General features: G+C 46.2%; 2 protein-coding genes, 1 long non-coding RNA gene and 1 other non-coding gene across 6 annotated transcripts; all 4 read right to left on the bottom strand.

The window, feature by feature from the left end:
* Positions 1-35,165: 35,165 nt before the first annotated feature.
* On the bottom strand, positions 35,166-64,348 carry mul2 (mitochondrial E3 ubiquitin protein ligase 2). 3 transcript variants are annotated; one of them, XM_070883920.1, is made up of 6 exons: positions 64,186-64,273; positions 63,026-63,115; positions 47,997-48,152; positions 43,688-43,775; positions 40,429-40,549; positions 35,166-37,696 (listed from the first exon to the last, which is right to left on the bottom strand). In XM_070883920.1, the coding sequence occupies exons 3-6, from the start codon at positions 48,111-48,113 to the stop codon at positions 36,967-36,969; spliced, it is 1,056 nt and encodes a 351-aa protein (XP_070740021.1). In that variant the 5' UTR covers positions 48,114-48,152; positions 63,026-63,115; positions 64,186-64,273; the 3' UTR covers positions 35,166-36,966. The 3 variants fall into 3 exon arrangements, with proteins under 3 accessions (XP_070740021.1, XP_070740022.1, XP_070740023.1); XM_070883921.1 differs by lacking the exon at positions 64,186-64,273 and adding an exon at positions 63,590-64,133; XM_070883922.1 differs by lacking the exon at positions 63,026-63,115 and having other exon boundaries at positions 64,186-64,348.
* trnal-cag (transfer RNA leucine (anticodon CAG)) lies at positions 58,747-58,829 on the bottom strand. Its single transcript has one exon. It is a non-coding gene; the product is annotated as a tRNA-Leu (tRNA).
* A 22,567-nt stretch (positions 64,349-86,915) lies between the features above and the next one.
* On the bottom strand, positions 86,916-92,158 carry LOC139266071 (uncharacterized). The gene is made up of 2 exons (XR_011593681.1): positions 88,451-92,158; positions 86,916-87,545 (listed from the first exon to the last, which is right to left on the bottom strand). It is a non-coding gene; the product is annotated as an uncharacterized lncRNA (long non-coding RNA).
* Positions 92,159-92,322: 164 nt separating this feature from the next.
* On the bottom strand, positions 92,323-139,251 carry LOC139266070 (receptor-transporting protein 3-like). Its single transcript, XM_070883918.1, has 4 exons — positions 139,207-139,251; positions 107,836-108,075; positions 97,364-97,540; positions 92,323-92,880 (listed from the first exon to the last, which is right to left on the bottom strand). Exons 3-4 carry the CDS (start codon positions 97,534-97,536, stop codon positions 92,541-92,543), a joined length of 513 nt encoding a protein of 170 aa, XP_070740019.1. The 5' UTR covers positions 97,537-97,540; positions 107,836-108,075; positions 139,207-139,251; the 3' UTR covers positions 92,323-92,540.
* Positions 139,252-144,179: the final 4,928 nt, after the last annotated feature.

Raw genomic sequence — 144,179 nt, 5'->3', positions numbered from 1 at the left:
ACGAACAGGGTGGATAAAGGGGAACCAGTGGATGTGGTGTATTTGGACTTCCAGAAGGCATTTGACAAGGTGCCACATAAAAGGTTACTGCACAAGATAAAAGTTCACGGGATTGGGGGTAATATATTAGCATGGATAGAGGATTGGCTAACTAACAGAAAACAGAGAGTCGGGATAAATGGTTCATTCTTTGGTTGGCAACCAGTAATTAGTGGAATGCACAGGGATCAGTGCTGGGACCCCAACTATTTACAATCTATTTAAACGACTTGGAGGGAGCGACTGAGTTTGCTGACGATACAAAGATGGGAGGAAAAGCAAATTGTGAGGAGGACACAAAAAATCTGCAAAAGGACATAGACAGACTAAGTCGTGCCCCAGGACTGTCGAGGGGGAGAGAGTCGGAGCCTACAAATAGTTATATCATTTAGAATACAGCATGACCTAGAGAATGAACGGCAGGAAGAGCAGGACAAGCTGCTGGCAGAGGTACGAGGAGGAGGAGGAGTCCTCTCTGTAGGAGGCCATATCTGTCCAGGGTGTTCAGGGAGCAATTCACCTACCTGAACCTCAGCGAGGAACAGTGTCCAAGGACCACGTTGCCAGTGGCTGTGAAGGTGACCGCGGCTAGGAACTTTTATGCATTTGGCTCCTTCTAAGCTGGAGCAGGAGATATTTTGCAACATCTCCCATAAGGGAGGTCACTGAGGCTTTGTATTCCAAGAGAGCTGAAAACATTTCATTCAGAGAGCAACAGGCGGAGCAAGCACGCGACTTCATGAGGATTGCAGGCTTCCCCATGGCGCAGGGCGCCATTGACTGCATGCATATTGTTTTGCGGAAGTCGCATGTCAACTCTGAGGTGTACCGCAACCGAAAGGGATTCCATTCCCTCAACGTCCAGCTGGTGTGTGACCATACCCAGTGAATGCCCGGTATTCTTGTGGCAGTCAAGATGCTTTCATTCTGCAGCAGTTTACTGTGCCTTTTGCATTTGAGCCACCACGACAAACCAAAGGGTAGCTACTGGGTGGTGACGACATGGCTCATGACGCCAGTGTGCAACCCACGCACACATGTGTAGCATGCGTACAACGAAAGCCATGCTGCCACTCAAAATGTCATGGAGCACACAATTGGTGTGCTGAAACAACGCTTCCGCTGCCAGAACGGCTCTGGACTAGCCCTGCAGTACTCAGCGGAGCAAGTATCAAGATTCGTGGTACTCTGCTGTATGCTGCACAATCTCATTATCACGAGGACATAGCCCTTGCCACCAGCTGTATGGCGAGCAGTTGAGGTGCAGGAAGAGTAGGAGCAGGAGGACAAGGAGCAACAGGAAGAGGAAGAGAGGAGGCAGCCCCTTTCTGGACAGGCTCTCCGTGAACAACTCATCTGACAACAATACCAGTAAATGCAACTCCAATTCCCCATTCACCAACAGTTCTACGCCTTCCCTTCCCTCTGTTACTGGCGTCTGCTTGGCCACAATGCAAAAAGAAAAACCAACACAAAATGAACCAAATTTATAAATGATAATATGCCACATTGCATACAAAGGTAAACGCATCACCCTTGTGCATTTCCTTAGTGCCTGTCTTTCATTTGCCTTTGCCTGTCCTAGTCCTCCTACGTGTTGCTACCCCAGTGGCTGCAGCATAGCTGTTGGAAGGCCACTGACTTTCAGTGGGGCAGACTGCAGATGGCCTTGGAGGATGACCTCGAGCAGCTCTGGGCCGAGAAGGCTGAATTCGGACTGTACCATCTTGGCATGGGTGGCAGCAGTCTGGGCTGGCTGGCTGGCAGGCAACAGCAAGGGCACTGGCAGAGTGGCAGCCATGATGGCAGCAGTCTGACCTTGCATGACTTCAGTCTGAGCTTCCACTGCAGCATCCAGATGTTGAGTGGCTTCTGCTTTTGCTGCAATGGAAGCTGAGACATTGGCCATCAGACGTTGGCTCCACAAGTGTGTTGATGGAGTTGTCCACCACTTCCATGCTGGAAAGGATGGGCTCCAAGCTCTGCAAAAATCCCTGTGGCAAGTTGCTGCTGGACTCCTTCATGCTCCTTGATATTGCACGCAGGCGGTCTTCCAGGCCCTATCAATGTGCCAAACATTTCATTGTGCATACCCTTCTTCTGTAGCCTGCCCCATCGAAGTGCCAGTTGAGTCTTCTGCAGCAGAACTCGTGTGCGACCTTGCCCTCCAGTGAGCTGGGCACCTGTGTTACTCTCATCCCCTAGCCTGACTGCAGTGTCGCATCATGTGCAGATCCCATCTCTAAGCTATGCTCAAAATTATGTGTAATGTCGGTATCGGAGCTGGTGGCTGCGAGTGTGAAATCGAGTGATGGTTTTTCTTCATCACTGTCTTCCTTCTCTCCCAACTCTTCCTCTTCCACCAGTGCCTGGCCAGGTGGCAGATCTTGGGTATCTGAGAGGTAGTGGGATGTGAGAAGGAGGATTAGCTATGGGGATACTGCCATCTTCTATAGTTTCAGCCCCACTGCTGGCCATGGGCTCAGCAATCGCCAATGATAGCGAGTACCGTTTCCTCCATGGGAGTAAGCACATGCAGCCACGCCGGTCTCCCGCCAGTTAGCTCCTGTTGCCTCTGGTTATGCTCCACCTTGTTCTGCAATAGAAGGCCCAAGTTTTGGGCTGTGCCTAAAACGGCGCAGCCCGGACCTGGACGCCCGTTTTTCGCGCCACAAAGTGCGCCTAAAAAAACCTCACCTATTCTCCGGCTCCCTGCAGGCCCTCTGGAGCTGGGCGCGGTGCAGCACGAGCTGTGGGGGGCGGAGCCAGGTCCCTGCGCTGAAAACAGTGTCGGGACCTCTGCACATGCGCGCTACAATGGGCGTGCAAGTGCAGTAGCTCCAGGCGCCCGAAACTGTGTGGGAGGGGCCCGAAGCACGCAGCCCCTAGCCCTGGCCCAATGGCCTCACTGAGGCTGTGTGAATAAGGCTCCTCGCATCTGACCGGACCCGACTCGACCTCTGCTTCCGCCCCCCCCCCCCCGGCGACCCGACCTCCACTCCCCCCCCCCCCCAGCGACCCGACCTCCGCGCCCCCCCAGCGACTCTCTCTCCCCCCACCCCCCCGCGACTCCACCCCTGGACCTCTGTGACTCTTCCCCCCCACCCCCCCGGACCTACGCGACTCTCCACCCCTCCCCCCGGGCCTCCGCGACTCTTCCCCCCCCCCGGACCTCTACGACCCCCCCCCCCCGAGAATCAACGTCACCTACCTGTAAATCCAGCCCGAATTCCTGGGCCCGGCCGTTCAACCTCCTTCTCTTCCTTCACTGTCTCCCTCCCTCCCTCCATCCTCTCTCCCCCCCTCCTCTCCCCCCTTCTCCCCCTCTCCCCCCTCCTTTCCTCCTCTCCCCCCTCCCCTCCTCTCCCCTACCCCCTTTCACCTCCCCCTCCTCCTCCTCGCCACACCCCCACTCCTCCTCCCCCCCTCCTCCCCCCCCACCCCTCCTCCTCCCCCCTCCTCCCCTCCACCTGCCACCCCTCCTCCTCGCCCCCCACCCCCCTCCTCCGCCCCACCCTCCCCACCTCCTCCTCCCCACCCCCTCCTACTCCCCACCCCTCCCCACCTCCTCCCCCTTCTCCTCCTTCCATCCCCTCCTCCCCCTCCCCTCGCTGTCAGAAACACAGACACTGATAGACAGAGAGTGAGAGACACACTGGGGGCGGGGGGGGGGGGGTCCCAGCATGCTGTTGGAGGACTCCCGGTGCTGCAGTCGGTAAGTAGAAAATGTTTTATTTATTGATTTTTAAAAACATTTTACTTTTTTATTAATTTTTTTTGATTGATTTATTGGTTGATTTATTGATGTATTTATCATTTATTATTGATGATGGCTCTTTATTTGTAAAACTGTTTAATGTTTGTAAACTTCCCTTTCACCCCCCCCCCCCATTCCCTAAGCCTGATTTGTAACCTACGCCTGATTTTCTAAAGTGTGGACAATGTTTTTTCGAACGTACAAAAATCTTCACTTACTCCATTCTAAGTTAGTTTGGAGTAAGGTTTCACTGCCTAAACTTTGAAAACAGGCGTAAGTGGCCAGCCACGGCCCCTTTTGAAAATAAAATTCTGCTCCAAAGTGAAACTGTTCTAACTGACTGGAACTGGAGCAAACTAAATGCCGAGAATTAAAATTTCTAAGATACTCCATTCTAAACCAGTTGCTCCAAAAAATCAGGAGCAACTCAGGCCGAAACTTGGCCCCAGAGTGTGGTACAATGTGTTTGAATGATGTGGCTGTCATGGTTAATTAGCTGGCAGTGCGTGCAAGCTGTGAGATTTGGGTGTGAATCTTGCAGTCATGTTAAGTGAGTAAGGATAAGGTGAAGCTATGAATATTAGATATGAGTCATGATTGATAGATACTGTTGGTAGGTGAGTGATGGAGGTGTGGTGCATTGAGCAGTCTGTAAGGCTAGTGGTGCAGATGGTGGGATATGGCATTTGAAGATGAATTCACTGACCATAATCATTCGTGTGAGATCATGTAAGGGAAATCGTGTAAGGGAAATAAGGGAATTAAGGGTTGTGGGGAGCGGGCGGGGAAGTGGAGCTGAGTCCACGGCCAGATCAGCCATGATCTTGTTGAATGGCGGAGCAGGCTCGAGGGGCTAGATGGCCTACTCCTGTTCCTAATTCTTATGTTCTTATCATTGAACTTTGTGTGGCACTGCATCCAGGTTTTTGGGGCAAAATAGTTGGCATTGACCTCCATTGCTATCTGCTCCCATTGTCTTTGTAAAGTTTGTCTGGAGGGCCTCCTGGCCCCTTGTGGATGGACCACATCTCTCCACGTCCTCCACCAAGGCCTTCAGTTGAGCGTTGGTAAATCTTGCAGCCCACTGTCCTCTCCTGTTGTGCTATTAGTATGTCTTCTTCCAAGTCCGAATGTTTTCCACACCGACTTCCAGCACCTGCTCCAGCCACAATGCACCTCCCCTTTAAGAGGTGCAGGCTGGCTTTAAGTAGTGCAGGCTAGCTTTAAGTGATGCTAGCCTCAAACAATTTTGGGCCCCCTTCTGATTCGCAGTCAGTACGAAGTTGGCTTACTGCCTGTATTGGAATCAATGGGCACAGGTTAATTGCGCATGCGATCTCCCCGCCCGTTTTCGGGGGCTATTGAATTTAGCCCCCATAGTGTATTTTAAGCACAGCAGAGAGAAACACGTTAAATAAATTGTAAACGTATTTGGTGTTTCTCTCTAATTTCAGGCCACCAAAACAGAATATCTCCCCTGTTTGAGGGGATCCCAAGCAGGTGACAAACTTACATAAACTCTGCCCATTTGTGCCATTCTATTAATTGAAAACCTATTTAATAGTCTTTTGTGCAACTATGTTCAGGAATTTTGGTGCCAAGTATTGCTTTAATGTTGGCACAGATATTGTTATGTGTTAACTTGAAAGCTGCAAAGTATATTCAGTGTTTTGTCACCAAGAGAGAGACCTGCCATTCAGCCACTGCTGCCACTTTCTTCCCTTCCCTTTGCCAACTAAACCAAATTGCCCCCAGGCCCTGCTACCCGAGCACTGATTCTACGGTTAGTTATTTCCATGGGATTATCCTGATCATCCACCAGTGGGTAATCCACAAAAACCCTGCAGAAAAGGCGTAAATGTGGAAATTCAACCCTCCCCCGTTTCTCATATACCCCATGCCCTTTATGATATCACCTTGTCACGAGACCCACTTCCTGCTCCCTCGACACCATTCCCACTAAACTGCTGACCACCCAACTTCCCTTGCTGGCCCCCCCATGCTACATAACATTGTAAACATTTCCCTCTCATTAGTCACTGCCCCTCCCCCTTTCAACACTATATCACCCAGCACTCATCAAACCTATCCTTGGCCCCTCTGTAGTGCACCCATCTCCAGAATGTCTTGCCTTTCCAAGGCACTTCAATATGCTGTCACCTTTTGGGTCTGTGCCCACCTCCTCTGCAACTCTCTGCTTGAATTCCTCAGATCATGTTTCCAACCCTCCCACAGCACTGACCAAAGTCACATACGGCATTTTTTGTAACTTTGACTGTGGTGCGTTATCCCTCTTCATCCTCCTCAACCTCTCTGCAACCTTTGACATATTAGACCATGCCATCTTTTCCTCTCCTCCATTGTCCAGTTGGGTGGGAATGCCTTTGCTTGGTTTCATTTTTATCCATCAGATCACGGGCAGAGCATCTCCTGCCATGGCTTCTTTTCCTAGCCCCTCACCGTCACCTTTGGATTTCCCTCAGGATCATTGTTGACCCGTTCTCTTCCTCATCTATTGTTCATCTGCAGACACGGGGGCCAGCCTCCGCTTATACATTGGTGGCAGCCAACTCTACCTCTCTATTACCCCTCGACTCTTCCATTGTCTCTGTGCCGTCAAACTGTTTGACCAACAACCAGTCACAGATGAGGCACAGTTTCCTCCAGCTAAAACCTGGAGAGACTGAAACTATTGACTTTAGCCGCCTTCCTCCCCGCCCACTGTCTCAGGCGGAACCAGATTGTTTGCAACTTCATCCTCCTATTCAACCACAAACTGAGCTTCCAATATCTTTTCCTAATATTTTCATCTCTGTAACATTGTCCAACTCCGTTCCTACCTCAGCCTATCTTCTGCTGAATCCATCATCCATGCCTTTGTCACTTCCAAACTTAACTGTTCCAATGTTCTCCTGTTGACCTCCCATTCTGCACGCTCTATAAACTGTTGCCTGTATCCTATCCTACACCAAGTCCCACTTGCCCATCATTCCTGTTTTCACTGACGTACATTGACTGCCACTCTTCCAATGCCTCAAAGTCAAAATTCTCATCCTTCTCTTTAAATCCCTCCATTGCCTTGCCCTTTGCTATTGCTAAAATCTCCTCCAGCACCATAACCCCACGAGAACTCTCCATTTATCTGCCTGTGGTCTCTTGTTATCCCTCTTTCCTTCACCCCACTATTGACAGGAGTGCCTTCAGGAGCCTCGGCCCCCCCACTCTTGAATCGCCTCCATAATCACATCTTCCTCTCCGCCTCCCACTCCTCCTTTAAGACCCTCCTTAAAACCCACCTCTTTTACCAAGCTTTTGCTCATTCCTCCTTGTATCTCCTTCTTAAGTGCAATGTCCATTTTTTTCCGTATCTCTCTGTGAAGTGCCTTGGGATATTTTTTCACCTTAAAGATGCTATATAAATTCAAGTTGTTGTAGTTGTTGTGGTTGTTGAAAAGATTGAAATATGGAAGCATCTATACACATGGCGGACAGAAATAATGAAGAAGGAAAAAGCAAATGTCAACTTTGACCTTGATTTCCAAACTGCTGCTTACACATTCCATTCTTACTATTTCAGCACAATCTGTCAAGAGGACAAGGCCATCCTGCCCATGGCATCTCCCGGGATAGGTCATTGATGATGATTACTGTCTGATTCATCGGGAGATTCATGACTAGTGCAGAAAGGAATTCCCAATTTGTGTGCTCGCATAGTCACGACAATCCAACTAAGATTGGTAGGTCTGTATTCAAGGGAAGACTGAGTAAAAATGTTAGTCAGGACTGGGATTTGAACTCTAGCAGTATATGTACAATATTAACTTTTTAACATTTTTACTGTTTACCAAAATGTTTCGCTCATCCAGTTCTACTTGTCAAAAGTACATGTGGCTAAATCCCAAATGAGATGAGATGAGTCCTAAAACACTTAAACACTAGTCAATTGAGAAAACCCTTCAAATCTCTCAGACTTGACTGTATAAATAAGTGTGACTGAACAATCCTTTCATCTACAGACCCCGAGGACACTTGATGAAGATGCATGCATGACTTTGTGATGTGCTTCTCGGTTGTAAATTAAATTATATTTCCACTATGTATTTGATCCATACTTCTCCCAACTTTGAGAACTAAAGAAATAGCATTGTAGCATTGTTTTCCAATTAATCCAGTTATTGCAGTCTTTCCTTGAAATATGTCATCAACAAAAATGGAAAGAAGAAGGGGGAGGAAAAAGTATTCCCACTAATTTTGGTTCAGCTGCCTGCTTCAAACTAGTGTGATGAATATCTTATACAAGGTGTCGCATATGTGATCCAGTGCAGTGAGAACAAACACAAACTAATTCTTCCAAGGATGTAATCTTGTTGTTTTTTTTGTGATTTGCCACCGGTGATACAGTCAGTGTCACATTTGTAAAGTAAACAAAGTGATATCCTTGGTGCTAGACATATGCACCACCAAAATGTGTGGCTTTCAATTGCTGCTGCATCAGGTACCAATGTAAATGCTGCTGGTGAAGGCACATGGCAGTCAGCATGTTGACTGGTTGGACTACTCCTGTCCACCACATCAACAAAGCAGTTTCATTGGCTTGTATGGCCTTCTCGAACAAAATAGTCACTGTTTATAACTTTAAAACAAGTTAAAGTGCAATTTAAAATGGGATGGCTTCTACAGTAATGGAAATGGCAGTTGGTATATTCATATAATTACACCATTAGTTTTCTTTGTTGTGTTAACTCTGTGATGATAATTATATGTACATCTTATTTGTGGGTTTTCCTTCCCTTGAATTGAAGTTAAAAAAAATCTGAGTGAAATCAGCTGCAGACTCGTTCTAAAAAACACCAATCTAATAAATAATTGGTTCTAACAATCACAAAGCACGTATCCCAGTTTTGCTAACTGTACTACAGTTACTGCATTTGACATATATTTGCACTGCTGGAATTGTGATGTTGTGGTCGTAGCTGGGACTTGCTCTGTGTTGGGCCATCGTATCACACGTGTGGTCAGCAGCTACAATAAACTTGTGCAAATCACCCTTCTATTGCCAGGCAGTCTGGCAGGTAACATGAATCTGAGCTTTGGACTCAATTAGTGTTCAGCCACAGCAGCGTAAGTATAGTTGGTTCAAAATGTTTTCATAGAATGATGGAAATTTACAGCACAGAAGGAGGCCATTCGGCCCATTGTGTCGGTGCTGGCCGACAAAGAACTATCCAGCCTAAACCCACTTTCCAGCTCTTGGTCCATAGCCCTGTAGGTTACGGCACTTCAAGTGCGTATCCAAATACTTTTTAAATGCTATGAGGGTTTCTGCCTCTACCACCCTTTCAGGCAGTGAGTTCCAGACCCCCACCACCCTCTGGGTAAAAAATATTCTAGTCAAATCCCCTCTAAACCTCCTACCAATTACTTTAAATCAATTTCCCCTGGTTATTGACCCCTATGTTAAGAGGAACAGGTCCTTCCTATTCACTCTGTCTAGGCCCCTCATAATTTTATACACCACAATTTAGGTCTGCCCTCGGCCTCCTCTGTTCCAAAGAAAACAACCCCAGCCTGCCCAATCTTTCCTCATCGCTAAAATTCTCCAGTCCAGGCAACATCCTCGTAAATCTCCTCTGTACCCTCTCTAGAGCAATCACAAATTTACTGTAATGTGGTGACCAGAACTGCACGCAGTACTCTAGCTGAAGCCTAACTAGTGTTTTATAAAGTCAAACATAAACTCCCTGTTCTTATATTCTATGCCTCAGCTAATAAGGGCAAGAAGTCCGTATGCCTTCTTAATCACCTTATCTATCTGTCTTGCTATCTTCAGGGATCTGTGGACATGCATTCCAAGATCCCCTTGTTCTTCTACACTTCTCAGTGTCCTACCATTTAATGTGTATTCCCTTGCCTTGTTAGCCCTCCACAAATGCATTACCTCACACTTCTCCAGATTTAATTCCATTTGCCACTGTTCTGCCCACCTGACCAGTCCATCGATATCTTCCTGCAGTCTACAGCTTTCTTCTTCATTATCAACCACACGGCCAATTTTTGTATCATCTTTAAACTTCTTAATCATACCCCCGACATTCAAGTCCAAATCATTGATTATATACCACAAAAAGCAAGGGACCAAGTACTAACAGTACACATCTAGAGTACTGCGTCCAGTTTTGGTCTCCGTATTTAAGGAAGGATATATTTGCATTGGAGGCTGCTCAGAGAAGGTTCACTAGGTTGATTCCGGAGATGAGGGGGTTGAGTAGGTTGGGCCTATACTCATTGGAGTTCAGAAGAATGAGAGGTGATGTTATCGAAACATATAAGATAACGAGGGGGCTCGACAAGATGGATGCAGAGAGGATATTTCCACTCATAGGAGAAACTAAAACTAGGGGACATAGTCTCAGAATAAGGGGCCGCCCATTTAAAACTGAGATGAGGAGGAATTTCTTCTCTCAGAGGGTTGTGTTATATATGTATACTTGTACAGCCACCAGAGGGCTCATCCCCTGGAGTCCCAAGGGATCCCATAATCCCTTGGGAGCACAGGTATTTAAGGAGGCTTCACAGGTTGGAGAGGCACTCTGGAGACCTGCAATAAAAGACTACGGTCACACTTTACTTTGAGCTCACAGTGTTCAGTCTGACTCTTTCTCCATACACAACAACTGGTGACGAGATACAGATAGCAAACCCAAAGATGCAGAGAACAGTGGGCATGCTGGAGAAATTCTCGGAGGGAGAAGATTGGGAAACTTTTGTGGAGCGACTCGACCAATACTTCGTGGCCAACGAGCTAGATGGAGAAGAGAGCGCTGCCAAACGTAGAGCGATCCTCCTCACCGTCTGTGGGGCACCAACGTATGGCCTCATGAAGCATCTGCTCACTCCAGCGAAACCCATGGAGAAATCATACGACGATTTGTGCACACTGGTCCGAGAGCATTTGAACCCGAAGGAAAGCGTTCTGATAGCGAGGTACCGGTTCTACACCGACAAAAGGTTTGAAGGCCAGGAAGTGGCAAGTTATGTCGCCGAGCTAAGATGCCTTGCAGGACATTGCGAATTTGAAGGACATTTGGAGCACATGCTCAGAGACTTTTTCGTACTTGGCATTGGCCACAAAACCATACTTCACAAACTTTTGACTGTAGAGACCCCAACCTTGAGTCAGGCCATAGCGATAGCCCAGGCGTTCATTGCCACCAGTGACAATACGAAGCGAATCTCTCAGCACACAAGTGCTGCTACAAGTACTGTGAACAAAGTGATGTTGTTTTCGAATCGTAATGTACAGAACAGGTCACACATACCTGCAGCTACACGTCCGCAGATGTCTCAGAGTCCATCATCAAGGGTGATGAATGAAAGGCCATTAACACCTTGTTGGCGCTACGGGGGGTGATCATCGTTTCCATTCATGTCGATTCAAAGAGTACGTTTGCAAGGGCTGTGGAACAATGGGACACCTCCAACAAGTGTGCAGGTGAGCTGCAAAGCCTGTTAAACCTGCAAACCACCATGTTGCAGAGGAGGACAGATCCACGGAGGATCATGATGAACCAGAGCCTCAGATCAAGGAGGCAGAGGTACATGGGGTGCACACATGCACCACGAATTGTCTCCCGATAATGCTGAATGTTGAACTAAATCGACCCCCGCTGTCAATGGAGCTGGACATGGGCGCGAGCCAGTCCATCATGGGTAAAAAGTCTTTCAAAAGGTTGTGGTGCAACAAGGCATCAAGGCCAGTCTTAACTCCAGTTCGCCTGAAACTAAGAACTTACACGAAAGAACTGATTCCTGTAATCGGCAGTGCTACCGTAAAGGTCTCCTATGATGGAGCGGTGCACAAGCTACCACTCTGGGTGGTACCGGGCGATGGTCCCATGCTGCTCGGCAGGAGCTGGCTGGGAAAGATACGCTGGAACTGGGACGACGTCCGAGCGCTATCGCCCGCTGACGACACTTCGTGTGCCCAGGTCTTAAACAAATTTCCTTCGCTGTTCGAACCAGGCATCTGGAAATTCCAAGGAGCAAAAGTGCAGATCCACCTAATTCCGGGGGCACGACCCATCCATCATAAGGCGAGATCGGTACTGTACATGATGAGAGAAAGGGTAGAGATCGAGCTAGACCGGCTGCAAAGAGAGGGCATCATTTCACGGATCGAGTTCAGCGAGTGGGCCAGTCCTATTGCCCAGTCCTCAAGGGAGACGGCACCGTCAGAATCTGTGGCGATTACAAAGTAACTATCAATTGTTTCTCCCTGCAGGACCAATACCCACTACCAAAGGCCGAAGACCTCTTTGCAACGCTGGCGGGAGGAAAGACGTTCACGAAGCTGGATCTGACTTCAGCCTACATGACGCAGGAACTGGAGGAATCATCGCAGGCCCTCACCTGCATCAACACGCACAAAGGTATTTTTGTTTATAACAGATGCCCGTTTGGAATCTGATCGGCAGCGGCGATATTCCAGAGAAACATGGAAAGCTTACTGAAGTCGGTCCCACACACCAGGATGATATCTTGGTCAGAGGTCGGAACACAGTAGAGCACCTGCAGAACCTGGAGGAGGTCCTTAGTCGACTCAACCGTGTGGGGCTCAGGTTAAAACGCTCGAAGTGTGTTTTCCTGGCGCCTGAAGTGGAGTTCTTGGGAAGGAGGATTGCGGCGAATGGCATCAGGCCCAACAACGCGAAGACGGAAACAATCGAGAACGCACCGAGGCCACAGAACGTGACGGAGCTGCGGTCGTTTCTGGGACTCTTGAACTACTTTGGTAACTTCTTACCGGGTCTAGCACCCTGTTAGACCCACTGCATGTCTGACTACGAAAAGGGGACAAATGGGTTTGGGACAAAAGCCAAGAAAATGCCTTTGTAAAAGCGAGAAAATTGTTATGCTCAAACAAATTGCTTGTGTTGTATGATCCATGTAAGTGTTTGGTACTAGCATGTGATGCATCGTCATATGGCGTCGGGTGTGTATTGCAACAAGCTAATCATTTCGGGAAATTGCAGCCGGTTGCTTATGCATCCAGGAGTCTGTCTAAGACTGAGAGAGTCTACAGCATGATTGAGAAAGAAGCGCTAGCATGTGTCTATGGGGTAAAGAAAATGCATCAATACCTGTTTGGGCTAAAATTCGAATTGGAAACTGACCATAAGCCACTTATATCCTTGTTCTCCGCGAGTAAAGGGATAAATACCAACACATCGGCCTGCATCCAGAGATGGGCGCTCACATTGTCCGCATACAACTACGCCATCCGCCACAGGCCAGGCACAGAAAACTGCGCCGATGCTCTCAGTAGGCTGCCATTGCCCACCACGGGGGTGGAAATGGTGCAGCCCACAGATCTAGCCATGGTTATGGAAGCATTTAAGAGTGAGCAATCACCCGTCACTGCCCGGCAGATCAAAACCTGGACAAGTCAGGACCCCTTATTATCTCTAGTCAAAAGCTGTGTGTTTCAGGGGAGCTGGTCCAGTGTCCCAGTGGAAATGCAGGAAGAGATAAAGCCGTTCCAGTGGCGCAAAGATGAAATGTCTGTACAGGCAGACTGCTTTCTGTGGGGCAATCGAGTAGTGATCCCCAAGAAGGGCAGAGACACCTTCATCAATGACCTTCACAGTACCCACCCAGGCATCGTAATGATGAAAGCGATAGCCAGATCCCACGTGTGGTGACCCAGTATCGATGCGGACTTAGAGTCCTGTGTACACAGATGGAATACATGCTCGGAGTTAAGCAATGTACCCAGGGAGGCGCCGCTAAGTTTATGGTCTTGGCCCTCCAAACCGTGGTCTAGGGTACACGTCGACTATGCAGGCCCATACTTGGGTAAAATGTTCCTTGTAGTTGTAGATGCATACTCCAAGTGGATTGAATGTGAGATAATGTCGGCTAGCACGTCCGCTGCCACTACTGAAAGCCTGCGGGCCATGTTTGCCACACACGGCCTACCCGATGTCCTGGTGAGCGACAACGGGCCATGTTTTACCAGTGCTGAGTTCAAAGAATTCATGACCCGTAACGGGATCAAACATGTCACATCTGCCCTGTTTAAACCAGCGTCCAATGGTCAGGCAGAGAGAGCAGTGCAAACCATCAAGCAAGGCTTGAAGAGGGTAACTGAGGGCTCACTGGAGACTCACCTATCCCGAGTCCTGCTTAGCTACTGCACGAGACCCCACTCACTCACTGGGATTCCACCTGCTGAACTGCTCATGAAAAGAGCACTTAAGACAAGGCTCTTGTTAGTTCACCCTGATCTACATGAACAGGTAGAGAGCAGGCGGCTTCAACAAAGTGCATACCATGATAGCGCAAATGTGTCACGCGAGATTGAAATCAATGATCCTGTATTTATATTAAATTATGAACTAGGTCCCAAGTGGCTTCCCGGCATTGTCGTGGCCAAAGAGAGGAGCAGGGTGTTTCGGGTCAAACTTTCAAATGGACTCATTCACCGGAAACACTTGGACCAAATCAAACTCAGATTCACGGACTACCCTGAGCAACCCACCTTGGACCCTACCTTTTTTGATCCTCCAACATACACACCAGTGGCAACCGGCACCACGGTTGACCACGAAGCAGAACCCATCATCCACAGCAGCCCAGCAGGGCCCAACACACCAGGCAGCCCAGCAAGGCCAGCTGCACAGCAGCCCAGCGAAGGCCCAACAAATGATTCAACATCACCAGCTTTCACACCGAGACGATCAACCAGGGCAAGAAGGCCCCAGATCGACTCACATTGTAAATAGTTACACTGTTGACTTTGGGGTGGGGGGAGTATTATATATGTACTCTGTACAGCCACCAGAGGGCTCATCCCCCTTGGGAGCACAGGTATTTAAGGAGGCTTCACAGGTTGGAGAGGCACTCTGGAGACCTGCAATAAAAGACTGTCATACTTTACTTTGAGCTCACAGTGTTCAGTCTGACTCTTTCTCCATACACAACAGGTTGTAAATCTGTGAAATGCTCTGCCCCAGAGAGCCATGGAGGCTGGGTCATTGAATATATTTAAGTCGGAGATAGACAGATTTTTGAGCGATAAGGCAAGTGGACAGGGAAATGGAGCTGAGTGCATGATCAGATCCGCCATGATCTTAATGAATGGCGGAGCAGGTTCGAGGAGCCAGGTGGCCTACTCCTGCTCCTATTTCTTATGTTCTTATGTTCCAAGCCCTGCAGAACCCCACTGGAAACAGCCTTCCAGCCACAAAAACACCGTTCGACCATTACCCTTTGCTTCCTGCCACTGAGCCAATTTTGGATCCAACTTGGCACTTTGCCTTGGATACCAAGAGCTTTTACTTTTGTGACCAGTCTCCCGTGGGACCTCCTGTCAGACATACTGCTCCCTATACCCGTGCTGCTGTTGCTCTCGGGCTTCCGCTGCTCAGATTCTGTTGCTCAACCAGTTACCAGTTATCCTGTGATGTCATTCCTGGAAATGTTTTTTTCTTATTTTTTTTCTCTCCTCTCTGTTCCCAACCAGGTTTGTTGCTCTGCCTGTTTCGTGCAAGTGTACTGGCTTTACTGAGATGAAAATAAGAGGGGCAAAGAGAGTGTATGAGAATAGAATGGCAGCTAACATAAAAGGTAATCAAAAGTCTTCTACAGGCATATAAATAGTAAATGGGTCGTAAGAGGAGGGGTGGGGCTGATTGGGGACCAAAAAGGAGAGGGTATGGCTGAGTACTTTGCATCTGTCTTCAATAAGGAAGAAGATGCTACCATAAACATAGTACAGGAGGAGGTAGAGGAGGTACTGGATGGGATAAGAATTAATAAAGACGAGGTACTAGAAATGCTGGCTGTACTTAAAAGTAGATAAGTCACCAGGACCGGATGGGATGCATCCTAGAACGCTGAAGGAAGTGAAGGAAGAAATCTCGGCGGTATTGGCCATAATCTTCCAATCCGCCTTAAAAACGGGGGTAGTACCAGAAGACTAGAGAATTGCAAATGTTACACCCTTGTTCAAAAAAGGGCGTAAAGATACTATAGGCCAGTCAGTTTGGTAGGTGGGGAAACTTTTAAAAGCAAATATCGGGGACAAAATTAACAGTCACTTGGACAAGTATGGATTAATTATGGAAAGCCAACATGGATTTGTTAAAGATAAATCAGGTTTAACCAACTTCATCGAGTTTTTTGATGAGGTAACAGAGAGGGCTGATGTGGTGTAAATGGATTTCCAAAAGGTGTTTGACAAAGTGCCACATAACAGGCTTGCCAGCAAAGTTGAAGCTCATGGAATAAAAGGGACAGTGGGAGAATGGATATGAAATTGGCTCAGTGACAGGAAAGAGAGAGTAGGGGTGAGCGGTTGTTTTTCAGACTGGAGGAAGGTATACAGTGGTGTTCCCCAGGGGTCGGTACTGGGACCACTGCTTTTCTTGATATATATTAATGACTTGGATGTGTGTGTACAGTGCACAACTTCAGAATTTACAGATGACACAAAACTTGTAAGTATAGTGAACAGTGAGGAGTATAATGATAGACTTCAGGAGGACATAGACAGGCTGGTGGAATGCGGACATGTGGCAGATGAAATTTAATGGAGAAAAGTGCAAAGTGATACTTTTTGGTAGGAAGAACAAGGAGAGGTAATATAAACCAAAGGGTACAGTACTAAAGGGGGTGCAGGAACAGAGGGACACAGGGGGTATATGTGCACAAATTGTTGAAGGTAGCATGGCAGGTTGAGAAAGCGGTTAAAAAAGCTTATGGGATCCTGGGCTTCATAAACAGAGGTATAGAGTAAAAACGTGGCAATTATGATGAACCTGTATAAAATCGTTAGTGGGAGTTGTGTACAGACCTCCAAACAGTAGTAGTGATGTTGGGGAGGGCATCAAACAGGAAATTAGGAGTGCATGCAATAAAGGTGCAGCAGTTATAATGGGTGACTTTAATATGCACATAGATTGGGCTAGCCAAACTGGAAGCAATACGGTGGAGGAGGATTTCCTGGAATGCATAAGGGATGGTTTTCTAGACCAATATGTCGAGGAACCAACTAGGGGGGAGGCCATCTTAGACTGGGTGTTGTGTAATGAGAGAGGATTAATTAGCAATCTCATTGTGCGAGGCCCCTTGGGGAAGAGTGACCATAATATGGTGGAATTCTGCATTAGGATGGAGAATGAAACAGTTAATTCAGAGACCATGGTCCAGAACTTAAAGAAGGGTAACTTTGAAGGTATGAGGCATGAATTGGCTAAGATAGATTGGCTAATGATACTTAAGGGGTTGACTGTGGATGGGCAATGGCAGACATTTAGAGAACGCATGGATGAATTACAACAATTGTACATTCCTGTCTGGCGTAAAAATAAAAAAGGGAAGGTGGCTCAACCGTGGCTATCTAGGGAAATCAGGGATAGTATTAAAGCCAAGGAAGTAGCATACAAATTGGCCAGAAATAGCAGCGAACCTGAGGACTGGGAGAAATTTAGAACTCAGCAGAGGAGGACAAAGGGTTTGATTAGGGCAGGGAAAATGGAGTACGAGAAGAAGCTTGCAGGGAACATTAAGGCGGATTGCAAAAGTTTCTATAGGTATGTAAAGAGAAAGAGGTTAGTAAAAACAAACGTAGGTCCCCTGCAGTCAGAATCAGGGGAAGTCATAACGGGGAACAAAGAAATGGCAGACCAATTGAACAAGTACTTTGGTTCAGTATTCACTAAGGAGGACACAAACAACCTTCCGGATATAAAAGTGGTCAGAGGGTCTATTAAAGAGGAGGAACTGAGGGAAATCTTTATTAGTCGGGAAATTGTGTTGGGGAAATTGATGGGATTGAAGGCCGATAAATCCCCAGGGCCTGATGGACTGCATCCCAGAGTACTTAAGGAGGTGGCCTTGGAAATAGCGGATGCATTGACAGTCATTTTCCAACATTCCATTGACTCTGGATCAGTTCCTATCGAGTGGAGGGTAGCCAATGTAACCCCACTTTTTAAAAAAGGAGGGAGAGAGAAAGCAGGGAATTATAGACCGGTCAGCCTGACCTCAGTAGTGGGTAAAATGATGGAATCAATTATTAAGGATGTCATAGCAGCGCATTTGGAAAATGGTGACATGATAGGTCCAAGTCAGCATGGATTTGTAAAAGGGAGATCATGCTTGACAAATCTTCTGGAATTTTTTGAGGATGTTTCCAATAAAGTGGACAAAGGAGTACCAGTTGATGTGGTATATTTGGACTTTCAGAAGGCTTTCGACAAGGTCCCACACAGGAGATTAATGTGCAAAGTTAAAGCACATGGGATTGGGGGTAGTGTGCTGACGTGGATTGAGAACTGGTTGTCAGACAGGAAGCAAAGAGTAGGAGTAAATGGGTACTTTTCGGAATGGCAGGCAGTGACTAGTGGGGTACCGCAGGGTTCTGTGCTGGGGCCCCAGCTGTTTACATTATACATTAATGATTTAGACGAAGGGATTAAATGTAGTATCTCCAAATTTGCGGATGACACTAAGTTGGGTGGCAGTGTGAGCTGCGAGGAGGATGCTATGAGGCTACAGAGTGACTTGGATAGGTTAGGTGAGTGGGCAAATGCGTGGCAGATGAAGTATAATGTGGATAAATGTGAGGTTATCCACTTTGGTGGTAAAAACAGAGAGACAGACTATTATCTGAATGGTGACAGATTAGGAAAAGGGAAGGTGCAACGAGACCTGGGTGTCATGGTACATCAGTCATTGAAGGTTGGCATGCAGGTACAGCAGGCGGTTAAGAAAGCAAATGGCATGTTGGCCTTCATAGCGAGGGGATTTGAGTACAGGGGCAGGGAGGTGTTGCTACAGTTGTACAGGGCCTTGGTGAGGCCACACCTGGAGTATTGTGTACAGTTTTGGTCTCCTAACTTGAGGAAGGACATACTTGCTGTTGAGGGAGTGCAGCGAAGATTCACCAGACTGATTCCCGGGATGGTGGGACTGACCTATCAAGAAAGACTGAATCAACTGGGCTTGTATTCACTGGAGTTCAGAAGAGTGAGAGGGGACCTCATAGAAACGTTTAAAATTCTGACGGGTTTGGACAGGTTGGATGCAGGAAGAATGTTCCCAATGTTGGGGAAGTCCAGAACCAGGGGTCACAGTCTAAGGATAAGGGGTAAGCCATTTAGGACCGAGATAAGGAGAAACTTCTTCACCCAGAGAGTGGTGAACCTGTGGAATTCTCTACCACAGGAAGTAGTTGAGGCCAATTCACTAAATATATTCAAAAGGGAGTTAGATGAAGTCCTTAGTACTCGGGGGATCAAGGGGTATGGCGTGAAAGCAGGAAGTGGGTACTGAAGTTTCATGTTCAGCCATGAACTCGTTGAATGGCGGTGCAGGCTAGAAGGGCTGAATGGCCTGCTCCTGCACCTATTTTCTATGTTTCTTTTCTATTAAAACACTGATTCGGCCTCAACAGGAGTACTGCGTCCAATTCTGCGCACCGCACTTTAGGAAGGAAGTGAAGGTCTTCGAGAAGGTGCAGGAAAGATTTATGAGAATGATTCCAAGGATGGGGGAGTTCAGTTACGTGGAAAGACTGGAGAAGCTGGGGTTCAAAATCATGATAGGTCTGGACAGAGTAGATCGAGAGAAATTGTTCCCATTGGCAGAAGGGTCAAGAACCAGAGGATGCAGATTTAAGGTATTTGGCAAAAGAACCACAGGCAACATAAGAAAATACTTTTTTACACAGCGAGTGGTTAGGATCTGGAATGCACTGCCTGAAAGGGTGGTGGAGATATACTCAATCACTGCTTTCAAAAGGGAGATGGATAAGTACCTGAAAGAAAAAAAATTGCAGGACTACGGGGAAAGGGCGGGGATGTGGGAGAGGCGGAGGCGCTCTTGCAGAGACCTGGCATGGGCTCGATGGTCCAAATGTCTGCCTTCTGTGCTGTAACCAATCTATGATTCTATCTGAGTACCCAAAATGGAAAATGTTCCATCTTCCAACTCTAAAGGGTAAAGGTACTGATTCCACACTCCCAGCAGGGAGCCATGTATAAAGGAGCACGGGTCATAAATAGGTTCACAACATGTCACACCAATCTTTGGCCCTTGCTTCCTTTGAGTTCAGCTCTCTGCTGGAAGTGTGGGATCTGTGACACATCCTTAATTAGCACAAAGGAAAAAATAACGTTTATTTTGTTAATTTAGCACTCACAGAAACCATAAAGATAGCCAGTGTGAAATACCACGCTATTACAATAGAATGGGGTCTACTAAAGTTACAGTACAGGCACATTACTGAGCAGAGCATGGGATCCTTAGTCACTATCTAACTTTACACACCATTAATTTCCCTGGGAGTTCTCCTGATCGTCTACTGTTAACTTCGGCGGAGGAGTTACAGAAATCCTGGAGAAACGGTGTTAACAATGTTACATTGTTCCTCGGATCGTCCACTATCGTTATTCCACGAGGACAACCCTTGCGACAGTTCAACTCCACAATACCTGACCTTAAGTCCTTGATGCTGACTTTGAGTAAAAGAAGTGGAAAAGTTCCAGTTTGAGAAATGATTTGGACAGTTTTCATCTTGAACTGTGCAAACACTCACCACAATATACAGATTCAGAAATATAATTTTTTTAAATGGTTATATTTTGGTGAATTTCTGTCCTCATCAGCCTAGCCTCCAGCTCTACCACATCTGATTTCTTTAAATGCACACATTACGTGTGCATTTTCATATTTGTCAGCTGTGTTTGAGATGTGCTGTGCTGCTTTCCGAGTGAGACTATTATTCACATTGTGCTCGTACTTTCAATTCTTATCAGGTGCACAGTATCAAGGCACACATATAAATGTGTATGCCCATTTCCCCACAACAAGCTAATGTCACCATATGATCTTATGTGCAAAGGTATCCAGTCCTTCAAATGAGGCTGATTTCTTCACACAAAATGATTTTAATACACTGGAGGTCTTGCAACAAACTATTATATATGCATGAATTTTAAATATTAAATGATATTATTTGAAGAAGAGTATGGACTTCCTGTGGTGTCATTCTTCTCTCAACCAAAAACAGATTCATGAATCATTCATGTCAATGTTGTTTATAGGACCTTGTGTGCAAGATGTCTGCTGCATTCACTTATAACAGTGTCTACACTTCAAAGTAATTCATTATATGCGAATTACATTAGCACATTTCTGATCGAGACGATAAGGAATTATATAAATTAATGTTTGTTGTTTTCTTCTTCCTCGTAGGAGGTATGTACAATCAAGCTTATTAATCGAGCTTCCAAAGCTCTAATTTGACTTGAACTTGGGTTGCCTGTTGTCTAACTTGTTGAGCTGAATAATCCCTGAAGATCGGAAATAACTGAAGAAAGGAATTCGAAAGGATATGTGGCTTTGTAGTGTCACTGGCAGACTGCACTGATAAGTTTAAATTATAAAATGAAGAGAGAGGTTACTCTGACAATCAAGCAATTTTATCTCTGGTGTATCATATAGTAATGGTTTCTTTGTTTCTCTTATGGGATTAAAAGTCACATTTAGGAGAGCTGAGTGGTCCAATCGGTTTTCATACTAGCCTTTTCGCACCTAGCTTCAAATCCAGCCCAGACTGATGAAAATGTCCTTTGTTTGAGTCTATGTGAAATGAGTTTGGATAGTATCTGTTATGTATGCAACACCTTGTAACCAGCATTCTACCACCACCAGAGGGTGCATCTGTTGGAGTCCCAAGGGATCCCAGCATCCCTTGGGAGCACTGTATATAAGCAGGCCTCCCAGGCTATGCTTGCACTCTGGAGTCAGAGTAAAGAGACTAAGGTCACACTTACTTAAGTCTACAGTACTCAGTCACATTGCTTTATTTGAGATATAACAACTGATGATGCGTAATAGATAACGAATCATCACGCGAAAATGCAGAGAACTGTGAATATCCTGGAGAAATTCTCAGAAGGTGACGATTGGGAAGCCTTCATAGAGTGAATCGACCAATACTTCATGGCCAACGAGCTGGAAGGGAATGTGAACGCTGCCAAATAAAGGGCGATCCTCCTCACTGTCTGCAAGGCAACAACCTATGGCCTCATGAAGAATCATCTTGCTCTGGTGAAACCAACAACCAAATCGTATGAAGAACTATGTACGCTGGTCCGGGAGCAACTAATTCCGAAGGAGAGCATTTTGATGGCAAGGTATCGATTTTATACATGTCAGCGGTCTGAAAGTCAGGAAGTGGCGAGCTATGTCACCGAACTAAGGCGCCTTGCAGGACATTGCGAATTCGATGGATTCCTTGAGCAAATGCTAAGAGACTTTTTTGTGCTTGGCATTGGCCGTGAGGTTATCCTTCGCAAACTGTTGACTGTTGAAACACCGAACCTGAGCAAAGCCATAGCGATAGTCCAGGCATTTATGTCCACCAGCGACAACACCAAACCTGGAGTCAGAATAAGGAGACTAAGATCACACTTACTCAAGTCTACAGTACTCAACACATAGCTTTATTTGAGACACAACAGTATCAATCCAGTTCCAAATGGGCATGGGCTTTCAGTACAAAACCGGGACAAATGGGAAAACTCACACAGAAATACACAGAATGGTGAGTGAGAAAAATGGGGAAATATCACACTGTTGTGGAAGGGTGTGCTCCTCTGGAGCTGAGGCTTGTTATTGGGTAGAGTAGCAGGAGCTTTACTATTCTTTGGGGTGCGTTATACATAACCAAGGAGTGCTTAAAGCAGACAGTGAGTGCCTGAATTCAAAAGCAAAATCTTGGGGCCGAAATTGCCCCTTTTTATAGCCCCGATTGCACCTCTGTGATGGTGCTAACAGGCCACAATGGTGTTATCGGCCAGGGGAGGGATGTGCTGGCACCGCCAGGGAAATTGCCCCTGAGGTTTGGGGGCACTGTGCCGGTAGAATTGCACCCCGTGATTAGCGCCCAGGCTGGCGTACACCCACCAAGGACATCATCGCCGTGCTGCTGACCCCTTTGCGTACCGCGGGGGAAATTGCCTAGTGGGCTGCGAGGCTGACGTGGGCCGATGTCAATATCAGCGGACATCCGCCACCGCAGTGCCCCTTAAAGGGGAGGCCTTCAGCACCCCAGGCAGCCATTTTATTTTGTCAGCCGAATCTTACAACGGCCCGACAATGACAGCCCTCATGTCAACCGGGCCGCCATTATGCAGCCCATCACTCTGTTTTGGCTGGCTTGGTCGATCGCGTCCTTCATGGCCGGCCAATAAAAGGCCTGGAGAATGCGCTGTGGCCCTCCCCTTTAAATGAAGGGGAGGGAACATTGCAGCACGTAAGTGCTACATGGAGCATCCACATAGCACTAGTGTCCTCAGCTTCCTTTGAGGGGCACACAGCCCAATTCCACGTCAGGCAGGGGACTTCTGGGCTTGGCGATAAAAGTCCCTGTCCCAGAAGGTTATTTCCCCCAATCAGGGTGAGGAGCAATTTCACACCCCCTCCCTCCCCAGGAGTTTAATTTGTACATATGTTTTTTTTGGCAGCTCTTTTTCAATCCATATATTTGAATTTTGTTCATCTCAGCCATTTATTGAAAGCCCCTCTTGTTCAAATTGAATAGTCGGTGTAAAGCCAGTGAAGAGAGATAGATTGGGAGGTGAGATTGGTGAAAGGCCAGCAACAAATCACCATGTAATGGTTAATATTCAGAGAGCTTGGCGGGGGAAGGGGGAGAAAGAGAACTTTAACCTTTTGATGGGGGGTAGACCCGAGTAGTTTCCCCGCATGCTGTGGAGATTTAACTCCGTAGCTTGCATCTTTCAGCACTGCTCGGAAGTAAGGGAATGCTTGAGAAGAGGCCACAGGACCAGGTCGGTCCTATCCCTGACCTCGGGGGCAGGGGTGTCCGATCCCTGACCCTGGGGGAGGGGGGTGTCTGATAGTGGGGATGCTGGGGGGCCAGAAGGAAGCACTCCCGCTCCTCATGGCCCACAAGATGAGCTTCCCGAGGCTGTCCTTGCCTCGCTGCAGCTGCCTGGTTTTCTGAGGCCCGGGAAAATCATCCGGCCAGTTAAACCCGCAAAGCAGGTTAAATCCGAGGCTTCCAGCCTCATTAACATATTTAAATGCAAAACCCCCTCCTTGAAGCGGGTTGGCTGCCTACCACTTGGTCCGCCTCAGTAAAAGCCAGAGGTCAACAGGTTGGAGCCAGATTCCAGACACACTTCTATTTAAACCCTTGACCCGCACCCAATCCCACCCAATGCCCCATGTTAAAATTTCCCCCCCTTATGTTTAGTCCTATTTAGGTTGCAATTTAACAGATGTGATCCACCTTCTCTTTGGGGTTGATTTCAATCGAAAAGAAAAATCGGGCAGTTTCTACAACAAGCTAGTTTTACACCTGGATAGCAACTTGAAAATTCACCCCTTTGTTCCTCTGACTTTGGCATTTTGTGCATCCCGTCTCTCTTCACCATCCTAAAGTTGGTTATGCTTTTGGCTCAGAGACGTGGACCATATACAGTAGACACCTCAAAACGCTGGAGAAATACCAGCGCTGTCTCCACAAGATCCTACAAATCCCAAACACCAACGTCAGTGTTTTCGATCAGACCAACACCCCCAGCATCGAAGCACTGGCCACACTCGACCAGCTCCGTTGGGCGGGCCACATTGTCCGCATGCCCGACACAAGACTCCCAAAGCAAGCGCTCTACTTGGAACTCCTACATGACAAGCAATCCCCAGGTGGGCACAGGAAACATTTCAAGAACATCCTCAAAGCCTCCTTGATAAAGTGCAACATCCCCACCGACACCTGGGAATCCCTGGCACAAGACCGCCCTAAGTGGAGGAAAAGCATCCAGGAGGACGCTGAGCACCTCGAGTCTCATCGCCGAGAGCATGCAGAAAACAAGCGCAGGCAGCGGAAGGAGCATGCGGCAAACCAGACTCCCCTTTCCTTCAATGACTGTCTGTCCCACCTATGACAGAGACATTAATTCCTGCACTGGACTGTACAGTCACCCGACAACTCACTTTTAGAGTGGAAGCAAGTCTTCCTCGATTTCGAGGGGCTGCCTATGATGATGATGATGCTTTTGGTCACATTGGCTCCAGATTCTGGAATACCCTCCCTGAACCCCTTTCCTTTTCACTTCTTGCTCCTCCTTTAAGGCTTTCCTTAAAACCCACAACTTTGACTAAGGTTTTGGTCAACCTTCCTAATATTTCTTCCTTTGGTACAGCAGCCATTTTTTTCCCCTTACGCCTGTGAAGCTGTGGGACATTTTTCTACATTAAAGCTGTTGACAAGCCTATAGGCTGTAGTCTCTCCTTCCTGTCAAAGGGCAATAGAATAGGTACATGAAGTTATCTTGCCAGTGATGAGGAGCGAAAGAAAATGGAAAGAAAAATACATATAGTTAAATATGCCATATTTTTAATTATTTTGTTAAAAACAAACTGCATGATTTGATACAGATAAGATGCCACAGGACATTACATTTTCATCTTTGGGACCTAGGTGGAAACCATCTCTGTTTGATCTTGTGTCTCTTTGCTCCCAGCTTCTTAATTTCCTTCCCTGTATGTACTTTTCTGCTTCCCACCTATCTCCATCTGCTTCCAATTTATTCGTTTGATCTGTGCCTATACTCTTCTGCTCCCGGCTCCCAGAAATAATGCATTACTGTTTAGAACTGCTACATCCATCTGCTTAAAAGCAGAAGGGGGTCATATTTACAAATTAAGGACAATAATATAAAAAAGGAAATGCTAAAAGGGTAACAATATGTGGAACAGTTTACAGAACGTGTGAAGGCTTTGTGTCTTAATGCAATTATAATGGGTGACTTTAATATGCACATAGATTGGACTAACCAAACTGGAAGCAATACGGTGGAGGAGGATTTCCTGGAGTGCATAAGGGATGGTTTTTTAGACCAATATGTCGAGGAACCAACTAGGGGGGAGGCCATATTAGACTGGGTGTTATGTAATGAGAGAGGATTAATTAGCAATCTTGTTGTGTGAGGCCCCTTGGGGAAGAGTGACCATAATATGGTGGAATTCTGCATTGGGATGGAGAATGAAACAGTTAATTCAGAGACCATGGTCCAGAACTTAAAGAAGGGTAACTTTGAAGGTATGAGGCGTGAATTAGATGGAATGGATTGGCGAATGATACTTAAGGGGTTGACTGTGGATGGGCAATGGCAGACATTTAGAGACCGCATGGATGAACTACAACAATTGTACATTCCTATCTGGCATAAAAATAAAAAAGGGAAGGTGGCTCAACCGTGGCTATCAAGGGAAATCAGGGATAGTATTAAAGCCAAGGAAGTGGCATACAAATTGGCCAGAAATAGCAGTGAACCTGGGGAGTGGGAGAAATTTAGAACTCAGCAGAGGAGGACAAAGGGTTTGATTAGGGCAGGGAAAATGGAGTACGAGAAGAAGCTTGCAGGGAACATTAAGACGGATTGCAAAAGTTTCTATAGATATGTAAAGAGAAAAAGGTTAGTAAAGACAAACGTAGGTCCCCTGCAGTCAGAATCAGGGGAAGTCATAACGGGGAACAAAGAAATGGCGGACCAATTGAACATGTACTTTGGTTCGGTATTCACGAAGGAGGACACGAACAACCTTCCGGTTATAAAAGGGGTCGGGGGGTCTAGTAAGGAGGAGGAACTGAGGGAAATCCTTATTAGCCGGGAAATTGTGTTGGGGAAATTGATGGGATTGAAGGCCGATAAATCCCCAGGGCCTGATGGACTGCATCCCAGAGTACTTAAGGAGGTGGCCTTGGAAATAGTGGATGCATTGACAGTCATTTTCCAACATTCCATTGACTCTGGATCAGTTCCTATGGAGTAGAGGGTAGCCAATGTAACCCCACTTTTTAAAAAAGGAGGGAGAGAGCAAACAGGGAATTATAGACCGGTCAGCCTGACATCGGTAGTGGGTAAAATGATGGAATCAATTATTAAGGATGTCATAGCAGTGCATTTGGAAAGAGGTGACATGATAGATCCAAGTCAGCATGGATTTGTGAAAGGGAAATCATGCTTGACAAATCTTCTGGAATTTTTTGAGGATGTTTCCAATAGAGTGGACAAGGGAGAACCAGTTGATGTGGTATATTTGGACTTTCAGAAGGCTTTCGACAAGGTCCCACACAAGAGATTGATGTGCAAAGTTAGAGCACATGGGATTGGGGGTAGTGTACTGACATGGATTGAGAACTGGTTGTCAGACAGGAAGCAAAGAGTAGGAGTAAATGGGTACTTTTCAGAATGGCAGGCAGTGACTAGTGGGGTACCGCAAGGTTCTGTGCTGGGGCCCCAGCTGTTTACACTGTACATTAATGATTTAGACGAGGGGATTAAATGTAGTATCTCCAAATTTGCAGATGACACTAAGTTGGGTGGCAGTGTGAGCTGCGAGGAGGATGCTGTGAGGCTGCAGAGCGACTTGGATAGGTTAGGTGAGTGGGCAAATGCATGGCAGATGAAGTATAATGTGGATAAATGTGAGGTTATCCACTTTGGTGGTAAAAACAGAGAGACAGACTATTATCTGAATGGTGACAGATTAGGAAAAGGGGAGGTGCAAAGAGACCTGGGTGTCATGGTACATCAGTCATTGAAGGTTGGCATGCAGGTGCAGCAGGCAGTGAAGAAAGCAAATGGCATGTTGGCCTTCATAGCAAGGGGATTTGAGTACAGGGGCAGGGAGGTGTTGCTACAGTTGTACAGGGCATTGGTGAGGCCACACCTGGAGTATTGTGTCCAGTTTTGGTCTCCTAACCTGAGGAAGGACATTCTTGCTATTGAGGGACTGCAGCGAAAGTTCAGCAGACTGATTCCCAGGATGGCGGGACTGACCTATCAAGAAAGACTGGATCAACTGGGCTTGTATTCACTGGAGTTCAGAAGAATGAGAGGGGACCTCATAGAAACATTTAAAATTCTGACGGGGTTAGACAGGTTAGATGCAGGAAGAATGTTCCCAATGTTGGGGAAGTCCAGAACCAGAGGTCACAATCTAAGGATAAGGGGTAAGCCATTTAGGACCGAGATGCGGAGGAACTTCTTCACCCAGAGAGTGGTGAACCTGTGGAATTCTCTACCACAGAAAGTTGTTGAGGCCAATTCACTAAATATATTCAAAAAGGAGTTAGATGAGGTCCTTACTACTAGGGGGATCAAGGGGTATGGCGAGAAAGCAGGAATGGGGTACTGAAGTTGAATGTTCAGCCATGAACTCATTGAATGGTGGTGCAGGCTAGAAGGGCCGAATGGCCTACTCCTGCACCTATTTTCTATGTTTCTATGTATCCGTAATAAGGTGGATGAATTAACTGTGCAAATAGATGTTAATGGATATGATGTGATTGGGATTACAGAGACGTGGCTCCAGGATGATCAGGGCTGGGAACTCAACATCCATGGGTATTCAACATTCAGGAAGGATAGAATAAAAGGAAAAGGAGGTGGGGTAGCATTGCTGGTTAAAGAGGAGATGAATGCAATAATTAGGAAGGACATTAGATTGGATGATGTGGAATCTATATGGGTAGAGCTGCAGAACACCAAAAGGCAAAAAATGTTAGTGGGAGTTGTGTACAGACCTCCAAACAGTAGTAGTGATATTGGGGAGGGCATCAAACAGGAAATTAGGGGTGCATGTAATAAAGGGGCAGCAGTTATCATGGGTTACTTTAATATGCATATAGATTGGGCTAACCAAACTGGAAGCAATACGGTGGAGGAGGATTTCCTGGAGTGCATAAGGGATGGTTTTCTAGACCAATATGTCGAGGAACCAACTAGGGGGGAGTCCATCTTAGACTGGGTGTTATTGTGTTGTGTAATGAGAGAGGATTAATTAGCAATCTCGGTGTGTGAGGCCCCTTGGGAAAGAGTGAGCATAATATGGTGGAATTCTACATTAGGATGGAGAATGAAACAGTTAATTCAGAGACCATGGTCCAGAACTTAAAGAAGGGTAACTTTGAAGGTACGAGGCGTGAATTGGCTAGGATAGATTGGTGAATGATACTTAAGGGGTTGACTGGATGGGCAATGGCAGACAATTAGAGACCGCATGGATGAACTGCAACAATTGTACATCCATGTCTGGCGTAAAAATAAAAAAGGGAAGGTGGCTCAACCGTGGCTATCAAGGGAAATCAGGGATAGTATTAAAGCCAAGGAAATGGCATACAAATTGGCCAGAAATAGCAGTGAACCCGGGGACTGGGAGAAATTTAGAACTCAGCAGAGGAGGACAAAGGGTTTGATTAGGGCAGGGAAAATGGAGTACGAGAAGAAGCATGCAGGGAACATTAAGACGGACTGCAAAAGCTTCTATTGATATGTAAAGAGAAAAAGGTTAGTAAAGACAAACGTATGTCCTCTGCAGTCAGAATCAGGGGAAGTCATAACGGGGAACAAAGAAATGGCAGACCAATTGAACAAGTCCTTTGGTTCGGTATTCACTAAGGAGAACACAAACAACCTTCCGGATATAAAAGGGGGCAGAAGGTCTAGTAAGAAGGAGGAACTGAGGGAAATCCTTATTAGTCGGGAAATTGTGTTGGGGAAATTGATGGGATTGAAGGCTGATAAATCCCCAGGGCCTGATGGACTGCATTCCAGAGTACTTAAGGAGGTGGCCTTGGAAATAGCGGATGCATTGACAGTTATTTTCCAACATTCCATAGACTCTGGATCAGTTCATATGGAGTGGAGGGTAGCCAATGTAACCCCACTTTTTAAAAAAGGAGGGAGAGAGAAAACAGGGAATTATAGACCGGTCAGCCTGACATCGGTAGTGGGTAAAATGATGATATCAATTATTAAGCATGTCATAGCAGCGCATTTGGAAAGAGGTTACATGATAAATCCATGCTGACTTGGACCAGTGAAAGGAAAATCATGCTTGACAAATCTTCTGGAATTTTTTGAGAATGTTTCCAGTAGAGTGGACAAGGGAGAACCAGTTGATGTGGTATATTTGGACTTTCAGAAGGCGTTTGACAAGGTCCCACACAAGAGATTAATGTGCAAAGTTAAAGCACATGGGATTGGGAGTAGTGTGCTGACGTGGATTGATAACTGGTTGTCAGGCAGGAAGCAAAGAGTAGGAGTAAATGGGGACTTTTCAGAATGGCAGGCAGTGACTAGTGGGGTACCACAAGGTTCCGTGCTGGGACCCCAGCTGTTTACATTGTACATTAATGATTGGATAGGTTAGGTGAGTGGGCAAATGCATGGCAGATGAAGTATAATGTGGATAAATGTGAGCTTATCCACTTCAGTGGTAAAAAGAGAGAGAAAGACAATTATCTAAATGGTGACAGATTAGGAAAAGGGGAGGTGCAACGAGACCTGGGTGTCATGGTACATCAGTCATTGAAGGTTGGCATGCAGGTACAGCAGGCAGTGAAGAAAGCAAATGGCATGTTGGCCTTCATAGCAAGGGGATTTGAGTACAGGGGCAGGGAGGTGTTACTACAGTTGTACAGGGCCTTGGTGAGACCACACCTGGAGTATTGTGTACAGTTTTGGTCTTCTAACTTGAGGAAGGACATTCTTGCTATTGAGGGAGTGCAGCGAAGGTTCACCAGACTGATTCCCGGGATGGCGGGACTGACCTATCAAGAAAGACTGGATCAACTGGGCTTGAATTCACTGGAGTTCAGAAGAATGAGAGGGGATCTCATAGAGACGTTTAAAATTCTGACAGGTTTAGACAGGTTAGATGCAGGAAGAATGTTCCCAATGTTGGGGAAGTCCAGAACCAGGGGTCACAGTCTAAGGATAAGGGGTAAGCTATTTAGGACCGAGATGAGGAGAAACTTCTTCACCCAGAGAGTGGTGAACCTGTGGAATTCTCTGCCACAGAAAGTTGTTGAGGCCAATTCACTAAATATATTCAAAAAGGAGTTAGATGTAGTCCTTACTACTAGGGGGATCAAGGGGTATGGCGAGAAAGCAGGAATGGGGTACTGAAGTTGCATGTTCAGCCATGAACTCATTGAATGGCGGTGCAGGCTCGAAGGGCCGAATGGCCTACTCCTGCACCTATTTTCTATGTTTCTAAGAAAGCATAATGCGTTTCAAGAAAAAACAAGACCTTCTTGAAACTAGATCATTTCTCGTTCACAAATGATCTATCACAGTTATTAGAAATGCACCAAAGGGAATACTGTAGATAGGCCAAATGTCATCTTCTGCCTAAAACTGTTACATAAGAACATAAGAATTAGGAACAGGAGTAGGCCATCTAGCCCCTCGAGCCTGCTCCGCCATTCAACAAGATCATGGCTGATCTGGCCGTGGACTCAGTTCCACTTACCCGCCCGCTCCCCGTAACCCTTAATTCCCTTATTGGTTAAAAATCTATCTGTGACTTGAATACATTCAATGAGCTAGCCTCAACTGCTTCCTTGGGCAGAGAATTCCACAGATTCACAACCCTCTGGGAGAAGAAATTCCTTCTCAACTCAGTTTTAAATTGGCTCCCCCGTATTTTGAGGCTGTGTCCCCTCGTTCTAGCCTCCCTGACCAGTGGAAACAACCTCTCTGCCTCTATCTTGTCTATCCCTTTCATTATTTTAAATGTTTCTAGAAGATCACCCCTCATCCTTCTGAACTCCAACGAGTAAAGACCCAGTCTACTCAATCTATCATCATAAGGTAACCCCCTCATCTCCGGAATCAGCCTAGTGAATCGTCTCTGTACCCCCTCCAAAGCCAGTATATCCTTCCTTAAGTAAGGTGACCAAAACTGCATGCAGTACTCCAGGTGCGGCCTCACCAATACCCTGTACAGTTGCAGCAGGACCTCCCTGCTTTTGTACTCCATCCCTCTCGCAATGAAGGCCAACATTACATTCGCCTTCCTGATTACCTGCTGCACCTGCAAACTAACTTTGCAATGTTACCAGCTAATTTGAACAATACACAGTCCAAATCTCAGGAGACTCGCATTGTACCAATTTACTACATTCTCTCCTTAAAATCTGAACATTATTGTCTAGTTAGTACAGCTATACCAGATCAAAAGTCAATTTTGAACAATAACCACCGTCTCTTCCAAGAGCAATCCAAAGATGATAGGATAATATTTCAGTGCATTGTGCCTACCAATCTTGTGTATCAATCAGGGCTCAAATTCAATTGTACAAAACTATTCCTCCATCTTTGGGATCATTCTAGAACATCAGCCAGTTCCTCCAATAACAACTGTACTAGAGCCGACAAGAACACCTTTTAAAGATGGAGTACTTCTAATGTGAAAAGTGTTAGCATAAAACAAATGGAGAGAAGAAATCAGAAGACTAATCAAAAACAGTTATTAACTAACACCGTTTATTGTTTGCACATTTTTATGCTTCAAACAAATATTGGAGTTAAATCCATAATCTGAATTGTCTTTGAAAAAAATTATTCCCCCACCAGTACTTTGGACAAGAAACATTAATTCTCCAAATTCATATCATTCAAGATGACAACAATTTGAGGTTCTTTAATATAGAAAAATGTTTTCCAATGTGCAAGATTGAGACAGCCTTTCGATATTTACTTGGTAAATCAAAATAAGGAGGATCAGTTATACCACTATTTGATGACTAAACTAGCTACAATTTTACTTGGCCTTTTAAAAGTTCTCAATTAGTTATTTCCTCCTGGTCTCAATATGGCTCCGCTCCAAAAATTTTATTTTTAGGACGCAAATCCTCCCAAGCAAAAATAGCCCTGAAATCTGGATAATTAGCTACCCTGAGCTGATTATCAGTTCATGTATTTTTAGCAAATTACCTAATGCAGGCTTGACATCCCACAATGTTTGGAAAAGTTTAAAGGGGATACAAACAGCTCTAATCTAGAAGTTAGTACATTGTGCGACATTTAATAGATTCAATACAAGCCACCAGTCAGGAGATTCGGAACCGGAACTCTGGGGGATTCAAATCATGTATCCATAACAAAATAAAAATTCAGTTCAGATCATAATGCAAAAATAGAGCTATCAAAAATCTATCATTACACTCAAAGGGAACAGGCAAAGGGAACAATTAAAGTTCAACTAGGTCACAATATCCCCAATTTAGAAAAACCCAAGATGGTTCAAGAATAATTTTAGCACCGATCCTTAAACAGCAATGACCATGAACACCACTTTTCGGGCCCAAGTTTCCACACGTGCCCAGAACGGCGCAGTCCCGACCTGGACGCCCGTTTTTCACGCCACAAAGTGCGCCTAAAAAAATCCTCCGTATTCTCCACCTCCCTGCAGGTCCTCTGGCCCTCGGCGCGGCACAGCACGAGCTGTAGGGGGCGGAGCCAGGTCCCTGCGCTGAAAACAGTGCCGGGACCTCTGCACATGCGCGCTACAGTGGGGTACGCAAGTGCAGTAGCTCCAGGCGCCCGAAACTGTGTGGGAGGGGCCCGAAGCACGCAGCCCCTAGCCCTGGCTGAATGGCCTCACTGGGGCTGCGTGAATAAGGCTCCTCCCACGGCCAGCTCCTGCTTTCCCTCCCCCCCCCCCCCCCGACACCCGCTCCCCGCCGCCTCCGGACCGGACTCAACACCCGCTCCCTCCCCCCCCCCCGACTAGACCCGACCCGCGCTCCTGTTCCCGCTCCCCGCCTGGACCCGATCCGACCTGACATGACCGCCCCCCCCCGCTCCCGGACTGGATCGGATCCGACCTGACATGACCGCCCCCTTTCCCCTCTCCCTCCCTCCCTCCCCCCGACCCAACGCCACCTACCTGTAAATCTGGTGCTGGGGACGGGCCCTGCCCGAAGTCTCGGGCCGGCCCGTTCAGCCTTCGGTCCCGCAAGGCCTGCCTGAAGCACTTTCACACAGGTAGGAAGATGGTTTATTTAATCTTTTCTTATAAATGTTTATTCAGGTTGGATTTATTTGTATAATATTTGTAGAAGTATAAATAAGGATTTATTGTAGAATTTAATGACTTCCCTTCCCCCCCCACCTTGTTCTGGACGCCTAATTTGTAACCTGCGCCTGATTTTTTAATGTGTAGAACAGGTTTTTTCAGTTGCTCCATTCTACTTTAGTTTGGAGTATGTTTTCACTGTGGAAACTTTCAAATCAGGCATCAGTGGCCGGACACATCCCCTTTTGAAGAAAAAATTCTGTTCCAAAGTAGAACTGTTCTACCTGACTAGAACTGCAGAAAAAAAAATGTGGAGAATTGCGATTTCTAAGATAGTCCGTTCTCCACCAGTTGCTCCTAAAAATCAGGCGCAAATCATGTGGAAACTTGGGCCCTTCATACTGTACAAGGTTCATTTGTTAGTGAAGTTTAAAACTGCTTTCTAATGATTATACAGATCAGAGCGAGACTGCAAACATTCAGAATTGCTTCAATAGAAAGTGGTAAACTCAATTAAAAGAGGATAAAACACAAATAATTAATTATTTTGATTTCTTTTATTTGCATGGAACTAGTGCACATTCAAGTTCCTAGAGTTATGTCAATTTTATAAGAGGCACTAATTATAAAATGTAACATCGCTGCAAGACACTTCTAAATGTCATAATTACTCCTGAAAACCAGGAGATGTGACCAAGTGGCTTATATTCAGTTTATTATAATAAACCCCACTAGTGATTTTGGACAGGCTTTGAAGCTATTGGAGGGTTTATATATCATGATGGCACTTACTCATTGGTAGCTGGGTTTTTATTTTATAATTATAAGCACTTTGAGGAAAAGCAGGAAGTTCACCTCATGTCTTGGCCAACTCTAGCATGAAAGAAAATAAAAATGAGATTGGAGATTATTACAAGGCTATAATTAAACTGAGGGGTGCAGATCTGTAATGGTTCAAGCAGTTTATAGTGACCAGAACCCCAAGATTGTAGCACTTTGAAAGCAGTCTTCTATCCAAGTTACATTTTTCCACTCAAACTCTTATCTTGTGGTACTGCAGCCATCATTTTTCTACACAATGTGTGTTATGTGATATTTAAGAGAGATTTATTGAAAGATACAACTGCCTATTTGGGTGGATGTAAAAGGTCCCAAGGTGCTTTGACAAAGAGCAGGGAGTTCTCCTCATGTCTTGGCCAACATTCACCCCTCAACCAACACCACCAAAAACAGATCGACTGGTAATTTATCACAATGCTGGTTTGTGAGACCTGGCTGTGCACAAATTGGCTTCCATGTTTGCCTACGAAACAGTAACTGCACCTCAAAAATAAGTTATTCACTATGAAGCTCATTGGGATGGCGTGAGGATGTGAAAGAAGCTATCGAAACGCAAATCCATCCTTCTTTTCAATCAGAAGGGATCACAGTACTCCATTAAAACAGACATCAGTTCTGTAAAAAAGTAGTTTATTATAAGTCGCTAGAACTCTGGAAATAGTTATCAGTAGAGGAGTTTTTATTTAGCCTTTGTCATACACCCAAATATATTTCAATAACTATTACATACTAATATGCTTGCTTCCAACAACAGAAAAATAATTACTGTCTTATATCTTTTAAACATCAGCTACAATTACCAGAACACAGCTCGATTTCATTTGGAAGCATTTGGCTTCTGATAAAATTTTAATAACCAAACCATGAGGTGACACAGACTAATGTAAGGGGGCCATTAGTGCAGCAATTTGAGGTGAGAAAATAAAACAGCACACACAAAACACTAGTGACCAAACCAGTTATGAGTGTGCATTTAAAAGTTTTTAAAAAATGACAGCATTAAATACAGCAAATGCTTTGCAGGTTTGTGACAAATGAGTCATAGTAAGGAGATATCTTAAACTAAAGGTCGTAGTCAGCTGCAAAGCCAAGAATGCACAAAGACCTACCACAAAGCCAGAATCAAGTCAGCAGACATAACAAAACGAATTTAACTAGAAAGTAATTGACCCTAAACGGCCCGGATGTATCCCACTCTCTCGTCATCTAATGGACAATATGGGAAGGTACAAACCATATTTTTAAAAAACAGGCACCCTATCGGTCTACTGCAAATCTCTCAAGCTTTCTTCTTCCTTTTTACTCCATGCCCTTCAAATCCTCTTCCTCCTTCCCTCCCCTACTTCTGCCTCCATTGGCTCTGATGTTCCATCTCATTTGAAAGTGCTTTCTTACAGCACTATCCCAGCATTCTTTGCCAATGAAAAGCTTCATTCTTTTTTGTAGTAGTAGAAAGCAATCATGGAAGTGGGTAGAGATATCATCAATTTTGTTGCAAAAATACCAAAAAGTACTTAGGAGTGACAATTTCAGTTATCTATATGACGGAGATCATAAATTGCAGGTATTCAGCTCTGACAGTATAAATGATCATGCCATTGGCTTTTCCACTTATCTATACACTAGTATTCCTAGCTAGTGAATGGTCGCAAGACAGTGAGAAAACAGGAATGAACCGAGGAATTAATAGATTGATGGGAATGCCAGAGCAGGGGTTAAATTGTTCACTCAGGTTTCCAGTCTCACTTCCCTGGTACTAGACACACTGCTTATTATTAATGAAAAGCCTTTTTAAAGCAAGAAGATGTTGATTAAGTTGCTTTTGAAGTCAACATACCGACCATAACTGTAGGCTGTGGAGGAACAAACCCATGCTGTAACTCAAGTCAAAGTGATTCCAAGCATGCCAGTCTGCTTTAATGGGCACTTTTGGTTTTAAAAAGAAAAAGTATCAAGTTAAAATAAATTATGGGGACACTGGCTGAGGAATAGCTGCTTATGTTTACTGTTTCTATTTTATCTCATGATAGGTTTCTGACACTTGGAGCAATAGTGCCTTGTTACAAATTCTAAATGGCGTCAATACCACTCCAGCATAACTAGGTCTTCCTTGGTCCTAAATATAGCTTTGTGCAGGGTATCAGACGTGGCTGATTATTCTCGGTTTTGAACAAAGGTCAATAGCCAATCAGTATGTGAATAATAACAAGTATAATCACATACTCAGAAACCAGAGTGCCACCCTGGCTGCAGTGGCTAAAGCAGATGGACGGACCTCAGACAATAACACACCATTATCGGGAAGATGTTTGCTGGAGACAGGGTCATTGCATAAATACAATAGCTTGATATTCTGATACAGATCAGCAATTAAAGGCACTTGATTGATTTGCTTGGTGTGTGGCAATACTCCCTCATGCTTGGTAAAGGGGAACTACTCTGACTATACAACTTCTACAAATTGGACAAGTTGGTGTGGGAAGTGCCCGCTGACAATCGTAACAGCAACAAACATGCCCACAGGTCAGGAAAACACACTCCCGTGGTTTAGATAGACAAATCACACACGCGTTCTCTGGGGTTTCATCATCACCACCTGTCATACCAGAGACGCGCCTGCTTTCGTTGAACCGTTCATAGCTTCTCCTCATTTCTTCCTGTTCCTGTTTCTCGTTGAACGCATGGTACATCCTGCGCAGGACGACCATGATCACTGCAATGCCAGTTAGGGTGCTAATGGTCATAAATATCTTCCAAAGTTTAACACTTGACTCCTGCTGTTTCACGATACTTCGGAAGTCCAAGGTACTGAGGAAATATTCCAGACCATCTTTAGGAGGCTGGAGCTTGATAATCTTGTCAGAATCCAGAACTAGCTCTCCAATTCCTGTCAAAGCGGCCCCAACGCGGACTATCTCTTCAGTTTCCAGCAAGCCCTTGGGCTTCTCACCACTCAGGTAGTGCCCAATGATATCAGTGAAGCCTTGTGCTGCTTGGTGAAACCGTTCATACACTGTTTCAAACTGCGGCCCCGATGCCTCCAGTGGGTTGATCACACGGATTGAACTTCTCCCTCCTTCAGGAGATATCAGGTCAAAGGGTACAACATTCACTCTTTCGTGTATAATCTGCTCACTATCGCTCCTGTTGAGAAGACAAAGTTTTACATGAAACAGATGCTAACATACTTTAATTCTATATATGGTCCATAAAATAAAAAGATTGGATCTATTAAAGTGCATCTCAATAGTCTTAGCTCAGAGTAATGTGATTTTTAAAAAAAAAAAGCACTTGTTAAAAAGACACACAAGTATCACATCCCTTCACATGCTATTTGCTATCTATAGCTCATTCGTAGCCATTGCTACTCTGACTGTACCTGGCAGGTACACGTGTTAATCCAGGGTGACTCCCTGCTTACAATTTTGCTCCTCTGTTGAAGGCTGTCTGGAATTCACTCTGCAGCTACTGATCTGCTCAATCACATCTTCACCACCACCTTTGATGTCCTAGTCCCTGTTAAAACAATTACTCTTTTTCACCCTGGCCGTTCCCCCAGTACAGCCCTGATCTTTGCTCCCTTAAGTCCAAGGGACAGAGACTTGAACTGATATGACGGACATCTGGCTTAACCATTCACCGCCAGATCTGGCTGGAGCACATAAGGCACTATTGGGTCCTGCTCGTCTGACAAAACTGCTCATTATTCCAGAATCATTCCGGAATGTAAAAATAAACTCTGGCTTTTGTTCTCCACTGCAAGCTGCCTTTTTAAACCCCTCTCCCCACCGACAGTAAGTGTGAGGAGCTCATGGACTTCTTTATCTCCAAGATTGAGACTATCCATTTAGCCGCCTCTGCCTCTTCCCTTCCTTCCCCTAGATCACCGGGCCAAACTTCCTCTAAGGATCCCTCCTGCCCTAGTCTTGACCTCTCATCTTTCACTAGCTTCTCTCCAATCTCCCCTCATGACCTTTCCGAGTTCATCCTGTCCATGTGACCCATTTCCTGCTCCCTTGACCCTATTCCCACCAAACTGTGGACCACCTAACTTCCTTTTCTGGCTCCCATGTGAGTTGACATTGTTAACGTTTCTCTCTCGTCCAGTACTGTCCCCCTCTCCCTTAATCTGCTGTCATCATCCCTCTCCTCATAAATCCAACTCTTGACCCTCCATCCTTGCAAACTACCGCACCATCTCCAACCTCCCTTTCCTCTCCAAAGTCCTTGAACATGTTGTTGCCTCCCAAATCCGTGCCCATCTTTCCCACAATTCCATGTTTGAATCCCTCCAATCCAGACTCTGTGCCTGCCACCATACCGAAATGGCTCTCATCAAAGTTACAAATAACATCCTTTGTGACTGTGACAAAGGCAAACTATCCCTCCACATCCTTCTTGACTTGTCTGCAGCCTTTGACATGGTTGACCACTCTATCCTTCTCCAACGCCTCTCCACTGTCGTCCAGCTGGGTAGGACTGCACTCGCCTGGTTCCATTCTTACCTATCCAACCATAGCCAGAGAATCACCTGCAACGGCTTCTCTTCCCGCCCCCCCGCATCGTTACCTCTGGTGCCCCCCCCCCCCCCCAAGGATCTATCCTTGGTCCCCTCCTAGTTCTCATCTACATGTTGCCCCTTGGCGACATCATCCGAAAACAGTGTCAGTTTCCACATGTACGCTGACGATACCCAGCTCTACCACAACAACACTTCTCTCGACCCTTCCACTGTCTCTAAATTGTCAGACTGCTTGTCCGACATCCAGTTCTGGATGAGCAGAAATGTTCTCCAATTGAATATTGGGAAGACCGAAGCCATTGTTTTCAGTCCCCGCCACAAACTCCGTTCTCTAGCGCTGACTCCATCCCTCTCCCCAACTTCTGTCCGAGGCTGAACCAGGCTGTTCGCAACCTTGGTGTCACCTTTGACCCTAAAATGAGCTCTCAACCACATATCTGCAGCATAACTAAGACCGCTTATTTCCACCTCCATAATATCGCCCGTCTCCGCCCCTGCCTCAGCACATCCGCTGCTGAAACCCTCATCCGTGCCTTTGTTACTTTGGGATGTTTCACTACGTTAAAAACGCTATATAAATACAAGTTGTTGTTGTTGCAACTTTCCATACACTGTCACAATAAGGAATTCAATCTTTGAAAACCTGGGCATGTACCCATATCTCAAGCACACGGCATAGTAAATATTAATGACAGAAATTGTTTTTCAAGCAGCAAAAATTGACATTTTCCTCACCATTATACTTTTCTCAAATCATATTTTACTAAAATAGAGATGTTAACAGTTTATATAAATCATTCGTAGATAGTAAAGTCACACTCAAGCACAGTTTGTAATTAATCTCAAAAAGTCTCAGTCACGATTAACTGGATCAACATCAGATCTTACTGCAGTGAGTAACAATCGTTCTTTCAGAAGTATGAAAGCCCTATAACTTACAAGTACTTCGGCATAAAAATAACTTTTGCAAGTGATGGTCTGTGGTGATTGCTCCAACCCTCATCTTACACTATTAATAATTTCGTTAGTTTTTACATTTTACTACAATAAGAAATTGCTAGCTACAGAACGAACACAGGTGATTGTTTGGGCTGTAATACTGCTCTCTCAACAGTATATGTGATCCCATCGGTTACCTTCACAAGTGGTAATGAGGAATCACCCTAGTAGTTTAATGTATAGGCATCATTGGGATAGATTTCATCTTGTTCCAGAGAACTACATCTGATATTTTAATATAATAAAACTGGTTTTAAATATAATCTTCAAGAAAACAATGCCATACACTAGAATATAAGCAATGAGAAATGAATATGAAAAATCATATTGGAAGAAAGATTATTGTGACACATACCAACTCCTGGCCAAGTTATTCCAGATCAGTTTGTGCTCTTTCAAAATAAGCCGCTGCATTACGCCAGTGCAGTCATCGTGATAATGGCTCCGCAGACTTTCTCCAACTGGTCGAGTGATACCTGTTTGGCGGGTGTGGGGCAAAGAGAACACAAGCTTGAGGAGGAAGCAGGAAGATGGATAGTTGCCCTCAAATTCAACACACCCCCATACCCCGCTCCCCTACACACACACACACACACACACACACGCGCCTGCTTAGCGCCGGAATGACCAAGTCTTAGGGGTATGATTTCAAGTTCAATTATAGTACCTTCGCAATTACTACACATGGTTTTAAATACACAGAGGTCTTAATGGAAATAATGGACTGAAAATCAGTCTAATCAGAGCTTACTGCTGCAGTGTTCATTTTGATGCAAGAGATTGAACAGCAAATGGGTTAAATATAATATACACATTCACTATTACCTAAATATGTCGAGAAAAGGAACTCGGCACCTACAAGTGAACTAAAGAGCAAAGTGTGCTTGGTAGCATGGTGTAACAGCTTGGAGTATCAGCACACTGCACCAGAGTGGTGGGACACTATTTTCTGGTTTCAATTACCAGATTCCAAATTGGTTCCATTGCCACTGTGAAGCACCAAGCAAATGCATAGTATTTCAACAGGGGGAAAAGTAAAGGGAACTTAGTTGATTTTTAAATGAAGGGTTACACAGCATAGATAGTATCAAGTCCCAATTCAGGAAAACAAAGACTGGTGAAATGGGCAGACAGGTAGCAGATGTAATTTAACAGAGAGGTGTCAAGTGATGCATTTTGGTAGGAAGAATGAGGGGAGGATATGCAAACTAAATGGTACAATTTTAAAGGGTGTGCAGTAACAGAGACACATGGGGATGTACACACACTCATTTTTGAAAGTGGCAAGACATGTTGAGACGACTGTTTAAAAAAAAAGATATGGGATCCTAGGCTTTATAAACAGAAGCATACAGTACAGGTTAAAGGGAGATTTAAGAAGCGTTCAAAATGATGAAGGAGTTTGATAGAGTAAATAATGAGAAACTGTTTCATGTGGTAGAAGGGTCAGTAACTAGAGGACACAGATTTAAGGTAATTAGCAAAAGGTGAGACGAGGAGAATTTTTGTTTTATGGAGCAAGTTATGATGATCTGGAATGCACTTCCTGAAAGGATGGTGGAAGCAGATTCAATAATAACTTTCAAAGGGCAATTGGCTAAATAGAAAGGGCTATGGAGAAAGAGAAGGGGAATGGGACCAATTGGATAGCTCGAGTTAAATAAGCCTCCATCTGTGCTGCATCATTCTATGATTCGGTGTCTCTGGACAATACTTATGCATTCTGTAATTACAGGTGATGTCAGCTTGTGAAGAAACTCCTTTACAGGGCACATTTTCTCAGGCACCAATTGATCCACTATAGTAAAATCAATTTTGATGGGAAAGGGCAGTCTGGTAAACCAAGTTTCAATTCCAATATGATTCTTCAAGTATCACATTTCAACTATATTTAGAAAGCACCCAGATGCTGTCTAGTGGCAGAAAACTAGTATTGCAACTGGCCAAAAATCTAATACATGCTGCACTTTGTTTACTCTACTAAAGCCAAGCAGTTCAGTTTGCTCTGGAGGCCAAAGTACATATTACACTGTTAATGTCAGATGTGACAGCATCAAAACATTCTGCTGATGCAATTTTGAGTTGCACAAAGTGGCTGATATGCCTGGCAGGTCCAAAGAAAGAGTTAACATAAAAACAAACACAGTAGTGCCATATTTCCATCTTTCACATAGCTTCCAGTATCAGAAGTCCAATACATTAACAGGGTCATGCCAACCAGCACAGAGGACTCTACCAATTTTTTTTTTTTAAAACCTTGAACCAGAAAGTTACAAAAGCGTGGTACATAATGTGGTAAATCAAATGCAGGTTGAACCTCTCTGGTCTGGCACCCTCGGGACCAGACTGGTGCCGAAACAGAGTTTTTGCAAATCACAGGAGGTCAGTGCTGGTGATCTCTGAGTGAGGGAGGAGAGGTGGGGAATGTTGGTGATTGGTTATTTCTCTGTCTGTCTCAGGTCTCACGCCCCTTCACTGCACCGTCATTGTCCCACAATTCCACAATGAGGAAGCGGAGTGAGATGCTGAGCGTCACGGGAGCGCTAAATAGTGAGCTCCAAGCCCAGGCCCAGGCCAGCGACAGTTCCACCACAGATATTTCTGGACCAGAGAAGTTCAACCTCCACTGTTGTAGAGCACCAGATACATGTTTTTTAATATTAAAAAGGATATTTTTAAGTCAGCATTGCACAATAGCACTGCCCTTCTATTAATAGATAAAAAGGAAAAATACCCAGTATTTGAACAGACTTAAGAAAAAAAATCAATTCCATAGCATCAACAAATATTACTGTGTCTGCTGGTTATCACGTTTGATAGTGGTCGCGGCACATTTCTTTATCTGCTCGAGAGGTTTTAACTTGCCGCGTTGCTCACTGCTTTCAGTGGAAGTGTGCGTGCTGGGAGACAAGGCTCTGTGAGGAACCATCAGACTTCTGCACCCAGTTTTCTAAATCCCAAGCTGGCCAACCCAATTACGGGCGCTGTTAACCTAATTTATTTATTTTTCTTAAAACCTGGTCACAGGGCAAGTCATGTGGTTCCTTCACCTCTGGGACTGCGTCGGAATCAAGTCGAGACTGATGGGTTGAAAGTTGTCCGTCTCTGCCAGCTACAATGCTCCCATGTGACACAGGTTTGGTGCAGTCCCACAGCACAGAACTTTCCAACGTTTGTCACAAACACAATTCCAGAGATAATTGGTGCATTAATAGGTAATTTTGAGTCTGGTGTTAAGACAGTGTTGAGACAGAGTAGAGTGAACTTTACTCTCCATCAAGACATAGCGCCTACCTTCCTTTGGAATTCTTGATGCTGACAATGTGACAAAATTAGTAAGTGCTCATTTCCAGGACTGGCATCCTTCCCTTGATGAGCATAAATAATAGACCCCAGTGACTTTTAGAAGATACCCGAAGTACTTTTATCCCATATACTTGAGAATAAGACCATTGTAGGGCCTTATCCTGCAGAACTCCTTTAATGGTTGCTTAATCAATAGTTGCTATAAAAAAAAAACTGCTCAACTTTCCTTTCCATTGATCAGCATCGCTAGTCTTACAACCAGGCAGCAAGCTGAAAATCTACCACATACAAAATCAAATTAGCCTCACCTTCCACAACAGCATACTGCACACATTTTCCTGGAGTGCCATTCAGAAATTCCACCAACTGCTTGTTGATCTGAAATTGTGGGGCTTCCTAATTAAAAAAAAAAAGAAACAAATGAACTAATGGGGAACATAGGAACAGGAGTAGGCTACTCAGCCCCTCGAGCCTGTTCAGCTATTCATCATGGCTGATCTGTGCCTCAACTGCATTTACCCCCCTTTGTTCCATATCCCTCGATACCCTTACCCAACAAAAATCTTATCGACCTCATTCAATTTCTATTGACCCAGCAACTACAGTCTTTTTGGGAGCAAGTTCCAGATTTCCACAACCCTTTGTGTGAAAATATGTTTCCTGATTTCATAGAACATAAGAATTAGGAGCAGGAGTAGGCTACAAGGCCCTTTTGAGCCTGCTCCGCCATTCGACCTTAACTCCACTTTCCTGCCCGTTCTCCATATCCCTTGATTCCCCTGAAGTAAAAAATCGATTGATCTCAGCCTTGAATAAACCAAAGGACTTAGCATCCACAGCCCTTTTGGGTAGAGAATTTCAAAGATTCACAGCACTCTTAGTGAAGAAATTCCTCCTCATCTCAGTCTTAAATGGCCGAGCCCTTATCATAGAAACATAGACATAGAAAATAGGTGCAGGAGCAGGCCATTCAGCCCTTCTAGCCTGCACCGCCATTCAATGAGTTCATGGCTGAACATGAAACTTCAGTACCCCATTCCTGCTTTCTCGCCATAACCCTTGATCCCCCGAGTAGTAAGGACTTCATCTAACTCCCTTTTGAATATATTTAGTGAATTGGCCTCAACTACTTTCTGTGGTAGAGAATTCCACAGGTTCACCACTCTCTGGGTGAAGAAGTTTCTCCTCATCTCGGTCCTAAATGGCTTACCCCTTATCCTCAGACTGTGACCCCTGGTTCTGGACTTCCCCAACATTGGGAACATTCTTCCTGCATCTAACCTGTCTAAACCCGTCAGAATTTTAAACGTTTCTATGAGGTCCCCTCTCATTCTTCTGAACTCCAGTGAATACAAGCCCAGTTGATCCAGTCTTTCTTGATAGGTCAGTCCCGCCATCCCGGGAATCAGTCTGGTGAACCTTCGCTGCACTCCCTCAATAGCAAGAATGTCCTTCCTCAAGTTAGGAGACCAAAACTGTACACAATACTCCAGGTGTGGCATCCTGAGACTATGCCCCCTAGTTCTCGACTCCAGTTCCAGTTCCAGCCAGAGGAAACAATCTTTCAGCATCAACCTTATCAATCCCCCTCAGACTCTTGTAGGTTTCAAAGAGATCGCCTCTCATTCTTCTAAACTCCAGATTTGAACGGCTCAATCTCTCCTCATAGAACATGCCTCTCATCCCAGAGATTTCACTCCTAAATGACCTAGCTCTAATTTTAAGATTATGCCCTATTGTTCTAGATCCTCCCTACTAGAAGAGGCCATGGTAATTTGGTTATCATCACATTTGTCAAATCCTGTTGATAAAGGCTTTGTCATACCACTAGGGCATGTAATCTAGACCCTAATAAAAGTCACAAGTGACATCCTATGACTGTCACAGTGGTCTATTATCCCACCTTGTCCGTCTCGAACAGCCTGCAGCCTTTTGACACCGTTAACCACATATTCTTCCTTCAACGTCTTGAACTCCATTGCTCAGCTCAGGAGAGACAGCAGTCGTTCGAATCCACTCTTACCTAGCCAATCGTAGCCAGAAAATCTCCAGCAATGGGTTCTTTTTCCCTGCTGTTATTTCTGGAGTCCCCAAGAATCTATCCTTAGCCCCCATCTCTTCTCATCTATATGCTGCCCCTTGGCAACATCATCCCAAGGTATGGGGTCAGGTAAGACATTTAGCTTGACAACACCCAACTCTACTTTTCCACCACCTCTCTCGCCTCTCAACTGCCTCGGTGATGTCAGACGTCCGACACCTAGGCCTTGATAAGTTACAATTTCCTCACGTTAAACATTGGGAAGACTGAAGCCATCGCCTTGGGCCAGTCACAAACTCTGCACCTTTGCGAATGATTCCATCACCCTCCCCAGCCACTGTCTCAAATTAAACCAGACTGCTCTATTTGACCCCCCAGCTGAGCTTCTGATCCCAAATTATAGTCATCTGGGTTCAAGACAAGATTTCATTTGCAACAAATTGTTGTACAAAATCCTACTATGACACCCCCACAAGCAAATGCTGTGCCAAGTCCAGTGTAAAATGAACTATGCGTCAAATGTTTGTAAGAGAAGAAAGGAAAAAGTAAGAAATTGCATATATATGGCACTTTCAAACATCCGAAAGCACTTCGCAGCCAGTACTTTTGTAGTGTAGTCACTGTTATAATGTAGGGTAAAGCAGTAGCCAATTTGCACAGCAGTCTCACAAACAGCAATGAAATACATCACTACATAACCTGATGTTAGTGCCTTTAGGCAAGGGATATATAGGTTAGGGCACCAACAGATGTGGTAACAGGGCACTTAGAAAATAATAATAATAGGATTGGGCAGAGTCAACACAGATTTATGAAAGGGAAATCATGTTTGACAAATCTATTAACGTTTGAGGTTGTAACTAGCAGAATGGATAGATAAGGGGGAATCAATGGATGTGGTGTGTTTGGAGTTTCAGAAGGCATTCGATAAGGTGCAACACAAGAGGTTATTGAATAAAATTAGGGCTCATGGGATTGGGAGTAATATGATAAGCATGGATTGAGGATTGATTAACGGACAGAAAACAGAGAGTAGGAATAAACGGATCATTTTTGGGTTGGCAGACTGTAACTAGTAGGCTGCCACAAGGATCAGTGCTGGGGCCCCAGCTATTCACAATCTATATCAATGATTTGGATGAGGGGACCAAATGTAATATATCCAAGTTTGCTGATGATACAAAGCTGGGTGGGAATGTAAGTTGTGAGGAGGATGCAAAAAGAGACTTCAAGGGGATATAGACAAGCTAAGTGAGTAGACAAGAACATGGCAAATGGAATACAATGTGGAGAAATATGAAGTTATCCACTTTGGTAGGAAAAATAGAAAGCAGAGTATTTTTTAAATGGTGAGATTGGGAAGTGTTGGTGTTCAGAGGGACCTGGGTGTCCTTGTATACAAATCACTGAAAGTTAACATGCAGGTACAGCAAGCAATTAAGAAAGCAAATGGTATGTTGGCCTTTATTACAAGAGGATTTGAGTATAAGAGTAAAGATGTCTTACTGCAATTATCTAGGGCCCTGGTGAGACCGCACCTGGAGTAGTGTGTACAGTTTTGGTCTCCTTAGCTAAGGAAGGATATACTTGCCATTGAGGGAGTGCAACGAAAGTTCACCAGACTGATTCCTGGGATGGGGGGGATTGTTGTATGAGGAGCGGTTGAGTAGACTAGGCCTATATTCTCTCGAGAGTTTAGAAAAATGAGAGGTGATTTCATTGAAACATACAAAATTCTTATAGGGCTTGACAGGGTAGATGCAGGGAGGATGTTTCCTCTGGCTGAGGAATCTAGAACCAGGGGTCACAGTCCCAGAATAAGGGGTCAGCCATTTAGGACTGAGATGAGGAGAAACGTCTTCACTCAGAGGGTGGTGAATCTCTGGAATTCTCTGCCCCAGAGGACTGTGGAGGCTCAGTCTTTGAGTATATTCAAGACAGCGATTGATAGATTTTTAAATTTTAAGGGATATGGGGATAGAGCAGGAAAATGGAATTGAGTTAGAAGATCAGCTATGATCTTATTGAATGGCAGAGCAGGCTCAAGGGGCCTACTCCTGCTCCCAATTCTTATATCCCCTGCTCTTCTTCAAATAGTGGCATGGCATCTGAAATAATTTGAGTTAACTAATTCAGATCCAATTTCAACTCTGGTCAGGAATCCAAAATGCAACATTTAATGGGATAATGAAAAAGAAATCATCTTGCGAGGGAGCGCCCATGAGAATTGAGAGCTTCAGGCATCAGATATATCTGTATTTTGGCATTTATTGAAAACACTGCGAACTGTGGCCACATTTCTCCACAGGCAGATTACTGATCACAATTTTGATTCTTAGCCTCAACTGTTCTAACTCTATTGAGCACGCTGAACAGGCTACAGCTATTTCTGTCAGCATATAACATGGACTGTGGCACAGGTGACGTAGTCTACAGCGCTGGGAAGAAATTATACGGGGAAGTGTTCTCAGCGGGCATTACAAACAAACCGCAGAGAGTTCTGCCCATCCAACTAAAGGAGTTTGTTTGTGTGCGGGGGGCGGGGGAGGAACCAGCTGGAAAGGAATGCTTCTTACCTTCAGCACTTCCACTGATGCTTTTTTCTTTCTATATAAGTAGTAAAACAACCCAGAAAATGCAAAGCTTGAGCCCAAGCAGATCAGCTCTACAGTTGACACAGGAATCCTGTCCATGTTGCAGCTAGATTCAGGCAATTTCTTTAACTTCCAAGACTTAAAAAAAAACAAAAGCAGTGTTATGTGAGATCCAACATACTGTATAATCTTGCATTTCCTATTGTAAACATGAAGTAATCAGATCATCCAAAAACAGTTTTTGGTTCATTCTTGGGATGATAAGGTTACATTTATTGCCCATCTCTAGTTACCCTGAGCAGGTGGCGGTGGGCATTCTTGAACCACTGTTGTCTTTGTGGTGCTGGCACAATGGTGGGAGGTAGCAAATTCTACAATATTGATCCAGTGACACTGAAGCAATGATGGTACATATCCGAGTCAGGATGGTATGTAACTTTTAGGAGATGCTGTTCTCATCCTTCTCCATGGTAGAAATCCAGAGGAGGGAGGTGCTGTCAAAGTAATCTTGGGTTGAGCTGCTGCAATGTTATCCTGTAGATTGTACATAATTCAGCCACAGTGCACCAGTGGAGGAGGGGGTGAATAGAGTCCAGTGGCACAGGGGTCGATCAATCAAACTGCTCTGGGGATGTGTCAAGCTTCTTGAGTGTTGCGGCTCTCATCCAGTGCAAATTCTATCACAACAACTTGCATTTATATAGCACCTTTAATGTACAAAAAACATCCCAAAGCATTTCACAGGAGCGAATATCAAACAAAATTTGATACTGAGCCACATAATGATATATTAGGGCAGGCGACCAAAAGCTAGGTTTTAAACACCGACTTAATCGAAGGGTGATGTCACAGCCAAGAGGGTAAGTGAGTGATGAGTAGTTTTCTTTTTCTTCATCTTTTTTCTTGTTCTTAGCAGTAAGAAACCTTTGGCATTGTTGCCAAATTAAGTAATCTAAGGGGTAAGTCATGGCAGGAGAGCCCAGACCCGTGTCATGCTCATCCTGTGCTATGTGGGAACTCGGACGCTTCCACTGTCCCCGACGACTACATGTGCAGGAAGTGCATCCAGTTGCAGCTCCTGACAGACCGCATTGCGGCACTGGAGCTGCGTATGGATTCACTCTGGAGCATCCGCGATGCTGAGGATGTTGTGAATAGCACGTTTAGTGAGTTGGTCACACCGCAGGTAAAGGTTACACAGGCAGATAGGGAATGGGTGACCATCAGGAAGAGCAGTGCAAGGAAGGTAGTGCAGGGGTCCCCCTGCAGTCACCTCCCTCCAAACAGATACACCGTTTTGGGTAATGTTGGGGGAGATGACTCATGAGGGGATGGCAGCATCTGCCAAGTTCATGGCACCATGGGTGGCTCTGCTGCACAGGAGGGCAGGAAAAAGAGTGGGAGAGCGATAGTGATAGGGGATTCTACTGTAAGGGGAATAGCTAGGCATTTCTGTGGCGGCAAACGAGACTCCAGGATGGTATGTTGCCTCCCTGGTGCAAGGGTCAAGGATGTCTCGGAGTCGCTGCAGCGCATTCTGGAGGGGGAGGGTGAACAGCCAGCTGTCGTGGTGCATATAGGTACCAACGATATAGGTAAAAAACGGGAGGAGGTCCTACAAGCTGAGTTTAGGGAGCTAGGAGTTAAATTAAAAAGTAGGACCTCAAAGGTAGCAATCTCAGGATTGCTACCAGTGCCACGAGTTAGTCAGAGTAGGAATGGCAGGATAGCTAAGATGAATACGTGGCTTGAGGAGTGGTGCAGGAGGGAGGGATTCAAATTCCTGGGACATTGGAACCGGTTCTAGGGGAGGTGGGACCAGTACAAACCGGACGGTCTGCACCTGAGCAGGACCGGAACCAATGTCCTAGGAGGAGTGTTTGCTAGTGCTACTGGGGGAGGGGTTAAACTAATATGGCAGGGGGATGGGAACCTATGCAGGGAGACAGAGGGAAGTAGAATGGGGGCAGAAGCAAAAGATAGAAAGAAGTAAAAGTAAAAGTGGAGGGCAGAAAAACCCACGGCAAAAAGCAAAAAGGGCCACATTACTGCAAAATTCTAAAGGGACAAAGTGTGTTAAAAAGACAAGCCTGAAGGCTCTGTGCCTCAATGCGAGGAGTATTCGTAATAAGGTGGATGAATTAACTGCGCAGGCAGCTATCAACGAATATGATATAATTGGGATTACGGAGACTTGGCTCCAGGGTGACCAAGGCTGGGAACTCAACATCCAGGGGTATTCAACATTCAGGAAGGATACACAGAAAGGAAAAGGAGGTGGAGTTAAAGAGGAAATTAACACAATAGTAAGGAAGGACATTAGCTTGGATGATGTGGAATCGGTATGGGTAGAGCTGCGCAATACCAAAGGGCAGAGAACGTTAGTGGGAGTTGTGTACAGACCGCCAAACAGTAGTAGTGAGGTTGGGAACAGCATCAAACAAGAAATAAGGGATGCATGCAATAAAGATACAGCAGTTATCATGGGCGACTTTAATCTACTTATAGATTGGGCTAACCAAACTGGTAGCAATACGGTGGAGGAGGATTTTCTGGAGTGTATTAGGGATGGTTTTCGAGACCAATATGTCGAGGATCCAATTAGAGGGCAGGCCATCCTAGACTGGGTGATGTGTAATGAGAACGGACTAATTAGCAATCTTGTTTTACAAGGCCCCTTGGTGAAGAGTGACCATAATATGGTAGAATTCTTTATTAAGATGGAGAGTGACACAGTTAATTCAGAGACTAGGGTCCTAAACTTAAGGAAAGGTAACTTCGATGATATGAGACGTGAATTGGCTAGAATAGACTGGCAAATGATATTTAAAGGGTTGACGGTGGATAGGCAATGGCAAACATTTAAAAATCACATGGATGAACTTCAACAATTGTACATCCCTGTCTGGAGTAAAAATAAAACGGGGAAGATGGCTCAACTGTGGCTAACAAGGGAAATTAGGAATAGTGTTAAATCCAAGGAAGAGGCATATAAATTGGCCAGAAAAAGCAGCAAACCTGAGGACTGGGAGAAATTTAGAATTCAGCAGAGGAGGACAAAGGGCTTTAATTCGGAGCAGGAAAATAGAGAACGAGAGGAAACTTGCCGGGAACATAAAAACTGACTGCAAAAGCTTCTATAGATATGTGAAGAGAAAAAGATTAGTGAAGACAAACATAGGTCCCTTGCAGTCAGAATCAGGTGAATTTATAATGGGGAACAAAGAAATGGCAGAAGAATTGAACAAATACTTTGGTTCTGTCTTCACGAAGGAAGACACATATAACCTTCCGGAAATACTAGAGGACTGAGGGTGTAGCGAGAAGGAAGAACTGAAGGAAATCCTTATTAGTCAGGTAATTGTGTTAGGGAAATTGATGGGATTGAAGGCTGATAAATCCCCAGGGCCCGATTGGGATGCATCCCACAGTACTTAAGGAAGTGGCCATAGAAATAGTGGATATTTTGGTGATTATTTTTCAACAGTCTATCGACTCTGGATCAGTTCCTATGGACTGAAGGGTAGCTAATGTAACACCACTTTTTAAAAAAGGAGGGAGAGAAAACGGGTAATTATAGACCGGTTAGCCTGACATCAGTAGTGGGGAAAATGTTGGAATCAATCATTAAGGATGAAATAGCAGCGCATTTGGAAAGCAGTGACAGGATCGGTCCAAGTCAGCATGGATTTATGAAAGGGAAATCATGCTTGACAAATCTTCTAGAATTTTTTGAGGATGTGACTGGTAGAATGGACAAGGGAGAACCAATGGATGTGGTGTATTTGGACTTTCAAAAGGCTTTTGACAAGGTCCCACACAAGAGATTGGCGTGCAAAACTAAAGCACATGATATTGGGGGTAATGTATTGATGTGGATAGAGAACTGGTTGGCAGACAAGAAGCCGAGAGTAGGGATAAACGGTGCCTTCTCAGAATGGCTGGCAGTGACTAGTGGGGTGGCACAGGGTTCAGTGCTGGGGCCCCAGCTATTTACAATATACATCAATGATTTAGATGAAGGAATTGAGTGTAATAGCTCCAAGTTTGCAGATGACACTAAGCTGGGTGGCGGTGTGAGCTGTGAGGAGGATGCCAAGAGGCTGCAGGGTGACTTGGACAGGTTAGGTGAGTGGGCAAATGCATGGCAGATGCAGTATAATGTGGATAAATGTGAGGTTATCTACTTTGGTGACAAAAACATGAAGGCAAATTATCTGAATGGCGGCAGATTAGGAAAAGGAGAGGTGCAACGAGACCTGGGTGTCATGGTACATCAGTCATTGAAAGTTGGCATGCAGGTACAGCAGTCAGTGAAGGCGGCAAATGGCATGTTGGCCTTCATAGCTAGGGGATTTGAGTATAGGAGCAGGGAGGTCTTAATGCAGTTGTACAGGGCCTTGTTGAGGACTCACCTGGAATATTGTGTTCAGTTTTGGTCACCTAATCTGAGGAAAAACATTCTTGCTATTGAGGGAGTGCAGCGAAGGTTTACCAGACTGATTCCAGGATGGCAGGACTGACATATGAGGAGAAACTGGATCGACTGGGCCTGCATTCACTGGAGTTTAGATGAACGAGAGGGGATCTCATAGAAACATAAAATTCTGACGGGACTGGACAGGTTAAATGCAGGAAGAATGTTCCTGGTGTTGGGGAAGTCCAGAACCAGGGGTCATAGTCTAAGGATAAGTGGTAAGCCATTTAGGACCGAGATGAGGAGAAACTTCTTCACTCAGAGTTGTGAACCTGTGGCATTCTCTACTGCAGAGAGTTGTTGATGTCAGTTCGTTAGATATATTCAAGAGGGAGTTAGATATGGCCCTGACGGCTAAAGGGATCAAGGGGTATGGAGAGAAAGCAGGAAAGGGGTACTGAGGGAATGATCAGCCATGATCTTATTGAATGGTGGTGCAGGCTCGAAGGGCCGAATGGCCTACTCCTGCACCTATTTTCTATATTTCTATGTTTAAAGGAGGAGGGAGAGATTGAGAGGTGGAGAGGTTTAAGGAGGGAATTCCAAAGTTTAGGGCCTTGGCAACTGAAGGCACAGCCGCCAATGGTGGACTGATTAAAATCACGGATGAGCATGAGGCCAGAATTGCAGGAGCGCAGAGATTTGGGAGGGTTGTAGGGCTGGAGGAGGTTACAGAGATAGGGAGTGGCGAGACTATGGAGAGATTTGAAAACAAGGATGAGAATTTTAAAATTGAGGCGTTACCGGAAGTAGGGAGGCCGGCCATGAGAGCATGAATCTAGAGGGAACAAAGGTATGGACGAGGGTTTTCACAGCAGATCTTCTTTTGTATGGTAGTAGAAAAGCAAACCAAATGTCAATATCTAAGTTGGATATCCAGGCCAAAGCTTCCAGTGTAACAGTGTGGATATCTTGTAGGCTGCCTGTGAATTCCCTCTGAGGGCAGTGCTCAATGATGTGGTCCAGGGTCTGATTAAAAGCTCCACAGTCACATGATGGGGATGCTCTAATCTTCCATCTATGGAGAAGGTGGCATTATCTACCATGACCAGTTCTGAGGCGGTTGATGGTTGTCCACTGTTTGCAAATAAGGTTTGATCTTTCAGGTTGTACTGTGGGGTCCTCTAGAAGGAATCCATTCTGTATGTCACAGTTCTTCCAAGCATTTCGATACTGAAGAAAGCGTCGATGTCCTGTTGTTGGATGAAGAAGCACACATCGAGCACATCCACCAGTTCGACAAGGCGATATTTCAGAGGTTTTGACCTAATCGCTTTCAATAACCATCTCAAATATGGCCTGGCGTGCTGTCAAACAAGGCATCAAAGGCTGCACTGAACTCGAGCATACCAATATTGCCGGAGTTTTCACTACAGCAATATGTGTAGGAGAGCTAACAATCTCCAATGTCTAGAAACCATCAGTCGTACAGTGGCCTGACCCACCGCTCCCTCCTAGTCAACATCCATCCATCCATCCAGCTCAGAGCCATCACACAATGTGGGGCTATGCAGACGCCAACTATAATGCAGAAGTAATTGTGCAGTGGGCTTCACTAAAGAATAAATTCCTCTCTTTTGATGCCAAAGGTTGAGGTACGCATCATTTGTCAAGGAGGCAGAGAGAATATAACCCAGACCCTAAACAGTCAACATAGGCCCTAAATCATCAATATTGGCATCGAAATTCCTGTCTTACATCAACACCGGAATCACGATGGAACCTCAAAAAAAAAAATCAGACTGGGAAATCTTCCAAAGGTCAGTCAATACCAACATCAGGTGGAATCCATCAACGTCTTCAACAGATTTATCGGAATTATTAAAGCTGCTGCAAAATGCAGTATACCTCAGGGGTTTAGGAGGACATATATTCCTTGTTGGACAGAAGAAAGCGAGGCGCTTTACCAGGAGTATTCGCTGAAGAACCCAGCCACGGCTACTGCAATGCTGGAGTCCTTGAACGCGGTGAAAAGTGGAGGAGCTTTGTGGAGAAGACTAACTTCACTCACTCCAGCAGGAAAGCATGGACCCTGCTCCGTCAACTTGGCGGGGCAAACCCCGCCTATAAACACAGGACGACCATCAGAGTGGACACCATTGCATCCTATTTGATACAAACATTTAACATCCGGTGGACAAAGAATTTCGACTCCAGGTGAAGCGGCAGCTTTCGGCAAACTTGATGGCAGCACCAAAATCATCAACTATGCCTGATCCATTCATCTTGGACAAACTAAACGCAGCCCTGACGCCAACCAAATCTGGAAAAGCTGCTGGTTCAGGATAGTGTTTATCCAGAATTCTTAAAAGCACTGGGACCCAAAGTGAAGAGATGGTTGCCCTCCTTCTTCTCTGAGGTACGAGCAACTGGTAAAATTGCACCTATTTGGAGGGAGACTTAAAATAATTTCCCTCCTGAAGCAGGGGAAGAATGCTTGTGAAGCCTCTAGCTACCGACCAATCTCCTTACTTAGTAATAAAGTTATAAAGTGCTCGAGAGGCTGTGACTCCACAGACTAGACCCATCATCGAGCCAACCATGCCCAAGGAGCAAGTGGGCATCCGGTACGGCCGTAACTGCTGCGACAAAGTGGTAGCTTTAACAACGCACATCGAAGCAGGCTTCCAGCACCAGCTCAAGACCGCCGTAGCACTTGTGGTCCTGTCTGCTGCGTATGGCACAGTATGGAAGCATGGACGGCTTTTCAAGCTCGCCACCATTTTACCCTGCACAACAAAGATCCACCTTCTCAACTGCATGCTTAGCAACCCACGTTTCCCTATGTACTCTGGCATCCAGAAGAGCAGATATAGGACACTGCACAATGGACTCCCACAGGGTTCTGTCCTGGCACCCATACTATTCAATGTTTACACCAGTGACCTGCCCGAAACAGAGTCCCACAAGTTTATATATGCTGTTGCGATTGCCTTGGCTACGCATAACATGAATCTGTCCATCACCGAAGAGACCCTGACCGGTGATTTACAGAGGATGGAGGCCTACATCCGCGATGGAGACTTCGGCCAAACCCGCAAAAGACTGTCACCTCGACATTCCACCTCAGCATTGTCAACCAAGCTTTGAAAGACGCCTTTTGTGGCGCAGAGGTAAAACCATGCCAAAAATAACTATTTTTAGGAGTCATGCTTGATCACACCCAGTCATATCTCCAACATCTCCAGAAGCTTGGGAAGAACTAAAGAGTAGGATCAACTTGATCTGGAAACTCGCTGGATCCACATGGGGAGGGTCTAGTAAGGAGGAGGAACTGGGGGAAATCCTTATTAGTCGGGAAATTGTGTTGGGGAAATTGATGGGATTGAAGGCCGATAAATCCCCAGGGCCTGATGGACTGCATCCCAGAGTACTTAAGGAGGTGGCCTTGGAAATAGCGGATGCATTGACAGTCATTTTCCAACATTCCATTGACTCTGGATCAGTTCCTATGGAGTGGAGGGTAGCCAATGTAACCCCACTTTTTAAAAAAGGAGGGAAAGAGAAAACAGGGAATTATAGATCGGTCAGCCTGACATCGATAGTGGGTAAAATGATGGAATCAATTATCAAGGATGTCATAGCAGTGCATTTGGAAAGAGGTGACATGATAGGTCCAAGTCAGCACGGATTTGTGAAAGGGAAATCATACTTGACAAATCTTCTGGAATTTTTTGAGGATGTTTCCAGTAGAGTGGAAAAGGGAGAACCAGTTGATATGGTATATTTGGACTTTCAGAAGGCTTTCGACAAGGTCCCACACAAGAGATTAATGTGCAAAGTTAAAGCACATGGGATTGGGGGTAGTGTGCTGACATGGATTGAGAACTGGTTGTCAGACAGGAAGCAAAGAGTAGGAGTAAATGGGGACTTTTCAGAATGGCAGGCAGTGACTAGTGGGGTAGCGCAAGGTTCTGTGCTGGGGCCCCAGCTGTTTACACTGTACATTAATGATTTAGACAAGGGGATTAAATGTAGTATCTCCAAATTTGCAGATGACACTAAGTTGGGTGGCAGTGTGAGCTGCGAGGAGGATGCTATGAGGCTGCAGAACGACTTGGATACGTTAGGTGAGTGGGCAAATGCATGGCAGATGAAGTATAATGTGGATAAATGTGAGGTTATCCACTTTGGTGGTAAAAACAGAGAGACAGACTATTATCTGAATGGTGACAGATTAGGAAAAGGGGAGGTGCAACGAGACCTGGGTGTCATGGTACATCAGTCACTGAAGGTTGGCATGCAGGTACAGCAGGCGGCTAAGAAAGCAAATGGCAAGTTCGGCCTTCATAGCGAGGGGATTTGAGTACAGGGGCAGGGAGGTGTTACTACAGTTGTACAGGGCCTTGGTGAGGCCACACCTGGAGTATTGTGTACAGTTTTGGTCTCCTAACCTGAGGAAGGACATTCTTGCTATTGAGGGAGTGCAGCAAATGTTCACCAGACTGATTCCCAGGATGGCGGGACTGACCTATCAAGAAAGACTGGATGAACTGGGCTTGTATTCTCTCGAGTTCAGAAGAATGAGAGGGGAACTCAAACGTTTAAAATTCTGACGGGGTTAGACAGGTTAGATGCAGGAAGAATGTTCCCAATGTTGGGGAAGTCCAGAGCCAGGGGTCACAGTCTAAGGATAAGGGGTAAGCCATTTAGGACCGAGATGAGGAGGAACTTCTTCACCCAGAGAATGGTGAACCTGTGGAATTCTCTACCACAGAAAGTTGTTGAGGCCAATTCACTAAATATATTCAAAAAGGAGTTGAATGTAGTCCTTACTACTAGGGGGATCAAGGGGTATGGCGAGAAAGCAGGAATGGGGTACTGAAGTTGCATGTTCAACCATGAACTCATTGAATGGCGGTGTAGGCTAGAAGGGCCGAATGGCCTACTCCTGCACCTATTTTCTATGTTTCTATACACTCAAACCTTCCGGGCGGCAGCACATGCCCTGGTGTACTCTTCAGCGGAGTACTGCTCTCTTGAGGCACGGGTGGAGACGGGCGATGCTACGGAGGTGGAAGTAGGTGGTTTTGGTGATGGAGCGAATATGGGTCAGAAGCAATTTTCGGCCTACTATTTTTTGGGGTGCGCTGCCGCTTTAAAGGGCCACGCGGTGCAGTGTAACGTAGATAAATGTGAGGTTATCCACTTTGGTGGCAAAAACAAAAAGGCAGAATATTATCTGAATGGTGACAGATTAGTAAAAGGGGAGGTGCAACGAGACCTGGGTGTCATGGTTCATCAGTCATTGAAAGTTGGCATGCAGGTACAGCAGGCGGCAAATGGCATGTTGGCCTTCTTCACGAGAGGATTTGAGTATGGGAGCAGGGAGGTCTTACTGCAGTTGTACAGGGGCTTGGTGAGGCCACACCTGGAATATTGTGTTCAGTTTTGGTTTCCTAATCTGAGGAAGGACATTCTTGCTATTGAGGGAGTGCAGTGAAGGTTCACCAGACTGATTCCTAGGATGGCAGGACTGACATATGAAGAAAGACTGGATCGACAAGGCTTATATTCACTGGAATTTAGATGAATGAGAGGGGATCTCATAGAAACATATAAAATTCTTACGGGATTGGACAGGTTAGATGCAGGAAGAATGTTCCCGATGTTGGGGAAGTGCAGAACCAGGGGACACAGTCTAAGGATAAGGAGTAAGCCATTTCGGACTGAGATGAGGAGAAACTTCTTCACTCAGAGAGTGGTGAACCTGTGAAATTCTCGACCACAGAAAGTTGTTGAGGCCAGTTCATTAGATATATTCAAAAGGGAGTTAGATGTGACCCTTATGGCTGAAGGGATCAAGGAGTATGGAGAGAAGGAATAGGGTACTGAAGTTGCATGATCAGCCATGATCTTATTGAATAGTGCTGCAGGCTCGAAGGGCCGAATGGCCTACGCCTGCACCTATTTTCTATGTTTCTATTCACAGCTTTGCGCATGCGCGAACTTTAACCGTTGAAAAGCCGGTTTCGGGCTGCGCAGGACTGGCAGAGAAGCAGCGCATCTTAAAGGGAATATTGGTCAGAAACTGAGATCAAGGTCAAAAAGGATGCCAAGGCTGCGAACAATAGAAACATAGAAAGTAGGTGCAGGAGTAGGCCATTCGGCCCTTCTAGCCTGCACCGCCATTCAATGAGTTCATGGCTGAACATTCAACTTCAGTACCCCATTCCTGCTTTCTCACCATACCCCTTGATCCCCCTAGTAGTAAGGACCTCATCTAACTCCTTTTTGAATATATTTAAACATGTATGTCAGAAGTGGGATTCGAACCCACGCCTCCAGAGGAGACTGCGACCTGAACGCAGCGCCTTAGACCGCTCGGCCATCCTGACAATCTGGCTGAGCATCAGTCACCAGGGAGAAGGATGGAGTCGGAGGATAGGGAATAGAGTTTGTGGTGGGGACCGAAGACAATGGTTTCAGTCGTCCCAATATTTAGTTGGAGGAAATTTCTGCTCATCCAATACTGGATGTCAGACAAGCAGCGTGACAAATCAGAGGCAGTGGACGGGGTCACGCGAGGTGGTAGTGAGATAGAGCTTGGCGTCATCAGCATACATGTGCATGAAACACAAATACTACTATCAGTAATGATTACCATGTAATTGTCGTAAAACCCCATCTGGTTCACTAGTGCCCTTTAGGGAAGGAAATCTGCCGTCCTCACCTGGTCTGGCCTATATGTGACTCCAGACCCACAATGTGGTTGATTCTTAACTGCCCTCTGAAATGGCCTAGCAAGTCACTCAGTTGTAACAAACCGCGACAAGAAACAATATAAAACCGGACGGACCACCCAGCATTGACCCAAGTACCGGCTTCAGATTCGACAACGGCACACCCAGCCCAGTCAACGCTGCAAAGTCCTCCTCACCAACATCTGGGGACTTGTGCCAAAATTGGGAGAGCTGACCCGCAGACTTGTCAAGCAGCAGCCCGACAGTCATACTCACAGAATCATACCTTTCCACCAATGTCCCAAACAACTCCATCATCATCCCTGGGTATGTCCTGTCCCACCTGCGGGAGGGTGTGGCCCTTGCAGTCCTCAACATTGACTCCTGACCCCATGAAGTGTCATGGCTTCAGGCCAAGCATGGGCAAAGAAATCTCCTGCTGATTACCACCTAGATGAATCCGTACACCATGTTGAACACCATTTGGAAGAAGCACTGAGGGCAGCAAGGGCAGAGAATGTGGGGTACTTCAATTCCATCACCAAGAGTGGCTTGGTAGCACCACGACTGACCGAGTCCTGAAGGACATAGCTGTCAGACTGGGCCTGCAGCAGGTGGTGAGACAACCAACATGAGGGAAAACCCTACTTGACCGCATCCTCATCAATCTACCTGTCGCAGATGCATCTGTCCATGACAGCATTGATAGCCGTGATCATAGCACAGGCCTTGTGGTGACGAAGTGCTGTCTTCACATTGAAGACACCAACCATCATGTTGTTTGGCACTACCACTGTGCTAAATGGGATAGATTGAGAACAGATCTAGCAGCTCAAAACTGGTTATCCATGAGGGACTGTGGGCCATTAGCAGCAGAATTGTATTTCACCTCATGGCCCAACATATCCCTCACTCTACCATTACCATCAAGCAGGGGACCAACTCTGGTTCACTGAAAAGTGCAGATGAGCATACCAGGAGCAGAACCGGGCATACCTAAAAATAAGGTACCAACCTGGAGAAGCTGCAACACAGGACTACATGCATGCTAAACAGCTGAGGCAGTATGCTATAAACAAAGCTATGCGATCCCACAATCAACAGATCAGATCAAAGCTCTGCAGTACTTGTGGCAGGCAATTAAACAACTAACGGGAGGAGGCGGCTCCATGAATATCCCCATCCTCAATAATGGCGGAGCCCAGGATGTGAGTGCAAATCACAAGGTTGAAGCATTTGCAACCATCTTCAGCCAGAAGTGGATGATCCATGGCGACCTCCTCCCGAGCTCCCCACCATCACAGAAGCCAGTCTTCAGCACTCCACGTGATATCAAGAAATAGCTGAGCGCACTGGATACAGCAAAGGCCACGGGCCTCGATAACATCCCGGCTGTCGTGCTGAAGACTTGTGCTCTAGAACTAGCCATGTCTCTAGCCAAGCTGTTCCAGTACAGCTACAACACTGGCATCTACCCGACAATGTGGAAAACTGCCCAGGTATGTCCTGTCCACAAAAAGCAGGACAAATCCAATCCGGCCAATTACCGCTCCATCAGTCTACTCTCCATCATCAGCAAAGTGATGGAAAGTGTCGTCGACAGTGCTGTCAAGCTGCACTTACTCACCGATAACCAGCTCATCGATGCTCAGTTTGGGTACCGCCAGGACCACTCGGCTCCAGACCTCATTACAGCCTTGGTCCAAACATGGACAAAAGAGCTGAATTCCAGAGGTGAGGTGAGAGTGACTGCCCTCGACATCAAAGCAGCATTTGACCGAGTGTGGCATCAAGGAGCCCTAGTAAAACTGAAGTCAATGGGAGTCGGGGGAAAACTCTCCACCGGCCAGAGTCATACCCAGCACAAAGGAAGATGGTGGTGGTTGTTGGAAGTCAACCATCCCAGCCCCAGGCTATCGCTGCAGGAGTTCCTCAGGGCAGTGTCCTAGGCTCAATCATTTTCAACTGCTTCATCAATGACTGCCCCTCCAACATAAGGTTAGAAGTGAGGATGTTCGATGATGACCTCACGGTGTACAATTCCATTCACAACTCCTCAGAAAATGAAGCAGCCCATGCCCGCATGCAGCAAGACCTGGACGACATTCAGGCTTGGGCTGATGAGTGCCAGGCAATGACCATCTCCAACAAGTGAGACTGTAATTACCTCCCCTTGATATTTAACGGCATTACCATCGCCGAATCCTCAACATCAACACTCTGGGGGTCATCATTGACCAGAAACTTAACTGGACCACCCACACAAAGAGTGGGTCAGAGGCTGGGTATCTGCAGCGAGTGTCTCACTTCCTGACACTCCAAAACCTTTCCACCATCTACAAGGCACAAGTCAGGAGTGTAATGGAATACTCTCCGCTTGCCTGGATGAGTGCAGCTCCAACAATACTCAAGCAGCTCGACATCACCCAGGACAAAGCAGCCTGCTTGATTGGCTCCCCATTTACTACCTTCAACATTCACTCCCTCCTCTACTGTCGCACCGTGGCTGCAATGTGTACCATCTATAAGATACACTGCAGCAACTCGCCAAGGCTTCTTCGGCAGCATCTCCCAAACCCGCGATCTCTACCACTCAGAAGGACAAGTGCAGCAGGCGCATGGGAGCACCATCACCTGCAAGTTCCCCTCCAAGTTACGCACCATCCTGATTTGGAAATATATCGCCACTCCATCGTCGCTGGGTCACAATCCTGGAACTCCTTCCCGAACAGCACTGAGAGAGTACCTTCACCACACAGACTGCAGCAGTTCAAGAAGGTAGCTCACCACCACCTTCTCATGGACAGGCAATAAATACTGGGCTTGCCAGCGGCATCCACATCCCAGAAGTAATAAATAAAAAAAACAGTATAATCTGTGCCTCAACCGGTTGAATCACATATCATACTATTACTCAGCTCCTGGGAAATTCCTCAGCCGTCAATACATTAGACTAGAGTAAACAAGTTAAACAGAGCCCTCCTCTTTCAAGCCACATATTTTAACATAGAATAGGGAAATTCCAGTATGCATCATTCACACTTTCAAATCACATGAGGTACACCAACTCATTTAACAACACGCAACAGAAAGTGGAAGTCACAATACAGAATATTGGCACAGAATTTTCTGCAGCAGGGCATCTAACGCAGTCTGCTGTTCTTTAAACTTGCCCCTGCACCCTTCAAGCTCAAAAATGTTTTGCCCACAAAGTTACTAAAAGTACGAGCTGATAATGGCACAGGGAAGGAAGCAGCGCATCTTGGACCCGAGTGAGAAGGGTATCTCCATAAACAGTGAGATTTAAGGATTGGGAAATAAACACAAGATGTACTGAGAAGGAGGGTGAATTAAAGGGGGGGGGGGTGGAATTCAATACCAAATCAGGTACAGAAAGTGAAAAATTAAAGGAAAAAAGATTGGATTAAGATAGAAAGGAAAAAAAAAATTAAAATTGGACATTTTTAAAATCCCCCTGAAAAATTCAAACCCTGCAGGAATGTGCAATAGTTAATTTTTGGTGCTAGAGAAGTTAACTGGCAGTTATTATCATATATCATAAAAAGGGAACTTGCACAAGCTTTAAAATTCTGTGGTAAGTTTAATGGGCAAATACTTCAAGTTAATTAGAAAAACAGGGAGGCCAACAGCAAGATGCCGTTTTTGCAACGCCAATGGCAGCAACAGTAACTTTTAGATATACTCATTTAACAGCACATCTGCTCCTCACCTGAAGTTGCTGTACCATTTACTCATAAATAACAGCGAGCACCATTAGTAAATTCTGGCCAAATATTTTGGGCTTTCAAAATAGTAAGATAGTATAACCTGCTTCATAGCACAAATCTTACCCGTCAGAAGTCTGCAGCATGCAGTGCAGAAGCCAAGTTGTGAATAAGTCTGTAACAATTCCTCTTTAGTCAGTTCTCACTCTGCATTATCTGTCAAAACATATTAAAAATAGAAAATAACTTGGCAAATGAGGGACCAGGTATGTGGAGACTGGAGAAGCTAGGCTTGTTCTCCTTAGAGCAGAGAAGGTTAAGAGATGATTTGATAGAGATGTTCAAAACCAGGAATGGTTTTATGTAAAGAAAAATAAATTGTTTCCAGTGGTAGAAGGATTGATAACCAGAGAACGCAGATTTAATGTGATTGAAGGAACTAGAGGCATTACGTGGAAGCTTTTACGCAGCGAGTTGTTGTAATCTGGAATGCACTGGTTTACATGGTGGTGGAAGTAGGGGCGGATTAACCATGGGGCGGATGGGGCTCCAGCTCCAAAGAACATAGGCCCACCAAATAAATGCAGGAAAAAATATATTAAGGCCTCCCAAATCGGCTGAATAGAATAGGCAATGAGAGGAAAAACAAGACCAAGGAAAATATTGTTTGTTACCAGAATATATACCTACTTGATACAGAATATATGCTTTCATTGTTGAATATACTGACCTATGTTTTCATATTTCATAATCATATACAGAATGTAACAAACATGAACTATAAGCCCATTTGGATCAGTTTGCCCCAGGCCATCAAACCCTAAATCCGGCACTGATGGAAGCAGATTCAATAGTGACATTCAAAAGAGACTTGGCTAAATAGGAGAAGGGAAGGCTTTAATAGGGCTATGGGGAAAGTGCAGGGGGAGTGGGATTGATTGGATGGCTCTAACCACAGACACCATGGGCCGAATGGCCTCCTCCTTCTGCGTTGCATCATTTTCTGATTGCAAGTAGGTTTACCCTTTGCACAATCAGCACAGCCTCCCCTACTCTGACCTGTTCGCTCATTCCCCAGGACTTCGCCTGCCCCTTCCGCCTGCAACCAGACTCGGAGGGTCACAGAGTGACCCTTGCAGCCCTTTCACCCTCGGTGCCGCCCTGCACCGTGCGCCGTGGCTCGTGAGTGAGCAGTGCAGCCGGGGGCCCCGAGAGGCAGTGCCCCCTGCCCCCTGCCCCCTGCCCCACTGACCGAGAGACCGAGTTACCAGGGTAACGCCACACACCTCAGGCCGCCCCGCAGTTTGGCTGCTGCCCCGTGTGTTCCCGGGAAGGCCTGAGTCCTCGTCCTCGTCCTCGTCCTCCTCGCCCAGCGGGCGGCAGTGCCGGTGAGGGGACGCCGAGGCCCCGGACTCGGGACTCGAGGCTCGAGGCCCCGGGTTCGGGGGTAATCACTCCGTTACCGTTACCGTCACCGCCGCTCAACCTCTAGCCCAACCCCCCCCCCTTACCCTACACTTGCCCCGCGCGTGCGCGCCGCCGCCCGCCCCCGCGCCCGCGGAATTCTGGGACTTGTAGTCCGCGGAATTCTGGGACGACGGCGGTTACCCACAACGCACCTCCCGGCGCAGGCCCGCTTCTGCTCTCAGCCGCACTGCGCATGTGTTTGTGACGCATGGGCCCCTGGGATTTATGTCCACACTGACAAGACTGAGCAGGTGAGGAGAGGCAATGGCGAATGATGGAGCTTTGCCCATCACCCGGTCCAGGCAGCGGGCGGTCGAGGGGGTCGTTCAACCTGACTGCCTGCCTCTCTTCCGCTCTTACATCCGGTCGGTCCAGGGTGTCCTTGGAGATGGAGCACGCGGTGTCCACCGGTACGCTCGCGGCCTTCCGCGAGAGGTGGGCACCGGAGGGACTGGAGTGCATCGTCACGCCCGGCAACCAAATTTTAATTTGATTTTACGTTTTAAAGTTTAATTTGTTTTAATTGCCGGTGCTTTTAGTGTCCCCTTCCCTTTTATAGGGGGCACCGGAGAAATTGTGAATTTAGTGCCAAAAAAAAAAAGGGCCTTGTAAATGTCTGGTGTGTCACCCAGGTCGGGTGGCACAGTTTAATGTTTATGTTTTGCAGGTAGACTCTAAAAGTTTGATGGAGCTTTGTAGATGCATTTCACCAGGACCAGGGGACTTGTCTACCTTGAGTCCCATTAGCCTGTCCAGCACTACCCCCCCTAGTGATAGTGATTGTCTCAAGTTCCTCCCTTCCCACATTCCTGTGACCAGCAATTTTTGGCATGGTTTTTGTGTCTTCCACTGTGAAGACCGAAGCAAAATAATTGATGGAGCTTTGTGACACAGGAGGCCATTCAGCCCACCCTGTGTGTGTGTGTGTGGGGGGGGGGTGCCGGAACACAGCTATCGGGCCGTAACCCTGCAGGTACTTGTTAAATGTGGTGAGGGTTTGTGCCTCTACCAGCCTTTCAGGCCGTGACTTCATAGAAACATAGAAAATAGGTGCAGGAGTAGGCCATTCGGTCCTTCGAGCCTGCACCACCATTCAATAAGATCATGGCTGATCATTCCCTCAGTTACCCCTTTCTTGCTTTCTCTCCATACCCCTTTATCCCTTTAGCCGTAAGGACCATATCTAACTCCCTCTTGAATATATCCAGTGAACTGGCCTCAACAACTCTCTGCGGCAGGGAATTCCACAGGTTAACAACTCTCTGAGTGAAGAAGTTTCTCCTCATCTCAGTCCTAAATGGCCGACCCCTTATCCTAAGACAATGGCCCCAAGTTTCCGGCCGCGCCGAAAACGGCGCAGCTCCGAGCTGCACTTCCACCCCCACCACCCTCTGGGTGGCGAAAGTTCTCCTCAACTCCCCTCGAATCCTTCGACCAATTACTTTAAATTTATGCCCCTGGTTGTTGACCCCCTCTGCTAAGGGGATTAGGTCCTTCCGTTCCACTCTATCCAGGCCGATCATAATTTTATACACCTCAGTTTAGTCTCCCCTCAGCTTCATCTGTTCCAAAGAAAACAAAGCCAGCCTATCCAGTCGTTCCACATAGCTAAACTTCTCCCGTCCTGGCAACATACAGGTGCAGCACCTGAAATTCGGAACCCTCGGGACTGAGGCCGTTCCGACTTTGTGTTTTTCTGGACTTTGGAACGTGTTTCTGACGTCGCGAGTCTGGAAACATCCGAGCCCAGGTTTGGGTATTTCCGGATTTTGGAACATCAGAACGACCGGGGCGGGCGGGGGGAGGGAGGGAGGGAGGAGAGAAGGTCCCCGCCGAGAGCGAGGGTCCCCGCCGAGAGCGAGGGTCCCCACCGAGAGCGAGGGTCCCCGCTGAGGAGCGAGGGTCCCCGCCGAGGAGATGTTCGGGCAGGCCGGTGAGGAGGCCCCGAGATAAGGGCAGCGGCGTGGAGGCCTAAGGTCGGGTAGTGATGAGGCCCCAAGGCTGTCGGCTTTGGCAGGTCTGGATTCTGGAACATTTTAAGGATTTCGGACGACCCTGCCACCGATCATCACGGAGTCCAGAACATTCTGGAATTCCGGATTTTCGACGCTGCACCTGTACTCGCAAATCTCTTTTGTATCCTCTCTGGTTCCTCCCTCTATTTATTGGGGACTTGGCCTAGCGGGTGTTGCACGGAGCAGTCCCGTGCAACAAATTTTTAAGCCAGTTCACGGGCTCCCAGGCTGCCTACAATTTCTGCGGTCTGGAGGAGTCCGTGTTCCATGTTTTTATGGAATGTGCGAGGTTGCAGCCCCTGTTTCATTATTTAAAGGGGCTGCTCCTCAATTTCTGGTTGCACTTCAGTCCCACACTCCTGATCTTTGGGCACCCTGTGTGGAGGGGAGCGGGTAGGTCCAAGGGCCTTCTCATAGGACTGCTCCTGGGCACGGCCAAGGGCGCCATCAGCCGGTCCAGGCAGCGGGCGGTCGAGGGTGTCGTTCAGCCTGACTGCCTGCCTCTCTTCCGCTCTTACATCCGGTCCAGGGTGTCCTTGGAGATGGAGCACGCGGTGTCCACCGGTACGCTCGCGGCCTTCCGCGAGAGGTGGGCACCGGAGGGACTGGAGTGCATCGTCACGCCCGGCAACCAAATTTTAATTTGATTTTCTATGTTTTAAAGTTTAATTTGTTTAATTGTTGGTTTTAGTGTTCCCCCCCCCCTTTTATAGGGGGCACTTGTAAAAATTTATGCTTTTAGTGCCCAAAAAAACCCACAAAAAAATCCCTAAAAAAACAAAAAAAGGGCCTTGAAAAATGTTTGGAGTGTCCCCCAGATCTGGGAGCACTTGATTTAATTGTTTAATTTTTGTGTCCAACTAATAGAGTTGTATCCTCTCTGGTTCCTCCATCTATTTATTGGGGACTTGGCCTAGTGGGTGTTGCTTTAAGCCAGTTCACGGGCTCCCAGGCTGCCTACAATTTCTGCGGTCTGGAAGAGTCCATGTTCCATGTTTTTATCGAATGTGTGAGGTTGCAGCCCCTGTTCCATTATTTAAAGGGGCCGTTCCTCAATTTCTGGTTGCACTTCAATCCCACACTCCTGATCTTTGGGCACTCTGCGCGGAGGGGAGCGGGTAGATCCGAAGGTCTCCTCGTAGAACTGCTCCTGGGCATGACCAAGGGCGCCATCAGCCGGTCCAGGCAGCGGGCGGTCGAGGGGGTCGTTCAGCCCGACTGCCTGCCTCTCTTCCGCGCTTACATCCGAGCCAGGGTGTCCCTAGAGATGGAGCACGCGGTGTCCACCGGTACGCTCGCGGCCTTCCGCGAGAGGTGGGCACCGGAGGGACTGGAGTGCATCACCTCCGGCAACCAAATTTTAATTTGATTTTATATGTTTTAAAGTTTAATTTGTTTTAATGCCGGGTTTTAGTGTCCCCCCAGTCAGGGGGCACTTGTATAATTTGCCTCTCGGTGCCTTAAAAAAACCACAAAAAAAACCCAAAAACAACAAAAAAAGGCACTTGAAAAGTGTTTGGAGTGTCTCCTCCCTTTAATAAGGGGGAACTTGAGTTAATGTTTGTTTTGTTTTGCAACAAAAGAGTTGTATCCTCTGGTGCAATCACATCGTCCCCGTAATTCGGTGACCAGAACTGTATGCAGTACTCCAGCCTAACAAGTTCAAAACCTCCCTGCTCTTATATTCTATGCTTCGGCTAATAAAGAAAAGAATCTTGTGTGCCTTCTTAACCACCTTATCTACCTGTCCTGCTACCTTTAGGGATCTGTGGACATGCACTCCATGGTCCGTCTGTTCCTCTACACTTTTTAGTATTGTACCATTTGTTGTGTATTCCCTTGCTTTGTTAGCCCTTCCTAAATTCGTCCCCTCACATTTCTCTGAATTGAATTCCATTTACCGCTCTTCTGCCCACCTGACCAGTCCATTGATATCTTAAGGCAGTCTGCAGCTTTCTTCGTCACTATCAACCACACGGTCAAATTTTGTATCATCTGCAAACTTCTTAATCATGCCCCCTACATTGAAGTCTAAGTCATTAATGTATACCACAAAAGGCAAGGGACCTAGTACTGCACACTGAGGAGCCCCACTGGAAAAAGCCTTCCAATCACAAAAATACCAGTCGACCATTACCCTTTGCTTCCTGCCACTGAGTCAATTTTGGATCAACTTACCATTTCCCTTGGATTCCATGGGTTTTTACTTTTCTGACTAGTCTGCCATGTGGGACCTTGTCAAAAGCCTCGCAAAAATCCATGTCGATTATATCAAACGAGTTACTCATCGACTCTCCTTGTTGACGCCTCAAAAAATTCAATCAAGTTAATTAGACACAGCCTTCCCTGAACAAATCCATGCTGACTGCCCTTGATTAATCCTTACCTTTCATAAAAACAGCATGTCGATTTTAAAATTCTCATCCTTGTTTTCAAATCCCTCCATGATTTTGCCCCTCCCTAACTCTAATCTCCTCCGGCACCACAAACCCCCTGAGTTAGCTGCGCTCCTCTAATTCTGGCCTCTTGAGCATCCTTGATTTTAATCGTTCCACCATTGGTGGTTGTGCCTGGGCCCTAAGCTCTGGAATTTTCTCCGCAAGCCACTCCGTCTCTCTATCTCTCTTTCCTACTTTAAGGCGCTCTTTAAACTCTATCCCTTTAACCAAGCTTTTGGTCATCTGCCCTAATTTCTCCTTGTGTGGCTCAGTGTCAAGTTTTGTTTCATAACACTGTGATGCGCGTGGGACTTTTTATTACTTTAAAGATGCTATATAAATACAATGTTAGCAGTCCTCCAGTCCTCCGGCACGACACCTGTAGCCAGAGAGGATTGGAAAATGATGATCAGAGCCTCTGCTATTTCCTCACTTGCTTTTAACAGCCTGCGATACATTTCATCTCGGCAAGGCGATTTATCTAATTTCAAAGATGCTAAACCCTTTAATATTTCCTCTCTCACTATGTTTATCTCATCTAATATTTCGCATTCCTCCTTAACTACAATGTCTACATTGTCCCTCCCTTTTGTGAAGACAGACGCAAAATATTAATTAAGAACCATACCATGTCTTCCACCTCCACACACAGGTTACCTGTTCAGTTTCTAATAGGCCCTTTAGTTATTGTTTTTCTCTTGCTTTCCCAATTTCCTTTTTTATTTCACCCCTGCACGTTTTATACTCTTCTAGGCTTTCTGTCGTATTTAGCACTTGGTATCTGATATAAACTTCCCTTTTTTTCGTTATCCTATCCTCTATACCCCTCGACATCTAGGCGGCTCTACTTTTGGGAGTGCTATCCTTTTTCTTTGTGGGAACATATTTGCTCTGACCCCTCACTATTTCCTCCTTGAATGCCTCACATTGGTTTGACACTGATTTACCTTCAAGTGGCTAGTTCAGTTTTTCTAAATCACATCTCAGCTTAGTAAAATTGGCCTTTCCCCAACTCAGAACATTTATTCCTGGTCTTTCTTTGTCCTTTTCAATAACTACACTAAATCTAACTGAATTATGATCATTACTACCAAAGTGCTCGCCCACCGATATCCCTCCACCTGCCCAGCTTCATTCCCTAAAACTAAGTCCGGAACCGCCCCCTCTCTTGTCAGGCTTGCTACATACTGGCTGAAAAAGTTTTCCTGAATGCATTTTAAGAATTCTGCGCTCTCTCTACCTTTTACACTGATTCTATCCCAGTTAATATTAGGATAATTTAAATCCCCTACTATTACTGCCCTAATATTTTTGCACTTTTCAGAAATGTGTCCACATATTTGCTCTACTATCTTCCTCTGACTATTTGGGGATCTATAGTACACTCCCAGCAGTGTGATTGCACCTTTTGTGTTCTTCAGTCCAACCCATATGGTCTCATTTAATTATCCTTCTAACATATCGACCCAAAATTCGCCACCATTTATTGCCAAATTTTTGGAGGTATCAGTGTTTTTTGGAGCTAACTTAATTTTGCAAGTTTCGCCAAGGATTAACAACGCTGCCCTTAACAGGTAACGGCTGATTTTGTTAAGTACCATTTTTATGACGTCACCTGGGGTCAAACCCACCTGTAGCGCCATTTTTGCCAGTTTTTGCGAGTTTCGTCAATAAGGATTTTTTTGAAAAACGGCCCTGGGGACCGCCTTGAAAAACCTTACCGTACCAAATCGGGGGCCCATCGAAATCGGCATTACCGATGCCATCTTTCTAAACGGAGCTGATTTATACCTTTTTCAGGGAGGGAACAATACTTATACTATATATAAAATACTTAAAATGTGCGGAGGGAAATGACAACATTTATTCCAAATGACGAGAAATTGCGAGAGGGGTGCATATGTTTCACTACCATCACCACCCAACTTTTGACGTCCCGTCTCCTCCGCTGCTCTGGGCGGGTTCGAGGCACACAGGGTCAGTGTGCCGGCCAGCTAGATCGCTCCCTTGGCCGGACACAGGAGCTCGGCACTCGGCTTCCAAAGGAGGCCGAGGGGGGGTGGTGGGGGGAGGTGGAAGCTGAGCACCGAGTTCCTGTGTGCCTCAAGCCTGTCCGGAGCAGCGGTGGAGACGGAATGTCAACAGTTCTTTGCAAAATTTTCAGCCCCCCCCCCCCCCGCCAGCATTGATTCTCCATGTTGCATCTCTGCCGACTCGCAATGGTGCATCGCACCACCCTGGAAACCAAGCTTTGAGTCGGGTGTTGCGCATGCGCAGAGCGGGTCTGAGCGACTAGAGCGTCAACCTTTTGGAGGGAAGGCCATGTGTGCTTGCTTTTTGTGAGTACTGAATTCGTTGTGAAGTAAATTTAAGCACTGGGGGCAATTCTAACAGTGCCAAATCTGCTGAATGCATATTGTATGCTTGCTTTTCGAATGAGAAGGCTAATTAGGCAGCAATATCTGAGGCATCAGAGAGCTCGCAGAATGATGGGAAAGAGGCCTTACCCAGATCGTGTGTACAGAGAGAGGTGATCAGACCTGCACCTGAGTGATGCAGTGTGTGTCAGAAGGCTGTGCTTTCAAAAGGAGGTGGCCATCGAGATATGTCAGCTTATAAAGGCAGACATACACTCTATAAGCGGGAGGATGACTGCACTGCCTTTAGAGGTGAAGGTGACTGCAGCACTTGCCTTCTATGCCTCTGGCTCATTTCAGGCATCAATTGGGGGCGTATGCTGCATCTCGCAGCATGCTACACATAGCTGCATTTGCCAGGTGAGTACTACACTGTATGCACGGAGGGACGACTTAATCAAATTCCCGATGAACAAGGAGGCACAGCATGAAAGGGCTATAGGCTTCGCAAGAATTGCTGGCTTCCCCAAGGTACAGGCCGCCATTGACTGTACGCATATTGCCCTGTGAGCACTGTTAGATGATTCGGAGGTTTACTGGAACCGAAAAGGGTTCTACTCCCTAAATGTGCAGATTGTGTGCATATCATGGCAGTGGATGCCAAATATCCAGGGAGCATCCATGATGTGTTCACCTTACATGAAAGCGCTGTATCCTTTATGTTTCAGCAGCAGCCAGAAGGGCAGAGCTGAATGCTGGGGGACAAAGATTACGGGCTCGCCATCTGGCTCATGACCCCCCTACGAAAAATGCAGACAGAAACCGAGCGTCGCTACAATCATCATCATCATAGGCGGTCCCTCGTATCGAGGATAACTTGCTTCCACGCAAAAAAGGGATGAGTTCACAGGTGTTTCAATGAAGGACCTAATATTCTAGGTCCCGAACAACATGTTGAAGGGTGGAAGATGCCTGTGTGTGGATTTTTTTAAATGTGTGGTGGCCATTGCACACCAGCCGCCACACGGGCTTGACAGAGCTAGGTCTTGGTCCAGTGGCAAGGATTAACCAAGACGACTGGAGACCAGCTCTGCTGCATGGACCTAGTGCGCTCACATATTGCAGTGTGGGCTGACCTGTGCTGCCGCTGGGCCCTCGCCTCTTCTGGGCCCCAAACTTGCTCGTCTCCTGGGCCCCGATCACGTCGCTCCATGATCTCTCGCCGCTTTTGTGCCCCGGTCTCGTCGTTCCTTCGCCCTGACCTCACCGCAGCTGATGTATCTGTCCGCGCTCCAATCAGCGACCTGGATTTTAGTGACATCCAATCCATAAGCGAGGACCATCAGCAGCAGGCCGGGGCCTTAAAGGGGGAGCAGCATGGAGCATATCACGCTACAATATCTGCCACATAGCCACACGCAACATCGAAGACCATTGGAGTGCTAAAGCAGCATTTGGCTGGACCACTCTGGAGGCTACCTGCAGTACACTCCTGACCAGGTCGGTTGCTTCACTGTCATCTACTGCATGCTGCACAACTTAGCCATCATGAGGGAACAGGCACTGGACATTGAAGAGCCACCTCAAGCGACAGGGGGAGAGGAAATGGAGGCTGAAGACGAGGAGGACGAGGAGAAGGAGCAGCAGGAGGAGGATGGGGAACCCATGCCAGCACTGCAACCCACAGGACGATGACAACGGCGGAGGAGGAGGCCTCGTGGACCTTACGACATTGCAAGAGCATTGCGTCTGTCATGTATTCAACTATCATTGTAACCCATGTATAAGCTGACCTAAGTCGTACACCTTGAGAACATTGATCACAAAGGGGTGAACTTGTGGGAGACACTCCTAACCTGCACTTTCAGGTATAAAAGGGGAAGCTCCACCCACCTTCATCACTTGAGGTCTTAGTAATAAAGGTAACTGGTCACAGAGTGATCTTCTCTCAAGTATGGGCCTCGTGTGCATTTATACTGTATAGTAAGGACATATCACTTAGACTGTGACCGTCATGTTCCAAGATGACATCCTGAACATCGGGAACATTCTTCCTGCATCTAACCAGTCCAATCCCATCAAAATTTTAAATGTTTCTATGAGATCCCCTCTCATTCTTCTAAATTCCATGGAATACAAGCCTCGTTGATCTAGTCTTTCCCGGGATGACAGAACCGACATATGAAGAATCAGTCTGGTGAACATTTGCTGCACTCCCTCAATAGCAAGAATGTCCTTCCTTAGATTAAGAGACTAAAACTGTACACAATATTCAAGGTGTGGCTTTACCAAGGCCCTGTGCAACTGCAGTAAGACCTCCCTGCTCCTATACTCAAATCCTCTCGCTATGAAGGCCAACATGCCATTTGCCTTCTTCACTGCCTGCTGCACCTGTATGCCAATCTTCAATGACTGATGTACCATGACACCTAGGTCTCGTTGCACCTCCCCCTTTACCAATCTGTCACCAGATAATAATCAGCCCTCTTGTTTTTACCACCAAAGTGGATAACCTCACATTTATCCACATTATACCGCATCTGTCATGTATTTGCCCACTCACCTAACCTGTCCAAGTCATCCTGCAGCCTCTTAGCATCCTCCTCACAGCTCACACTGCCACCCAGCTTACTGTCATCTGCAAACTTGGAGATATTACATTCAATTCCTTCATCTAAATCATTAATGTATATTGTAAATAGCTGGGGTCCCAACACTGAACCTTGCGGTATCCCACTGCTCACTGCCTGCCATTCTGAAAAGGACCCTAATATTCCTGCTCTCTGCTTCCTGTCTGCCAACCAGTTCTCTATCCACGTCAGTACATTACTCCCAATACCATGTGCTTTAATTTTGCAAACTAATCTCTTCTGTGGGATCTTGTCAAAAACCTTTTGAAAGCTAAATACACCACATCCACTGGCTCCCCCATGTCCACTCTACTAGTTACATCCTCAAAAAATTCTAGATTTGTCAAGCATGAGTTTACATGAGTCATAAATGTACCAGCAGCTTGTTAGAGCAAAGCAGATTAATGGCTTGAGATGCACGCCACATGCAGTTGTCGCCTTTTCTTAGCAGCATGTGCAGTGGTTCTAATAAGCTGCTCAATTTAGGTAGGAAGTTACCGAAGTAGTTGAGTAGACCCAGGAACGAACGCAGGAGCGTCACATTCTGCGGCTTGGGTGCATTCTTGATGGCCTTGGATTTCGTGTCCGTGGGCCTGATGCCGTCAGCAGCAATTTTCCTTCCCAGGAATTCGACCTCAGGTGCCATGAAGATGCACTTTGAGCGTTTCAGTCTGAGTCCCACTTGGTCCAGATGATGTAGAACCTCTTCCAGGTTCAGATGTTCCTCGGAGTCACGACCTGTGATCAGGATGTCATCTTTGAACACAATGATTCTGGGAACGGACTTCAGTAGACTCTCCATGTTCCTCTGAAATATTGCTGCAGCCGAGCGAATTTCAAAAGGGCACCTGTGATAAATAAACAGTCCTTTATGCGTGTTAATGTACGTAAGTCTCTTCGACGTCTCGACCAGCTCCCGTGTCATGTAGGCCGACGTCAAGTCCAGTTTGGTGAACGACTTCCCCCCCGGCTAGCTTTGCAAACAAGTCATCAGCCTTCAGTAACGGGTACTGATCCTGTTTCAAAACCCTGTTGATCGTAGCCTTGTAGTCTCCACAGATTCTGACTGCCATCACTTTTCAGCACAGGAACAATGGGGCTGGCCCACTCATTAAACTCAACCGGTGATATGATCCCTTCACGCTGGAGTCTGTCCAGTTCAATTTCGACCTTCTCCCTCATCATATACGGAACTGTCCAAGCTTTATGATGGACGGTTCTTGCATCCGAGTCCACATGGATCTGCAACTTGGCTCCCGTGAAGTTGCCGATGCCTGCATCAAAAAACGAGGGGAACTTGCTCAGTACTTGGGCACATGTATCTTTCTCCGATGACAATGCCTTGATGTCATTCCAATCGCATTTGATTTTTTCAAGCCAGTTCCTGCCGAACAGCCTTTGCCTGGGACAATCCATACCGCTCCATCATATGTCACTTTAATTGTGGCACTGTCAATCACCGTTATGAGTTCTTTGTTGTATGTGCACAACTTAGCATTGACTGGACTCAGCCTGGACCTCACAGCCTTAGTATCCCACAGCTTGTCGAATGGCCTCTGCATCATTAACGATTGACTCGCCCCTATGTCCAGTTCGATCGATACCGGCACCCCATTAAATTTCACGTTGATCATTAGCGGTTTGCTCTTAGTTAGGAACGAGTACAGTCCATACACTTCCTCCTTTGGTATCTTGGATTGTGTATCCGGATCCGCGCTAGTCTGACCATCATCCTCCATGTGGTGTGTCGCAGCACGCTTGCTCATCTGTGGACACTTGTGCTGGAGATGCTCCACTCTCAGACAGCCTTTGCAACTATATTGCTTAAATCGGCACTGCTGGTGCTGGTGATGTCCCCCACAAGGCCAACACAGAGAAATCGGATGCATTCCCGCTGGCGGACTTTGGGCAGCCACAGGTTTCATGTACTCAGTCGGGTAGGCCCTGCCATGTGCCACTCTGCCGAACGCTGAATCAATCATATTTACTGTCATGTATGTAATCTTCATGTAACTGTAACCTTCATAACAACACTGTACACTGTATACACTTGAGAAATGCACACCTTGACCACAGGGTGAACTTGTGGGAGACACTCCTCACCTGGTCAGCCAGGTATATAAAGGGAGGTCCCACACAGGGTAATCACTTCTTGGTCCTGTGATAAAGGTTAAGGTCACGGAGTGACCCTGTCTGCAGAATGTGCCTTGTGTGAATTTATAGTAGTGTGTAAGGACACATTTGGCAACGAGAAACGGGAATCAACGACTCACGAGAATGGCCGCCGGTAGCACAGAGGAACGGTACTGTGTTGGTGAGGACTGGGCCGATTTCGTTGAGAGGCTCAAGCAGAGCTTTGTCACGAAGGACTGGCTGGGAGAGGCAGCGGCTGACAAGCGAAGGGCGCATCTACTGACCAGCTGTGGACCTAAGACGTACGCGCTGATGAAGGACATGCTCGCGCCCGAGAATCCGGTGGACAAAACCTTTGAGGAGCTCAGCAAACTGATCGGTGAGCACCTCAAACCGGCGAGCAGTATACACATGGCCCAACACCGATTCTATATACACCGACGTTGGGAAGGACAGAGCATACCGGACTTCGTTGCGGATTTTCGGCGCTTGGCCAGCCTCTAAGTTCACAGACACTTGCAGGGGGAGATGTTACGGGATTTCTTCATTGAGGGCATTGGGCATGCCGGGATTTTCAGAAAGCTAATTGAGACCAAGGACTTGACCTTGGAAGCGGCGGCGTTGATGGCTCAGACCTTCATGGCGGGGGAGGAGGAAACCAAGATAATATACGTGCGCAACTCTGCTCTCAACGTGACGATGGAGCAGGGAGTTAACATTGTAAACGCGACTCAGAACCCCGCAGGCAGGCAAGGGCAATTCGACACCACCCAGACAGTAACAGACTCTAGAGTGGGTCCTCAACAGAGACAATGGCAGGTTGAACGGACATTTACACCATCACAAGGAACAATATGTCCCGGGATGGGGCCATTGACACCCACTAACAGAGTGCTCAAGAGTAATCAAAGAGACAATCAGAGAGGAATGCCTGGTAACAGCCCTTTTGTTCACAACAATCTCAGCTCATGCTGGAGGTGCGGGGGCAGACATGCTGCAAAAACCTGCAGTTTCCAACAGTTCATCTGTAGAAATTGTAACTTCAGTGGACATTTAGCCAGAATGTGCAGGAAGCCCGCAGCGAGGCTAATTTATGAGGCAGATGAACCACAAGAGGGGTCTGCAAGGCAGGGCGATGTTTGGGACAAAGCAATGGACGCTGAAGTTCAGCGGGTTCAGGTGGCAAACATCCACAGCTCATATACAAAATCGGCACCTATGATGATGAAAGTCCTATTAAACGGCATCCCGGTACGCATGGGGCTGGACACAGGGGCCAGCCAGTCACTTATGAGTGTCCAACAATTTGAGAAACTATGGCCACTCAGAACTAGCAGACCCAAACTGGAACGCATTGCCACGCAATTACGGTCGTACACCAAACAGATCATCCCAGTGCTAGGCAGTGCAATGTTGGTGGTCACACATAATGGATCTGAGAACCGGCTGCCACTCTGGAGTGTCCCGGGAAATGGTCCCGCGCTTTTGGGGAGGAGCTGGCTAGCCAAGATGAACTGGAAATGGGGGAGATGTGCACGCCATTTCATCTGTGGAGCGAAGTCCATGCTCACAGGTCCTTCAGAAATTTGAGTCACTATTTCAACCTTTGAGTCGGGACTTTCAAAGGTACCAAAGTAGTGATACGCATCACCCCGGATGCCAGACCAGTGCACCACAAAGCCAGAGCTGTGCCGTATGTAATGTGGGAGAAAATTGAAAGTGAGTTGGACAGGTTGCTAAGAGAGGGCATAATTTCGCCTGTTGAATTCAGCGACAGGGCAAGCCCCATCGTTCCTGTTCTAAAAAAAGATGGCTTGGTCACGATCTGTGGCGACTACAAGGCCACTATCAATCTAGTGTCACTACAAGACCAATACCCGCTCCCGAGAGCAGAGGACCTATTCGCCACGCTGACAGGTGGCAAGCTGTTCACCAAGTTGGACCTCACTTCAGCCTACATGACCCAGGAACTGGCCGAAGAATCCAAGTTACTGACCACCATCACCACGCACAAGGGGCTGTTTGTCTACAACAGGTGCCCGTTTGGCATTCGATCAGCGGCCGCTATCTTTCAAAGGAACATGGAAAGCCTGCTCAAATCCATCCCTGGAACAATCGTATTTCAGGACGACATCCTTATCACGGGTCGAGACACCGAGGAACACCTCTGCAACCTGGAGGAGGTCCTATGCCGACTGGACCGGGTAGGCCTGCGACTAAAGAAGTCCAAGTGTGTGTTTTTGGCCCCAGAGGTCAAGTTTTTGGGCAGGAGGGTTGCCGCAGATGGGATCCGGCCCACCGAATCCAAAACGGAGGCGATCCGTCGTGCGCCCAGGCCCGGCAACACGTCGGAGTTGCGTTCATTTCTGGGACTCTTGAACTATTTCGGGAACTTTCTGCCGAACTTAAGCACATTGTTGGAGCCGCTACACGTGCTCCTGCATAAGGGTTGCGATTGGTTTTGGGGGGACTGTCAGGAATGGGCTTTCAATCCGGCGTGGAACCTGCTTTGTTCTAACAAGCTGTTGACTCTGTACACCCCCTGTAAGAAATTGGTTTTGACATGTGATGCATCATCCTATTGGGTTGGGTGCGTGTTGCAGCAGAGTAATGATGAGGGCCAATTCCAACCTGTGGCTTATGCCTCCAGGTCGCTCTCCCAAGCACAACGGGGATATGGGATGGTTGAAAAGGAAGCACTCGCATGTGTCTACGGAATGAAAAAGATGCACCAGTACCTTTTTGGCAGAAGGTTCGAGTTAGAAACGGACCACAAGCTGCTAACATCCCTGTTGTCAGACAGCAAAGCTGTCAATGCCAATGCATCAGCTTGCATACAGCGATGGGCTCTCACGCTGGCTGCATATGACTACACCATAGGGCACCAGCCAGGCACTGAAAATTGCACGCTCAGCAGGCTTCCACGGGCAACGGAGCAAAGCGCTGAGATGGTCATGGCCGTTGAAGCCTTTGACAGCGCAGGCTCTCCCATCACAGCCCGCCAGATAAAAATCTGGACCAACAGAGATCCCCTCCTATCCTTAAAATGTGTCCTGACTGAGGATTGGGCGCCCGCACACGGAGCATGCCCCGAGGAGGTCAGACTGTTTCACAGGCGGATGGATGAGCTCTCCATCCAAGCCGGATGGGGCAGCCGGGTAGTCATGCACAGAAGGGAAGGGAAGCATTCATCAGGGAACTCCACAGCGAGCACCCAGGCATCGTGCTAATGAAGGCTATTGCCCAGTCTCATGTATGGTGGCCGGGAATTGACTCAGACCTGAAACACTGTGTTCGCAGGTGCACGACGTGTGCCCAGCTGGGCCCAGGGAGGGCCCCACTCAGCCCGTGGCCCTGCCCCACCAGGCCATGGTCACATATTCACGTATACTATGCGGGCCCGTTAATGAGAAAAATGTTCCTCGTTGTTGATCTGTACTCGAAATGGATCGAGTGCATCATATTGAATTTGTGCACGACATCCACCACTGTGGAGAGTCTGCGTGCGGTCTTTGCGACCCACGGCTTGCCGGACATCCTGGTTAGCGACAATGGCCCATGTTTCACTAGCTATGAATTCCGGGAGTTCATGTCGGGTAATGGCATCGGGTAATGTCAGGACGGCACCGATCAAGCCGGCTTCCAATGGCCAGGTGGAACGTGCGGTCCAAATCATAAAACAGGGCATGCTCCGGATTCAAGGACCCTCTCTTCAATGCTGCCTATCGAGCCTCCTGCTGTCATATAGTCCCGACCGCATTCGCTCACGGGAGTCCCGCCCACAGAACTACTCATGAAACGTACACTTAAAACTCGGCTGTCCCTCATTCATCCTGTTCTGTCAGACATTGTTGAGGGCAAGCGCCAGTCCCAAAATGAGTGCCATGACCGTAAATCAAAGTGGAGATGTATAGAAATCAATGACCCTGTATTTGTTCTTAATCACGCTTTGGGGCCCAAGTGGCTTGAGGGTACTGTAATTGGTAAAGAGGGGAATAGGGTCATAGTGGTCAGACTTAACAATGGACAGATATGCCGCAAACATTTGGACCAAATAAAAAAAAGGTTCAGCATGGACACTGAGGAACCTGAGGAAGATCATGAGATGTTGCCCACACCACCGCCAGTGAACGAGCAACAAGAACATTCAGCAGCATGCACAGTCCCTGCGGCCAGCCCGGACAGGCCGGAATCACCACAGGTGATAGAGACGTATGTCAAGGCTCAACAACCAGAGCCCCAACTGCGGCGCTCCATGAGAGAGCGTCGACTGTCTGAAAGACTTAATCTTTGACCCCATAAGACGTTGGGGGGAGGTGATGTCATGTATGTAACCTTCATGTAACTATAATCTTCATAACAACACTGTACACTGTATACACCTAAGAAATGCACACCTTGACCACAGTGGGTGAACTTGTGGGAGACACTCCTCACCTGGTCATCCAGGTATATAAAGGGAGGTCCCACGCAGGGTCAGCACTTCTTGGCTTCTTGGTCCTGTGAATAAAGGTTAAGGTCACGGACATACCCTGTCTGCAGAATGTGCCTCGTGTGAATTTATAGTAGTGTGTAAGGACACAACATTTACAGTACTTGCCGAGTTTCGATTTTTCACTGATATCTGCTTTAGACTTCTATCTGTGGTCATGCATGACTGCGTGATCTTGATGGCCCTGTTCAAGTCCAACGTCTCCACTGCCAGTTGTTTACGCAGGATCACCTCTTGGTTGATGCCGATTACAAAGAAGTCCCGCAGCATGTCTGTCAACACAGCCCCGAACTTACACGGTCCCGCTAGACATCTCAGGTCGGCAACGAATTCCGCCACATTTTGGCTCAGCCTTAGCCCTAATGCCAGTGACCCCAAGGTATTTGTTACTGTCTCAGGTACGGCGCTGCACTTCTTGGTTAACAGACACAGGAGACGGCAATCTGGAAGGCCCGGCTTGGGCCTCTTTGGCCTCTTCGGGCTGTGGATCAACCAAGGTTGGTCTGGGGATTGGAGTGGGAGTGGCATCAATTGAAGCCGTCAATTGCTGCTGGGCAATGACAGCCTGGGTGTGTTCCCGTATTGCACCAGCTATCTCGGATATTCTCTCCCTAATCATGACAGTGTTGCTTCCATTCCTTGTGGCAGTCCTGCTACTTTTGCCGACAGTCCCGCTATTTCGCCCCTCATCCCACCCGTGGTCTCAATGAGCGATCTGGTTAGCTCAGTGCTCTCCCCATTCATTTCCATGAGCTCTGCCACCTCCGATGTATCGTGCATTTCAGGAGAGCAGTGTTCAGCTCTCCTTACCCTCATCACCCGTACCCTCAGTGTGGTGTGCTGCAACCCATTGGGACTCACCGCGACATCGGAGGATGTACAACCACGAAACGTCACTTCCGTCGTAGCGTCCCCGAAAGACTTGGTACATGCCTGTTGGGCATCACCTCCTCCAAATTCAACGTCACCGTCTCATTAATACCAGCGTCTTCCTGCTCCCCTGATTCTCTTCCTGCTCATCCTCGTCCTCATCGTGCTGTGGAAGATTTTGCTCATCATCCACTGGCTCTGATGCCGCGATGGGGGTTGTCCTTCATTCAGTGATGCGTGTGCAACATCTGCAAAATATAACAGAACAAATGAATGGTTAGCAGCAGGGAAGGGCTTACATAGCGCAGGCTCATTTGAAGGACCACGATGAATGATAGCACATTCGTAGCTGGCCTAGAGTACATCCCATTTAAACCGAAGCATAGCCCACACAGCACTTAACATTTAGCCAACCCAGATTGTGGAATTTGCAGGACTTACCCTCTCAGGAAGCTGGGCCCAGCTTGTGCAAGGGTGGTTGATCTTCTGGAGTGATCAACTCCATACCAATCATACCAGTGACCCTCATTTTGAATGATGTAAGTGGGTGCATATTTGGCACACCTCCACCAGGTTTTTGTCTGCTCACGATTGTTGTGTGACAACTTCTGCAAAGATGAAAATACAACTTTTTAAGCGAGGGGCCTTCTGCTGTCGTGGCACACACAGATAGTCACATTTACAATTCTTGCAATTGCAGTGCATACATAAAAATATTACTTACACTAACTACTTGGCCAAGGTCCTGCCACTTCTTGCGGCACTGCTTGCCGTCCCTCTGGATGGACGCCACTGCCAAAAACTTCTCTGCCACTTGGTCCCGAGCTTTATTCATTGCTGAGGGTTTCAGCTTGCCGGCACCCTTGTTGTCAATCTCCTTTCAATGGCGTCTACAAGGGCCTCATTGTCATCCTCAGTAAATTTCTTAGCCCGTTTCCTTTCAGGTTCAGTCCATTGTTAAGATATATATGATGAGTTCTCTGGATTTCCTTTTTAGTTTTGCAGCTCCCCGATTTCACAGGTACTCACAGATCTGCTGGCTCTTTAAAAATGGCAGACTCGACATGTGAGGTGTGGAAAACGGCAGGTTTTTTTCTGCATGCGCAGAGAACAGGCCTCCATTTTTCAGTGCTATCAATTAGATCCCCCCACAGAAGGCATGGTCTTTCTGCATGGCGCCAAATTCAAACAGAAAACTGGCGAAACTTCGGATTTTTTGGGGCACTGCTGCGGCTTAAAAGTTGGCCAGTAATCTGACACAACACCAAAAAAAGTCCATGTGGAATTTTGGGCCCATCATCCCTCCTCACAACTGTAATTGTTGCTTTGACCAATATTGCGACCCCCTCCTTTTTTTGTCCCCCTCGCTATCTCGTCTGAAACCCCTGTAACCAGGAATGTTGAGCTACCGTTCCTGCCCTAATTTAAGCCATGTTTCAATAATAGCTATGATATCATACTTCCACATGTCTACTGTGCCCCCAGCTCATCTGCCGTATTCACTAGACATCTTGCATTGCAGTATATCTCATTAAACACCGCCAAACCACTTTGTTGTCTATTTTCTAGCCTTTGTTTTCTCTGCCTCCAAACTCACTTACTAATTTTCTGCCTTCCATTTCCGGCTTTGCTTCTCTTCCTTCTGAATCTACGCTCAGGTTCCTATCCCCCTGCCGAGCTAGTTTAAGCCCTCCCCAACAGCACTAGCAAATCCCCCGTGAGGTTATTGGTCCCGGCCCTATTGAGGTGCAACCCGTCCAGCTTGTACAGGTCCCATCTCCCCCAGAACTGGTCTCAATGCCTCGGGAATCTAAAGCCCTCCCTCTCGCACCATCTCTCCAGCCACGCATGCATCTGCTCTATCCTCCTATTTCTGTACTCGCAAGCGCGTGGCACCAGGAGTAATTCGTAGATTACTATCTTTGGGGTCCTGCTTATTAATCTCTTTCCCAGCTCCATAAAATCTGTCTGCAGGACCTCATCCCTCTTTCTACCTTTGTCATTGGTACGGATATGGACCTTGACCTCTTGCTGTTTGCCCTCTCCCCTCAGAATGTTCTGCAGCCGCTCAGTGACATCCTTGACACTGGTACCAGGGAGGCAACCTACCATCCTGGAGTCATATCTGTGGCCACAGAAACACCTGTCTTTTCCCCTATCTATTAAATCTCCTATCACTATTGCTTTTCTGACCTTACTCCTCCCCTGCGCCCTCCCCCCCCCATACAGCTGAGCCACCCACGGTGCCGTAGACTTGGCTCTGGCTGTACTCCCTAGAGGAACCACTGCCCTCACCAATACTCAGAATACGGGTTAGAGAGCGAGTTGCACTCAGGATACTGGTTAGAGTGTGCATACTGGGAATAATATTATTACTGAGGTTCATGAGTTTCCCTTTTGCTTATGTTCTTTATTAGTTGTGGCCCTTTAAAAATTGTGGGGTCACTTTTGTTTGGTTTTTATTCAATGTCACTGGGGCAACCCAATGTCTCCTTATGGGTTCATTCGAAAAGAGAGAGAGAAAAAGAATTAACAATTGAGGATGATGACCATTCATCAGAATTAGAAGTTGGAGATTTAACTGTTTTAAGCAAGTTCATTGCCAAGGAAAGAGAGAGGTGGGGGAGGGACCAAAGAACAAAGGGAAGGTCTGTGATAAGGTGGAGGGCAGGACTAATTAGATGACAAAACGAATGATGGTGAAAGGCAAAAGGGGATGTTAATGGGACAAGAAAGAAACAAAAGATGGGTCTAGAGGACATGTAACTGGCTACAGCACCTGCTGTCTGCAAAAATGGTGGTTATGATTTAAAGTTGTTGAACTCAATATTGAGGCCGAAGGCTGTCAAGTGTCTAATCAAAAGATGAGGTGCAGTTCCTTGAGCTTGCATTGAGTTTCATTGGAACAGTGTAAGGAGCCAAGTGCAGAGAGGTCAGTGACAATGGGATGGAGAATTATTTACATGTTTTTAAATTTCTTCATAGGATGTGGGTGTCGCTGGCATGGCCAGCGTTTATTGGCCATCACTAATTGCCCTTGAGAAGATGGTGGTGTGGTGAAGGTACTCTCACAGTGCTGTTAAGAAGGGACTTCCAGGATTTTGACCCAGCAGCGATGAAGGAACGGTGATATACTTCCAAGTCATGATGGTGTGTGACTTGGAGAGAACGTGGAGATGGTGGTGTTCCCAAACGCCTGCTGCCTTTGTCCTTCTAGGTGGTCGAGGTCGCGGTTTGGGAGGTGCTGCCACAGATTTGCTGCAGTGCATGTTGTAGATGGTACACACTGCAGCTACTGTGTGCCGGTGATGGAGGGAGTAAATGTTTAAGGTGGTGGATGGAGTGCCAATCAAGCGGACTGCTTTTTCCTGGATAGTGTCAAGCTTCTTGAGTGTTGTTGGAGCTGTGCTCATCCAGGCAAGTAGAGAATATTATGAAAGTCATAAATGACATCCTATGTGACTGTGACCATGGTAAACTATCCCTCCTCGTCCTTCTCGACCTGCAGCCTTTGACATGGTTGACTGCACCATCCTCCTCCAACGCCTCTTTGTCGTTCAGCTGGGTAGGACTGCACTTGCCTAGCTCCATTCCTATCTATCCAATTGTAGCCAGAGAATTGCCCGCAATGGCTTCTCTTCCCGCTTCCGTACCATTACCTCTGGAGCACCATTTCGTATAAGGTGCGCGGTTTGTCCACGCATCTCTCTGCGGGACCGGCTTTTTCAATATAAAGTTTTGTACAAAACTGTGAATGGGCTGCACACCCCCAAAAAAAGTACGAGGGAGCATTCATCTGGAGTTCCCAAAGCTCTATCCTTGGCCACTTCCTATTTCTCATCTACATGCTGCCCCTCGGCAACAACATCCAAAAACACAACATCAGGTTACACATATACACTGACGGCACCCAGCTCTAACTCTCAACCACTGTCTCTAAATTTTCAGACTGCTTGTCCAACATCCAGTACTGAATCAGCAGACATTTCCTCCAACCATTGTCTTCGGCCCCTGCCACAAACTCCGTTCCCTAGCCACTAACTCCATCCCTCTCCCTGGAAACTGTCTGAGGCTGAAGCAGACTGTTTCCAACCTTGGTGTTGTATTTGACTCCGAAATGAGCTTCTGAGCACATATCTGTGCCATCACTAAGACTGTCTACTTCCACCTCCATTACTTTGCCCGACTCTGCCCCTGCCTCAGCTCATCTGCTGCTGAAATCCTCCTCAATGCCTTTGTAACCTCTAGACTTGACTATTCCAACACAGTCCTGGCCGGCTTCCCATCTTCCATCCTCCATAAACTTAAGCACATCTAAAACTCTGCTGGCCATATCCTAACCTCGTTTTCACCAATGTACCTGTTGCAGAGGCATCTGTCCATGACAGTATGGGTATCAGTGACCAGCGCACAGTCCTTGTGGAGATGAAGTCCCACTTTCACACTGAGGACACCCTCCATCGTGTTGTGTGACACAACCACTGTGCTAAATGGGATAGTCCAGGAGCCGCTCGCTGCTTGCCTTTTATGGCCCCGACCTGCCACTGGCGTGAGTCACGTTAAAAAAATCCACGCACAGGCATCTTCCACCCTTTAACATGTAGTTCGGGACCTGAAATATCAGGTCCTTCTTTGAAACACTCATCCCTTTTTTGTGTGGGGGCAAGTCATCCTCAATATGAAGGACACCTAAGAAGAAGAAGAGAAATGGGATAGATTCACAACAGATCAAGCAGCTTAAAACTGGGCATCCATGAGGCGCTGTGGGCCATCAGCAGCAGCAGAATTGTGTTCCACCACAATCTGTAACCTCATGGCCCGGCCTATCCCTCACTCTACCATTACCGTCTAGCCAGAGTACCAACTCTAATTAAATGAGGAGTGCAGAAATGCATGGCAGGAGAAGCACCAGACGTACCTAAAATTTAGCAACCATCCTGGGGAAGCTGCAACACATGACTACATGCATGATAAACAGCAGAAGCAGCATGCTATAGACAGAGCTAAGCAATCCCATAACCAACGGATCAGATCAAAGCTCTGCAGTCCTGCCACATTCAGTCATGAATGATGGTGGACAATTAAACAACTGACGGGTGGAGGAGGCTACATGAATATCCCCATCCTCAATGATGATGATAATTAATAAACACTGATGTAATGTCAAGAGTTTCCCTCATATCACTGTAAAGCACCTTAACTACTTCCATTATTTCATCGATTGGAAAGAATTTGATAACTGACACAAATTATGAATTTTAAACATTTGAAAACAATTGTATCTGTTATAAAAAGTATCATGATATACTGTATCAGTACTGAATTGTTCATTTTGAATTGGAAGTTGCTTTGTGATTGACAGCTGTAGAGCAAAACCAAGACAACTGTACAATAAAGAGCATTGTGAATTAACTCTGAAGTCTTTGTTGTTTATTACTGATCAGTACACAACAACAACTATTACAATTATTCTTAAAATCACAATTCTCACTCACTTTGTCATGCAGGTTTACCTTAATATAAATGGTGTTTTATGTTTAAGTTAGAGGAGAGGTGAAGGTGTGTGTTCTTACATATAATTTACTCAAACCAATAGGGTTCACAACATTGAATGTCAGATGTGACAGATTTATTAAGTATACAGAAACTAAACATGCACTTAATGGCAGTACATATATCAAAAACCTTGTGAGTTTGGTCAGAGGACTCAAAATGCGTTACCGTTCCAAGCTCAGTGCACAGGCTGCAGACCTTCGTATTCTCAGTATCTGTTCCACTTTTAATACCTTCTATGTGATAATCCACATGGTTCTGCATTACCTAATACACTTACATATAAGGTGAAGTTTAATAAGCTACTTCCCTTGTCCCTTGGCAATAACTTCCACGGACTAGTACAACTTCCTGAACTTTGTTACCTTATTGATAGTTCCAACATTTGTTGCTATTCCACCAAGTGAAATTTCTAATTTTAAATCTGTACCATTCCATACCAGTTTTCTGCTTTCTAAAAAAAATGGCATATTCACAGATGTATGCTTGAACTAACTTATTATCAACTGATTAGAGCTCTCTGGAGTATGCACTGAAATGTTTTTAATTAGGTTTATTGTCTACATTGACCATTGCTTTAAAGCAAGTCTTAATTCAACAGTTCAGTAATCACTGCATCTAAATTGACTTATACTTCTTCATTTAACAGGCAGAAATCAATGGCAGTATAACATCAGCAGACCAGGACAATCTGATTAACCTTTTAAGGATCATTAAAGTTGGTTTTCATTGACGATTTACAAATCTGTTTCATTAAGGGCCTTAAATCAGGGAAAAGATTGGACCCCAAAACACCCAGGTAAATTTGAAGAAAATAAGTAAAAAAAAAACATTTTTATTTGGAGCAGTTCTGAAATGGAAGAAAACAAGCAAAGTACAGTTAAACTAAATGACAACCCACAAATATTTACACAGTTCACAGACACCACTTTAGTGGAGTACAAGGTTTTAGTTTGTGGTTATTGTGACACAGAACTCACTCAGCCTGAAATCCGTGTTCTTCTGTTATCCCCTGAATTGTGGATTATGCACTTGGAGTTTAGAATATTTGGGGAGTATTTGTTACATTGAGAATTTTTTAGAAATCAGATTTGCAAAATTGTATGGTTCCTCGGAAATATATACTTATACTCTATTTCAGTGAACTGTATTTTAGTCAGATGTTTGTCGAAATAGCTTTTGGATCAGGTATAACACATTTTTGAACTGTAAAAAAAAATGACTCAATATTATTTTAAAAATTAAGTACAATCTTCTGAAGCATTCCAATTGTTTTTGTTACATTAATGCTTTCACTTAATTGCTGTTGATTGCACCGCATTACCTATGGCCAGTAAAGAGCCTGGGTTTTTTTGCACAGAAATAAAATGAGTAAAAATGAGTCTGACTTGCAAAAAAGAATAGTTGCTACTTAAATTCTTTGTTCTAGAGATCACCTCAAGTTACTGCTTAAACATATTGGGCTGGATTTTCCAATGGATGTGAAAAAGATCATGCTGGAACCTTCTAAATCACTGGTTAGGCCTCAGCTAGAGTACTGTGGACAATTCTGGGCACCACGTTTCAGAAAAGATGTAAAATACTTAGAAAGGATACAGCGGAGGTTTATCAGAATATTACCAGAGATGAGGAGAGGCTGGACAAGTTAGGACTGTTCTCCTTGGAACAGAGATGGTGAAGAGGTGTCCTAATAGAGGTGTTCAAGATGATGACAGTATTTCATGGAGTAGATAGAACAACTATTCCCTCTGGTGAGTGGATCAATAACCAGAGGTCAGAGATTTAAAGTCATTGGCAAAAGATCTAGGTGGGCGAAGAGGAGAAATGTTTTCACTCAGGATTTGAAATGCTCTAACTGAAAAGGTGGTGGGAGCTGAGTCCATAAATAATTTTAAAAGGGAGTTGGGGAGATACTGGAGGATGAGGAACTAGCAGGGTTACGGACAAAAAGCAGGAGTGTGGGACTAAGCACGAAAGCTCTTTCAAAGAGCCAGCACAGGCACGATGGGCCGAATGGCCTCCTTCTGTGCTGTATGTTTCTATTATTCTATGATTCACTGTGGGCAGATGACCTGTACTGGCAAAAACTCTTGATCCGGGTTTATTTCTGGCTCATGGGTCATTTGAATGTGGAAGGCCAGTTCCTTGATCTCTGCTGGGGAGATGCACTGGTGTGCCATTGGTGGCGGGCGGGAGGGCAGGCGAATGAGTTATTGCAGCACACCTCAGGGTGTTGCGACAGTGGGAGGGACAGGCAACCGACATGCTGCTTGCAATTTTTTAAAGAATCCTTCCTGATGCTCTGACAGCACTTGCCAAGGCCCCTTCTTTGTATGAATCCTCCAAGCTCCCTCTGCCAATCTTAGAATGCTGGATACTGGGGCCTAACTAGCCGTCCCAGCACAGCATTCAATCAGTGCAAACAGTAAGAAATACTGCAGAAGCTCTAGTTCCCTCATTTTAATTTAACTTGCATGTGTCCACAAATGTCTGGGCACAGTTGAGAGGAAATGGGGTGGGGGGAGGCAGGGACATAAGAACATAAGAAATAGGAGCAGGAGTAGGCCATACGGCCCCTCGAACCTGTTCCGCCATTCAATAAGATCATGGCTGATCTGATCATGGACTCAGCTCCACTTCCCCGCCCGCCCCCATAACCCCTTATTGTTTAAGAAACTGTCTATTTCTGTCTTAAATTTATTCAGTGTCCCAACTTCCACAGCTCTCTGAGGCAGCGAATTCCACAGATTTACATGGTGGATCATATCCTCAAATGAGATTCCGCCTGCCTCAGATCTTCTGGAAAATCTAGGCCCTTCTTTCTTTCAATATCTGGAATCACCTCTGTGGAATGCAAGCCAGCATTTCTGAAATGCTTTGCTTTTGCTGTGGTCTGGAGATCAAAAGGGTTAAAAGTTGTAAGATTCAAGATTGGATTAAAACAGGTTGCTAGACGATATGATGCCTTTTAGCCATTGAAATGTTGAGTATTTGAGTGTACCTTGTTACTATGCGAATAATAATTTGATGACATCATCTATATGTTAAACGATTCAGAAAGCAGTTAGCCGTGATTTCAAGACAATGCCATTTTTGATTCTACATCCTCTGCATGTTAATTGTCTAAATGTACTATGCAAAGAAATAAGAGTTCAAAGGCTTTTTTGGTATAAAGATAAGAGTTTGACACACACACATTGGACACTAGACACTGGAATTTCAGAAGGTATATGCCTCACAAGCAGCCACGGAAATCAGAGCAAGCAGAAAGTTGGCTTGTGAAGTGTTTGTGGCTCAGTAACTTTCATACTTGGTTTGTATAGTATGAATGTCTGAATAAAAGACCCGATCCTGCAGTTACTACAACTGAGTGTGTGTGTAATTCAACGTTTAAAGCAAAAAGAGCGAGACAGCCATACAACAACCTCAAGACAATTCTTCCTGTTCTTTACACTGAAAATCACCTCAAGATATTTATTTTTACTTTTCAGGCTGGAAATCAGGTCGCGTGGTGCAAGGAACATTGTTTTTTTCCTCCAAAAATAGGGAGAAATTTGATTTTTACTGATTCACCAACCTGAAAAAAAATCCACACATTTATAACAACAACAACTTGTATTTATATAGAGCCTTTAACGTAGTGAAACGTCCCAAGACATTTCACAGGAATATTATGAGAAAAAATTTGACACCGAGCCACATAAGGAGAAATTAGGGCAGGTGGCCAAAAGCTTGGTCAAAGAGGTCGGTTTTAAGGAGCGTCCTGAAGGAGGAAAGATAAGTAGAGGCGGAGAGGTTTAGGCAGGGAGTTCCAGAGCTTAGGGCCTAGGCAACAGAAGGCACGGCCACCAATGGTTGAGCGATTATAATCAGGGATGCTCAAGAGGGCAGAATTAGAGGAGCGCAGATATCTCGGGGGCGGGGCGGGGGGGGGGGGGCTGGAGGATATTACAGAAATAGAGAGGGGAGAGTCCATGGAGGGATTTGAAAATAAGGCTGAGAATTTTTAAATCGAGGTGTTGCTTAACCGAAAGCCAATGTAAGTCAGCCAGCACAGGGGTGATGGGTGAGCGGGACTTGGTGCGAGTTAGGACACAGGCAGCTGAGTTTTGGATCACCTCTAGTTTACATAGGGTAAAATGTGGGAGGCCAGCCAGGAGTGCATTGGCATAGTCAAGTCTAGAGGTAACAAAGGCAAGCATGAGGGCTTCAGCAGTAGATGAGCTGAGGCAAGGGCAGAGACGGTCAATGTAACGGAGGTGGAAATAGGCTGTCTTAGTTATGCTGTGAATATGTGGTTGAAAGCTCATTTCAGGGTCAAATATGTCACAAGGTTGCGAACAGCATGGTTCAGCCTCAGACAGAAGTTGGGGAGAGGAATTGAGTCGGTGGCTAGGGAACGGAGTTTGTGGCAGGGACCGAAAACAATGGCTTCGGTCTTCCCGATATTCAGTTGGAGAAATGTTCTGCTCATCCAGTACTGGATGTTGAACAAGCAGTCTGACAATTTAGAGACCGTGGAGGGGTTGAGAGAAGTGGTGGTGAGGTAGAGCTGGGTATTGTCAGCGTACATGTGGAAACTGACGCTGTGTTTTCAGATGATGTCGCCAAGGGGCACCATGTAGAATGGGAAATAGGAGGGGGCCAAGGATAGATCCTTGGGGGACACCAGAGGTAACAATGCAGGGGCGGGAAGAGAAGCTGTTGCAGGTGATTCTCTGGCTATGATTAGATAGGTAAGAATGGAACCAGGCGAGTGCAGTCCCACCCAGCTGGACAACAGTGGAGAGGTATTGGAGAAGGATAGAGTGTCAAAGGCTGCAGTCAAATCAAGAAGGATGAGGAGTGATAGTTTGCCTTTGTTAGTCACAAAGGATGTAATTTGTGACTTTTAGGAGAATTTATGATGGGAATTGTTAAAAAAATTGACTTTAATGATCCATATTTACATTTTTATGACTAGTAAATGTATTTTATATAGACAATAGGGTAAATATTCCACCTGTTCCTGCTTGTAATATCAGTGCAATTTGGGCAGAATCGTGTAAGAAATCAAAAACTTTTAAACGTGAGTGAGTTACGCCAAAACCACTTAGGTATGTGTTTTCCGCGATCTTTTACACTGGATTAAGATTCAATTTGCCTGGATCAGGCCCCGCCCACAAACCTGGCCACGCCTCGCAATTCCAAGATTCCCCAAGTGTGCTGGTTCGGGAAATTGCGCTCATTTTCTTAGGCGCACAGGCACTCGTAGGCATGTTTTTAAAGTTTATTCATGTAAAAAAATATTTGATCTACTGAGAAACTGAGTAATGTACACCAAATGAAACTATTAAATGGTTCACTAAAGCTTTTTAAAGTCATTTTCAGTCAGGGTTACATACAGTTGGAGGACTGGATGCTCTTATTAAAAATGCTTATTTTTGGTGATTAACCTATTTTCAGCTGTATTAATAAAACTGCACCAGGTTACCATTCTTAAAATACATCAAGGAATACTTTTTAATGGAAAAAAAAATAAAAGATTATGTTCTATTACGCTGACTGCACTGGCTTTTGTGAGATTTTACATTTGTGATTAAGTTAATGCATCTTGTATCGGCAATTTGAACTGTAACCTAACCATTGTAATTTCCCGATTGCGCCCAAAGGGGAAACTCTACCCAATATTCTTTGCAGATGTAATTCAGTCAACCTCATCATCTTGGTTACGGCAGATACCCAAGGCACAGGCTTCACAGAGTGACGTCTCGTGGGGTTTAGTCTTACGATGCAGCAGTTTTCTTTGAACATTTCCCACTTCTTCCCCGTAACAGTTTTTCAGGATTTTTAAAATTAGTCTATCAAACACTTGCTTCAATTGCTTGTTTGTAATTTGTGGTTTTTGCTGAGAAGAGTTTGAGCAATTTCGGCACTGCTGTCGGAATGCGCGCATCAATACTAATCCACGATCTCTTCTCAGTCGGTAATGAAACAAAATAACGACATGGGCCGAGGACCATGAGTTTGAACAAGGACAGTCAAACCTGTTGAAAAGGAGGGGAGGGTAGTTAATGTTATTGAAGAATTTGTAATTTCTTGCTTTGAATTGGTCGCAGTTTCTGAGTACATTTAGGACAGTTTTTATAACATGAGCACATATCCGCTGGGACGTGAATTTACTTTAAGCATACTGTGTCTTTTTGCTGCGCAGAACTCCTTCAAGATATATTCAGCAAGTTTTTGTATTGTTAAGTTAGCTCATGTGAACAAATTAATAATTAGATGGAGATAAAGGAGAATGATGTTAGTCACAGTCAGACAATGCGATCCACACTGAATATCTTGTCAATTATACCAATATATCATAATTACTGAAATAATATTTTTGAGGGACATGTAACAAGTTGATGATTATGATGATTAGGTAGCGAGTGAATCATTTTTATGTACTGGAATATGTATACTATATTAAATTTACTATGTATGTCATGCACTCCTTATTTGAGCATCATCCCTGTGTGACAAACAGTTGCTCCTACATCTGCGCATTTCTACCATTGCCTGGTGTCATGTATTCAACTGTCATTGTAATCCATGTATAAACTGACCTAAGTTGTACACCGTGAGAACATTGACCATTAGCTGGTGAACTTGTGGGACACACTCCTAACCTGGACTTTCAAGTATAAAAGGGGAAGCTCCACCTATCCTTTCCACTCCAGTGCTGGCAAATAAAGGTTACTGGTCACAGTGACCTACTCTCAAGTATGGGCCTCGTGTGCATTTGTACTGTATAGTAAGGACATATTATTGGCGACGAGAAACTGGGATTTAAACCACGCGAGCATGGCCACTAACAGCACAGACGAGAGGTACTGTGTTGGTGATGATTGGGATGATTTTATTGAGAGACTACAGCAAAGTTTTGTCACTAAGGAATGGCTGGGACAGGATTCGGCCGACAAACGCAGGGCTCATCTCCTGACGGTTTGTGGATCCAGGACGTACTCCCTGATGAAGGACCTTCTAGCACCAGAGAAGCCGGCGGACAAGACTTTTGAAGAGCTCAGTAAGTTGATCAGGGAACACTTTAAACCGGCGAGCAGCATGCACATGGCGAGACACCGGTTTTACACACACGGGCGGCGAGAAGGGCAAAGCGTTCCAGACTTCGTGGCAGACCTCCGGCGACTGGCGAGCCTATGTAAGTTCCCAGATGCATGCAGAGCGGAGATGCTGCGAGATTTTTTATTGAGGGCATCGGGCACGCTGGGGTTTTCAGGAAACTGATTGAGACCAAAGACTTGACCCTGGAAATGGCGGCTTTGATGGCCCAGACATTTATCTCAAGTGAGGAAGAGACCAGAATGACGTTTGACAAAAATTTTGGTTTAAATGCAGCAAATGGACAGGGAGTCAACATTGTTAACGCGACACACAGTTCTCCAGGCAGACAGGGGCAATCGGATATGCCCGAGCATGTAGTTGAACCCAAAGGGGGAATTCAACAGAGACAATGGCTAGCTGAATGGCGATTCATGCCATCGCAAGGGACAATGCGGCCAGTAATGGGGCCATCAGCACCTGTCAATGGTGCATTTAAGGACAGTTACAGAGACAGTCAGAGACAATCAACTGGTAATGTTTCCAACAACGGCTCATGTTGGAGGTGTGGAGGCAAACACACAGCCAGAGCTTGCAGGTATCAGCAATATACCTGCAGAAACTGCAACGTCAACGGTCACTTGGCGCATATTTGCAGGAAGCCGCGATCTTTCAGCGAAATATGGAAAGCCTCCTCAAGTCGATTCCAAGGACGCTGGTTTTTCAAGACGACATCCTCATCATGGGTTGTGATACTGAAGAACACCTTCACAAACTGGAGGAGGTGCTACACAGACTGGACCGGATAGGTCTGCGACTGAAAAAGGCGAAGTGCGTCTTCCTAGCTCCAGAGGTAGAATTCCTGGGGATGAGGGTAGCAGCAGATGGGATCAGACCTACTGCGTCCAAAATGGAAATGATCCAGAGAGCACCCAGACCCCGTAACACAATGGAGCTGCGTTCATTCCTGGGGCTCCTGAACTACTTTGGTAACTTTCTTCCCAAATTGAGCACGGTGTTAGAGCCGCTACACGTGCTCCGACCCAAAGGTCGCGAATGGGTCTGGGGGGACAGCCAGGAAAGGGCTTTCGATAGAGTACGCAATTTGTTATGCTCCAACAATCTGTTAATGCTATATGACCCATGTAAGAAACTTATTTTAACGTGCGATGCGTCATCCTATGGGGTCGAGTGTGTGTTGCAGCATGTTAATGCCAAGGGTCAGTTACAGCCGGTAGCTTATGCCTCCAGAAGTCTGTCCCGGGCAGAAAGGGGCTACGGGATGGTAGAAAAGGAAGCGCTTGCATGTGTATATGCTGTAAAAAAAATGCACCAGTACCTGTTTGGCAGGAAATTTGAACTGGAGACAGATCACAAACCCCTAACGTCCCTTTTGGCCGACAACAAGGCCATAAATGCAAATGCGTCGGCCCGCATACAGAGGTGGGCACTCATGTTAGCCGTCTATGACTATACAATTCGGCACAGGCTGGGCACTGAAAACTGCGCCGATGCACTCAGCAGGCTCCCACTAGCCACCACCGAGGGGGCAACCAAGCATGCTGTCGAGATGGTCATGGCTGTTGAAGCTTTCGAAAGCGAAGGCTCACCCGTGACAGCCCGTCAGATCAAAGTCTGGACAAATAGAGACCCGCTACTGTATTTAGTCAAGAAATGTATCCTGAATGGGGACTGGGCAGCCGTGTATGGGGCATGCCCTGTAGAATTTAAACAATTTCACAGGTGCAAGGATGAACTCTCGATTCAAGCCGATTGCCTACTATGGAGAAACCGAGTAGTCATGCCCCAGATGGTCAGAGAGGCATTCATCTGAGAACTCCACAATGAGCACCCGGGCATTGTCATGATCAAGGCAATTGCCAGGTCACACGTTTGGTGGATAGATGCAGACCTGGAACTTTGTGTTTGCAGGTGCAACACGTGTGCCCAGCTGGGCAATGCACCCGGGGAAGCCCCCCTTAGCCCCTGGCCATGGCCCGCCAAGCCATGGTCGCGCATCCATGTGGACTACGCAGATCCGTTCATGGGAAAAATGTTTTTGATTGTAGTAGACGCCTACTCCAAATGGATCGAGTGTGACATTCTTAATTCAAGCACATCCTCTTCCATGGTAGAAAGTCTACAGGCAATGTTCTCCACCCATGTCTTGGTCAGCGACAATAGACCGTGCTTTACAAGCATTAAATTCCAGGACTTCATGGCAGGAAATGGTATCAACCATGTCAGAACGGCACCGTTCAAGCCGGCCTTAAATGGCCAGCCGGAATGAGCAGTGCAGATAATCAAACAGGGCATGCTCAGAATCCAAGAGGGTTCCCTACAAAGCCGCTTATCACGCCTCCTGTTGGCCAATAGATCCCGACCACACTCGCTCACAGGGGTTCCACCCACAGAGCTGCTAATGAAAAGGATGCTTAAAACCAGGTTATCCCTTATACACACCACTATGAAAGAAATTGTTGAGAGCAGGCGCCGGTCACAATGTAACTACCATGACGGTAATCCGAGGGCGCGATGTATCGATGTCACTGACCCTGTCTTTGTCCTCAACTACGCTGCAGGGCCCAAATGGATCGCAGGCACTGTGATTGCCAAAGAGGGGAATAGGATTCTGGTAGTTAAACCTTACCAATGGACAAATCTGCCGCAAACACGTGGATCAAACAAAAAGGAGGTTCAGCAACCCCATAGAAGAAGCAGAGGAAGAACACGATGTGGAGTTCACTCCACCACAGGTGACCGAACACCGGAACCAAAGGGAGGAGAGCCTAGTCACTGTGGGCAGTCCAGACAGGCCTGAGGCACCGCAAACAGCAGACACTCAGGCCAGCGCTCAACAACCGGAGCCCCAACTCAGGCGCTCTACAAGGGAGCGTAAACCACCAGAGAGACTCAACCTATGATCCCAATAAGACTTTGGGGGAAGGTGATGTCATGTATTCAACTGTCATTGTAACCCATGTATAAACTGACCTAAGTTGTACACTGTGAGAACACTGACCATTAGCTGGTGAACTTGTGGGAGACACTCCTAACCTGGACTCTCAGGTATAAAAGGGGAAGCTCCACCTATCTTCTCCACTTCAGTGCTGGCAAATAAAGGTCACTGGTCACAGAGTGACCTTCTCTCTAGTATGGGCCTCGTGTGCATTTGTACTGTATAGTAAGGACATATTACCTGGCACAGAAGCTGCAGATCCTCATGCCTATACCTACAACATCACTCACGCACTCTGAGGGAAATTCGCTGTGGACAAGTTTTGACTCGCTACTGTTGCTTCATGCCTTCAAATGGGGTAGCAGCGAGACCAAAACTGCGAGTGAAACAAAAGTCTAATTGATTTTTTCAGAAACCAGCACAGCCCAGTTGTTTATTTGACCTCCAGCTAAGTCATGCCTTACCTGCCAAATGATGATGTTTTATAAATCTTCCAACCTTCTTTTCTTTTCTCTACATCAAGATCTGGATCGAGATTGTAATTAAAATTTAATGTCCACCTTTCCTCGAATTCCATTTCTTCCATACATCTAGCGAATAAGTCAAACCAAGGGTTTGTTCCAGGCGTTCGTGCCATGTTCCTATTGTCATATTAAAAAAAACATTTGTGTGTGATCGCATGACATGCTAAAGCAAAACACAGGCGCTTAAATTAACCAATCCCGCACTTCCAGTGGAGAGCTGAACTCAAAAGGAGCCTCAGTCAGAGAACTCGAGCTACAGTGTTTTGCCCCATGTCAGACCCATACACAATTCAAGTGTGCTTCCTTGCCTGGAGCATAGGATCAGTAAATGTACCCTAGGGTCATGAAATAAATCTTACCGATTTAAAAAAAAAAGCAACGAATGAGATAGGCAATAAGAAATAGGGGCACTGAAAACCTTTGGGGTGCCACCTCAGCAGTTATGCAAGGATCATATCTACCAGTGAACTCCACCATTGAACCTGCCAGAGTATACAGAGACAATGGGAGGTCATCTCATTTGTCGGGCTGGAGGATGGCTGCACCTCTAAGAGCACATCTCGGGCGGCCACCAGCACCAGGCTGCCAAAAAAAATCTGGCCCCAGGCTGCTCGGTCTGAGGGACGGATGTCAGCACCTCCCCCGCCAACTCCGGATAAACCCAAAAGATGCTCCGAGTGACCCCCTTTGTAAGGAGGCTGCAGTAACCCTGAGTAACTTTCCCTGATGGAAGTCTTCAAGGATCCAGCTCACTTCTGTAGTTTGGACCAACCCAGGGACCAACCCCCCTTCAAGAGGTCAGTATGCATCTTTGTACAGCGTATCAGCCATCGAAGTTATGACAGGTTCATGTGGGGATGGGGCCCTGAAACTCCTCCGTGACCTTGGACTTGCATCACATCCCCCACCGTATGTCAATGGCCCAGAGCGAGTGGCTGTTTTGGTGGGCTTTCCCCAAAGTTACAGCCGGGGTTCACCGGAGCGGGAGCAGCCAAATAAATTTGGTCCCAAAAACCCATGGCAGCAAATCTAAAGGTGTAATTGTCCATAATAATTTTAAAAGTGAGTCACTCATTCAAACTAACTATATAGGGTAGTGAATTTCCTTACCACTGTGGTGCTGTATTTTTATTTCTGCATGATGCAGTACCTGATTGTGTATCAGTTTTAGGACAGGAAACCTTAGTGAATATTGGATTTGTGCTGTAGAACCTGAACCCATATTAGATCTGTGACATATGGTCACCAGTTTTACCAAGTTACTTTTGAAGACTTGACTGGTGTATCAGGTGAGCACGATGTCCGTTCTTTAATCTAGGAATCTCAGCTCTAAACCAGTCCAGGTTGGTGGGATGAAAGCCTCATCTATCAGATGATTGTAAACTTCCTACGTGAAATGATCTTGGCAACCTTGGTCCAGCTACTGACTGGCTTAGTTCCACAAGAAAAAATTGCGATTAATTTGGTACAGGTACTATTTGAGACTCGTTTGTGCAGGTGTAAAAATGTAAGTGTCACACTGATGCTGTAAGAGTGCCCTTCTGAGACTGGGGTTAAAGGAACAGCTGTGGGATCAGAAATGTAGGTGAATTTAAGCGATTATTTCCTGCCCTTCAGTATCAGTACCACTGACGTGATTCAAGTAAGCAGGCATAGGGCAATTAAAAGGAAACTTCATCTGCTTATTCTCTGCTGCAAATAGAGTCCCATTGTGAGTTCCTCCAACACTGTCTTAGCGGGAGCCAAGTAGGCATGCATTTCAGATGGCCCTACTGCCATATCTTATTCCGATCCACTGATCTGAGGGAGCCAATTGAAAGGGCTACTACCAACTTCTTGTTAAGGTCCTCAGCCAAACAGGTATAATGGGTGACTTTAATATGCACATAGATTGGGCTAGCCAAACTGGAAGCAATACGGTGGAGGAGGATTTCCTGGAGTGCATAAGGGATGGTTTTCTAGACCAATATGTTGAGGAACCAACTAGGGGGGAGGCCATCTTAGACTGGGTGTTGTGTAATGAGAGAGGATTAATTAGCAATCTCATTGTGCGAGGCCCCTTGGGGAAGAGTGACCATAATATGATGGAATTCTGCATTAGGATGGAGAATGAAACAGTAAATTCAGAGACCATGGTCCAGAACTTAAAGAAGGGTAACTTTGAAGGTATGAGGCGTGAATTGGCTAGGATAGATTGGCGAATGATACTTAGGGGGTTGACTGTGGATGGGCAATGGCAGACATTTAGAGACCGCATGGATGAATTACAACAATTGTACATTACTGTCTGGCGTAAAAATAAAAAAGGGAAGGTGGCTCAACCGTGGCTATCTAGGGAAATCAGGGATAGTATTAAAGCCAAGGAAGTGGCATACAAATTGGCCAGAAATAGCAGCGAACCTGGGGACTGGGAGAAATTTAGAACTCAGCAGAGGAGGACAAAGGGTTTGATTAGGGCAGGGAAAATGGAGTACGAGAAGAAGCTTGCAGGGAACATTAAGGCGGATTGCAAAAGTTTCTATAGGTATGTAAAGAGAAAAAGGTTAGTAAAGACAAATGTAGGTCCCCTGCAGTCAGAATCAGGGGACGTCATAACGGGGAACAAAGAAATGGCAGACCAATTGAACAAGTACTTTGGTTCGGTATTCACTAAGGAGGATACAAACAACCTTCTGGATATAAAAGGGGTCAGTGGGTCTAGTAAGGAGGGGGAACTGAGGGAAATCTTTATTGTCGGGAAATTGTGTTGGGGAAATTGATGGGATTGAAGGCCGATAAATCCCCAGGGCCTGATGGACTGCATCCCAGAGTACTTAAGGAGGTGGCCTTGGAAATAGCGGATGCATTGACAGTCATTTTCCAACATTCCATTGACTCTGGATCAGTTCCTATGGAGTGGAGGGTAGCCAATGTAACCCCACTTTTTAAAAAAGGAGGGAGAGAGAAAACAGGGAATTATAGACCTGTCAGCCTGACCTCAGTAGTGGGTAAAATGATGGAATCAATTATTAAGGATGTCATAGCAGTGCATCTGGAAAATGGTGACATGATAGGTCCAAGTCAGCATGGATTTGTGAAAGGGAAATCATGCTTGACAAATCTTCTGGAATTTTTTGAGGATGTTTCCAGTAAAGTGGACAAAGGAGAACCAGTTGATGTGGTATATTTGGACTTTCAGAAGGCTTTCGACAAGGTCCCACACAAGAGATTAATGTGCAAAGTTAAAGCACATGGGATTGGGGGTAGTGTGCTGACGTGGATTGAGAACTGGTTGTCAGACAGGAAGCAAAGAGTAGGAGTAAACGGGTACTTTTCAGAATGGCAGGCAGTGACTAGTGGGGTGCCGCAAGGTTCTGTGCTGGGGCCCCAGCTGTTTACATTGTACATTAATGATTTAGACGAGGGGATTAAATGCAGTATCTCCAAATTTGCGGATGACACTAAGTTGGATGGCAGTGTGAGCTGCGAGGAGGATGCTATGAGGCTGCAGAGTGACTTGGATAGGTTAGGTGAGTGGGCAAATGCATGGCAGATGAAATATAATGTGGATAAATGTGAGGTTATCCACTTTGGTGATAAAAACAGAGAGACAGACTATTATCTGAATGGTGACAGATTAGGAAAAGGGAAGGTGCAACGAGACCTGGGTGTCATGGTACATCAGTCATTGAAGGTTAGCATGCAGGTACAGCAGGCGATTAAGAAAGCAAATGGCATGTTGGCCTTCATAGCGAGGGGATTTGAATACAGGGGCAGGGAGGTGTTGCTACAGTTGTACAGGGCCTTGGTGAGGCCACACCTGGAGTATTGTGTACAGTTTTGGTCTCCTAACTTGAGGAAGGACATTTTTGCTATTGAGGGAGTGCAGCGAAGATTCACCAGACTGATTCCCGGGATGGCGGGACTGACCTATCAAGAAAGACTGGATCAACTGGGCTTGTATTCACTGGAGTTCAGAAGAACGAGAGGGGACCTCATAGAAACGTTTAAAATTCTGACGGGTTTAGACAGGTTAGATGCAGGAAGAATGTTCCCAATGTTGGGGAAGTCCAGAACCAGGGGTCACAGTCTGAGGATAAGGGGTAAGCCATTTAGGACCGAGATGAGGTGAAACTTCTTCACCCAGAGAGTGGTGAACCTGTGGAATTCTCTACCACAGAAAGTAGTTGAGGCCAATTCACTAAATATATTCAAAAGGGAGTTAGATGAAGTCCTTACTACTCGGGGGATCAAGGGTTATGGCAAGAAAGCAGGAAGGGGGTACTGAAGTTTCATGTTCAGCCATGAACTCATTGAATGGCGGTGCAGGCTAGAAGGGCTGAATGGCCTGCTCCTGCACCTATTTTCTATGTTTCTATGTTTCTATGGTCTGGAGGACCCTGCTAGGGTGCTCATTTTGACTCCAGCAGATCGGCAAAAATTCCTGGGTAAAGTAAAGGAGACAGAGACCTGGCATCCTGGAGCCCTGCCCCACTTTTCTTCTCCCTTCGCACCTGGGAAAATGTTTCCCAAGAGGTCTAAGTCTCACACATCAGCATTATTAATTGCATAAACTTTAGTCTCTTTCATTTAAGCAGTCAGGTAATGGTCCTGATATTTATGGGGCTGTGCATTCAGAGCGGGGGGGTGGGGGGAGTTATGGACAGGAAACCCAGAAGTACGGGCTGCCTGTTGGGTGGAAGAGACTGAAGCGGAGGAACAAGTAGGGAGAGATCGCTGTTGGAGGGTCTAGTGGTCTGCACAGAGTGGTCTTAAATGGAGTGCACTTAAACAGAGTGTTAAAGTTGGGGATTTGGAGAGATGGGGAATTTAGAGCAGAGGGCGAAGGAGGCGCTGCTTTTTGCTTCCAATTCTTGTAGTGTTGGTTATACAGGTAAATAATTAATTGAATCTACCTATAGCTTAAATTAGATCAAGTAATTATTTAAAAAACAAAACTAAGTTAATAAAATACATATACTTTAATTAAATAAATTAAAATAAGGTTGTCATGTATTCAACCAGCATTGTAACTCATGTATAATCTGACCTAAGTTGTACACTGTGAGAACAATGACCACTAGGTGGGAGACACTCCTAACCTGGACCTTCAGGTATAAAAGGGGAAGCTCCACCCACCTTCATCACTTGAGTGCTAAGGAATAAAGGACAGGTCACAGACTGACCTTCTCTCAAGCATGGGCCTCGTGTGCATTTATACTGTGTAGTAAGGACGTATCAAAGGTTATATAGGGATGGAAGTACAGGTGATCCGTCGCAACTGCAGCATGTGGATGTTTGTGGAGAGTATCCTGATCCCGGATGACCATGTCTGCAGTAAGTGTTTGGCGTGGAAATGATGGTCAGGAGGAGAGAGGCGGGGTGAAGGAGGTGGTTGGTTGGCGGGGGTGGGGAGCAGATAGATCGTAGTGGGGTTACAGGTAAACAAGTTTGGCTGGGAGGAAGCACTCCTGCTCCTCCTACCCATAAGCAGCGCTGCAAAGGCACTTACCTGATGAGTCCAGCCCTTCTCGCCTCCTTTTACCTGGAATTGTTCCCGAGGACAGGGAAACCCAGCCAGCAGGAGTTAAAAATAGAAATCCTGTTAAAATGGAGTCACGCAGCCTCCTTAAAAGGTTTCACCAACGAACCCACCTCCTGCGAGTGGATTGGTTGTCCTGCCTCTGTTAAAACGGGAAGTGGGCGAGTTCAAAGTGGTTTGGAGTAAGGTTTTACATTTTTTCAATTTTAATTTCTCACTGACCCAAACCCACCCATTTATTTGGCGGGGTTAGAATTGCCCCGAATATGCCACAATCCCACTCTGCGTTCCTCTGGTAACAGCCAACAGTGGTAGCTAACACAAACCTGAATATGAGCTCAAGGTCTCTCTGCTACGCCTAGTGGAGTTCTTGCCAAGAAGACAAAGGCCAGGTTGCTGCTCATAAATAAGGTGAGTAATTTGGCTTGACGTGGCATCACACGACAAACTCCATAGATTTCTACAGCAAGTACAGTACTTAAATTTTGCAAATTTTTTTTGGAATCAGTCAGATTCAGAACAGTGAGCAATAAATAAATGCCTCTATTTATGGTTAAAGAAAGAAAGAACTTCAATTTATATCACCCCTTTCACAACCTCAGGACGCCCCAAAGTGTTTTACAGTGCTTTTGAAGCGTAGTCACTGTTGTACTGTAGGAAATCTGTTTTTTTTAGTGGTTGAGGGAAGGCTTGGTTTAAAATCTCATCTGAAAGACAGCACCTCATGACAGTGCAGCAGTCCCTCAGTATTACACTGGAGTGTCAGCCTAGATTTTGTGGCTAAGTTTCTGGAGTGAGACATGAACCCACAAGCTTAGAATCATAAAATCATAGAATGGTTTCAGCACAGAAGGAAGCCATTCGGCCCATCTCTCTGCAAGAGCACTTCAGTTAGTCTTACTACCTGTCTTTTCCTCGTAGACCAGCATCTTTTCTCCTTCAGGTACTTATCCAATTCCCTTTTGAAAGCCACGATTGAATCTGCCTCCACCACCCTCTCAGGCAGCGCATTCCAGATCCTAACCACTCGCTGCGTAAAAAGGTTTGTCCTCATGTCACTTTTGGTTCTTCTGCCACGCACCTGAAATCTGTGTCCTCTGGTTCTCGACCCTTCTGACAATAGGAACAGTTTCTGGCTCAGAGGTGAGAGTGCTACCATTTGAGCCATGACTGACACCAGGGAAAACTTTTCAATTAAGTCTCCATTGGTTAACTGTATTATTAAGATGCCCAACCATTAACTGTCCTGGTAAAATTAAAGCAATGTGGCCACTTACCTTTAATATGTGGACAGAACTGTTGGTAATCTTTATGAAAGCTTCTAATGTATATTTGAGCCATTGCAAAAGCTGTTTGTATAGCAAAACATACTGACAAGTCACGTGGCTGGCACAATAAATGTGGCGGTAGGAATTGAGTCTTTGGCAAAGGGATGGAGTGACCCAACAATTAAGCCCTCTATTTGACGTTAACAAAGGGCAAGTGGTGCTGCATACGGTGATAGAGAGGATGGTGGCCCTGCTTGTTGCTTCACTGCAGCCTCTCTGTGGGTTACACATAACTTGAGGTCATGACTGACCGTGACAGCCACTAGCAGTGCCAGGCCTATGGGACACACCAGGCTGCAGGTTTTGGTCTCCTTATCTAAGGAAGGATGTACATACCTTGCAGGTGGTGCAACGACAGTTCACTAGATTGATTCCTGGGATGAGAGGGCTGTAGATTGTGTAGAATAGAAACATAGAAACATAGAAAATAGGTGCAGGAGTAGGCCATTCGTCCCTTCGAGCCTGCACCACCATTCAATAAGATCATGGCTGATCCTTCACCTCAGTACCCCTTTCCTGCTTTCCCTCCATACCCCTTGATCCCTTTAGCCGTAAGGGCCATATCTAACTCCCTCTTGAATATATCCAATGAACTGTCATCAACAACTCTCTGCGGTAGGGAATTCCACAGGTTAACAGCTCTCTGACTGAATGGGCCTATATCCTCTGGAGTTTAGAAGAATGAAAGGTGATCTCATTGAAACATACAGGATTCTGAAGGGGATTGACAGGGTAGATGCTGAGAGGTTGTTTCCCCTGGCAGGAGTGTCTAGAACTAGGGAGCACAGTCTCAGGATAAGGGGCAGGCCATTTAAGACAGAGATGAGGAGCAATTCCCTGTCCCAGGGGGCTGTGGATGCTGAGTCTCTGAATATATTCAAGGCTGAGATCGATAGATTTTTGGAGTCTAGGGGAATCAAGGGATATGGGGATCGGGCGGAAAAGTGGAGTTGAGGTAGAAGATCAACCATGATCTTATTGAATGGTGGAGCAGACTCGAAGGGCCGTATGGCCTACATCTGCTCCTATTTCTTATGTTCTTATGCTTGCAGCTGATGTTAAAGTTTTTTTTAAAACTGCTTCCCTTGTGATTCGGAGCATTTGCAGGCAGAACTCCTCCCAACAAATTCAGGTTGGTGACTTTCTGCCTGTAAATGCAGCTGTGAGGGTCAGCCCAGTTGGTCTGCTAGTGCAGCCTGGGCCTACTTGGCACCCTTCCATTGCTGTTCATCCTCCAAAAAAACATAAGGGGGATTCCCATGATGCAATCCTTCGTGCCGAAGCCAGACTGGGTAAGATTTGAGAGGTTCACTTCTCGCCAGGACATTTGTGCACTGGTTGGGTTTTTAACTGACAATTTGGTAGCTTTATATAATTATTTACCCTGGTGCTAGGCCACAGATGACCAAATTTATCAATTTCACAACATGCTATGGTGGGATTTAAATCACCAGGGCCGATTTTAACCGAGCCACCTCAGTAGAAACCAGGTTGGCAGGCAGTTGTAAAATGGCCGCAGCCACTTACCCCCAAATGCAAAATGACCTTTGCTTTTGGATGCACTCATGAACCAGTGGGAAGCTGTTCAACCTTCGCCATCTCCAGGCCAGGTCCAAGACTACTCCAACCTCTGTCGTCGAGCTACAGTACATGGACGACGCCTGCTTCTGTACACACACAGAGGCTGAACTCCAGGACATAGTCGATGTATTTACCGACGCGTATGAAAGCATGGGCCTTACGCTAAACATCAGTAAGACAAAGGTCCTCCACCAGCCTGTCCTCGCCGCACAGCACTGACCCCCAAGATATCAAGATCCACGGCATGGCCCTGGACAACGTGGACCACTTCCCTTATCTCGGGAGTCTCCTATCAACACGAGCAGGCATTGTCGTCGAGATCCAATACCGCCTCCAGTGCAGCCTTCGGCCGCCTGAGGAAAAGAGTGTTTGAAGACCAGGCCCTCAAAACTGTCATCAAGCTCATGGTCTACAGGGCTGTAGTAATACCCGCCCTCCTGTATGGCTCAGATACATGGACCATGTACAGTAGACACCTCAAGTCACCGGAGAAATACCACCAATGATGTCTCCGCAAGATCCTACAAATCCCCTGGGAGGACAGACGCATCACTATTAGCGTCCTCGTCCAGACCAACATCCCCAGCATCGAAGCACTGACCACACTTGATCAGCTCCACTGGGCAGGGCCACATTGTCCACATGCCAGACACGAGACTCCCAAAGCAAGCGCTCTACTCAGAATTCGTCCACAGCAAATGAGCCAAAGGTGGGCAGCGGAAACATTACAAGGACACCCTCAAAGCCTCCCTGATAAAGTGCAACATCCCCACTGACACCTGGGAGTCCCTGGCCAAAGACCACCCTAAGTAGAGGAAGTGCATCCGGGAGGGCGCTGAGCACCTCGAGTCTCATCGCCGAGAGCATGCAGAAATCATGCGCAGGCAGCGGAAGGAGCGTGCGGCAAACCTGTCCCACCCACCCTTTCCTTCAACCACTGTCTGTCCCATCTGTGACAGAGACTGTGGTTCTCATATTGGACTGTTCAGCCAGCTAAGAACTCATGCTAAGAGTGGAAGCAAGTCCGAGGGACTGCCTATGATGATGATGATGTTCAGAGAGTGATTTCCGAGCCTGAACATAGGTATGATGTTCCTCGAGAATCCATTGTTTCAGGCGAATACCATGGGATTTTTGGTCTCAGAACTCCAAGGCCGGTGGCAACCTTCTCCTTGGTCTTTGCTGGGAAGATGGCACATCCTCACCTACCCCCACATCTGGTTCCCTCGTAGTCTGTGAATCATCCAGCATCACATCCTCAGTACCACTATCCAATTCTCCCTGGGTGAAAGTCTCTGAGCTGGTATCTGGGAATAAGGAACTGTGCCGCAAATAGTGAATTTGTGGGGATTGGGCAGAGGAAGTAACAGCACAGGAAAGGTGTCGCAGTTCTCGTACTCTTCTTCCCCATCAGTGTCGCCATCATACGTGACGAGGGAGAAAAATCTCCCCAGCTTTTTCTCCCCGCTGCCACCGTTTTTCTCTTGCTGTGCTCCCTGTTGTTGTGGTGAATCTGCAGGAAAGGTGGGTAGAAGCTAAGAACGGGTGAGTTTGAAATAAGAGATATGGGGTATGAGGCTGTTAAAGTGGAGGAAGGGGTTTTCGGGTTGTGCATAGCAGTTATTCGTGTTAGGAGAGCTGTGTAACGATTTTTCAGGATACTGAGTTAGAGCCACTTTGATGAGCGTGCAGTGCGTAGAGTTAGTTGTGGAAGTATTGCTCCAAGAGGGTTGTGAAAAGAGGAGGAAAAGGAGAGAGTGCCCAGTGTTACCTTGCCAGCATCAATTAACAGTCAATTAACAAGTCCTGGGTGTTGAGTTGCCACAATGCTTGTGCCAACTCCCTCCAGGCAGCACACATTATAGTACTACCAAGAGTGGTAGCACCCACACCCAGAAGTCTATACATTTTCCATACAACTAAATAACATCCCTGGACATGACAGTAAAGGTACAATTATAATGAAGAAAAACGATCTTTACCTTTCTCTTTGGCAATAAGTTCCTCCAGCACAGAGAAACAATTTGATCAGAAAGCAAATTCTCTTAGAACAGATTGAGCTGTTTTGTCTGGGAGAGGAGTTACTGTTGTTTTGAAATGCATTGACGAAGGCGGAGTTACTCAATGCAAAGGATAAGTTTCACTTTAGTTGTGTCGTTTCTAAGAAATCACATGACTGTAGACTCAGAGCCTTCTTCGTTTACTTTGTCTTCAAAGCAATCCTGAAATATTGCATGGATTAAATTAAGAGTTGTCTGTCTAAACTTCAGTAACAATAGGGGTATTCCTAACCTGATTACCCCAGTGACACACTGATCTAATGGCATCAGCTTTCCCTTTTACACCCCACCCGATTTTACATTCCCTTGATTGCAATGGAAAGTGGAACTGGGCGATGTGTAAAATGGGTTAGTTTAAAATTCCTCCTAATAACACATCTTCCATCTGTGCACTCTGTATTCCTCTGGTCTCAAAATTGACTTCAGTAACTTCATATTGAAGTTGGGAAGGACTGCAATCTCTCTGTTAACCTATTCTTTCGTTTTGCAGAAGTCGTGGACACACTGGCCTCGAAATTCCACGCTGTTTTTAGTGGAATAGAGTGTGGAGAATTTCAATAGCAATTTCTGCAGCTGGAATTGTTATTTATTTAACCCCTTGTAATCTGCATGACACCTGACCACCAGAGGGCCTACCTGTTGGAGTCCCAAGGGATCCCAGCATCCCTTAGGAGCACAGTATAATAAGCAGGTCACCCACGAGGTACCTGCACTCTGGAACCTTAATAAAGGAGCTAAGGTCACACTTGCTCATTACACACAGTACTCAGTCTCACCATTTATCATGAGTGTAACAGGAATGACTTTTTGCAGCAATTTATGTTGGTATTTCTGTCTATAATCAGGCATGATTTAAAGAAGATGGATCTCAGCAGATGTGACCACCACACCCAGAGAAACATTGGCAACACAGGTCATATGAGAACCTAAGTAAGAAGAGAGCGCTTCAGCAAAGAAGCAACAGAGGAGCTCTGCCACCTCCTGCCTGACTCTCCTTCCCTCCATCCTGTTCTGCTCCTCCTCCTCAATAATAATGGCATAACAGAGTATACCCCTAGTGAATGCAATGCCTTCTCCTGAGAGGCCCTCACTGTGGGACTGCCAAGCAGTCAGAAGTAAGTCCAGGTCTGTGTAGACACAATACCAAAATAAATTGCTGCATAGTCATTCAGCTGCAGAAATTGCTATTTATATTTTCCTCTTCAAACTCACTTAAACCTCACTTCCAGGTGTTTCCGCTGATCGGTAAACAGCTGTGCTTTGTAATTCTGAGTCTAATTTACCGTGAGGACATTGCAAGTGTAAATGCTGGGAACTTAGATTGTAACGATATTGGCCCTCGTTATAATATATGTAAATAAGCTCACTCAGCTCTCATAAAAACATAAGAAATAGGAGCAGGAGTAGGCCATTTGGCCCCTCGAGCCTGCTCCGCCAGTCAATAAGATTATGGCTGATCTGATCCTGGCCTCAACTCAACTTCCCTGCCTGTTTCGCATAATCCTTGATTCCCTTATCATTCAATGACCCAGCCTCCACAGCTCTCTGGGATAGAGAATTCCAAAGATTCACGGCCCTCTGAGAGAAGAAATTCCTCCTCATTTCTGTTTTAAATGGGCGACCCCTTATTCTGAAGCTATGCCCCCTAGTTCTAGATTCCCCCTCGAGGGAAACATCCTCTCTGCATCTACCCTGTCAAGCCCTCTCAGAATCTTATATGTTTCAATAAGTTCACCTCTCATTCTTCTAAACTCCAAGAAGTATAGGCCCAACCTTATCTAGCTTTCTTCATATGACAACCCCTTCATCTCAGGAATCAACCTCGTGAACCTTCTTTGAACAGCCTCCAATGCAAATATATCCTTCCATAAATAAGGAGACCAAAACTGTACGCAGTACTCTAGGTGTGGTCTTACCAACGCCCTGTACAGTTGGAGCAGGACTTCCCTACTTTTATACACCATCCCCCTCGCAATAAGGGCCAACATTCCATTTGCCTTCCTAATTACTTGCTGTACCTGCATGCTAACTTTTTGCATTTCATGCACAAGGACCCCCAGATCCCTTTGTACTATAGCATTTTGTAATTGCTCCCCATTTAAATAATAATTAGCTTTTTTATTTTTCCTGTCAAAGTGGATAACCTCACATTTTCCCACATTATAGTTCATCTGCCAAGATTTGGCTCACTCACTGAGCCTATCTATATCCCTTTGTAGATTCTTTGCGTCATCCTTACAACTTGCTTTCCCACCTATCTTTGTAACATCAGCAAATTTGGCTACATTACACTCAGTCCCTTGATCCAAGTCATTAATATAAATTGTAAATAGTTGACGCCCCAGCCCTGTGGCACCCCACTAGTTACAGTTTACCAACCTGAAAATGACCCATTTATCCCGACTCTCTGTTTTCTGTTAATCAGCCAATCCTCGATCCATGCTAAGATATTATCTCCAACCCCATGAGCTCTTATCTTGTGCAGTAACCTTTTGTGTGGCACCTTATCAAATGCTTTGTGGAAATCCAAATATACAACATCAACTGGTTCCCCTTTATCCACTCTGCTCGTTACATCCTCAAAAAACTCCAGCAGATTTGTCAAACATGATTTCCCTTTCATAAAACCATGCTGACTCTGCTTGACTGCATTAAGATGTTCTAAATGTTCTGATAGTACTTGCTTAATGATGGACACCAGCATTTTCCCAATGACAGATGTTAAGCTAACTGGTCTATAGTTTCCTGCTTTCTGTCTCCGTCCTTTATTAAGTAGAAGTGTTACATTTGCGGTTTTCCAGTCTGCTGGGACCTCTCCAGAATTCAGAGAATTTTGGTAGGTTGCAACCAATGCATCCACTATCTCTGCAGTCACTTATTTTAAGACCCTAGAATGCAGGCCATTAGGTCCAGGGGACTTGTCCACCATTAGTCCCATTAGTTTGCCTAGTACTTTATCTCTAGTGATAGTGATTGTTTTAAGTCCCCCCCCCCCCCCACCCCAGCAATAGCTCCTTGATTATCAATTATTGGGATGTTTTTAGTGTCCTCTACCATAAGTCCGATACAAAATATTTGTTCAAAGTCTCTGCCATTTCCCTGTTTCCCATTATTAATCCTCCAGTCCCATCCTCTAAGGGATCAACGTTTACTTTAGCTACTTGTTTCCTTTTTATATATCTGTAGAAGCTCTTACAATCTGTTTTTATATTTCTTGCTAGTTCGCTCTCATATGCTATCTTCTCCATCTTTATCATTTTTTAGTCTCCCTTTGCTGGTTTCTAACTATTTCCCAATCCTTTGGCCTTCTACTGTCCTTTGCAACATCGTATGCCTTTGCTTTCAATTTGATACCATCCTTTACTTCCTTAGTTAGCCAGGGATAGTTGATCCTTCTCTTAGTATCTTTATTTCTCACTGGAATAAATCTTTGCTGAGAGTTATGAAATATCTCCTTAAATGTTTGCCACTGCGTTTCTACAGTCTTACCCTGTAATATATTTTCCCAATGCAGCAGGCAAGCTGAGGGAAAGAAGGGCCATAAAGGACAAGGAAATTCAGAGGGGTTGGTTTAGGTGGCCTCAAGCAGTGATAGTGGCGTTCCAGAGAGTGTGGCGTGTGCCCTTGATCACGTTGCAGACTCGGGCACATCACAGGCACAAGCTCTGCTTCAGCTTGGGCAAGTGATGCAGTCCATGTCTGCCTCCATAATCTCTGCGTTCCCCACTGTCCCATGGGGAAGTGACGGTGCTGAAGCAAACCAGCAAGGTGGCCCATTATATCGTGCTCCGGTTGCTAAGGCCCAGTCCCGTCGACGACAGAGTGGCTCCGGGGAGATGGGAGGTGTTGGCATTACTCAGGATGACAGCATTCCGTCTCCCCCACTCACTCAGCAACCAAGCACCAATAAGGGTTGACACCCAAAGCACCTGTGACTGGCAAACCTGAGGAAGAGGTGAGCCAGTTGGAAGCCGGGCCTTCCAGGCCAGCAGCTGTTCTAGTGTGTCCTCAGACGCCGTCTCCATTGTCTCAGCCCCCAAGACAGCAGCCTTCTAGCAGTCATGCTGCACGCCCTGATGACACTTTGAGGAGGAGGAGCAGGCATGGGAGGGGGTGAAGGGAAAGGGGCGCTAAAAGCATTAGCCATAAGCAGTAGGGTATCCCAAGGATGTAGACCACTGCAGTATGGCTTGTTAATCCCTCACTCCTGCAGTATTAACAATGATTTTTATTTATATAGCACCTTTAACGCAGTAAAATGTCACAAAATCGGCGCGGTCCCGGCCTGCAAGACCACCAGTAGGCCGGGGCCATTGGAGGGAGCAGCGTGCGGCGGTATCCCACTGCAGGGAGCAGCGTGGGGCGGTATACCACTGCAGGGAGCAGTGCGTGCTGCTGCAGGAGGGCGACGGCTACGAAGCCAGGTCGCTGACTGCAGTGCGGGCAGGCACAGCAGGAGGGGCGAAGGAGCGGCAAGATTTTGGGGCCCAGAAGAGGCGAGGGCCCAGGGGCAGCACGGCCCAGCCCACACTGCGAAATTTGTGCCGCTAGGTCCGTGCAGCAGAGCTGGTCTCCAGTTGTCTTGGGTAATCCTTGCCACTGGACCAAGACCTCGCTCTGTCAAGCCCGTGTGGTGGCTGGTGTGCAACGGTCACCCCACGTTAAAAAAATCCACGCACAGGCATCTTCCGCCCTTCAACATGTAGTTCGGGATCTGGAATATTAGTTCCTTCATTGAAAGACCTGTGAACTTTTTGGTGTGGAAGCAAGTCATCCTCGACTCGAGGGACTGCCTATGATGATGATGATGATGGCTTGTTAATCAATGCTGCCTATTGTACACTGCAGGATGCAGATTTTCTTCTTATTTAGGTGTATCCATTGAACTATTGTGGGTTTTGTTGGTGGAGGGATGGTTAGAGACTGTTACATTTTTGATAAAATATTTCCTTAACCATTGCTGAATAGTGTCTCATTTGCAGAATAAGTGAGGGAATAGCCAGTATGGTGGCACAGAGTGGCGAGCTCAAAGCTCCCATTCCCCGTTCAAGCAAACCGGTCAATGATGAGCTGCTGATGTAAGGCTCTTGCCGCGGCCACATCGCCACACTGCAGTATGGGTTCCTCGCCAGGCTCCTCCTCCTCGTCCTCCTCCTCCTCGTCCTCCTGAGGTGGTCCTGTTGGCAATGCCTGTCCCCTCATGATGGCTAAGTTGTGCAGCATGCAGCACACCACAATGAACTCAAGAGACCCACTGAGGGGAGTATTGAAGGCTGCCTCCAGAGCGGTCCAGGCATCGGAAGCGCTGCTTCAGCACTCCAATTGTCTGTTCAATAATGTTGCGGGTGGTTGCCATTATCGTGCTGCTCGGTTTCTGTGGCAGTGTTCTGGAGGGGTGTCATGAGCCAGGTGGCCAGGCCATATCCGTTGTCCCCGATCAGCCAACTCTGACTTTGTGTTTGTCGCTGAAACATGTGTGAGACACTGCTCTAACGCAAGATAAAAACATCACGTGTGCTCCCTGGACAGTGGACATTGACTTTGAGGATGCGGTGAGTGTGGTCGCAGACCAGCCGAACATTTAGGGAGTGGTATCCCTTTCTGTTTCAGAAGACCTCTGCATTCTGTGTTGCTGCTTGCAGGGCACCCTGAACCTTGGGGAAGCCTGCAAATCATCCAAAACCTATAGCCCTTTCTGTAGTGTACGGAGAAAGAGTCAGACTGAACACTGTGAGCTCAACGCAAAGTGTGACCGCAGTCTTTTATTGCAGGTCTCCAGAGTGTCTCTCCAACCTGTGAAGCCTCTTTATATACCTGTGCTCCCAAGGGATTATGGTATCCCTTGGGACTCCGGGGAATGAACCCTCTGGTGGCTGTACAGAGTAAATACAAGTCCACATATACAACAACATTCCTCCCCCAAAGTCAATAGTGTAACTATTTACAATGTGAGTCGATCTGGGGCCCTTCTTGCTCTGGTTGATCGTCTCGGTGTGAAAGCTGGTGTTGTTGAATCATTTGTTGGGCCCTCGCTGGGCTGCTGTGCAGCTGGCCTTGCTGGGCTGCCTGGTGTGTTGGGCCCTGCTGGGCTGCTGTGGATGATGGGTTCTGCTTCGTGGTCAAGCGTGGTGCTGGTTGCCACTGGTGTGTATGTTGGGGGATCAAAAAAGGTGGGTTGCTCAGGGTAGTCTGTGAATCTGAGTTTGATTTGGTCCAAGTGTTTCCGGTGAATGAGTCCATTTGAAAGTTTGACCCGAAACACCCTGCTCCCCTCTTTGGCCATGACAGTGCTGGGAAGCCACTTGAGACCTTGTCCATAATTTAAAACAAATACAGGATCATTGATTTCAATCTCGCGTGACACACTTGCGCTATCATGGTATGCACTTTGTTGAAGCCACCTGCTCTCTACCTGTTCATGTAGATCAGGGTGAACTAACGAGAACCTTGTCTTAAGTGCTCTTTTCATAAGTAGTTCAGCAGGTGCGATCCCAGTGAGTGAGTGTGGTCTCGTGCGGTAGCTAAGCAGGACTCGGGATAGGCGAGTCTACAGTGAGCCTTCAGTTACCCGCTTCAAGCCTTGCTTGATGGTTTGCACTGCTCTCTCTGCTTGACCATTGGACGCTGGTTTAAACAGGGCAGATGTGACATGTTTGATCCCGTTACGGGTCATGAATTCTTTGAACTCAGCACTGGTAAAACATGGCCCGTTGTCGCTCACCAGGACATCGGGTAAGCCGTGTGTGGCAAACATGGCCCGCAGGCTTTCAGTAGTGGCAGCGGACGTGCTAGCCGACATTATCTCACATTCAATCCACTTGGAGTACGCGCCTACAACCACAAGGAACATTTTACCCAAGAACGGGGCTGCATAGTCGACGTGTACCCTAGACCGCGGTTTGGAGGGCCAAGACCATAAACTTAGCGGCGCCTCCCTGGGTACATTGCTTAACTACGAGCATGTATTACATCTGTGAACGCAGGATTCGTTAAGTCCGCATCGATACCGGGCCACCACACGTGGGATCTGGCCATTGCTTACATCATTACGATGCCTGGGTGGGTACTGGTCCTGTGTAATGAGACAGGAAAAATAAACAATCTCCGAGTAACAGATCCTCTCGGAATGAGTGATCACAGTATGGTTGAATTTGTAATACAGATTGAGGGTGAGGAAGTAGTATCTCAAACGAACGTACTATGCTTAAACAAAGGGGACTACAGTGGGATGAGGGCAGAGTTGGCTAAAGTAGACTGGAAACACAGGATAAACGGTGGTACAATTGAGGAACAGTGGAGAACTTTTAAGGAGCTCTTTCATAGTGCGCAACAAAAATATATTCCAGTGAAAAAGAAGGGTGGTACGAGAAGGGATAAACAGCCGTGGATAACCAAGGAAAAAGGAAATAAAGGAGAGTATCATTATCGGATCCCTTGGGACTCCAGGGGATGAGCCCTCTGGTGACTGTACAGAGTAAATGCAAGTATACTTATATAACACTTTCATTCTGCCTCTCCCTGCTCATTGGGAACTTTATGAAGTCTATCCTGCATGCATACAGTGCCTTTGTCACCTGGCGAATGCAGCAATGTGTAGCGTGCTGTGAGATGCAGCATATGTCCCCTGCCTGGAAGGAGCCGGAGGCATAGAAGGCCAGCGCCACAGTAACCTTCGCCTTGACAGGCAGCATAGTCCTGTTGCCGCTGGTAGGCTGTTGGACCGCCTGCAGGAGCTGGCATATCTCTGTCAGCACCTCTTTTCTGAAGCGCAGCCTTCGAATGCACTGCACATCAGAAATGCGTAGGTATGAGCGAAGTTCCCTCAGGCCCAGCAGTCGGAGGGAGCGGTGAGTCGTCGAGGAGCGGTGAGTCGTGGGAAGGCCCAGCAGTTGGAGGGAGTGGCAGCATTGGAGGAGGGGCAGGAGTCCGGTGGAGGGCCATAAAAGGCCCAGTAGTCGTCGAGGAGAGAACGGCAGCATCGGAGGAGGAGCCATAGAAACATAGAAACATAGAAACATAGAAACATAGAAAATAGGTGCAGGAGTAGGCCATTCGGCCCTTCGAGCCTGCACCGCCATTCAATGAGTTCATGGCTGAACTTGCAACTTCAGTACCCCATTCCTGCTTTCTCGCCATACCCCTTGATCCCCCTACTAGTAAGGACTACATCCAACTCCTTTTTGAATATATTTAGTGAATTGGCCTCAACAACTTCCTGTGGTAGAGAATTCCACAGGTTCACCACTCTCTGGGTGAAGAAGTTTCTCCTCATCTCGGTCCTAAATGGCTTCCCCCTTATCCTTAGACTGTGTCCCCTGGTTCTTGACTTCCCCAACATTGGGAACATTCTTCCTGCATCTAACCTTTCTAACCCCGTCAGAATTTTAAACGTTTCTATGAGGTCCCCTCTCATTCTTCTGAACTCCAGAGAATACAAGCCCAGTTGATCCAGTCTTTCTTGATAGGTCAGTCCCGCCATCCCGGGAATCAGTCTGGTGAACCTTCGCTGCACTCCCTCAATAGCAAGAATGTCCTTCCTCAGGTTAGGAGACCAAAACTGTACACAATACTCCAGGTGTGGCCTCACCAATGCCCTGTACAACTGTAGCAACACCTCCCTGCCCCTGTACTCAAATCCCCTTGCTATGAAGGCCAACATGCCATTTGCTTTCTTAACCGCCTGCTGTATCTGCATGCCAACCTTCAATGACTGATGTACCATGACACCCAGGTCTCGTTGCACCTCCCCTTTTCCTAATCTGTCACCATTCAGATAATAGTCTGTCTCTCTGTTTTTACCACCAAAGTGGATCACCTCACATTTATCCACATTATACTTCATCTGCCATGCATTTGCTCACTCACCTAACCTATCCAAGTCACTCTGCAGTCTCATAGCATCCTCCTCGCAGCTCACACTGCCACCCAACTTAGTGTCATCCGCAAACTTGGAGATACTACATTTAATCCCCTCGTCTAAATCATTAATGTACAGTGTAAACAGCTGGGGCCCCAGCACAGAACCTTGCGGTACCCCACTAGTCACTGCCTGCCATTCAGAAAAGTCCCCATTTACTCCTACTCTTTGCTTCCTGTCTGACAACCAGTTCTCAATCCATGTCAGCACACTACCCCCAATCCCATGAGCCAGCTGGTGCAGCTGCAACAGGGAGAGAAGGCAAAAGAGAAGTAAAAAGAAATCGAGGTGTGACGTTACAGCCAAGGGGATAAGTGGTTGGCTGGTGATTGGTGAGTAGTTTTTCTTCTTTTTCTTTTCCTTTATCAGTAAGTAACCTTTGGCATTGTTGACAAATTTAATTAATTTAACGGTTAAGTCATGGCAGGAGAGCCCAAACCTGTATCAGCTACTCCTATGCTATGTGGGAAGCCAGGGATGCTTCCAGTATCCCTGACGACTACATATGTGGGAAGTGTATCCAGCTGCAGCTCCTGACAGACTGCATTGTGGCACTGGAGATGCGCATGGATTCACTCTGGAGCATCCGCGATGCTGAGGATGTCGTGAATAGCACGTTTAGTGAGTTGGCCACACCGCAGGTAAAGGTTACAGGCAGATAGGGAATGGGTGACCATCAGGCAGAGCAGTGGAAGGAAGGTAGTGCAGGGGTTCCCTGCGGTCATCCCTTTCCAAAACAGATACACTGTCTTGCATGCTGCTGGGGGCGATGACTCATCAGGGGAGGGAAGCAGCAGCCAAGTTCATGGCACCATGGGTGGCTCTGCTGTACAGGAGGGCAGGAAAAAGAATGAGAGAGCTATAGTGGTAGGAGATTCTATTGTAAGTGGAAGAGATAGACGTTTCTGCAGCCACAATCGAGACTCCAGGATGTTATGTTGCCTCCCTGGTGCAAAGGTCAAGGATGTCTTGGAGCGGCTGCAGGACATTTTGGAGGGGGAGGGTGAACAGCCAGTTGTCGTGGTGCATATAGGTACCAACATTATAGTTAAAAAATAGAATGACATCCTACAAGCTGAATTTAGGGAGCTAGGAGTTAATTTAAAAAGTAGGACCTCAAAGGTAGTAATCTCAGGATTGCTACCAGTGCCACGTGCTAGTCAGAGTAGGAATTGCAGGATAGCTCAGATGAATCCGTGGCTTGAAGAGTGGTGCAGGAGGGAAGGATTCAAATTCCTGGGATATTGGAACCGGTTCTGGGGGAGGTGGGACCAGTACAAACCGGACAGTCTGCACCTGGGCAGGACTGGAATCAATGTCCTAGGGGAAGTGTTTGCTAGTGCTGTTGGGGAGGGGTTAAACTAATATGGCAGAGGGATGGGAACCTATGCAGGGAGACAGAGGGAAGTAGAATGGGGGCAGAAGCAAAAGATAGAAAGAAATAAAAGTAAAAGTGGAGGGCAGAGAAACTCAAGGCAAAAATCAAAAAGGGCCACATTACAGCAAAATTCTAAAGGGGCAAAGTGTGTTAAAAAGACAAACCTGAAGATTCTGTGCCTCAATGCGAGGAGTATTCATAATAAGGTGGATGAATTAACTGCACAGGCTGCTATTTAACGAATATGATATAATTGGCATTACGGAAACATGGTTCCAGGGTGACCAAGGCTGGGAACTCAACATCCAGGGGTATTCAACATTCAGGAAGGATAGACAGAAAGGAAAAGGAGATGGGATAGAGTTGATGGTTAAAGTGGAAATTAACGCAATAGTAAGAAAGGACATTCGCTTGGATGATGTGGAATCGGTATGGGTGGAGTTGCGGAATACCAAAGGGCAGAAAACGCTAGTGGGAGTTGTGTACAGACCACCAAACAGTAGTAGTGAGGTTGGGGACAGCATCAAACAAGAAATTTGGAATGCATGCAATAAAGGTACAGCAGTTATCATGGGAGACTTTAATCTACATATAGATTGGGCTAACCAAACTTGTAGCAATACAGTGGAGGAGGATTTCCTGGAGTGTATTAGGGATGGTTTTCTAGACCAATATATTGAGGAACCAACTAGAGGGCTGGCCATCCTAGACTGGGTGATGTGTAATGAGAAAGGACTAATTAGCAATCTTGTTGTGCGAGTCCCCTTGGGGAAGAGTGATCATAATATGATAGCATACTTTATTAAGATGGAGAGTGACACAGTTAATTCAGAGACTAGGGTGCTGAACTTAAGGAAAGGTAACTTTAATGGTATGAGATGTGAATTGGCTAGAATAGACTGGCAATACTTAAAGGGTTGACGGTGGATAGGCAATGGCAAACATTTAAAGATCACATGGATGAACTTCAACAAATGTACATCCCTGTCTGGAGTAAAAATAAAATGAGGAAGGTGGCTCAACCGTGGCTAACAAGGGAAATTAAGGATAGTGTTAAATCCAAGGAAGAGGCATATAAATTGGCCAGAAAAAGCAGCAAACCTGAGGACTGGGAGAAACTTAGAATTCATCAGAGGAGGACAAAGGGTTTAATTAGGAGGGGGAAAATAGTGTATGAGAGGAAGGTTGCTGGGAACATAAAAACTGACTGCAAAAGCTTCTATAGATATGTGAAGAGAAAAAGAATAGTGAAGACAAACGTAGGTCCCTTGCAGTCAGAATCAGTTGAATTTATAATGGGGAACAAAGAAATGGCAGAACAATTGAACAAATAGTTTGGTTCTGTCTTCTCGAAGGAAGACACAAACAATCTTCTGGAAATACTAGGGGACCGAGAGTCTAGTGAGAAGGAAGAACTGAAGGAAATCCTTATTATCCGGGAAATTGTGTTAGGGCAATTGATGGGATTGAAGACCGATAAATCTCCAAGGCCTGATAGTCTGCATCCCAGAGTACTTAAGGAAGTGGCCCTAGAAATAGTGGATGCATTGGTGATGATTTTCCAACAGTCTATTGACTCTGGATCAGATCCTATCGACTGGAGGGTAGCTAATGTAACACCACTTTTTAAAAAGGAGGAAAAGAGAAAAATGGGTAATTATAGACCGGTTAATCTGATATCAGTAGTGGGGAAAATGTTGGAATCAATTATTAAAGATGAAATAGCAGCGCCTTTGGAAAGCAGTGACAGGATCAGTCCAAGTCAGCATGGATTTATGAAGGGGAAATCCTGCTTGACAAATCTTCTAGAATTTTTTGAGGATGTAACTAGTAGAGTGGATAATGGAGAACCAGTGGATGTGATGTGTTTGGACTTTCAAAGGCTTTTGACAAGATCCACACAAGAGATTGATGTGCAAAATTAAAGCACATGATATTGGGGTAATGTATTGACATGGATAGAGAACTGGTTGGCAGACAGTAAGCAGAGAGTCGGGATAAACGGGTCCTTTTCAGAATGGCAGGCAGTGACTAATGGGGTGCCGCAGAGCTCAGTACTGGGACTCCAGCTATTTACAATATACATTAATTATTTAGATGAAGGAATTGAGTGTAATATCTCCAAGTTTGCAGATGTCACTAAGCTGGGTGGTGGTGTGAGCTGTGATGAGGATGCTAAGAGACTGCAGGATGACTTGGACAGGTTAGGTGAGTGGGCAAATGCATGGCAGATGCAGTATAATGTGGATAAATGTGAGGTTATCCACTTTGGTGGTAAAAACATAAAGGCAGAATATTATCTGAATGGCGACAGATTAGGAAAAGGGGAGGTGCAACGAGACCTGGGTGTCATGCTACATTGAAAGTTGGCATGCAGGTACAGCAGGCGGTGAATTGCATGTTGGCCTTCATTTCTAGGGGACTTTGAGTATAGGAGCAGGGAGGTCTTACTGCAGTTGTACAGAAACATAGAAACATAGAAACATAGAAAATAGGAGCAGTAGTAGGCCATTCGGCCCTTCGAGACTGCACCGCCATTCAATATGATCATGGCTGATCCTCTATCTCAACACCATATTCCTGCTTTTTTCCCATACCCCTTGATGCCTTTTATTTCTAGAAATCTATCTATATCCCTCTTAAATATATTCAGTGACTTGGCCTCCACAGCCTTCTGTGGTAGAGAATTCCACAGGTTCACCACCCTCTGAGAGAAAACTTTGCAGTGAATCACACTGTGTTCTGTCCCAAAGCTGTGGCCAAGTCTCTGGTACCTCACCCAGGTGCCCATTCTATATGAGGGGTTCCAGACCTCCAGTACAGGGCCCTGGTGAGGTCTCACCTGGAACATTGAGTTCAGTTTTGGTCTCCTAATCTGAGGAAGGACATTCTTGCTATTGAGGGAGTGCAGCGAAGGTTCACCAGACTGATTCCCGGGATGGCAGGACTGATATAGAAACATAGAAACATAGAAAATAGGTGCAGGAGTAGGCCATTCAGCCCTTCTAGCCTGCACCACCATTCAATGAGTTCATGGCTGAACATGCACTTCAGTACCCCCTTCCTGCTTTCACGCCATACCCCTTGGTCCCCCGAGTAGTAAGGACTTCATCTAACTCCCTTTTGAATATATTTAGTGAATTGGCCTCAACTACTTTCTGTGGTAGAGAATTCCACAGGTTCACCACTCTCTGGGTGAAGAAGTTTCTCCTCATCTCAATCCTAAATGGCTTACCCCTTATCCTTAGACTGTGACCCCTGGTTCTGGACTTCCCCAACATTGGGAACATTCTTCCTGCATCTAACCTGTCTAAACCCATCAGAATTTTAAACGTTTCTATGAGGTCCCCTCTCATTCTTCTGAACTCCAGTGAATACAAGCCCAGTTGATCCAGTCTTTCTTGATAGGTCAGTCCCACCATCCCGGGAATCAGTCTGGTGAATCTTCGCTGCACTCCCTCAATAGCAAGAATGTCCTTCCTCAAGTTAGGAGACCAAAACTGTAGACAATACTCCAGGTGTGGCCTCACCAAGGCCCTGTACAACTGTAGCAACACCTCCCTGCCCCTGTACTCAAATCCCCTCGCTATGAAGGCCAACATGCCATTTGCTTTCTTAACCGCCTGCTGTACCTGCATGCCAACCTTCAATGACTGATGTACCATGACACCCAGGTCTCGTTGCACCTCCCCTTTTCCTAATCTGTCACCATTCAGATAATAGTCTGTCTCTCTGTTTTTACCACCAAAGTGGATCACCTCACATTATACTTCATCTGCCATGCATTTGCCCACTCACCTAACCTATCCAAGTCACTCTGCAGCCTCATAGCATCCTCCTCGCAGCTCACACTGCCACCCAACTTAGTGTCATCCGCAAATTTGGAGATACTACATTTAATCCCCTCGTCTAAATCATTAATGTGCAATGTAAACAGCTGGGGCCCCAGCACAGAACCTTGCGGTACCCCACTAGTCACTGCTTGCCATTCAGAAAAGTACCCATTTACTCCGACTCTTTGCTTCCTGTCTGACAACCAGTTCTCAATCCACGTCAGCACACTACCCCCAATTCCATGTGCTTTAACTTTGCACATTAATCTCTTGTGTGGGACCTTGTCGAAAGCCTTCTGAAAGTCCAAATATACCACATCAACTGGTTCTCCCTTGTCCACTTTCCTGGAAACATCCTCAAAAAATTCCAGAAAGTTTGTCAAGCATGATTTCCCTTTCACAAATCCATGCTGACTTGGACCTATCATGTCACCATTTTCCAGATGCACTGCTATGACATCCTTAATAATTGATTCCATCATTTTACCCACTACCGATGTCAGGCTGACCGGTCTATAATTCCCTGTTTTCTCTCTCCCTCCTTTTTCAAAAAGTGGGGTTACATTGGCTACCCTCCACTCTATAGGAACTGATCCAGAGTCAATGGAATGTTGGAAAATGACTGTCAATGCATCCACTATTTCCAAGGCCACCTCCTTAAGTACTCTGGGATGCAGTCCATCAGGCCCTGGGGATTCATCGGCCTTCAATCCCATCAATTTCCCCAACACAATTTCCCGACTAATAAAGATTTCCCTCAGTTCCTCCTCCTTACTAGACCCTCTGACCCCTTTTATATCCGGAAGGTTGTTGGTGTCCTCCTTAGTGAATACCGAACCAAAGTACTTGTTCAATTGGTCTGCCATTTCTTTGTTCCCCGTTATGACTTCCCCTGATTCTGACTGCAGGGGACCTACGTTTGTCTTTACTAACCTTTTTCTCTTTACATATCTATAGAAACTTTTGCAATCCGCCTTAATGTTCCCTGCAAGCTTCTTCTCGTACTCCATTTTCCCTGCCCTAATCGATCCCTTTGTCCTCCTCTGCTGAGTTCTAAATTTCTCCCAGTCCCCTGGTTCACTGCTATTTCTGGCCAATTTGTATGCCACTTCCTTGGCTTTAATACTGTCCCTGATTTCGCTTGATAGCCACGGTTGAGCCACCTTCCCTTTTTTATTTTTGCGCCAGACAGGAATGTACAATTGTTGTAGTTCATCCATGCGGTCTCTAAATGTCTGCCATTGCCCATCCACAGTCAACCCCTTAAGTATCATTCACCAATCTATCCTAGCCAATTCACGCCTCATACCTTCAAAGTTACCCTTCTTTAAGTTCTGGACCATGGTCTCTGAATTTACTGTTTCATTCTCCATCCTAATGCAGAATTCCACCATATTATGGTCACTCTTCCCCAAGGGGCCTCGCACAATGAGATTGCTAATTAATCCTCTCTCATTACACAACACCCAGTCTAAGATGGCCTCCCCCCTAGTTGGTTCCTCGACATATTGGTCTAGAAAACCATCCCTTATGCACTCCAGGAAATCCTCCTCCACCGTATTGCTTCCAGTTTGGTTAGCCCAATCTATGTGCATATTAAAGTCACCCATTATAACTGCTGCACCTTTATTGCATGCACCCCTAATTTCCTGTTTGATACCCTCCCCAACATCACTACTACTGTTTGGAGGTCTGTACACAACTCCCACTAACGTTTTTTGCCCTTTGGTGTTCTGCAGCTCTACCCATATAGATTCCACATCATCCAAGCTAATGTCCTTCCTAACTATTGCATTAATCTCCTCTTTAACCAGCAATGCTACCCCACCTCCTTTTCCTTTTATTCTATCCTTCCTGAATGTTGAATACCTCTGGATGTTGAGTTCCCAGCCCTGATCATCCTGGAGCCACATCTCCGTAATCCCAATCACATCATATTTGTTAGCATCGATTTGCACAGTTAATTCATCCACCTTATTGCGGATACTCCTTGCATTAAAACACAAAGCCTTCAGGCTTGTTTTTTTAACACCCTTTGTCCTTTTAGAATTTTGCTGTACAATGGCCCTTTTTGTTCTTTGCCTTAGGTTTCTCTGCCCTCCACTTTTCCTCATCTCCTTTCTGTCTTTTGCTTTTGCCTCCTTTTTGTCTCCCTCTGTCTCCCTGCATTGGTTCCCATCCCCCTGCCATATTAGTTTAACTCCTCCCCAACAGCACTAGCAAACACTGCCCCTAGGACATTGGTTCCGGTCCTGCCCAGGTGCAGACCGTCCGGTTTGTAATGGTCCCACCTCCCCCAGAACAGGTTCCAATGCCCGAGGAATTTGAATCCCTCCCTGCTGCACCACTGCTCAAGCCACATATGAGGAGAGACTGGATCGGCCTGTATTCATTGGAGTTTAGAAGGATGAGATGGGTTCTCATAGAAACATATAAAATTCTAATGGGACTGGACAGCTTTGATGCAGGAAGAATGTTCCCGATGTTGGGGAAGTCCAGAACCAGGCGTCACAGTCTCAGGATAAGGGGTAAGCCATTTAGGATTGAGATGAGGAGAAACTTCTTCACTCAGAGAGTTGTTAACCTGTGGAATTCTCTGCCGCAGGGAGTTGTTGATGCCAGTTCGTTGGATATATTCAAGAGGAAGTTAGATATGGCCCTGACGGCTAAATGGATCAAAGGATATGGAGAGAAAGCAGGAAAGGGGTACTGAGGTGAATAATCAGCTATGATCTTATTGAATGGTGGGTGCAGTCTCGAAGGGCAGAATGGCCTACTCCTGCACCTATTTTCTATGTTTCTATGTTTCTATGTTTCTATGTAAACCCGTGAGGTGTAAGGCCTCCTCGCCAAACGTCTGCGACTTCTTCGATTTCATTCAAACCATGTACAATAAGCCTTCTTCCAGCTTGAAGCCGCCTGCCAATAGCAACCAGCCTGGTTTGCTGCCGAATTAGCATTGCCCCCATTGCTGTCCTTTTACTGTCCTTGAAAACAAAGGGTTAAGTCACATAAAAGTTTCGCTTTAAAGTGTGCACTCATGCAGCCTTCTCCGTGCAACCGTGATAGTCGCTGACAATCACGACATAAGATTCTTCAACATCCCTTTAAATATTAAATATGGCGCCAATTGCACGCGCTGCATCTTGGGACCGTCTGTTTTTTTTGGGTCGGGTCGGGCAAAATCAGGTGTAATGCACGAAAGTTCCACCCTGATGGAAGAGTATTTGATTTCTGATCAAATTGTTCCTCTGTGCTGAAGGAACTTATTGCCAAAGACAAAGGTAAAGATCTTGGGGCCGAAATTGGTGAAGGCCCCCGCCCGCTCTAAGAACCGCTGATGGCCACCGAGGGGCCTGACGGTAGTTTGGGCGGGGTTTGGGTCCTTCAAAGGTCGGTGGGCGGCAGAAGAGGGACTTACGCCGCCAATCTGGGTGGCAGCCGGCGGGAGCTCCCAATCTCACCGGCAAAGGCGCTTGCCGCCCAAGTGCCGCCGAGGATGGAGTCGGGCCCAGGAAGGATCAAAGACCTGAAAAGGAAAAGCATAAAAGAAAATAATCGGAAGACCTTCAGGGGACTCCCTGCAGGTAAATCCCTGTAAAGAAAAAAATTATAAAACGTTTACTCACCTTTTTTAAAAATCTTCATACTCACCGTAGGGGACAGACCAGCCTCCTCGCAGTGGTCCAACCCGTTCTGGCACCAAATCCCACCGACTCCCGCCCTCATCAATATGGCATCTCGGCAGGCGGGAGTCCACTTGCGCCACTTGGCCATCCGCTGACATCAGCTGCCGGTTCCAGGCGGTTCTCTCCTCCCACCTGCTCAAGCCCAAATCGAAAGTGGCACTGGGCGCAACTCGAGGAGGAATGTCGGTGGCAGTGGGCGCAACTCGAGGAGGAATGTCGGTGGCAGTGGGCGCAACTCGAGGAGGAATGTCGGTGGCAGTGGGCGGTAGGGCCATCAATTTCAGTCCCCTCATTTTCTTTATTATAAATGTATCTTTTTTTGTCGATGTGTCCCTTTTAAGCCGAAACCGAAAGATTTACTGTGTTATGTCCAGGGATGTTATTTAGTTGTATGGAAAGTGTAAACACTCCTGAGTGTGGGTGCCACCATGCCTGCTCGGACTGTAACTCATGCTGCCTGGAGGGAGTTGACACAGGCACTGAATGGCCACTCTCTCAACACCCAGGACTTGTTAATTGACTATTAATTGATGCTGGCAAGGTAACACTGGGCACTCTCTCCTTTTCTACCCCTTTTCAGAACCCTCTTGGAGCAATACTTCCACAACTAACACTTCGCACTGCACTCTCGTTAAAATGGCTCTAACTCAGTATCCTGAAATATCGTTACACAGCTCTCCTAACACGAGTAACTGGTATGCACAACCCGAAAATCCCTTCCCCCACTTTAACAGGCTCATACTTCATATCTCTTACTTCACTTCTCCCAATACACTTGGCCGAGACAATGGCTAAGGAGGGGGATAGAATCAATGACTAGGGTACAGAGTTTGTGGTGAGGACTGAAGACAATAGCTTCAGTCTTCCCAATGTTTAGCTAAAGGGATTTGATGAACAGCAAAGACTGAATGTTAGTCAAGCAGTCTGACAGCATAGAGACAATGGAGGGGTCAAAAGAAGTGGTGGAGATGTAGAGCTGGGTATCATCAGCATACTTGTGGAAGAACTTGTCAGAAGACTCCTAAGTGATTGTTGCAATAAACATCAGTGCACATCTCATCATTGACATTTTCTCTTCCATTTAACTGTCTACCTCGACCAGTGCCTTAATTCTTTCTCCCCCACTTTCAAATAAGGGAATGATCTTTCAATCCAGTACTGATCCTAGAACATGACAACACACCAACCCTCTTTGCCCCTACATGACCATGCCAATAACCATCATCTGATTGAATTAGTCAGCACCAAATAAGTGCACCATACCTCTGTATGACTCTAGCGTCCATGAATAACAAAGCACAACATAAATGCATATTTCACTTTAGGTTGAGGATGTCCTTTTCTGTGACTTGTCTTTCAGAGGCATTGTGCATGATTGTCTTCTGCAACAAGATGAAGTAAAGTAGGCGAAGACAAACAATTAAGGAGTGTGTGACAAGTGACATGGGAGAGCTGAAGGAAGAGGTATTGCGATATTACCCTGTTATCGTGTAAGTTTTAGGATTTTGGATGTAAGTAATTGCTGTTATGAGAGATAAGTAGCCATATTGTAATTAACCCTTCACAATGCACTCTGGCTAACAGGACACCCGGGTTGCTGCCCTGTTAACCAGAGTGCATTGTGAAGGGTCAGTTGTAGATCTGTTACTTTCAGCAAAGTGAAGGGTGTGCTAATGCCCAGGATGCTCAAGCAAGAAAAGGGAGAGTAACCATTGTGTTACCTTGCCTTCCTTGATAAGTCATGGAACTTTCTATCATTGCTGGTCTGCAGTCCTGGGGTTGGTGTGACAGTTGGCGCTCAGTGGCAGTGCCACCACCATCCACATGGTACAAGTGACCTTTTTGGCAGGTTTCTTGCCGCAGACACCTAGCACTGTATCTCTCCTGTGTTTTATTTCATCCATCAGGGTATGTAGGTCAGACTCAGTGAAATTCTGGGATCTTTTGAGCCAAGCACTGTTCCTTACTTACCCGTTGCTGCTCCAATTTTCAGTCAGAACTGGATCTTCAAAGGTTCCATTCTAATTTCCATGCACCCCAGCACATTACTCCCATTTTATACAGGTTTTATGCCAGTCACTACTCCAATGAGCAAGTGAGCTGACCCTTGGATTTCTGGTGTAAGTACATTTCTAGATCATCAGTGGTTGCAACTTATTTTCCATTGCCATAAAAGTGGTGCAGCATATCACATAGAACCTCTAGGCCCCTATACATTGCAGGAATGTTCCCTTTAGTTTTTTTTGGGGTGCAAGAGGCCGCGGGCCCATTCAAAATGCCGCGCATGCACGGTTTCTCCTGTTTAAAAGCTGATGAACCGGCTGCCCGGGAGCTGCAGAATGCTACACAGCCATGTGACCGCACAACTTAAAGGGAACGTTGATTGCCAGTATCTTCTGTTTCAATTTCAAAATGGACCCCCAACTTTTCTGTGTTTTCTATTTCTCATATTTTTTCACCTTTTCCTTATGTCTCCTGTTATATATGTAAACCTGTAAATACCTTGTTTAACCACCAGAGAGCTCATCCCCTGGAGTTCCAAGGGATCCCACAATCCCTTGGGAGCACCTGTACTTAAGGAGGCCTCACAGGCTGGAGAGGTACTCTGGATGGAGAGGCACTCTGGAGACCTGCAATAAAAGACTAAGGTCACACTTTATGTTGAGCTCACAGTATCTGGTCAGACTCTTTATTCATACACTACAACTGGCGACGAGATACAGATGACAAATCCCACCACAATGATGCAGAGAACAGTGGGCATCCTGGAAAAATTTTTAGAGGGAGATGATTGGGAAACCTTCGTGGAGCGACTCGACCAATACTTCGTGGCCGAAGAGCTGGAAGGAGAAGCGAACGCTGCCAAACGAAGGGCGATTCTCCTCACCGTTTGCGGGGCACCAACATATGGCCTCATGAAAAATCTGCTTGCTCCAGCGAAACTCACAGTGAAATCGTGTGATGATTTGTGCACACTGGTCCGGGAGCATCTTAACCCGAAGGAAAGCGTTCTGATGGCGAGGTACCGGTTCTACATGTGCAAGAGGTTTGAAGGCCAAGAAGTGGCGAGTTATGTCGTCGAGCTAACACGCCTTGCAGGACATTGCGAATTTGAAGGACATTTGGAGCACATTCTCAGGGACTTCTTTGTCGTTGGCATTGGCCATGAAGTAATACTTCGCAAAATGTTGACTGTAGAGACCCCAACCTTGAGTAAAGCCATAGCGATAGCCCAGGCGTTCATTGCCACCAGTGACAATACCAAGCAAATTTCCCAGCACACAAGTGCTGCTACAAGTACTGTGAACAAAGTGATGTTGTTTTCGAATCGTAACGTACAGGGCAGGCCTCACATACCTGCAGCTGCATGTCCGCAGATGTCTCAGAGTCCACCATCAAGGATGATGAATGTTAGGCCATTAACACCTTGTTAGCGCTGCGGGGGTGATCATCGTTTCCATTCATGCCGCTTCAAAGGATACGTTTGCAAGGGCTGTGGAACAATGGGACACCCCCAACGTATGTGCAGGCGAGCTGCAAATTCTGCTAATCCTGCAAGCCATCATGTTGCAGAGGAGGACAGATTCATGGCGGATCATGACGAACCAGAGCCTCAGACCGAGGAGGCAGAGGTATATGGGGTGCACACATTTACCACTAAGTGTCCCCTGATAATGCTGAAGGTTGAATTAAATGGACTCCTGGTGTCAATGGAGCTGGACACGGGTGCGAGCCAGTCCATTATGAGCAAAAAGACTTTTGATAAATTGTGGTGCAGCAAGGCCTCAAGGCCAGTCCTGACTCCCATTCACACGAAACTGAGAACTTACACAAAGGAACTGATTCCCATAATTGGCAGTGCTACCGTAAAGGTCTCCTACGATGGAGCAGTGCACAAGTTACCACTCTGGGTGGTACCGGGCGATGGTCCCACGCTGCTCGGCAGGAGCTGGCTGGGGAAGATACGCTGGAACTGGGATGATGTCCGAGCGCTCTCGCCCGTCGACGACACTTCGTGTGCCCAGGTCCTAAACAAGTTCCCCTCGCTGTTCGAACCAGGCATCGGGAAGTTCCAAGGAGCAAAAGTGCAGATCCACCTAATTCCGGGGGCGCGACCCATCCATCACAAGGCGAGAGCAGTACTGTACATGATGAGAGAGAGGGTGGAGATCGAGCTGGACTGGCTGCAACGAGAGGGCATCATTTCGTCGATCGAATTCAATGAGTGGGCCAGTCCGATTGTTCCAGTCCTCAAGGGAGACGACACCGTCAGAATCTGTGGTGATTGCAAAGTAACTATCAATAATTTCTCCCTGCAGGATCAATACCCACTACCAAAGGCAGATGACCTTTTTGCGACGCTGGCAGGAGGAAAGACGTTCACGAAGCTGGACTTGACCTCAGCCAACATGTCGCAGGAGCTGGAGGAATCATCAAGGGCCTCACCTGCATCGACACGCACAAAAGTCTCTTCATTTACAACAGATGCCCGTTTAGGATTTGATCAGCCGCGGCGATATTCCAGAGAAACATGGAAAGCTTGCTGAAGTCAGTCCCGTGCACTGTGGTCTTCCAGGACGACATCTTGGTTACAGGTCGGGACACAGTCGAGCATCTGCAGAACCTGGAGGAGGTTCTTAGTTGGCTTAATCGCGTGGGGCTCAGGTTAAAATGCTCCAAGTGCATTTTCCTGGCGCTTGAAGTGGAGTTCCTGGGGAGAAGAATCGCGGCGGACGGCATCAGACCCACCGATTCGAAGACGGAGGCAATCGAGAATGCACCAAGGCCACAGAACGTGATGGAGCTGCGGTCGTTTCTAGGACTCCTGAACTACATTGGTAACTTCTTACCGGGTCTCAGCACACTGTTAGAACTACTGCACGTTTACTGCGTAAAGGAGACAAATGGGTTTGGGGCAAAAGCCAAGAAAATGCCTTTGTAAAAGCGAGAAAACTGTTATGCTCAAACAAATTGCTTGTGTTGTATGATCCATGTAAGCGTTTGGTACTAGCATGTGATGCGTCGTCATATGGTGTCGGGTGTGTATTGCAACAAGCTAATGAATCTGGGAAATTGCAACCGGTTGCTTATGCATCCAGAAGTTTGTCTAAGGGTGAGAGAGACAACAGCATGATTGAAAAAGAGACGTTAGCGTGTGTCTATGGGGTAAAGAAAATGCATCAATATCTACTTGGGCTCAAATTTGAATTGGAAACTGACCATAAGCCACTGATATCCCTCCTTTCTGAAAGTACAGGGATAAATACGAATGCATCGGCCCGCATCCAGAGATGGGCGCTCACGTTGTCTGCATACAACTACGCCATCCGTCACAGACCAGGCACAGAAAACTGTGCCAATGCTCTCAGTAGGCTGCCATTGCCCACCACGGGGGTGGAAATGGCACAGCCTACAGATTTAGTTATGGTAATGGAAGCATTCGAGAGTGAGCAATCACCTGTTACCGCCCGACAGATTAGCACCTGGATGAGCCAGGACCCCTTATTGTCCTGAGTAAAACAACTGTGTGCTTCATGAGAGCTGGTCCAGTGTCCCGTTAGAAATGCAGGAAGAAATAAAGCCGTACCAGCGGCGCAAAGATGAAATGTCTTTACAGGCAGAAGCCTTCTGTGGGGTAAGCGGGTAGTGGTACCAAAAAAGGGCAGGGACATTTTCATTAGTGACCTCCACAGTACCCACCCAGGCATTGTAATGCTGAAAGGAATAGCCAGATCCCATGTATGGTGGCCCGGTATCGATGCGGACTTATGGTCCTACGTGCACAAATGTAACACATGTTCGCAGTTAAGCAATGTACCCAAGGAGGCACCACTAAGTTTATGGTCTTGCCCCCCAAATCGTAGTCTAGGGTCCATGTCAACTATGCAGGCCCATTCTTGGGAAAAATGTTCCTAGTGGTTGTAGATGCGTGCAGGTACAGCAGGCGGTGAAGAAGGCAAATGGTATGTTGCCCTTCATAGCTAGGGGATTTGAGTATTGGTGCAGGGAGGTCTTACAGCAATTGTACAGGGCCTTAGTGAGGCCTCACCTGGAATAGTGTGTTCAGTTTTGGTCTCCTAATCTGAGGAAGGACCTTCTTGCTATTGAGGGAGTACAGCGAAGGTTCACCAGACTGATTCCCGGGATGGCAGGACTAACATATGAGGAGAGACTGGATCGACTGGGCCTGTATTCACTGGAGTTTAGAAGGATGAGAGGGGATCTCATAGAAACATATAAAATTCTGACGGGACTGGACAGGTTAGATGCAGGAAGAATGTTCCCGAGGTTGGGGAAGTCCAGAACCAGGGGACACAGTCTTAGGATAAGGGGTAGGCCATTTAGGACTGATATGAGGAGAAACTTCTTCACTCAGAGAGTTGTTAACCTGTGGAATTCCCTACCGCAGAAAGTTGTTGATGCCAGTTCATTGGATATATTCAAGAGGGAGTTAGATATGGCCCTTACGGCTAAAGGGATCAAGGGGTATGGAGAGAAAGCAGGAAAGGTGTACTGAGGGAATGATCAGCCATGATCTCATTGAATGATGGTGCAGGCTCGAAGGGCCGAATGGCCTACTCCTGCACCTATTTTCTACATTTCTATGTTTCTATGTACTCCAAATGGATTGAATGTGAGGCAGTGTTGGCAAGCACATCTGCTGCCACCACTGAAAGCCTGCGGGCCATGTTTGTCACACATGGCCTGCTTGATGTCCTTGTGAGTGTCAACGGGCCGTGTTTCACCAGTGCTGAGTTCAAAGAGTTCATGACCCGCAATGGGATCAAACATGTCACATCTGCCCCGTTCAAACCAGCATCCAATGGTCAGGCAGAGAGAGCAGTGCAAACAATCAAGCAGAGCTTGAAGAGGGTAACTGAAGGCTCACTGCAGACTCGCCTGTCCCGAGTCCTGCTTAGTTACCGCACGAAACCCCACTCGCTCACTGGGATTCCACCCGCTGAATTGCTCATGAAAAGAGCACTTAAGACAAGGCTCTCGTTAGTCGCCCCTGATCTACACGAACAGGTAGAGAGCAGGCAGCTTCAACAAAGTACATGTCATGATAGCTCAAATGTGTCATGCGAAATTGAGATTAATGATCCTGTATTTGAGTTGAACTATGGACAAGGTCCCAAGTGGCTTCCTGGCACTGTCATGGCCAAAAAGGGGAGTAGGGTGTTTCGGGTCAAACTTTCAAATGGACTCATCTGCAGGAAACACTTGGACCAAACCAAACTCAGATTCACGGACTATCCAGAACAACCCACATTAGACCCTACCTTTTTTGACCCCCCCAACACACACCAGTGGCACCCAACACAGCAGTTGACCACGAAGCAGAACCCATCACCTGCAGCAGCCCAGCAGGACTCACCACAGCAGGGAGCCCAGCAAGGACAGCTGCACAGCAGCCCAGCGAGGGCCCAACTAATGACTCACCAAAACCAGCATTTGCACCGAGACGATCAACCAGGGAAAGAAAGGCCCCAGATCGACTCACATTGTAAATAGTTACACTATTGACTTTGGGGGGGGCAGTGTTGTTATATATGTAAACCTGTAAATACCCTGTTTAACCACCAGAAGGCTCATCCCCTGGAGTCCCAAGGGATCCCACAATCCTTTGGGAGCACCTGTACTTAAGAAGGCCTCACAGGCTGGAGAGGCACTCTGGAGACCTGCAATAAAAGACTACGGTCACACTTTACGTTGAGCTCACAGTATCTGGCCAGACTCTTTATTCATACACTACGTCTCCCACTATCCTAGCTTCTCACTCATCCCTTATTTCTTTAATATCTTTAATTTTTTAAAAGCTTCTCTCACTAACCTGACTGAGATGATCTGTTATAACATCTGTAAGATTAGGATTATCGTCTAGTCAAGTATCCTGACTCACATAGCAAGATGGTGATTGCTGATGGCGTGAAGTTTTGTTTCTATGTTAACAAAAACAGTGTGCAGAGCAGAAATAAGGGATGTGGTTAATATGGAGTCAACATTAATTTAAATCCCTCTAAGAGGTACTAGGGTGTTTAACTCTATCCTGATTGTTTCATTAAAAAGTCGGTTTCTCTATGGAGCATTTGGCAGTGTCTTGAGTAAAAAGTTTTCTCACTATCTGAACCACATTCACCAATTCACATTGTGCTATTGTCAAGTAACTGAGCATGTTTGAGATCCTCTTCAATGAATTGTCATCATGTATTTCCCCATTCTAGTTGCCTCACATGCAACATATTACATTTGCATCTAAAGGGGGTGTTTCACTTTGAGCTCTATTTATCTGGCCATGCAAGGCTAGCTTCTTGGCTAGCTGATCTGCCTTGCCACTCTTACTGGCAAAGAGGACAATTTTTGAATGGGCTCGGATTTGACCACCCCTAAAGGCCGTTGTTGCTTTTCGTCCTCTGCCAAAATCCACTGGATCAGCCCTGCTCAAGACAATGTATTGCCGTCCGCAAAGGTTAACCGTTAAAACTTGCACAGAGATCCTACCAAACTTTTTTTCCATACTTAGGAATTGAAAATCTGTTAAAATAGCAGAAATCATTAGTAACGTCACTATTAACTTAAAAAACTCAGGGAAGATATTTTAGATTAAACTCCAATTGGGGCTGGATTTTTGGCTCGTTACTGCTTCTGTTTTCATCCCGGAGGGGCAGTAATGGCGGCGGAAAGTATTTCCAGGCGGCCAGCCAGCTTCCAGCGCCCTGCCGGGACATTCGGTGCCAGGTTTGTGGGGGCATGGAGCAGTACCGGCTGGGAAAGGTGAACCCGTGTGCAACGTCTCTGGTTGCGACACCAGCTTGATAATTTGGTTGCCGTGCGATCTGTAACGCCCCGTAGCGTGCCCCAGTGGGACGGCCTGTGAACGCTGGCGTTACCTTATGAGGGGGTTACCTTATGAGGGGGTTACCTTATGATGATAGATTGAGTAGACTGGGTCTTTACTCGTTGGAGTTCAGAAGGATGAGGAATGATCTTATAGAAACATTTAAAATAATGAAAGGAATAGACAAGATAGAGGCAGAGAGGTTGTTTCCACTGGTCGGGGAGACTAGAACTAGGGGGCTCAGCCTCAAAATAAGGGGAAGCCAATTTAAAACCGAGTTGAGAAGGAATTTCTTCTCCCAGAGGGTTGTGAATCTGTGGAATTCTCTGCCCAAGGAAGCAGTTGAGGCTAGCTCATTGAATGTATTCAAGTCTCAGATAGATAGATTTTTAACCAATAAGGGAATTAAGGGTTACGGGGAGAGGGCGGGTAAGTGGAGCTGAGTCCACGGCCAGATCAGCCATGATCTTGTTGAATGGCGGAGCAGGCTCGAGAGGCTAGGAGCTAAATTAAAAAGTAGGACCTCAAAAGTAGTAATCTCGGGATTGCTACCAGTGCCACGTGATAGTCAGAGTAGGAATCGCAGGATAGCGCAGATGAATACGTGGCTTGAGCAGTGGTGCAACAGGGAGGGATTCAAATTCCTGGGGCATTGGAACCGGTTCTGGGGGAGGTGGGACCAGTACAAACCGGACGGTCTGCACCTGGGCAGGACCAGAACCAATGTCCTAGGGGGAGTGTTTGCTAGTGCTGTTGGGGAGGATTTAAACTGATATGGCAGGGGGATGGGAACCAATGCAGGGAGACAGAGGGAAACAAAAAGGAGGCAAAAGCAAAAGACAGAAAGGAGATGAGGAAAAGTGGAGGGCAGAGAAACCCAAGGCAAAGAACAAAAAGGGCCACTGTACAGCAAAATTCTAAAAGGACAAAGGGTGTTAAAAGAACAAGCCTGAAGGCTTTGTGTCTTAATGCAAGGAGTATCCGCAATAAAGTGGATGAATTAACTGTGCAAATAGATGTTAACAAATATGATGTGATTGGGATTACGGAGACGTGGCTCCAGGATGATCAGGGCTGGGAACTCAACATCCAGGGGTATTCAACATTCATGAAAGATAGAATAAAAGGAAAAGGAGGTGGGGTAGCATTGCTGGTTAAGGAGCAAATTAAGGCAATAGTTCGGAAGGACATTAGCTTGGATGATGTGGAATCTATATGGGTAGAGCTGCAGAATACCAAAGGACAAAAAACGTTAGTGGGAGTTGTGTACAGACCTCCAAACAGTAGTAGTGATGTTGGGGAGGGCAACAAACATGAAATTAGGGGTGCGTGCAATAAAGGTGCAGCAGTTATAATGGGTGACTTTAATATGCACATAGATTGGGTTAACCAAACTGGAAGCAATACGGTAGAGGAGGATTTCCTGGAGTGCATAAGGGATGGTTTTTTAGACCAATATGTCGAGGAACCAACTAGCGGGGAGGCCATCTTAGACTGGGTGTTGTGTAATGAGAGAGGATTAATTAGCAATCTCGTTGTGCGAGGCCCCTTGGGAAGAGTGACCATAATATGGTGGAATTCTGCATTAGGATGGAGAATTAAACAGTTAATTCAGAGACCATGGTCCAGAACTTAAAGAAGGGTAAGTTTGAAGGTATGAGGCGTGAATTGGCTAGGATAGATTGGCAAATGATACTGAAGGGGTTGACTGTGGATGGGCAATGGCAGACATTTAGAGACCGCATGGATGAACTACAACAATTGTACATTCCTGTCTGTCGTAAAAATGAAAAAGGGAAGGTGGCTCAACCGTGGCTATCAAGGGAAATCAGGGATAGCATTAAAGCCAAGGAAGTGGCATACAAATTGGCCAGAAATAGCAGAGAACCCGGGGACTGGGAGAAATTTAGAACTCAGCAGAGGAGGACAAAGGGTTTGATTAGGGCAGGGAAAATGGAGTACGAGAAGAAGCTTGCAGGGAACATTAAGACGGATTGCAAAAGTTTCTATAGATATGTAAAGAGAAAAAGGTTAGTAAAGACAAACATAGGTCCCCTGCAGTCAGAATCAGGGGAAGTCATAACGGGGAACAAAGAAATGGCGGACCAATTGAACAAGTACTTTGGTTCGGTATTCACTGAGGAGGACACAAACAACCTTCCGGATATAAAAGGGGTCGGTGGGTCTAGTAAGGAGGAGGAACTGAGGGAAATCCTTATTAGTCGGGAAATTGTGTTGGGGAAATTGATGGGATCGAAGGCCGATAAATCCCCAGGGCCTGATGGACTGCATCCCAGAGTACTTAAGGAGGTGGCCTTGGAAATAGTGGATGCATTGACAGTCATTTTCCAACATTCCATTGACTCTGGATCAGTTCCTATGGAGTGGAGGGTAGCCAATGTAACCCCACTTTTTAAAAAAGGAGGGAGAGAGAAAACAGGGAATTACAGACCGGTCAGCCTGACATCGGTAGTGGGTAAAATGATGGAATCAATTATTAAGGATGTCATCGCAGTGCATTTGGAAAGAGGTAATATGATAGGTCCAAGTCAGCATGGATTTGTGAAAGGGAAATCATGCTTGACAAATCTTCTGGAATTTTTTGAGGATGTTTCCAGTAGAGTGGACAAGGGAGAACCAGTCGATGTGGTATATTTGGACTTTCAGAAGGCTTTCGACAAGGTCCCACACAAGAGATTAATGTGCAAAGTTAAAGCACATGGGATTGGGGGTAGTGTGCTGACATGGATTGAGAACTGGTTGTCAGACAGGAAGCAAAGAGTAGGAGTAAATGGGGACTTTTCAGAATGGCAGGCAGTGACTAGTGGGGTACCGCAAGGTTCTGTGCTGGGGCCCCAGCTGTTTACACTGTACATTAATGATTTAGACGAGGGGATTAAATGTAGTATCTCCAAATTTGCGGATGACACTAAGTTGGGTGGCAGTGTGAGCTGCAAGGAGGATTCTATGAGGCTGCAGAGCGACTTGGATAGGTTAGGTGAGTGGGCAAATGCATGGCAGATGAAGTATAATGTGGATAAATGTGAGGTTATCCACTTTGGTGGTAAAAACAGAGAGACAGACTATTATCTGAATGGTGACAGATTAGGAAAAGGAGAGGTGCAACGAGACCTGGGTGTCATGGTACATCAGTCATTGAAGGTTGGCATGCAGGTACAGCAGGCGGTTAAGAAAGCAAATGGCATGTTGGCCTTCATAGTGAGGGGATTTGAGTACAAGGGCAGGGAGGTGTTGCTACAATTGTACAGGGCCTTGGTGAGGCCACACCTGGAGTATTGTGTACAGTTTTGGTCTCCTAACCTGAGGAAGGACATTCTTGCTATTGAGGGAGTGCAGCGAAGGTTCACCAGACTGATTCCCGGGATGGCGGGACTGACCTATCAAGAAAGACTGGATCAACTGGGCTTGTATTCACTGGAGTTCAGAAGAATGAGAGGGGACCTCATAGAAACATATAAAATTCTGACGGGGTTAGACAGGTTAGATGCAGGAAGAATGTTCCCAATGTTGGGGAAGTCCAGAACCAGGGGACACAGTCTAAGGATAAGGGGGAAGCCATTTAGGACTGAGATGAGGAGGAATTTCTTCACCCAGAGAGTGGTGAACCTGTGGAATTCTCTACCACAGAAAGTTGTTGAGGCCAATTCACTAAATATATTCAAAAAGGAGTTAGATGAAGTCCTTACTACTCGGGGGATCAAGGTGTATGGTGAGAAAGCAGGAATGGGGTACTGAAGTTGCATGTTCAGCCATGAACTCATTGAATGGCGGTGCAGGCTAGAAGGGCCGAATGGCCTACTCCTGCACCTATTTTCTATGTTTCTATGTTTCTATGGCCTACTTCTGTTCCTAATTCTTATGTTCTTATGTATTGGGAATGTTTTTGGTGGGTTTTTTCAGATTTCTTTTCCACTGAAGCCTCTCTTCGGGCACGGTTGTTTAGATCGGGATTTTCAGTTGTTCAGCTGGCCTAGCGCCTAAAAGAGGTGTGGATCACCTCCCCTAGCGCTTCGCTCCACAGTCAGGGCCCAGCTGATGAATTTTGCAGCTGGAGATGCAAACCATTTGCCGATGCAAAATTTACCTCTCCACCTGGATTAACGCTGCAATAGAGGCGTGACTGAATTTTCACCACCAATTGTTGTTTAAGCATTTATTTAAGAGGTGCCCAAACCCATAATTTTATTAACTCTTCGGTTAGTTCGTGCAGTCCAATTACAAGATGTCTCCCGATTGTTGCTATAGAGATGGCAATAGAGGCTCAGACTTTTTTCTCTCGGTCACCTTTACTGACCACATCAATAACAAGATCGAAGGGTGCTGTCAGTTCAATAACAGCTATCACATTCCAGTACGCTGTACAACCAAGATGATTAAACAATCATCTACTGTTTGCTCTGTATTTCAATTAAGAGGACATTAAGGCCTGGCTGCCTGTAGCTTGCTACTTATTATTTTGATGCAGGCACTCTCCTTTCCATCTTCCTCCGACGCTGTCATTGCCCTTTTAAGAAGGAGCAGCTGAAGCTTTCACACCCTGTTGCTGCACCAGGACAGCACCATCTCCTCCACACATTTACCAGCCCCCTCTCCCTCTCCCTCCCACCCTCCCTTACCTGGGCTTGATGGAAGACCTTTAATTTGTATTTGCCGAAAGCAGATATCTGCAGTTCACCAACCAACTTGTTTCAGTTTCAGTTTCCATTTCCTCATCCAAAAATAAGCCGAAGTCAACAGAGCTGGGGAAATGAATCGACTATTTTAAAGGGACAATGTAATAACACAACATAAAACATTTGAAGAATGGGAAAAGGCCATTTGTGCAAACATCTCCATCAATTTTTAATAGATTTGACCTCCACCTATTTATCAATCCTTTTGCACACCAGAAGTGCATCCAATATCTCAAACCCATTTTTTACTCTTTGGGTAAAGAAACATTTGGTGATCTTCCAACACAGGAACATGTTTAGCAATCTTTTCTGTTTGCCTCTCAAACTCATGACCTAATTTGTAACATCACTTTCTCTAAAACTGCATCACTTGTATATTATGAAGATGAATATGACATGGTTTTTCTGTGTGTCCTCCACTGCCCCCCTCCAAAATGGAGTGATTCTCCCTTTAAAACCTAATTCCAAATGTCTTATTTTTAAAATAATTGCAAGTAACAACAAGGTATTAGGTCATTTGGCCCAACAAGTCCGTGTCAGCATTTATCCTTCACGCGAGTTACGACGCAAAATAATAGGTCATTTCCCTACTGGAGAGAGGGAAGTCGGGTGGCGAATCACTCCTCGACTACTCTCACATGCATCTTAGTGACTGGCACAACAGCAGAAACAACAGAGGTCTAAGAGCAGGCCACTCTCTGCTCTTTTACATTACAGGTGCTTTGTTGTGCAGGAAGACATAAAGGGGGCGAAATTCATTATCGTCCCATTTGGGGGCGGTAACGTTTGAAAGCTGGGAAAATTAACGTGGACCCTACTGCTTCCCAGCTTTCAAAAAATTGGCTTTAGCGCTCCAAGAAAGAAGTGGAGCTCCATTCCTTCGTGTAGCGCTAAAGCACGTAGGGGCAGAAATCTCAGCAGCGCTGCACACTGGGCCGTGTTCAAAGGGCCCCTCCCTCCCTCCCTTAAAGGGAAAGGCCATCGCTGCAGGCTCTGCAATTTAAAATTCACCTACCTGGACCACCAAGGAAGCAGGGGACCCAGGCAATCAGCTCGGCACTCAAGCAGAGTGCCAGGCTGAACGATTGTGGGCGGGAACCCAGGAAGAAAACGACAACTACAAAGGTAATAAAAACAAAAAAAATGCTGGAAATATTCAGCAGGTCAGGCAACATCTGTGGAGAGAGAGAAACAGAGTTAACGTTTCAGGTCGATGGCCCTTTGTCAGAACTGGGAAAAGTTAGAGCTGTAGCAGGTTTTTAAGCAAGTGTCAGGGCAGGGAGAAAAACAAAAGGGAAGGTTTGTGATAGGATGGAAGGCAGAAGAGATTAAGAGACAAAAGGGATGATGGTGCAAAATGGCAACTACAAAGGTAAGGTTTTTTTTAACTTACCTCAGCTATCTTGCCTTTAATCATCGCCCCGGTAACAGCCGGCCGCCTGATCCATGCCTGCTGCAGCTGCCAGTGTTTTTGCCCGCGCTGCTGCAGGGGGTGAAAGTGAATTACATGTCTGGGGTGCCAATGGGGTGATGCACACGGCGATGATGTCACGATCTCCATGCGCCAGAGATCGATGTGCAATGCTGTAGCACGGCGCTAAGCTCTCGCCCAATATGGCGGGAGTCGATGTTAGCGCCGCGGCTGGTCGCAAAGGCATTTGTGCCCCGTTATAGAGAGGCGTAACTGCACCCAATTTCTCCCCCAAAGTATGCATACATAGAATTTTTTTTTAAATTTAGTGATCAACGTATTGAGAATTCTATAACATAAAAGGAACAAAGTGATGCCAGGTTAGTATCAGAGTTTGCTAGCCTTCCCTGTCATATGCATTTCCAAAACAACAGCAGATTTTACTCGTATCGGTTTCAGTTTTCTTGTAACACTCATAGCTACTGACTCGAAATTTACTTGTTTATTCCTCCTAGGTACCTGAGGGCATGGTTAGTCTCAATTATACCTCAACTATTTCAAGCGCTCAATCTCCCATTTGGTTCAGTCTGTTGTTGTTACGACAGGATATCGACCAAGGCATTGAAAAGTGAGCAGGAGATCCGAACCATTGTGTTCCTTGCTGTGGCTGCATACTTACCGTGTAAGTACTGAGAGGAGATACAACATCAACAGACGAGATTGAAAATTGAAGAAAACTTGGAGAAGGTTCCTTGGCTGCTGGCTTTTTAAAATTTCAGTGAAGTTTTAGAGAAAAAAATTAAAATGAACACGAATTGGGTTCAATTGTTCAACAGCGAGGTATCGGATCTACCACGTTCCAATTGCTGGAATATTATACAAGATGATGACTTATCACCAAAAACAGCACCTGCAGGATGGAAGTATTACACAACAGAGAAACATAGAAACATAGAAAATAGGTGCAGGAGTAGGCCATTCGGCCCTTCGAGCCTGCACCGCCATTCAATGAGTTCATGGCTGATCATTCCCTCAGTACCCCTTTCCTGCTTTCTCTCCATACCCCTTGATCCCTTTAGCCGTAAGGGCCACATCTAACTCACTCTTGAATATATCCAATGAACTGGCATCAACAACTCTCTGCAGCAGGGAATTCCACAGGTTAACAACTCTCTGGGTGAAGAAGTTTCTCCTCATCTCAGTCCTAAATGGCTTACCCCTTATCCTAAGACTATGTCCCCTGGTTCTGAACTTCCCCAACATTGGGAACAATCTATCCACATCTAACCTGTCCCGTCCCGTCAGAATCTTATACGTTTCTATGAGATAACCCTCTCATCCTTCTAAATGCCAGTGAATAAAGGCCCAGTTGATCCAATCTCTCCTCATATGTCAATCCTGCCATCCCAGGAATCAGTCTGGTGAACCATTGCTGTACTCCCTCAATAGCAAGAACGTCCTTCCTCAGATTAGGAGACCAAAATTGAACACAATATTCCAGGTGAGACCTCACCAAGGCCCTGTACAACTGCAGTAAGACCTCCCTGCTCCTATACTCAAATCCCGTAGCGAGGCAGGCCAACATACCATTTGCCTTCTTCACCGCCTGCTGTACCTGCATGCCAACTTTCAATGACTGATGAACCATGACACCCAGGTCTCGTTGCACCTCCCCTTTTCCTAATCTGCCGCCATTTAGATAATATTCTGTCTTCGCGTTTTTGCCACCAAAGTGGATAATCTCATATTTATCCACATTGTACTGCATCTGCCATGCATTTGCCCAATCACCTAACCTGTCCAAGTCACCATACAGCCTCTTAGCGTCCCCCTCACAACTCACACTGCTACCCAGTTTAGTGTCATCTGCAAACTTGGAGATATTACACTCAATTCCTTCATCCAAATCATTGATTTATATTGTAAAGAGCTGGGGTCCCAGCACTGAGCCCTGCGACACTCCACTAGTCACTGCCTGCCATTCTGAAAAGGACCCGTTTATCCCGACTCTCTGCTTCCTGTCTGCCAACCAGTTCTCTATCCATATCAGTACATTACCCCCAATACCATGTGCTTTGATTTTGCACACCAATCTCTTGTGTGGGACCTTGTCAAAAGCCTTTTGAAAGTCCAAATATACCACATCTACTGGTTCTCCCATGTCCACTCTACTAGTTACATCCTCAAAAAATTCCAGAAGATTTGTCAAGCATGATTTCCCCTTCATAAATCCATGCTGACTTGGACCGATCTTGTCACTGCTTTCCAAATGCGCTGCTATTTCATCCTTAATAATTGATTCCAACATTTTCCCCACCACTGATGTCAGGCTAACCGATCTATAATTACCCGCTTTCTCTCACCCACCCTTTTTAAAAAGTGGTGTTACATTAGCTACCCTCCAGTCCATAAGATCTGATCCAGAGTCGATAGACTGTTGGAAAATGATCACCAATGCATCCACTATTTCTAGGGCCACTTCCTTAAGTACTCTGGGATGCAGACTATCAGGCCCTGGGGATTTATCGGCCTTCAATCCCATCAATTTCCCTAACGCAATATCCTGCCTAATAAGGATATCCTTCAGTTCCTCCTTCTCACTTGACCCTCGGTCCCCTAGTACTTTCGGAAGGTTATTTGTGTCTTCCTTAGTGAATACAGAACCAAAGTATTTGTTCAATTGCTCTGCCATTTCTTTGTTCCCCATTATAAATTCACCTGAATCCAATTGCAAGGGACCTATGCTTATCTTCACTAATCTTTTTCTCTTCACATATCTATCGAAGCTTTTGTTCCTGGCAAGCTTCTTCTCGTACTCCATTTTCCCCTCTTAATTAAACCCTTTGTCCTCCACTGCTGAATTCTAAATTTCTCCCAGTCCTCAGGTTTGTTGCTTTTTCTGGCCAATTTATATGCCTCTTCCTTGGATTTAACACTATCCTTAATTTCCCTTGTTAGCCACGGTTGAGCCAACTTCCCCGTTTTATTTTTTACTCCAGCCAGGGATGTACAATTGCTGAAGTTCATCCATGTGATCTTTAAATGTTTGCCATTGCCTATCCACGGTCAACCCTTTAAGTATCATTTGCCAGTCTACTCTAGCCAATTCATGCCTCAAACCAGCGAAGTTACCTTTCTTTAAGTTCAGGACCCGAGTTTCTGAATTAACTGTGTCACTCTCCATTCTAATAAAGAATTCTACCATGTTATGGTCACTCTTCCCCAAGGGGTCCTTTCTCATTACACATCACCCAGTCTAGAATGGCCAGCTCCCTGGTTGGTTCCTCGACACGTTGGTCTAGAAAACCATCCCTAATACACTCCACAAAATCCTCCCCCACCGCATTGCTACCAGTTTGGTTAGCCCAATCTATATGTAGATTAAAGTCACCCATGATTACTGCTGTACCTTTATTGCATGCATCCCTTATTTCTTGTTTGATGCTGTCCGCAACCTTACTACTACTGTTTGGTGATCTGTACACAACTCCCACTAGCGTTTTCT

Source organism: Pristiophorus japonicus, chromosome 6, assembly GCF_044704955.1.
Source record: "Pristiophorus japonicus isolate sPriJap1 chromosome 6, sPriJap1.hap1, whole genome shotgun sequence".
Taxonomy (NCBI): domain Eukaryota; kingdom Metazoa; phylum Chordata; class Chondrichthyes; family Pristiophoridae; genus Pristiophorus; species Pristiophorus japonicus.
Note: the sequence above shows the minus strand (reverse complement) of the source record. Positions and strands in the feature narration are given on the sequence as shown.

Bases quoted from the DNA above. Each gene is read 5' to 3' on its own strand.
- mul2 (XM_070883922.1), bottom strand. From the start codon at position 48,113: ATGGACAGGATTCCTGTGTCAACTGTAGAGCTGATCTGCTTGGGCTCA. The intron at 43,776-47,996 runs GTAAGAAGCATT...TTTTTTAATTAG, and splicing joins CATCAGTGGAAGTGCTGAAG to GAAGCCCCACAATTTCAGAT. The intron at 40,550-43,687 runs GTGAGGCTAATT...CCCGCCAAACAG, and splicing joins GCAGTATGCTGTTGTGGAAG to GTATCACTCGACCAGTTGGA.
- LOC139266070 (XM_070883918.1), bottom strand. From the start codon at position 97,536: ATGGCACGAACGCCTGGAACAAACCCTTGGTTTGACTTATTCGCTAGA. The intron at 92,881-97,363 runs GTAAGGCATGAC...CCTTTTCAACAG, and splicing joins AAAACATCATCATTTGGCAG to GTTTGACTGTCCTTGTTCAA.